The 144179-nt window shown below is 44.9% G+C and overlaps 1 protein-coding gene and 1 long non-coding RNA gene across 3 annotated transcripts; both read left to right on the top strand.

Annotated features, from left to right (window-relative positions):
* The first annotated feature begins 54144 nt into the window (after window positions 1–54144).
* PELI2 (pellino E3 ubiquitin protein ligase family member 2) lies at window positions 54145–136779 on the top strand. Of its 2 annotated transcripts, XM_082218761.1 has the most exons (6): window positions 54145–54559; window positions 90238–90367; window positions 121122–121223; window positions 126902–127099; window positions 128691–128879; window positions 130739–136779. In XM_082218761.1, the coding sequence occupies exons 1-6, from the start codon at window positions 54483–54485 to the stop codon at window positions 131303–131305; spliced, it is 1263 nt and encodes a 420-aa protein (XP_082074887.1). In that variant the 5' UTR covers window positions 54145–54482; the 3' UTR covers window positions 131306–136779. The 2 variants fall into 2 exon arrangements, with proteins under 2 accessions (XP_082074887.1, XP_082074888.1); XM_082218762.1 differs by lacking the exons at window positions 54145–54559; window positions 90238–90367 and adding an exon at window positions 92566–92655.
* LOC309531270 lies at window positions 90384–92017 on the top strand. The gene is made up of 2 exons (XR_014219185.1): window positions 90384–90688; window positions 91288–92017. It is a non-coding gene; the product is annotated as an uncharacterized lncRNA (long non-coding RNA).
* Window positions 136780–144179: the final 7400 nt, after the last annotated feature.

The raw sequence follows: 144179 nt of genomic DNA, 5'->3' as shown, positions 1-144179 counted from the left end.
TGATATGGGAATCAACCGAGTGCCTAGATTCAAAATGTGGGGCTTTGCACACTGTCCAGCGAGAGAGAGCCCCCAGCAGCAGAGTTTAAACTCACAAAGTCAGGCAGCAGTATAGTATGGGAATCTAGGCCATTAAACCCTTTTCATATCCTGTTTAGTTAGATATAGCACTCCCAGTTTTTTACCCCTCTTGCAATGAACAAACCAGACACAGGTAAGTATGCTTTACTTACAAAATGTTCCAAAGGTCAGATTCATGCATTTATCCAAACAGCAGCAAGGAGAACACAGGCAGAATACTCCTGAGCAGAAAAATAGAAAAAATAGTTTCCAATGTGTGCTTCATTTCCTACCTCACAGGGGACAGGAGGGGGTGTGACTTAACTGAGTCTAGGAAACACAGCTCTATTGTCTTAACCCCTTCATGCACTAGCTAGCCCTCTGCTTGCTAGTTGTGTTTGACTGCAATTTCCCACGAGCACCTCAGTAAGCATCTTATACCAAGCAGAGTGGGCAGCCTGGCAGAGCATGGAGTGGCATTTGGGTCTGCCATGGGGGCAGTGTGTGCATGCGTCTCTGTGCATGTGCGCATGCACCAGAATAAAGGAATTGTTGAGCTAACAAATGAATTTGTGAATGAATGCTAGATTGACAGGGAGAGCTGCTGTTGCTTTTCACAGGGATCATAATTTACTCAAAAGAGCTCTCCCGTGTGGCCTTCCCCACTTCTTCTCAGCGTTGTTTTCTTAATGACAGAGTCGTCGTCTTTTCATAGAGTGCTAGGGAGGGAGATGTACCATGAATGGGCCGCACTTGCAGGATGCGATGATAACGGTAGAATCCCATCTTTGCTGGCGATTCATAGATAATCACTAATGTTCCGTGGAGATAATAGCAGGGCATTCGGTCTTCACACTGAATTTTGCAGGAAGTTGAAAGCTCTGGTACTTCTTTGAGCTCTTTGTAGCATCAGTGATGAGGTAAAAAAACTCACAACCTTTATCAGCTTTTCCTTTATCATCCATGCTAACATCTTAGCAGGCTTATTGGTGGACTCAAAATACCTTTGTTTTACCCATTTAATTTTATTTTCTGCTTCCTTATTTAATATGCTAGAGATATGGGATTGCAATATCTTTATTTTTGGTAATATTTCATGACTTTTTGGATTTTTGATCAATTGTTTGATAAGAATAATGATCTGTGATGACCTTGATGGAAGCGTAAGTTTTGGCTCATTTCCCCCTCCCCCTCCCCTTTTTTCCTTCCTTCTCCTTCTCCTTTCCTTTTTCTTTTTTCTTTCCCATAATGGCTTATGTTCTATGCCATATCCTTTGATATTTTTTGTAGTTTTTTTTAGCCTTTTCTATTATTATTATTATTATTATTATTATTATGGATTTTTCTTTTTGTAATTTTGGTTGCTTATATTTATCTGTATTTGTTTAAAGCAAAATAAAAAATACTTTAACAACAACAACAACAACAACAACAACCCATATGTACCCTGCCCCACAATCACAATCTTCCATTGTCCTAGTTGAAGGACACATTTCAGCTGATCTAAGACACTTAAGGAGGAGGTGGAGCAGGGCTGGTGAGGGGTGGGGCCTGAAGACAGAGGGACAGGTAGACTCAATGAATTGTACCATTGGAAGGGACCACGAGGGTCATCTAGTCCAACCCCCTGCAATGCAGGAATCTTTTGCCCAACTTGGGGCTCGATGCCACGACCTTGAGATTAAGAGTCTCACGCTCTACTGATTGAGCTATCCCAGGCCCAACTGGAACACTGGATTCGCTCTCTAGGTCTGGGGTTCATCGCCCCTGAATGGAAGCCAGCCCATGCCTCTGGCTTGCCAAAAGAGTCATTTGCATTTCCTTATCAGAAACAGCATGCATGGCAAAAACGCCCCTCTTCAACCAGGCCTTTGGCTGATTGACACCCAGTGCCCTTTCAAAATGTGTTGTGGAAGCAGGGATTATTGGATTGTCTTTGCTTTTGCTTTTACTGTGTACAGTGGTACCTTGGGTTAAGTACTTAATTCGTTCCGGAGGTCCATTCTTAACCTGAAACTGTTCTTGACCTGAAGCACCACTTTAGCTAACGGGGCCTCCTGCTGCTGCCGCGCCGCCTTAGCACAATTTCTGTTCTCATCCTGAAGCAAAGTTCTTAACCTGAAGCACTATTTCTGGGTTAGCGGAGTGTGCAACCTGAAGTGTATGCAACCTGAAGCGTATGTAACCCGAGGTACCACTGTACTCTGTTTTTTTGTACTTGTGATTTTTTATTGGATTCTAATGGATTATTGAATATTGCTTTATTTGATATAAATTGTTTGTTTTACAGTAATTGTGACTTTTTATATTGGGTCTGATTGTTACTATGAACGTTTGATTTTTTTAAAATTACTTTTATGTGTTGGAAGCCACCCAGAGTGGCTGGGGGTATTGTTATTAGTAGTTTATTATTATTATTATTATTATTATTATTATTATTATTATTATTATTAGTTGTGAACTGCCCTGAGATCTACAGGTATATGGCAGTATACAAATTTAGACAGTAATAGTCATAGTGGGCCATTATAGGTCAGGCAGTGGTTACATGGATTTAATATGCATTTAAAGCACATGACTGTAGTTTGTTAAGGGTGCTGGGAAACGGGTAAACTACAGACCCCAGGATTCTCTTTTTTTATATAAGATATTTATTTAAAAAAATTGGATATAAGAAAAAAATAAAAAATAAACATACAAAATAATAAACAATTAAAAACACGCATTAATTTTCAATGACATAACTTCCATACCCTTATTTCCTCCGACCTCCTCATACTTCCCTTCTTTGTATTCCAGTTCAATTTGTTAGTTCAGCAAATCCTTACCATTAAACTTTTACCCATTTATAATCCTTTTTTCATGTCTAAGCATTACAGCTGGAAACCACTTAGTTTCTATCCAACATCTTTCTAACATTCATTCATTTTACAATATTTCTTTACAGACCCCAGGATTCTCTGGGAGAAGCCGTGTGCTTAAAACGTGCTTGAAATGCATTGTGTGGATGTGACCGACATGTGCATAGTTCAACGAGTAATGCTTAAACCTGCGTTGGATCTGAGTGAACCGTCTAGGAGTTAAGCTACCGTCCTTTCCATCTGCATTTTTGGGCGCCATCTGGCCCTTCCTACAGAGCAGGGAGGGAGGCACTTGTTCCACACGCTCCTCTTGTCAGCATCATCCAGTGATCTGTAAATCAGTCTCTAAATATTTACCAAGTGCTCTTCCTCAGAGTTAAGAGGGAGTTTTCCCTCTCTCTCTCTCCCAGCCCTCATCTGTGCAGGCATATGGTAGCTTTGCAGAAGCAACAGCGAGTCGTGGAGCGTGAAGCAGATGCCCCAGTTAGTAAGAATGAACTAACAGACCGAGGCTAAACAGGTATTTACGAGACGTCTTTGGCACCGCAGCTCCTGCACTCTGCAGAGAGCACATCACAGAGCATCATGCAAGGTTTTGCTGGATTAATGCTAGCAGAGCCATCCAGGATCGTCTGTCTGTGAGTCGAGCAGCCCCACCAGGGCCGTTGCCAATCGGGGCTTGAAGGGCAGAAGGCAGAGAGTTAAATGACAGGCAGAGCCAATTCGTTCCGGTTTTACCCCCACTCCTCCCTGCTGAGTTCTGCAAGGGCAACACTGAGACCAAGGGGGAGGGAGGTGGCTGTCAGTGGGGACTGGCTGAGGGCAGAGTGAGGTTGGTGGGGCAGTGTTCCACCGCCAAGAGCTACCTATGAGGCCAAGTTTATTACCGGTCAGGAGCGAGCCAGCAGGAAATCACACTGTGCAAGCTGGAGTTAACTCTTTATTAGCAAGAACATGATCTGCACAGACTTAGCGGGAGTGTCAGGCCTCATGAGCACAGCAGCTGATCTCTGGTAGGTCTCACCCCATGGATCAATTGCCAAGACTAAGTGCCTTTCCCCTCCACACAGTTCCTTCTTCTCCAGGGCTTTTTCCAAGCAATTGGAGACTGTGCCTGCGTGAAACCAACCTTTCCTCCGCCCTCTTCATGCCTCTCCTAGTTCTAGCAGACAAGGAGAGCTTGTCACAGCAGGAGGGGGAGACAGCTTTGCTTCTTCACCAGACTCATCTCTGCCTCTTGGCCTCCTTCCTCCTTCCTGGTATGCAGGCTGAGACCCTACTGCCTGTGGACTGCCTTGCCAGAGTGGTGCATGCTCTAGTTCAGTGTTTCCCAAACGTTTTTGGGCAACGGCACACCTGTTTACCGGGAAAAAATCTCGCGGCACACCACCATTAAAGCCCCGCCCCGTGACGTCAGCGCGCAGCGTCACGCCGGGAGGGACGCACAAAAGTGAACGTTTTTTCCCTTCCCCTTGCCGGGGTGGGAGGAGGCAGCAGAGCGAGGGACTGAGGGACGGCGGCAGCTGAGGCGGCGGCGGCTGTTGTGGTGGTGGCGGCGATAGCGGGCGGAGGAGGAGCCGTCGCCGGGAGTTGCTGCTGCTGCTGTTGCTGCTGCTGCCCGGACATGCCGGCCTCCTCCTCCTCCGCTGTCTCGCGCTCCTCCCTTTTGCGCGCGCTGCCCCGCCGCTCGGCACCACCACCGCGGAGCCGCCCCCGGCTCAACGCGGATCCTCGCCGCCGCCGCCTCTCGCCGCCCGACTCGCCCGCCTCCCTCCCACGGCACACCAGCCGGTGTCTCACGGCACACTAGTGTGCCGCGGAACACCGGTTGGGAAACACTGCTCTAGTTATCTCCCGCTTGGACTACTGCAATGCGCTCTACGTGGGGCTACCTTTGAAGGTGACCCGGAAACTGCAATTAATCCAGAATGCGCCAACTAGACTGGTGACTGGGAGTGGCCGCCGGGACCACATAACACCGGTCCTGAGAGATCTGCACTGGCTCCCAGTACGTTTCCAAGCACAATTCAAAGTGTTGGTGCTGACCTTTAAAGCCCTAAACGGCCTCGGTCCTGTATACCCGAAGGAGCGTCTCCACCCCCATCATCCAGCCCGGACACTGAGGTCCAGCACCAAGGGCCATCTGGTGGTTCTCTCATTGCGAGAAGTGAGGTTACAGGGAACCAGACAGAGGGCCTTCTCGGTAGTGGCGCCCGCCCTGTGGAACACCCTCCCACCAGATGTGAAGGAAATAAGTAGCTATCTTCTCTTTAAAAGACATCTGAAGGCAGCCCTGTTCAGGGAAGTTTTTAATATTTAATGCTGCATTGTTTTTAACACGCGATTGGGAGCTGCCCAGAGTGGCTGGGGAAACTCAGCCAGATGGGCGGGGTATAAATAATAAATTATTATTATTATTATTATTATTATTCTCATGCTTCAGCTTCTGCCTCTGATTCTGGGCTTCTCTCTGCCACAGACTCTTCCAGCTCACTAAGCCTTGTTGCCTCTTCAGCTTCCGACACCTCCTCCTCCCTGTCTTCTCCCTTTTCTCTCTCTGACCACTCATAGTCATCCCGGCACCAATCACTGGGCTCTGAACCTTCTTCCTTTGAGGGTTCCCCAGTTGATTCCTCTGCACCCAACCAACCCATGACATTATCTGAGACTCTGGGGAGATTCCAAGGCAACCCCTTTCTTCTGCAGTTCCAACAGGTGGAGAATGACTTTCTGTTGTGCATTGCTATGGCCTGGGACCTACGTACAGCAGGCATGGGGAACCCGTGGCACCCCCCCCCACTCCATATGTGGCTGGGCTACAACTCCCATTATCATTGATCATTGGGCATGCTGACTGGTGCTGATGGGAGTTCAAGCCTGGCAACATGTGCAGGATCTCAGGCTGGGCCATCATTGAACACATGGACTGCACACTTTCCTCCTGATAAGGCTGTTGTGTATTGCATTTCTAGTTAAACTGCAATAATCACCTCTACGCACCCTGTATCCTTCCTTTCTCTTTTTTTTTTTTGGGGGGGGTGATGCATAACTGTCTGCCCAGTCTGTGCCGTTGCAGGAATACTTGAATCCTCTTGTCGGTGTCTGTCTATTTCGAGGGAAAATGGAGTGTGCCTCTGGGGGTGAAGCCAAAGTGCTGGAGAATCACAGTGCCTGCTGTGGCTGCAGAAACCGGTAACTCGTAACTGCCGCACCCCGTGTTGTTTGTGCTGCACTAGCAGCACAGAAGTGACCCCTCCAGGCTGCAGGCATGGGCAGTCTGTAAGGAGGTCCTGGGCTGCCCAGATGACAAGACCCCCGCCCTTCGGCCTCACTGATGGGGGTCCAAAGGAAAGCAGAGCAAGACACTTGGCACTAGCTTGGCTGCAGGCGTTGTCGGAAGGAAGCATACAAGGCGCCATCCCATTGTTTTATAGACTCCACTATGGATTTGTGTAGGGTTGACTTCTTGGTTTTTTCTTCCCCCAAAGATATCCCACAAGGCAACTGGTACAGACTTTTCCTTGGATTTTACTCCCAAAGCCTTTCTAATGAATGTCAGACTTCAGAGAAGTGCTTTCCTCCCCTGTGGCAGTAAATAAGAAGACATCAAATGAAAGGAACGTCATACCAGTTAGATTCTTTAATAATCACAGTGAGAGACAAAGAACCCGTCTACTTGGAATGGCGGTGCTCCCAACTAAGGCTTACACCCCCTCCGTCCCTATTACTCTACGTCACTCCTACGTCTTGTAAATCTGAGCTTGTACCCTCTGTGCTTTCTGTTCTGAGACTTTCTGAGCTCTTCTCAACCTTGGGGGAGGAATGCTGTCCAAAGACTATGAATCTGTTAACCCTCTCTCTTCCACTGTTTCTTCTCTTAGCTGTTTCCCATCCAGAATTCCCCAGCTACTGCCTTCTGAACTATGCCCCTCTGCAAACCACTCTTCCAAATCTATACTGTTCTCCTGCTCCTGGGAAGATTCAGGAGCAGGGGGAGAGGGGGCTCCCACCATTCCTCTTCAGTGCAGCCCTCCTCAGCACGGTCCCTGACATGAATGAACAGCGGAGGTAAGGCAGCGAAGCTCTGGGATCAGAGTTTTCCTTCTCCTATTTGAATTTGCTTACGTGGAAAGTAAACCTCTACACACCAGCACCACCCCACAGAGGCGAAGAGCTGATGGGTTTTTCTGTGGCCCCCACAGCCTTGTCTGCACCTTTGAATTGGGCCTGAATCCATTTTGTTCCATGTCGTTCTCAGTGGATGATTGAGCAGAGAGCAGTCTCGTCCTTCCTGACTCTGTCGCAGGACTCCCTCAGCAAACATCATTTCACAAGCAATTTGCTGTGCATTTGTTGAAAGTAGAAAAGCAAACAATGGGCATTAGTAGATCAATTAGCTTGCGACGATTATATATTTTTAGAAACCCCCCAATTGATTTTTCTGAAGGAGCCGACAAAAAGGCGAGCCCTGAATTATTTACTAGCCTGCGCTTATGTGTAATGTCTGAATCAACAAAGCTCCTGTTTGCTTATTGAAGATTCAAACAAGGGCTACAATGAGCGATATATCCTTTCCAAAATCTCCGGGATTCAGCGGCTGGGTGGAGATTTCTGCACAGATACTTAAAGGGGAGGACTTGGTTTGACATGGGGGGAAAACATGCAGAAATTGATAGAATCCTTTGGAGTGGAAACTATATCTTGCCAAGGTTTGGATCAATAGAGGCACGATGCATAAGGACTGTCATCTGCAAACAGAACCCCCTCAAGACATTACGTTGTCTGAGGCAGAGAAGAAAGTGCACCCCCACTAGGGATGGAGGAGTACAGTGTCATGTGATTTGCATTTAAAGGTCAACCTACAAAACTCCCACTTTTCAAAACAATGTGTCGACCGAAAACATAGCCATCCTAAGAAATTCACAGGTCTCTGAATTTTGCAATGCAGCTCTCCAGCCAAGCAGTGTGTACAAAAACACACATCCCTCCCCCACCTCAAATAACAGTCAGAAATGCATTATATAAGGGGAAATCACCTAAATGCATACATACACATTTCTGTGTATTTGTACCGGAATGCAAATGGTTGTTGAAATGTGGGGAATGGAACTTAAGAATGGAAAAATGAAATATATGAAATAGAAGGGTGGAATATTCATTAGAATGCAGTATGTAAGAGAAATGTATAACAAAATTTGGAACCTGGAGATTATATGTAAAGATATATGCCGTAAGCTGCCCAGAGTGGCTGGGGAAACCCAGCCAGATAGGCAGGGTATAAATAATAAAATTAGGGTTGTTGTTTTTATTTTTATTATGTATTTTGTGGTTTTATATCTTGATTTTATTCTGTGAACAGCCCTGACTCCAGTTATACCTCAGTTCCCAAATGCCTCCATCTTGGAAAGTTTTGGCTGATGAACACCGAAAACCCGGAATTAACTGTTCCGGTTTTTGAACGATTTTTGGAAGTCAAACGTGCTACACGACTTCCGTTTTGAGTTTCTCTATTGTATTGAGACTTCCACTGTCAGTTTTTCGAGGTTTGACTGTATTATGACTTGGAAGAGTGAAAAAACAAGCAAACCCCTTGATAGAAACTGAAGTTGGAGTATTTGCCCTTCCCTATCCCTCATCTCCTGCCTGCCAGATTATTTTGACACTTGAGGTTCCCACAGGTATCTCTCCTGTTTCATGGAGGTAAAAAAATATCTCAATAATAACTTGATGAGCAATTCCCTGCCCTTTCTTGACACCCCAGAACAGCTTCCTCTGATGACTTTCACACTTTGCCTAATGTTAGGGCCGGCCTTCATTATCTGAGCACAAGGTGACCAAGTGATACTCTGCCAGAAAGGAGGATGGGCATAGCTGGTGATGAAACCCGGGCTGGGAGAACAGGGCGGCGCCTGCCGCCCAGATCTTTCCTCAGACGGCTTGGCAGAGGCACCTCAAGGGTGTCAGAACAGGAGAAGGTTACGTCCTTCAAATTGCTGATCCAACACCTTCGCCATCAATTGCACACACTTAGTGCTGTTTGCCCATTAAAGCAGTCGTTTACCTTTGGGAGCAAGAGGTTGTTTGTTTCTGATGACTCCTAAGAGCTGGCAGCACTTTGAAAAAGTGGATGCTTAGCCAAGTGGAGAGCCCAGCTTGGGAGAAGATTGCTTGGCAGCACAGACTATGACAAGGTAGGAAGATGGTTGAAGGACATCAGAAAAGCCCATTTGGTCCAGCGTGCTGCTTCCCGCAGTAGCTAATCAGATGCCCACAAAAAGCCACAGGCAGGGCATGGAGGCAAGAGCCCCTTCTTTTGCTGTTGTTCCTCAGTGACTGGCATTCAGAGAGGTACATGACCCCCAAATGTGTGGGTTCCAGCTCACCATCATGAGTAGCATGAAGCTATGAAGTTGGATCAACTGCCCTGTGAGGACAGGGTGCAACATCTCCTTCGGGAGACCGTGGACTCTCCGTCCTTGGAGGTTTTCAAGCAGAGGTTAGATGGCCATCTGCCGGGAATGCTTTAGCTAAGATTCCTGCCTTGCAGGGGGTTGGATTAGATGATACCTTGGGGTCCCTTCCACTCCTCACCATAACAACCACATAACCCTTTCCCTGTTAAAGCTATGGTTTTCCCAGTAGTGATGTATGGAAGTGAGAGCTGGACCATAAAGAAGACTGATTGCTGAAGAATCGAAGCTTTTGAATTATGGTGCTAGAGGAGACTCTGGAGAGACCCATGGACTGCAAGAAGATCCAACCTCTCCATTCTGAAGGAAATCAGTCCTGAGTGCTCACTGGAAGGACAGATCCTGAAGCTGAGGCTCCAATACTTTGGCCACCTCATGAGAAGAGAAGACTCCCTAGAAAAGACCCTGATGTTGGGAAAGATGGAGGGCACAAGGAGAAGGGGACGACAGGATGAGATGGTTGGACAGTGTTCTTGAAGCTACCAGTTTTAACAAACTGCGGGAGGCAGTGGAAGACAGGAGTGCCTGGTGTGCTCTGCAGCCTCATTTTAAAAGTCCAAACCATAAGGGGAGGAAAACATAAGGGTCAGACTGAGTCCAAACAAAAGGCCAGGCAGAACAGCTCTGTCTTGCAGGCTCTGCGGAAAGATGTCAAGTCCCGCAGGGCCCTAGTCTCTTGTGACAGAGCGTTCCATCAAGTCGGGGCCAGTACTGAAAAGGCCCTGGCCCTAGTTGAGACCAACCTAACCACCTTGTGACTTGGGACCTCCAAAATGTTGTCATTTTAGGACCTTAAGGTCCTCTGCGGGGCATACCAGGAAAGGCGGCCCCGTAGGTACGTGATAATGGTGGTATATAAATGCAATGAAATGAATACCACTCAATAAATAAAAATTCTCCGCCATACAACCATGAACCTCCTACAATCTCCCAAGCACAAATTCATACTAGTTCAGGTAGAATCTGACTGTATTCCACCCCCCCTCTATGTAACCCCCCCATGGGTGGGCTATGCATTCATTCTGCCATTGAATCCCAATAAGATGCGTGTGGGTGTTTGAACACAAACCCAGAACTGTTTCTGCTCTGCTGAGCTTTGCTTTCAGGACAAAGATATGTTTTCCCATCTGTGTGGGGGGAACACGGTTTCCTTCTCTGTTTCAGTTGTTCAACAGAAGCAAACAACTTTGTTGCTTTATCCCCTTGAGGCAGCATCCACAAAAAGGGATCAAAACTTCGATTTTGTTTTTCATCTGGATCAAACGGAAAGCAGCGGCTGCTGTCAGAGTCAGAAGCATCGTTCGCAGAATCAGAGGAAGCTGTTTGGTGTTGGGTCAGACCACAGGCCCACAGGCCCACAGAGCTCAGTATTGCTTATATCCTGACTGCCAGCAGCCCTCCAGGATTTGGGGCAGGGTGCCTCTCCCAACCTTATCTGGGGATGTCAGTGATTGAAGCTGGAACCTTCTGCACTCAGAGCAGATGCTCTGCGATTGAGCTATGTCCCTTTTCTCTCAAACAGCACAGGAAACAAATAAGCACACTGGTGGTTTCCCCACCTTTCCAATAAATAAGATAAACTGTGTTTTACAATGACACAATGTAGGGCTGAATGAATGTGTTTTTTGACTCCATACTCTCAAGAAGTCTACAGTCTCTTTCAGATTTGGCACATTTCTCCCACTGCCGACGAACAGGTCAAGCCTCCAAGCTCCAGGAATTATGCTTATCACTAAACGAGAGGGAGGGTTCGTCTTTGGTAATTGCTCAAGCAGGAATCTGGCAGAAAGAGGTACTTCTCATCTCCTGAGGAATTAAGACACTATTTTTACATGGACTTGAAAAAGGCCTGGTGCTGGAACAGGCTTTTGCCATTGCTCACAGTATTTATTGGATGCATGATAATATAATAATAGGGAGTGTTAAGATGTCTGCAAACGGGTCATGAAGGCTGGCAACATCCATCCTGCTGGGTGGGAATGCCTTGCAGACGACTGCAGTGTCTGGAGATGGACAGTCAGGTTGTGCGTTTGCAGCAGTGAGCAGAGGAGGAAGGACTGCTGGGAGGAGCACAGAGAGAAGGAACGCCATGGTGCATCAGGAGCAGCACAACTGGATGTCTTCATCTGCCCAGCTCTAACATCTATGACAGAGGGCCATCCAATCTCTGCTTAAAAACTTCCAAGGTAGGAGCATCCATCACTTTCCAAGGAAGTCCGCTCCTCTGTTGAACAGTTCAAAGTTATTCCTGATGTTTAGTCGGAATCTCCTTTCTGTGATGGTCTGGGATTCAGGCTCGGACTCAGAACCAGAGGAGTCTCAGTCTGCACCGGATCCTTTGCCTCAGGCATCATCTGAACCAAGTGTGGGGCCTGATCCTGAAGAGTCCCAGTCTGCCCAGGTCCCCCTGCAACAAGCACCAGCTGGGCTGAGTCAGGGGCCTGATCCTGCCCTGGCTCCAGATGCGGGGATGACCTCGTTGCCTCCAGCTGGGCCTTCACTTACAGCTGCTCCACTACTGGTTGGGTCAGGGGACACTGAGACGGCCCCTGGGTCTAATAACCCACCGACGTCTCTCGAGCTGCAGAGACTGAGGTCTGAGAGAAGGAGAGACCTGAGTGCTCGCAAGAGGAGTGCTCGCCTTTGGGCGAAACAGGGAGGTGAGTCGCCGGGGGATCAGGACCGCCCATTACCCTGACAGAGAGAAAAGGCAGACCGACCCCGTCCCAGGTTGCGGGAGCAACATTGCTGTATGCTAGATCCTGCCTGAGATCCTGTATCTGCCCTTGCCTGGTTTCCTGCCTCGTAGCCTGCCTTGGCCCTGTCAGACTGACTCCTAGCGGAACCTCTGGATTCTGGACCAGGCCTGGACTGCGTTTCAAGGGTTACCCCCGGGCCCAGCACACTTTCCCATAACTTGAATCCATTGGTTCAGGTCCAACCCTCTGGAGCAGGAGAAAGCAAGCTTGCTGCATCTTCCATATGACAGCTCTTGAGATATTTGAAGATGGCTATCATATCTCCTCTCGGTCTCCCCTTTTCCAGGCTAAACATATCCAGCTCCTTCAACTGTTCAGAATAAGGCTTGGCTTCCAGACCCTGGATCATCTTGGTTGCCCTCCTCTGCACACATTCCAGATTGTCAATATCTCTCTTAAGTTGTGGTGCCCAGAACTGGACACAGTATTCCAGGTGTGGTCTGACCAAGGCAGAATACAGTGGTACCTCAGGTTAAGAACTTAATTTGTTCTGGAGGTCTGTTCTTAACCTGAAACTGTTCTTAACCTTAAGTACCACTTTAGCTAATGGGGCCTCCTGCCGCCGCCGCCGCCGCCCGATTTCTGTTCTCATTCTGAGGCAAAGTTCTTAACCCGTGGTACTATTTCTGGGTTAGCGGAGTCTTTAACCTGAAGCATCTGTAACCCGCGGTACCACTGTAGAGTGGGTCCATTACTTCCCTTGATCTAGACCAGTGTTTCCCAAACTTTGGTCTCCAGCTGTTTTTGGACTTCAATTCCCATCATGCCTGACCACTGGTCCTGCTAGCTAGGGATGATGGGAGTTGTAGTCCAAAACCAGCTGGAGACCTAAGTTTGGGAAACACCGATCTAGTCACTAGAATTCTGTTGAGGTATGAGTTCCTTCACTTCAAAACTTCCTACTACACCACTGAAGTACATCCCCTACTTGTTAATTTCTACATTGGAAAAGGCTTTAAAAGGACCAGACAAGTTCATGGATGATAAGACTACCAGTGGCCATTGGCTAGCAAGGGCTATGTTCTCCCTCCACTGTTGGACTCTGAGAGAGTTGTTGTGCTCTGATTCTGCTTATGGGCTTTCCATGGGCCCCTGGCTTCCCACTGTGAGGTGCCAGACTGCTTGGGCCTTTGGCCTGATCCAGCAGGGCTCTTGCTATAGTCTTACAAAGCATGGATTTCAACCAGGTGGCCCCAGACCAGCTCTGTGGTCCTTCCAGCCTTGTTGGTTACAGTCCAGATTTTGCTCCGTGAGTCCTTTAGCGTACAGGTTGGTGGTGGGAAGAAGCAGTGATTTTAGGAGCTTCAAAGAAAGGTCTAATTCACTGATGGGAACAGCATGCTCCGCTTTTAAAATACCCTGCTCTAAACACAAAACAACTTAAGGAGAAGCTGCCACTAAGTAGAGGGGGGGAAAGCAAAGCCGGAAAACCAAACACCTCCCCGATTTGGGCAGATGGGGGGCTATTTAAAGGCTGTTTCCACCAGCAGTATTTTGATGCCATTTCAGGAAAGGATGTAGACATAAACAGGTGATTACATTTCTAGGTAGCAATACAAAGGGACGCTGTTCTGTTCGGCGAACTGCCTAGGGAGGGGGAGAGAGAGGGCTGCAAAATAAACAGGTCCGGTTTCAGTGATGTGGCAGCAGGCAAGTTCTTTTCTCTACCCCCTCCTCATTTTCCCAGGCGGTTTCCTGTTTGGGGAATGCAAGCTCAACATTGGCATTTAAAAGAATCTGGAGTTGCTGGTGACTCAGCAACAAGCACGACTCGCCCTCGCTGCTCTTGGGTGTCACGTAGCATCGCCTGTTTTCCTTCAAGGCGGCTCCAGGTCCTGCAAACCTGTTCTGATAACGCTTTGCTGCTCGCTCACTTACGCTCTGTGCCCAGGTCAAAGGTAGCCTCCTTTGCGTGGCTCAACATTGCAGCCCAGGGGCGCTTCTCCCAAGAGATGCTAGGGTCAGGGCCGTCTTTAGCAGATGTGGCACCTGGGTGCAAATATCCACTCAGCACCACCCAATTACCATGGATAGTGTGTGTGCTAAGCTGCACACTGTCAGCCATTGGGTGTGTATGTGCGCAACTCCCCCCCATGCCGCTACGGGAGAGCAATACCTGCAGAGGCTTGGGAGAGAAGTTGCTCACCCGCCATATAGTTGGCGGGGCGCAGCTTCCATCCTAAGCCTCTGCAGGGATCGCCCTCCTCCTGCGGAGGCTTGGGAGGCAAGCTGCACGCCCGCCAGCCATATGTTTGACGGGGAGCAGCTGGCGGGCATGCAGGGAAAGGGGAGGCTGCTGGCAAAGCTGCACAGCTCCCCTACTCGCTGGGGCACCCCTTAGAGGCCGGTGCCCTGGCGCAATGCACCACTACGCCATATGGGAAAGATGGCTCTGGCTAGGGTGCTGACAGCCAAGGGATAGCCCCGCAAGAGCCCATGCAAGCCAGCATTGTAAGGGAGCTCAAGAAACCATCAGGGCAACCCTAATACAGATCCCATTTGTGTCCCCATTTTCCAGGGACATTCCCAGATTTACAGAAGCCATCCCTGTTTCTGATCTGATCCTGGAATGTCCCGCTTTTCCTTTGTTGTTGTTGTTTAGTCGTTCAGTCGTGTCCGACTCTTTGTGACCCCCTGGACCAGAGCACGCCAGGCACTCCTGTCTTCCACTGCCTCCCGCAGTTTGGTCAAACTCACACTGGTAGCTTTGAGAACACTGTCCAACCATATCGTCCTCTGTCATCCCCTTCTCCTTGTGCCCTCCATCTTTCCCAACATCAAGGTCTTTTCCAGGGAGTCTTCTCTTCTCATGAGGTGGCCAAAGTCTTGGAGCCTCAGCTTCAGGATCTGTCCTTCCAGTGAGCACTCAGGGCTGATTTCCTTCAGAATGGATACGTTTGATCTTCTTGCAGTCCATGGGACTCTCCAGAGTCTCCTCCAGCACCATAATTCAAAAGCATCAATTCTTTGGCGATCAGCCTTCTTTATGGTCCAGCTCTCACTTCCATACATCACTACTGGGAAAACCATAGCTTTTACTATACGGACCTTTGTTGCTGTCTAGGTTTGTCATTGGTTTGTCATTGCTTAGGATGTCCCTAATTTCATCGGAGAAATGTTGGAGGGTATGGAGTTATGTGACAACAGAGCCAAGGAAATGAGTAACAATATAACTTTTAGAAGACACCTGAAGGCAGCCTTGTAAAGGGAAGTTTGCTGAATGCTTAAAGTTTTGTTATGTTTTTACATATGTTGGAAGCTGCCCAGAGTGACTGGGGCAACCCATTCAGATAGGTGGGGTACAAATAACATCATCATCATCATTGAATAGGACGTCCTTATTTTCAACGGAGAAATGTTGGAGGGTGTGCATCCCTGTTCTGCAGTATTGCATTTCTCCATCTGTATTCTTGTATTCCAGAATGGGAGAGGGAGGGGAGTCAGTCAGTCAGATTCTTCTTCTTTTCTATACACTTTGAGAAGGAAAGCCAAACACCATCAAACTGCAGACCCTTTAGAAGCCTCTTCCTTTACGGATGTGTTATGGATTTGGAAAGGACGTTGTTGCGTCTGTCCTCTCCAAAAATGTTCTGGCCCTGCAGCCCCTTTGGAACAAGCCCAAAGTCACTAATTAGATGTTAGACACGGTGGAGGGCCTGTTCCGGAGACTTCTGCGGGCCTCCGCTCTGTGCAGTTGGCAAGCTGTAATTTTAGCCGAGGAGGCTGCAGCGCCGTCCATGCGCTTGATGTCAATGCAGCCTATTTAAAAGCAAAGATAAACAGAGATGTCCCAAATAACCCAATTATTTACCAGCGGCTTGGAGTGTATTTTTAATCAACATGATGCAAAGGGAGAGAGGGAGGGGGGAGAGAGAGAGAGGGAGGGAGACCAACTCCATGCTGGGATGTTTGAAAAAGGAAGGCAGTGAAATGGAATCTGCTCCAGATTGGAATACAATTGCAGGATTAATTCAGTTTAAACCCCAGGACAAAGTACTGGAAAACATATACCTGCTCTCCAAATGTGACACAGAAGGAGGATGGCTTTTGTGCTGCAGAGGATGCTGTCAGGGGTTGTTGTTGTTTAGTCGTTTAGTCGTGTCCGATTCTTCGTGACCCCATGGACCAGAGCACGCCAGACACTCCTGTCTTCCACTGCCTCCTGCAGTTTGGTCAGTTTGATTCATGCTAGTAGCTTCGAGAACACTGTCCAACCATCTCGTCCTCTGTTGTCCCCTTCTCCTTGTGCCCTCCATCTTTCCCAATATCAGGGTCTTTTCCAGGGAGTCTTCTCTTCTCATGAGATGGCCAAAGTATTAGAGCCTCAGCTTCACGATCTGTCCTTCCAGTGAGCACTCAGGGCTGATTTCCTTCAGAATAGAGAGGTTGGATCTTCTTGCAGTCCATGGGACTCTCAAGAGTCTCCTCCAGCACCATAATTCAAAAGTATCCATTCTTTGGCGATCAGCCTTCTTTATGGTCCAGCTCTCACTTCCATACATCACTACTGGGAAAACCATAGCTTTAACTATACGGACCTTTGTTGGCAAGGTGATGTCTCTGCTTTTTAAGATGTTGTCTAGGTTTGCCATCACCTTTCTCCCAAGGAGCAGGCGTCTTTTAATTTCGTGACTGCTATCACCGTCTGCAGTGATCATGGAGCCCAAGAAAGTAAAATCTCTCACTACCTCCATTTCTTCCCCTTCTATTTGCCAGGAGGTGATGGGCCCAGTCAGGGGTTAGGGTCCCAGTTAGTGGATATATAAGGGTTTTTCACCAAAGGAGGCACCAGCAAGGCGAGGACTGCAGTCAGATAAAGCACAGACTCCACCTCCCAGACTGGTACTCTCAAACCAGATCCAAAATCTCCCATTGGCTGAGGATGCTTCCTCACTTTGGCTTATGGGCAGCTCTACAGAATCCCTTGTGAGATAATGGAGCCGCCACAATCCACATCAAATCCATCTGGTTGAATTCCTTGCGAAAGCAGATTTTATGTTTAAATTTCAAGGGAAATGGGAGAGTTTCTTTTCAAAGGGGGTGGCATCGAATGTGGATGTTTAAACTGGAGTGGGGGATGGGAAACCTAGCTAAAAATTGCATTCCAGCAAAAGTCAGCCACGTTGCCCAAATCCCAGTAATGTATTCGGCCCCATTAAGATGCCTATAAATCCTTATTTGTATGTTAATAGGTTTCAAATTAATGCTGCGTCGCTAGCTAAGAATTAGTGCTGAGTCGTCACACACCTCTTCACCACATCTGATTACGAGGTGCCCCTCCCTACCCCCCCTCTTGTATAATCTCAGCTCATCTGTGGGCTAGACAGCACCAGCACAATTTCACTTGCCGGCTAATCTTTCACGTGGGCCTGGCAATCCATGAGCTCCAAAAATGAGCCTCAAAAAGCGCAAAAGGGCTTTCGGGATCCCTGTGAAGTAGTGGTCAGTTTGGTGGCTGCTCTCTAGTGATGAGCAGTACTGGAGAACTGAGGGTGGTACCCTACAGCTCTCTATTAAGTGCTCTCTTTGAAGATAGCTCAGTTGGGTAGAGCATGGTGCTGATAATGCCAAGGTTGCAGGTTCGATTCCTGTATGGGACAGCTGTCTATTCTATAATATTAATACCCAAGATCCCATTGGTGAGGGGGCATAGCTCAGTGGTGATTTGCATTCAGCCCCTCCCCCATCCCCAGAGAGCTGCTGCAAGCCAGTGCAAACAATACTAAGCTAGATGGATGAAGGGCCATCTAGGCAGTGTTATGTACTAAGCTTGGATCCTAGAACTATAGGCAAGTAGGATCCTAGAATGCAACAACTGATTGGCTTGCAGGAAAAGACCGATCAGGCTCCAGGAGGAAGTTAACCAGCCTATTAGCCTGGTAGGATCCTAGAATGCAACAACTGATTGGCCTGCAGGAAAAGACCTATCAGGCTCCAGGAGGGAAGCAGAATAAGCCAATCAGACGGGACTCATTGTGTAAATAATGTATATAAAAGTCTGAGGTTTGGGGGGCAATTAAATCACCGTTTTACAAGCTGCAATAAAGAGCATGAAATCACTACAGGACTCAAGAGTATATTTCAGCAGCTAACTTGTCCCATCCACTGTCGGTTTGCTTGCTTGTTTATTTGAATGCTGCTTTCCATCTCTCATGATGCCAGAATCCAGGGGCATCCGATGAATGCTGGAAGATTCAGGGGAGAGAACAAAAAGGGACCCCAAGGGGCATCTAGTCCAACCCCCTGCAATGCAAGGATCTCAGATAAAGCATCCAGGACAGATGACCATCCAATCTCTTGTCCTCCTGCTTTATCCCAGGGGAAACCTCTCCTTAGTGTTCAATTGGTTCAAATGGCAACATTGTTATGATTATCATATGATTATTGGGGGGGGCACCTCAAAGGAGTTTGCAACCTACATTAAAAAATCAAATAGAACAATCCAGAATAAAACATTACTGAAGAAAGTCAAATATAAAGTGTATATTTACAGACAATTAACATTCATTCAAACATAAGTAACAGGAAACTAAAATGATCGCCTAAGAATTGATGCTTTTGAATTATGGTGATGGAGGAGACTCTTGAGAGTCCCACAGACTTCAAGAAGATCCAACCTCTCCATTCTTAAGGAAATCAGCCCTGAGTGCTCACTGGAAGGACAGATCCTGAAGCTGAGACTCCAGTACTTTGGCTACCTCATGAGAAGAGAAGACTCCCTGGAAAAGACCCTGATGTTGGGAAAGATGGAGGGCACAAGGAGAAGGGGACGACAGAGGACGAGATGGCGGGAGGAGGGAGAAAGGTTGTTTTCTACTGCTCCAGAGAAGCGGACACGGAGCAATGGATCCAAACTACAAGAAAGAAGATTCCACCTAAACATTAGGAAGAACTTCCTGACAGTAAGAGCTGTTCGACAGTGGAATTTGCTGCCAAGGAGTGTGGTGGAGTCTCCTACTTTGGAGGTCTTTAAGCAGAGGCTTGACAACCATATGTCAGGAGTGCTCTGATGGTGTTTCCTGCTTGGCAGGGGGTTGGACTCGATGGCCCTTGTGGTCTCTTCCAACTCTATGATTCTATGATTCTATGATTCTATGATTCTATGAGTTTGACCAAACTGCGGGAGGCACTATCCTAAACATTTAAAAACAAAACAAACAAAACAAAACAAAACAAAGCAGTACAGAGGTCAACTGCAGAATGCACATTTAGCAGAGCAAAGTTAACAAAAAAAATTATCTTAAACATTTCAGAAGAAGGCATTACTAAGTGAAGTCAAATATAAAAGGCACATTTGAAACAGGGTAACTAGCAAAAGAATAAAATATGGCATTTCTCCTAGATGGGCCACCTTCCCAAGTGGACGAGCCCCATGTGCCCCTCGCTTCCCTCTACAGCACATGCAGAAACCGCCTTCTTGACTGTTGGACCCCCTCCTGGGTCTCTTCTGCCAGAGCCTGTCTTCGCATGCAAGGGGCATGCAACAACAGCCACAGAAGCTGCCCAGTCTCCCCTTTCCTTGCTAATGGAGTTTTGTTGTGGGAGACAGCAGGCGGCAATGTGATATGCCAGGGCAGGGGCAAGAGAGTCGTGCGGGGCTGAGACACGACCCATTCTTGTCCCTGTTGGCAAGGACAAAAGATGCCCTTGTGTTCTCTCCCCCCCCTCGCCCCCCCCACGCCACCTCTGCATATGCATCAGGGTGAATGGACAGAGGGCAAGTCGGATAGATCCTGGGCTCCGGGGTTCAAGGAGCTTTATCAGCACAGAGGGACCCCTGAAAAGGTTGCACTTTGTCTACTGCTGGAGAAAGTCCCTCTTGGGAGAAGGGCTTTGCTATCCCGCCTTCGCTATTACACCGACATGTCAGAGGCGAGCCAAGTGGGCTTTGTATTTAACCCTCTGCGGTCACAGATAGAGGTAATGTTTTTAAGAGGAACCTGATATGGGGTTGTGGCTTGCTGTGCCAGACCACCTCCACATTGCAGAGGTAAATTCTTGCAAGCAGAGCAAGGGGAGGAATGTGAACCAATCTAATCCTCATTTGGCGAAACAAGAAACAAGTCGAAACGTAGCCATCCCTTGAAATTCTTTGGATTTTGCAGTTCACTTCTCCAGCAAATAACATGTACAGTGGTGCCTCGCAAGACGAAAAGAATCCATTCTGTGATTCTCTTCGTCTAGCGGTTTTTTCGTCTTGCGAAGCAAGCCCATTGACGGATTAGTGGATTAGCGCTATTAGCGGCTTTTAGAGGCTTATCTACTGATCAGATCAGCTGATAAGCGGCTTAGAAAAGGGGGGGGGGAGAAACCAGCAGGAACTGGCAAGACATTGTCGTCTTGCGAAGCAAGCCCATAGGAAATTCGTTTTGCGAAGCACCTCCAAAACGGAAAACTCTTTCATCTAGCGAGTTTTCCGTCTTGTGAGGCATTCGTCTTGCGGGGCACCACTGTATAGCTGTGCATATGCTAGGGTAAAGAGTGCATTTTAAAAAAATGCATATATCTGGGGAAATAACACACATGTCTCTCCCCTTAGGCAAAATTGCTTTGTAAAAATGTGTATATTTTGCAAAATTGTATACCGACCTGTGCATATTGGGAGAAATTTGCACTTAAATGCTGATGAATCCCTGGGAAAGGTGATGCCACGTTACTACAACTCATAATAATAATAATTATGCCCCCCCGTCCTCCCAGCTGGGTTTCCCCAGCCACGCTAATACAGTTGTACCTTGGTTCTCAAACAGAATCTGTTCCGGAGGTCCGTTCGACTTCCGAAAATGTTCAAAAACCAAAGCGCAGCTTCTGATTGGCTGTAGGAGCTTCCTGCACTCAGTCGGAAGCCGTGTTGGATGTTCGGCTTCCAAGAAAAGGGCCACAAACCAGACCACTCACTTCCAGGTTTACGGCATTCGGGAGCCAAAACGTTCAAGTCACAAGGTGTTTGAGAACCAAGGTAGGACTGCACAGGAATGGGGAACCTATGACTCTCCGGCTCCCATGTTAATAATAATAATATCTTTATTGTCATTGCCCCCTCTTGGGGACAATGAAATTACTCTTACCATTGGCTGGGGCTGATGGGTGTTGGAGTCCAACCACATCTGTAGGATCACAGGGTCCCCATTCCTGTTAAAACAGAAGGAAACTGAAGCGTTCTGCATTTGCTGTGGCCAACACAGGTAGTCAAGTCTCTTGGCTGCTTGGTCCTATACCTTCAGGATGGAGTCTTTATGAGCTGGGAAAGGAAAGGGTGACTATTGACCCCTCCAGATGTTGCTGAACTGCCCTAGAAAGCATGGCCAATGGTAGGGGTGATGGGAGCTGTGAGTTCAGCCATGCTCCTGAGCAAGCGCATGAAATATACATGCCCGCCACATCCCCAGGGCAGACAGCGTATGAGCAGCAGCATGTTTAGAAACAGAATATAGCCATGAACCCAAACCAATGGCTTCAGGTTACAAGAAAGGAGATTCCAACTAAACGTCAGGGAAGAGATGTTTGACAGTGGAGCAAACTCCCTCAAGAGATGGTGGGCGCTCCTTCCTTGGAGGTTTCTAAGCAGAGGTTGGATAGCCATCTGTCAGGGATGCTTTAGCTGAGATTCCTGCATTGCAGGGAGGTTTGACTTGACGACCCTTGGAGTCCCTTCCAACTCTAAGCTTCTATGATTCTAAGGGACGGGGGTGGCACTCTGGTCTAAACCACTGAGCCCCTTGGGCTTCCCAATCAGAAGGTCAGTGGTTCGAATCCCCGTGACTGAATGAGCTCCCATTGCTCTGTCCCAGCTCCTGCCTACCTAGCAGTTCGTAAGCACACCAGTGCATAAAAAATAGATAAATAGGTACTGCTCTGGTGGGAAGGTAAACGGCGTTTCCGTGCACTCTGGTTTCCATCACAGTGTCCCGTTGCGCCAGAAGCAGTTTAGTCCTGCTGGCCACATGACCCGGAAATCTGTCTGTGGACAAATGCCGGCTGTGCAATTCTATGATTCTATGGCCATCGAAATAAATGGTGCAGTGGTGGAAGTTTTACAATGGCTGCACGTACATCACTTTAAAAAAAACAAACCTGAAGGCGCATGAGAACAATCACGTGAAGATTTTACGCAGATTGACGAAATCATGTATGGCATAGCGAAAGCAGAAGGATAGATTTCCCCCCCTCCCTGTCCTGTAAATTCTACAGCTCAGGGTCACTCAAGGAAAACCCTTCACAGAATGGATGGCTTGCGTAATTCACTGCCATGTGGTGATGTGATGGCTGCTGGCTTAAATGGGTTGAAAGTGGGCTCAGACAAATGCATGGTGGGTGCGTCTATCAACAGTCTATAAGAGCCAAACAGCCACAGGGGAATTGCTGTAGCTCTCTGAGAGAGTATCGGTTTTGCATGCAGAGGATCGCAGATCAAATCCCCAGCATGTCTGAATAAGGGCCATAGGCTGGTAGAGCATCTGTCTGGCATGCAAAAGGACCTACATAAGCACATGAGAACAGCCCTTCTGGATCAGGCCAGTGGTCCATCTAGCTCATCACCCTGTCCTCACAGTGGCCAACCAGTTGCCTTCCCACTTCTGACCCCTAGCAACTGTTCCCAGGCGTTCAGTAGCTTTATGTACTGAAGTTCTCACCCTGGGCCAGCAGGGGGATACTGTAGATAGTTTTCACTCAGGTCCACATATGCAAATAAGGGATTGAAAGTGACGTTCAGTGATTGGATAGTTACAGAAAATGGTTACTGTTGCGTTCTAGTGGAGCTCTATATAAGCAGGCTGGCTGAACCCTTCAGTTCAGTTCTGTTCTGGCCTGTGAATAAACAAGAGCTGTCTGAAGAATCGCTGTGTCGTCTGATATGTTCACAAGAAGGATATGTAACAAGAAGGAACCCTGTAGAGCAATCCCTTTGTACCTGCTGCATTGCAGGACATATTTGGGAGAAGAAAATACTAAGGAGTAAACCCTACACAAATCCAGAATGAAGTCCCTAAGATGGTTGGATGGTGCCTTGTGCGTCTCCTTCCAGCAACTCCTGCAGCCAAGCTGGTGCCAAACACATTGCTCTGCTTTCTTTGGTCCACATCAGCAAGGACGAGAAGGGGGTCTTGTCGTCTGGGCAGCCCTGGACCTCCAGACACACTGCCCAGGCTTGTGCTCTGGGAAGCTCACTTTGGTGCTGCAAACACTGGTCTTCAGAACAGTAGTGGACCTTGGGGATTTCAGCGGCTCCCTGTGCGATGCCAAAATTCAGCAGCCCCACCTCTCGCCTTCCATTCTACAGAGGCACCCTTTGCAGTGCTCCCAAGGCTCTGCACCCAGTGCAACCCAACTGATTGTTGTTGTTTAGTCGTTTAGTTGTGTCTGGCTCTTCGTGACCCCATGTACCAGAGCACGCCAGGCCCTCCTGTCTTCCACTGCCTCCCGCAGTTTGGTCAGGCTCGTGTTGGTAGCTTCGAGAACACTGTCCAACCATCTCGTTCTCTGTCATCCCCTTCTCCTTGTGCCCTCCATCTTTCCCAGCATCAGGGTCTTTTCCAGGGAGTCTTCTCTTATCACGAGGTGGCCAAAGTCTTGGAGCCTCAGCTTCAGGATCTGTCCTTCCAGTGAGCACTCAGGGCTGATTTCCTTCAGAATGGAGAGGTTGGATCTTCTTGCAGTCCATGGGACTCTCCAGAGTCTCCTCCAGCACCATAATTCAAAAGCATCAATTCTTCGGCGACCAGCCTTCTTTATGGTCCAGCTCTCACTTCCATACATCACTACTGGGAAAACTAAAGCTTTAACTATGCGGACCTTTGTCTGCAAGGTGATGTCTCTGCTTTTTAAGATGGGTTTCCTCAGCCACTCTTTGTGTTTTTACCTGCTGCTGAGCTAACATGCATAGATTGTACAACTTGCATGCAATGCAGCCGGCTCCCACGTAAGCCAGTGTGCCTCAAGTTGTGCTGCAGACATATATTTCTCTCAAGCACACAAAAAGTACGCAACTTATCCTGGATTGTTTATCGATGTGCACTTTGCAATTGCAAAGACCCACACAATCTGTTGCTCATCCAAATGGAGAGGACTCTTTAGCTGGGACTCAGTCAGTCAGTCAGTCAGTCAGAGTCAGTTTTATTGCACATAGCTAAAGGCTGCCGCAATGTACACAGAATCATTCAACAATTAAAAGAAAATATGCTGGATTAATACAAAAAACTTAAAACATTTATACTATCAAGACATTACCTACTCTAAACAGAGCTATAAAAGTACCTTAGTATACAGGTTAAGACATTAAACAATAAAATTTATAGACTAAAATCATCACATGGCCACTAATATATTAAAAAATAATGCTAATTAATACAACGTGGAATTATATCCGGAGTTTGGTGATAAAGATAGAATATGGCTTGATGTGGATAGGGTCAAAAAAATTCATCTCCTTTACAGTTGGTGGCTATCTTGGCTATATAATTTGCTCTAATTTTCCTAGCAGCAGTTGCAAAGAGTGCTACACGCCAGGTCACATACTTATCTGAGATATAAAATCATGTCAGAGGGTTCTGGCCAGGGGACCTTGTCATTATAGGTGCTGGGACGCTTTTCTTGGCAGGCATTGGGTATGCAGGTTGTGGTGGTGATATTAGGCTGGGATTTGTTTTTGCTGCCAACTTCCTAATGCACCTGTACCTTATTGCTGCTGGCACCTTGCTGAGCCAAGACTGGGAAGCTCTGCTTTGCCTTCTTTCTTCCTGGTGTGCGTGTCAAGTGAGCATCTCTGGGAGATACCAAGCAAGCTTTTCTCCAGAGCTGTTTGTTTATGGGGTAGGAAGGGGCGACTCATTAACAAGAACTTGAGCAGAAACACACCGCTGGCAGGTGGAAGACAAATGCCGCGACGACTGTGTCATTTATCAAACCAAGGGGGAATGACCTTTGCTATCCATTTAGAAGGGAACGGAAAGCTTTGAGGTTTTTCAACTTGCCTGGAGTGGAGGCAGGATGCTCCCGTCGCGACACCTCCAGTTGGTGCGTTGCCCAGATTAATCAGAGAATACACTTTGCAAGCATTTAACTAGAGGTTGTCCTTAGGGATGGGCTGATCTGTAAATTTCAGTATTTCTATAGTTTTTCTCCTTTTCCCAGCCTTAAATCCCACTCTTCACATTTCCACATCAGTTCGCATTTTTTTTAAAAAAAGTCTTCATGCAAATTCGTCAGCATTCCAGTGCAAATTTCTCCTTATTTTTTTTTTTGCATGAGTTTGCCTAATAGACACATTTTTGCAAAGCAATTTCCCCCGAAGATACCACATTTTTGCATCCCATTTTCAATTTAGTTATGCATTTTCTGCACACTGTATCCCAGCCAGAAACTTTTTTTTCCTTTTACACATCACTTGGCTGGGGGACTGCACTGAAAAAAATTGGAGAACTGCAGATTTCTAAGGATGGCTGTGCATATTGTTTCAGAATGTGAGAATTAGGTAGGTTTGCTTTTAAAAGCAATATGGAATTGAATGTCTCTCCCAGAACACACTATTTTTAAAAGAGGCCTTCAGAGGCACTGCTATTATTTGAAAGTCTCTCTCCCCCAACAACTGTAATTTATCTGAATGCATACTGAGTGTTGTAATGGTCAGATTCATTGATTAATGGGGTGCAATACAACAAAGCCCACACAATGAATTCTGCTAACACAATAGGGTTTCTCTCCCCTCCTTCCACGCACCTCCCAAAAGGGTGTGCAACAGATCTATAAATCTAAGTTAGCTCCATGTATATTACCAATCGATCAAACCTCTCCATTCTGAAGGAAATCAGCCCTGAGTGCTCACTGGAAGGACAGATCCTGAAGCTGAGACTCCAAGACTTTGGCCACCTCATGAGAAGAGAAGACTCCCTGGAAAAGACCCTGATGTTGGGAAAGATGGAGGGCACAAGGAGAAGGGGACGACAGAGGACAAGATGGTTGGACAGTGTTCTCGAAGCTACCAGCATGAGTTTGACCAAACTGCGGGAGGCAGTGGAAGACAGGAGGGCCTGGCATGCTCTGGTCCATGGGGTCACGAAGAGTCGGACATGACTAAACGACTAAACAACAACAACAACAAATATTACCAATCGCATCAGGAATGGATGGTTGGAAATTTAATCTAGGAAAATTGGGCACATTTGTGATCTGGAGAAGAAATGATTGGAGCTTTATCAAGATTGGGCACAAGCTCAAGCCTATGAAAAAGCAATGCAGAAAGTTCAATGCGATTCCTCCCCCCCTCCAGGTTATACAAATAAAAGGCCTGTTTAAATAGATTAGACCAAAGGCAAACGATAACATAGAGAACAAGTTGAATTTGGGAAACTGTTAACAGAGAACAAACCAAAAAATGTTCTCAAGGTTATATAAAATTTTATCTGAGGTAAAAATAAAAAATTCGCAAGGCAATATGTGATAGGGGATGGCAGAGAAAATTGCAATATACTGCCACAAGTTTGGAGCTTTTCATTTAACAGAGGTTCTACGTTTCTGGTTTCGAGCAGTTATAAAGAAAGCTGTTTTAAAATGACGCATCAGTGTCACTGGACTCTTTAGAAGTCTTTTAAAGTTGGAAGAAGAGGTGGCAATAAGTGTTGGCACCGTGGAGCAGATCGTGAAGGTGACATTTCTCACCTTTGCTGGAGATGCAATAAAGTGAAAGTCTTTGGGCAGGTGGTTATTACTATGTGTAATGAAATCTTTGGACACCAGATTCTACCGGACCATCTTCTGCGCTCGCTAAACTACGCGGAAGGTCATGCAATAAGATGCCATTCAAGCCAAGTGTTATATATATTGCAAGGCAGGCTGGAATATTAGATGCTAAGTTATGGGGAAATAACCGAAAACCTAGTAAAATAGAACTCGCAAGGAAGAAGTCAAAACGTCTAAATGTTGCTAAATTAATTAAGGAGCGAAGTTTAGAGAAGTTATCGGCCAGAAGAATCTGGTAATGCAATCTGTAAAAAGAGAGTTGGGAGTCCCAGGACAGGGAATAATAACATGTACCCATGACGTTAAATAATGTTAACTGTTCTGGGTAAACAATAGTGTGAGTTTTTTAAAAGAAGAATCAGGAACTAGTCAACCAGTTAGATTACCCACCTTATATTAAGTAACTGCATTGCAAATGCATCTCTTTGTATTTCGTGAACTTTGAAAGGTTTCTCCCTCTCCTTCTGTTGGGTGGTATCCAGCAAACACGTCCAACAGTGCAAGGATTTCCACTTGTGCTACTGAACTCCTTCCTATTCTCCCCTGACATATGCCACCCGCCCTCCCCAAATCTGCTCCAGAAGGCTGGGAGAACCCTTACAACAGATTTCGGGGAAATGTGGGGGAGGGAAGAGGGTGGGAAAGTTCTGTCACGCAAACAGAAATCCTTACGCTGATGGAACAAGTCACGACTTGCTACTTCGGATTCAGTCTGCTGTTTAGATCTTCATGCTATGCTTTGTATTGATTACATGGCATAAATATCAAATAAAAAAAGGATCAGACCGGCCTTCTTCAAACTTGGGTTCCAGGATGTTGTTGGGCTACAACTCCCATCACCCCTGACCACTGGTCATGGTAGCTAAGGATGATGGGAGTTGTAGTCCAACAACATTGGGGGGATTCAAGTTTGAGGAAGGCTGGATGAGATAAAACTATCCATGGCTGTTTGTCGCAATGGCTATATGGAAGCTCCAAGCTGAGAGGCAGCAGACCACTGAATGTTGGGGACTAACAGTGGGAGAAGTGTCTGGCCTTATTGCCCTGCTTGGGGTTTTTTTGGAGACATCTAGTTGGCCTCTGTGGGAACAGGGTGGTCTCTCAGCAGCTCTCTTCTTATGTTCTTCACCCTGGATATGAGATGCATCTACCCCCTTTGGCTCAGAGATTTTAATTCTAGGAAGAATGGGTGGGGGAGGGGGTTGAGCAAGGTCTCAAAGGCATCTTTCAGACAAAGATTGCGCATGGACGCATATAATGATATTTGGAACGTATTTACTGAAACAATAGTGACATGTGAACTGATGTATACTAGAGGGAAATGAGAAGCTCACCTATTTACATCTATACTACATAGTTTTGTAACCTTAATTACATTTTATTGTCATATCAATGTTGGTATTTTCCTCTGCTTTCTTTTGCTTTCTTTATGTATTTTTACATACCTCTAACCAGGCCTTTGGCTGATTGATATCCTATTCCCTTTTAAAATGTGTTGGGGAGGGGAGATTATTGGGTTGTTCTTGTTCTTGTTTTTATTATGTATATTGTGTTTTTATGTTGTGTTGTGAAATGCCCTGAGAGCTGTATTTACAGGGTAGTATACAATTTTAATTTTAATAATAATAATAATGCTTTCCTTTACTTAAATTCACTGCAAAACTCTCAATTTTTAAAGAAGTCACCTCAAATTCTCCTGCAAAGGCAGAAAAGGGACACCAAGTTGCCAGGAAGAAATAATTAGGAAACAGAATCGTAGAATGTAGAGCTGGAAGGGATCACAAGAGTGATCTAATCCAACCTCTTGCAATGCAGGAATCTTTTGCCCAACATTGACTATGAGATTAAGAATCTCACATGCTACCGACTGATCTATGAGACGCTTGCAGAATATGGAGAAAGTCGGAACCACTTTGTTGCTATTTTCAGGCGGAATTCGATTGCACACTTGAAAATTCAGGACGCGCAATTAAGGCGGAGTCCATGCTCTCTTCCAAGAAACCCCGAACTTTTTGCTGTAAGGAAAGTGACAGGAACTTGCACTGGGAAGTGATAACATGAGCTCGACACAATGTTGTCTAGCCTCCGTACAAACAGATTGGGACGGATGCTCGTTAAACAGTGACTGAAGAGTGCGCAAATTTCATTCCTGTGAACCCAGACATCATTTCTGGGGAAATGAGAAGTTCCGTTTCTGCAGGGTGTGTGTGCACACACCTTCATTTCAAATCCTTCTTTGCTGTCTTTTGCAATGCCTGTGACCTCTGCTGCAGAGAACTTGATACCCCCCCCATCCCTCCTCCTGGAGCTGAGCAATGGCTGGTTTCCAAGACCTGGTACAGAGATCTCACTTCGGCAATAATGGAGCAGCGATGCCTCCTTCAACCCTCCGGTAGCAAATTAAACACAACTTTGTGGCTTTGGTGGTTTGCTGGGAAGCAGCAGCGCGGAGCTCCCTATTAATAGTTCATGACAGAGTTCCTCTAGAGTTTCCTTGGCAGCCAGGAATGCCTTGGCCTTAAATCCACTTGTGGCAAAAAAAATAAACAACAGAAGCATTTTAGGAAATAAAAGCCATCTTTGGGGGTCAAGTGAACTGGGTAGGGGGCTGTGTGGGTCTGTGACTCCCTGCCCATCTCCTGGGCTTTGCCTCCTAACTAGGAAAGTCCAAAGGAGGACTTTAACCACGTTCAGTTGAACGTGGTTGGAATCCTCCCACAACCAGGAACTCCTGTGCAGTTTTTATATCTTTATTCATTCCTTCAACAAGGTTTATATACCACTTAATCATATTGCTTGTCAGCAGGTAACACCTTTGCTCAGAGGTCTGCACTGGCTGCTGACTTCCTATGGGGCCAAGCTCAAGCTGTGACTATTGGGGTGTGTGTGTGTGCGTGTGTGTGTGTGTATAGTGCTCCAATTGGAGAACAGCCTTTACCAAAGGTGTTATGGGCTTTGAAGACACTCGAACTCAGGACGCAAGGGAGAAACGTGCTAAGAGGAAGGCACGCATGGCAAATCCACACTGTGATCAACTCACACCACAAATGTCCCCACTGTGGAAGGATGTGTGGATCCAGAATTGGCCTCCACAGTCACTAACGGACTCATTGTTAAAACTGTGTTTATGGAAGACAATCTTACTCGGCTACGAGGCATCGCCAAAGAAGAAGATTGGTATATAAACAACTTTTTCTCCAAGGAGCTCGAGGTGGAACACATAGTTCTCCCTCTGAATAAGAGTCACAGCTCCTTACAAGATGGTGCAGTTTGGCATCTCATCACGCCATTTTGGTTCCAAGATGGCAGCGGCAGCAGCTTCCCAGTTGGCGACTGAGGCAGGGAGTTTTGGCACACCCCCCCCCAATAGCACTGCTGCTGCCCATAGATAAATCACCACTGTTCCAAGAGCAGTTAGCTGGAGTTTAGGCCGGGCTGCGGCGTCCGCTTTGTTCTTTCAAATTTCAGGAGAGACCAGGAGGTCTCCCTGGAGGTTGTGCCGAGTAATCTTTCTTCTCTTGGCCATCATGCCTGGCTGCCTCGCAGCCGCTCGGATGTCAAGTGAAACCAAACGGGCTTTGACGACAGGGCAGGAGAACACAGATTCCTGGGATGAACTAAAAAAACCAAAAAAACCCACACACCCGGGGGGATTAAAGCCATTTATTTTCACAGCCGCCCTCCTGGTTTCAGGATGAAATGTGACGATTGAGTTTGTTGGTGTTTTCTTTCCGTTCTGTGTGCTGGTTTTCCATACGCAAGGCACAGATCTATCACAGACTTTGCCTGCCTCTTCCAAGATGGTGGCGCAGGCCTGGTCTGTAGTCATATAAGAAAATTTGGGGGTGAAGCCCTGAGGTGGCAGCAGGCCAAGCCCACCACCCAGACTTTCCTGCCAGTCTTCTACCTCTGGCCCATTCTCAGTGTCCCACCCCTAGTCTCCTGGCTCTGAACCTTCTTCCTCTGGGGGTTCCCTTGGGGCAGGGACACTATCTTGGGGGGCCGAGGGTCCCCAAACATTTTTCAAAGAGGGGACCAGGCCCCTTCAATATTTCTTGGCCTGCAGTGGGTCCCACTGGGCTTTCCCATGGCTGCAACGGGCCCCAGTGGGTCTACCCACAGCTAGCAGGTTGCACCGGGAGACACGTGTGATATCATGCATCACACGTTTTATATCACATGTGAGTGCTGGGCCCCTTCGACCTTGGAGGCATCCTGGCGCCTGTGCCCTGGGGGTTCCCCGGATGGTGCCTCCCACCACTCCTGAATTTTGGCCTCGCACAGGGCACTGCTGAAATTTGAAAGAACAAAGTCCGCCACTGATATATCCTAAAGGCATCAGAGTCTCTGCTGACCTTCATTCCAAGGGACCCTGGATAAGGACTTGGAACTCCCAGAGTCTCCCAGACTGGATTATTGTAACTCACTCTACGTGGGGCTGCCCTTGAGACTGACCCAGAAACTCCAGCAGGTGCAGAATGCTGCGGAGAGGCTCCTTACGGGGTCCTCTCCGCAGGATCACATTCACCCTGTGCTATACCAGCTGCACTGGCTCCCGGTGGAGTACAGGGTCAGGTTTAAGGTGCTGGTTTTGACCTTTAAAGCCCTATACAGCCTAGGACCCTCGTATCTACAGGACCGCCTCTCATGGTATGTCCAATGGAGGACCTTGCGGTCTTCAAACAAAAATATCTTGGAGGTCCCGGGCCACAGGGAGGTTAGGCGGGCCTCAACCAGAGCCAGGGCTTTTTCGGCTGTGGCCCCGATCTGGTGGAACACTCTGTCACAAGAGACTAGGGCCCTGCGGGACTTGACATCTTTCCTCAGGGCCTGCAAGACAGAGCTGTTCCACCAGGCCTTTGTCCAAGGCACAGCCTGACCCCCTCCTTTGGCAATCCTCACAGAACTCTAGCCCAATGGTTGCCATTAATTTGATTTGAACTGATTTTATAATGAAATGATTTTAGAATGTTGTATTATTTTACTGTTGTTAGCCGCTCTGAGCCTGGCTTTGGCTGGGGAGGGCGGGATATAAATAAATTATTATTATTATTATTATTATTATTATTATTATTATTATTACTCATAGATTGGGGTGTTAGACAAATAATGTTGGTTATTTTTTTATTTATTAAAAAGACGATCCCATGCTAGAAGGCAAGCAAGATAGAAACAGTCAGGGTAGAACCAAATTCATGCAGTGGGGGGCAAGGAAAGGGGGTGCAAGGCTGGAACAAATCTGGGTTCATCGTCTCGGAGTCCAGCACAGCCATCGCTTTTGTGCTTCCCACCTCTGTGCTCAAAGTGTTCCTTGTTAACAGTGGCGCGTTTCAAGAAGCAGAAAGAGAGAGAGGGAAAAGGAGAGGCTTTGTCTCTGCAGCCTGACGGTGCCAGCCATGCTCTGTGGGCGAAGGGCACAGGGGCGGGGGAAGCCCAAGAGGCAACCCACCCCCTTTGGCACCACCGAGTGCCTATTGATCCGTCCATCAGCACAAACAATGGGGGAGCAAGCAGGCTGGAGACCGGTGGCTGCTGCTGCTAGGAAGTGGCGGCGCTTATTGGATCCGGCAGATGTGCTTATCTGATGCTGCAGATAAGGCTGCGAAGGAATATGGTTCAGGCTGGCTTTAGATGCTGCAGACTTTCTGGGCAGGACAGCATGTTGCACAAAACTTGCCTTATGAGGAACGGCTAAGGGAGCTGGGCATGTTTAGCCTGGAGAAGAGGAGGTTAAGGGGTGATATGATAGCCATGTTCAAATATATAAAAGGATGTCACATAGAGGAGGGAGAAAGGTTGTTTTCTGCTGCTCCAGAGAAGCGGACACGGAGCAATGGATCCAAACTACAAGAAAGAAGATTCCACCTAAACATTAGGAAGAACTTCCTGACAGTAAGAGCTGTTTGACAGTGGAATTTGCTGCCCAGGAGTGTGGTGGAGTCTCCTTCTTTGGCGGTCTTTAAGCAGAGGCTTGACAACCATACGTCAGGAGTGCTCTGATGGTATTTCCTGCTTGGCAGGGGGTTGGACTAGATGGCCCTTGTGGTCTCTTCCAACTCTATGATTCTGTGATTCTATTCTATGATTCAATCACGTGCAGCCCATTGTGTAAACAATGTATATAAAGCAGATATTGTGGGGGAACTTCCATTCCTCCTCACCATGATGAGCTGAATAAAGAGCATGAAATCCACTCTCGACTCCTAGTATATTTCATGTACCAAAAGGAATTCTGAAATATTTGCAAGAATGCATTCGCCACTTTTTGTCTTTGCTCAGGGCTCCATATTACCAGTCTGCCCCCGATCCCAGATTCTCGAACAACAGGCAGTGATGGCCACTAACTTGGATGGCTTTAAAACAGAGGCAAATTCATGGACTCGATGGCCCTTGTGGTCTCTTCCAACTCTATGAATCTATGATTCTATGGGACGCCTGCCTAAAGTGGCAGGCTCGAGTCAACCCTTTGGTAGATGTGGAACAATTTATGTCCCCACATCTTCCTGCACTTACGCAGGAAGAACCAGGTGCACAAATATAAGCTGGGGGACACTTGGTTTACTAGCAGTACATGTGAAAAGGATCTAGGGGTCTTGGCAGACCACAAGCTTAACATGAGTCCGCAGTGTGACTCAGCAGCAAAAAAGGCTAATGCTATTCTAGCATTAGGGACGTGGGTGGCGCTGTGGGTTAAACCACAGAGCCTAGGACCTGCCGATCAGAAGGATGGCGGTTTGAATCCCCCTATGGGGTGAGCTCCCGTTGCTCGGTCCCTGCTCCTGCCAACCTAGCAGTTCAAAAGCACGTCAAAGTGCAAGTAGATGAATAGGTACTGCTCTGGCGGGAAGGTAAACGGTGTTTCTGTGCGCTGCTCTGGTTCGCCAGAAGCGGCTTAGTCATGCTGGCCACGTGACCCGGAAGCTGTACGCCGGCTCCCTCGGCCAATAAAGCGAGATGAGCGCCGCAACCCCAGAGTCGGTCACGACAGGACCTAATGGTCAGGGGTCCCTTTACCTTTATTCTAGCATTAGCTAGAATAATATTATCCAGATCAAGGGAAGTAATAGCCCCACTCCATTCTGCCTTGGTCTGGCCACACCTGGAATACTGTGTCCAGTTCTGGGTGCCACAATTTAAGAAGAATGTTGACAAGCTGGAGGGGCAACCAAGATGGTCAAGGGTCTGGAAACCAAGCCGTACAAAGAACACTTGAGGGAGCTGGGGATGTTTAGCCTGGAAAAGAGGAGACTGAGAGGAAATATGAAAGCCATCTTCAAATATCTCAAGAGCTGTCACATGGAAGAGGGAGCAAGTTGTTTTCTCCTGCTCTGGAGGGTAGGACTTAAACCCATATCATCTCCGAATCTCCTCTTTTCCAGACTAAACATCAGGGGTGCCAACTTGAATAAAATATTTGGGGTCCCAAGTAAGTCCCACCCTGCATAATTGATCACAGGATGCGGTGCACACATGCCATTTGAGTTGCAATGCCCATCAATTTGGGAGGCAGCCTCCTCAAATATTATTTATTGGGGGGTAGTGGCAAAGGGAACTCGACCCCCAGAAATTGGCTCCTATGCTAAGCATCCCCAATTCCATCAACTGTTCCTCATAAGGCAAATCCCTCCCATTACGTATACACATTCTGTATTTTGGGTAGGAGAACACACAGGGAGGCCAGCCAAAAATAAAATTAAAATGCAGATATGATAAAGGGGAAGGAAAAATAAAAACCTCCTCCAGTTCCATCTGTAGGCAGTGACCTTTGCATAATTGGGGACTTGTTCCTCGTGGTAAAAGTGGCGGGTGGCTGCATTGCTTTGGTTGCTCTCAGTCTTCTCTCGGTGGACTGGAATTCCGAAAATGATTGATTGGCTGCACATTTTTAACATTTCAGGATTTATAAGCAGTGCGTGTTAGCCAGAGGCCCCGGGGAAGGGAGAGCTGCAAGGGCTTTTGGATCACAACTGCGGATGGAATGGGAACAGGACGGAAGTCACTGTAGCATGTTCAGTGCAGCTAGTAAGAAGCGCATCGCCTTCAGGCTCCTTCAGAAGGGTGGGGTGATTTTGGGTGGTTGCATTCCGCAATATGTAATTGATGCCTTTGTGGTGGATTTATGCTGGACCGTGCGCACGTCATTGGGCTTTGTTATCATTTCTCCATTGCATTTGCACCCCACCATTTCTCTCCGAGGAGCTCAAGGTGGCAGATCCACGCTTCTCGCTCTCCCCATTTTATCCTCACAACAACCCTGAGAGGGAGGCTAGGCTGAGAGACAGTGATTTGGCATAAGGTCACCCAGTGTCACGGACTGGTTGGACAAAGAGGAATGGTGGGAGGAACCAGCTGGGGAACCCCCAAGAGAAGAAGGCCCAGGGAGTGGTGGTGGGACAAGGATGAGTGGTCAGAAGGATGGAGTTTGGATTTGAGGAGGAGTTTGGATTTGATATCCCGCTTTATCACTACCCGAAGGAGTCTCAAAGCGGCTAACATTCTCCTTTCCCTTCCTCCCCCACAACAAACACTCTGGGAGGTGAGTGGGGCTGAGAGACTTCAGAGAAGTGTGACTGGCCCAAGGTCACCCAGCAGCTGCAGGTGGAGGAGCAGGGAATCGAACCCGGTTCCCCAGATTACGAGACTACCGCTCTTAACCACTACACCACACTGGCTCTCGCCAGGTGATGATGGTGATGGTGATGATGATGATGATGATGATGATAATAATTTATTATTTGTACCCAGGCCATCTGGCTGGGTCTCCCCAGCCACTCTGGGCGGCTTCCAACAAAGATTAAAAATACATTAAAATGTCACACATCAAAAATTTCCCTAAAGACTGGGAGGAGGAGGCATTGGAAGTGGAAGGAGTAACAGGGCTTAGGGAGAATCAGTGGCAGAAAGTCCAAAATCAGAGGCAGAGGCTGAAGCAGGGGAGGAGGGAGGCAGAGATGAGTTGGGCTGGTGAAGACGCACAGAGATCTCCCCCTCCTGGTGAGACAAGCTCCCCTCCTCTCAAGTCTCCCAGAATCAGAAGAGGGCTGAAATGGGCAGAGCAGTTACAGACTGCACACAGACGCAGTCTCTGATTGCTTGGGGACTTAGACAGCTCTGAGGAGGAAGGAACTTTCAGTCTCAGCAACTGATTTCATGGAGCAAGACTACAGAGAATGAGCTGCTGTTGCTAATTAGGCCTGACACTCAGCCAAGTCTTTGTTCATAAAGAGTTAACGTTAACAGTGAACTGAGTGACTCTGAGTGACACCCAGTGAGCTTCAGGGATTTGAGCTCTGGTCTCCTTGATCCTAGCCTGACACTCTAACCACCACAGCCACACTAGCAGTGCTTCCCCTGGTATTACTCCATTATTGCCATCTGGGGAGGCAACAACGGCAGGACAGAAAATAAACTGGAACATTTGTGGTGTAAGAATTACAGTGGTACCTCGGGTTACATACGCTTCAGGTTACAGATGCTTCAGGTTACAGACTCGCTAACCCAGAAATAGTATCTTGGGTTAAGAACTTTGCTTTAGGATGAGAACAGAAATCGTGCTCCGGTGGTATGGCACCAGCAGGAGGCCCCATCAGCTAAAGTGATGCTTCAGGTTAAGAACAGTTTCAGGTTAAGAACAGACCTCTGGAATGAATTAAGTTCTTAACCCGAGGTACCACTGTTCAGTATTTTGGCAGGAAGTTATAGGACAAGCCCTGCTTGGAAACAAAGCAATCTTTCTGCCCCAAAAACCTTTGCAGGTGCTATCTGTACTGAAAACAGGATCACATATTACTGCCCTGATAACCATGATAGGCAAAAACAATCATGAATGCACAATGAAAAACGTCTTTGTTAGCAGCAAATTCTGTCTGATGCACAGGGCAAAACACATTCAGTGGAATCTGTGTGCTTGTTTTTTTGTGGTTTATCCCTAAACAGGGTTTGGATCTGGGTGCCTAAATATCACCACTATAGGACAGTTTGCGTCTTTCTCATCTCTCCCAGCAAAGGAAGTGAATGCAACAAGTCAAATTCAAATTAGAAAGAAAGGAAAGCTTGCGTCCCTGTGCGAGTAATTAATCACCGCCAAGAGTCCACCCAAGGAGACTCTGGCTTCGCCGTGGTTTGCATTCTTCAAATCAAGATTTAATTCACTTGCAGAAAGGTGTGCTTTTGGCCAAACTCAGCAGCTCGATGGAGGAGCAGGGGAGGAAATTCTGACACTGCGAGGCTCTCGCTGGGTGCCTCTGGTTTTTAAATTCAAGGCTCGGCCAAGGCAAATTAGGAGCACTGCCAACTGAAGGCTTTGAACTTGCATGTAGGTTGAGAGTGCGAGAACACCAGGAATCCCTCCTCGCCCTTTTCCGGACAGATGTGCAACCCACCGCCTTGCATTCTGCTTGGGAGAAGCAGGTTCTTCCAATCTGAAAGAGCCTGGCTATGCAGAGTGCTGATTGGCTGGCTCAGCGGCAGGAGGTCTCAGGTTCAAATCCAGGTAGGCAGATGACAGAGTCTCCTGCCTGAAACCCTGGAGTGCTACTGCCAGCCGGTGCAGGCAGTACTGAGCTAGATGGACTTAGAATCATAGAATCATAGAATCATAGAGTTGGAAGAGACCACAAGGGCCATCGAGTCCAACCCCCTGCCAAGCAGGAAACACCATCAGAGCACTCCTGACATATGGTTGTCAAGCCTCTGCTTAAAGACCTCCAAAGAAGGAGACTCCACCACACTCCTTGGCAGCAAATTCCACTGTCGAACAGCTCTTACTTGGCAGCTTCCAAAGTAAGATCTAGTTCATGCAGCATGAAGAAGCCCAAAGTTCGCTGTCCGTGTCAGATGAGGAAGAGCAGCCACCCAAACCAGCCTCAAAGCTCCAGGTCAAAGAGCAGTGACAGCGTGCATCTACAGACCCAGAGTGATTGTGTGGCTTGTGAGCATGGGGTCTACTCATGAGTAAAGAAGTCCCTGAAACTCCTTGACTACCATTGGCTGGGTTAGGGTGTGAACTAGTATGTAAGGTCTCCCTGTTGAGCCTTCTAGCTGATAGAAATATAATAATAATAATAATAATATTTATACCCCGCCCTCGCCAGCCAAGGGTGTCTCACACCTGATATAAAAACAATGGATTAAAATACAACTTAAAAACAAGATTAAAATACAGCATCACAACATTAAAATACAGCCTCATTTCAGTGGAAACTCAAATCAAAAACTTTTTGGGGGATGAAAACGTCAAGTCTTCACCAAGGCTAACTTTCTAGACAGGTCCTACGTGGGCCAGAAAAAAGCTAGGGAAGTCCCCAAATAGGAGTTCCATCACAGAAAGAGAAAAGAAAAAGGAAAGAGGGGAAGGGGATCAAGTTGATTCCAAGCCAAAGGCCAGGCGGAACAACTCCATCTTACAGGCCCTGCAGAAAGAAATCAGATCCCGCAGGGCCCTGGTCTCATGAGACAGAGTGTTCCACCAGGCTGGAGCCAGTGTTGAAAAGGCCCTGGCTCTGGTTGAGGCTAATCTGACTTCCTTAGGGTCCAGGACCTCTAGGGTGTTGCTGTTTATGGACCTTAAGGTCCTCCGTGGGGCATATATGTCTCTGGTCCTCCCCCCCCCCCATTTCCCCCTTACTGTTGAGTTCCCTGTGATAATTGTCCTTGGGCTGTTTCCTAACTTTAGGTTTGTAGAGCTGGACTAATTCCTTGTGCATGTCCTTGGCTTGTCAAGACCCTGCTACTCCTTGAGTCTCACTCTCTTGGGTAAGTGTTTTGGTAAAAGGTTATTGGGCTGAGAGCCCAGCACCCTGAGGGAGCTCCCTGGAGCACCTCAGTTTTGAACCACCCTGATTCCTGCTAAGTTCCAGAAAGCAATGTTGAATCGATGGAGGAGGAGGAAGAGGAGACTGACACTCCCTGGACCACTTTTAAGGAAGAAGGCAGGTAGGTGAGGGTGGGTTGAGGCTTGTGGGACAATGCCCTTTGCACTCTAGGGGACCATCCTCCATTGGCTGGGTCAAAGATCAATCAAGACAGGAGGACAAACTAGAAAGCAGGCCCTAAAAGCAAGACACCCCACTGCTCAGGTAGACTCTCTTGTTCAATGGAAGTTCTACTTCCCTGTATAGGAAGAAACCACAAATTTTGCTCAGGAGGAATGGACACCATCCTCAATGACCTCTCTAGGACTACCTGTTGAACGCAGCCTTAGTGCTAGTTGATGGGCCATTTTGAAATAGGTTTGGACGGCAAGCCTGCAGGCTTTCACTTACATAGTGCTATTACAATGGATTATGGAGTTCAAGATGATAGACCCCTGCCCCGAAGAGCTTACAATCTTTAAATAACGATGCAACTCTCCACCTCCAGGCCAAGGGATCTCTTCACTCTGCCTGTTCTCTCTCCATTTCCCTTCTCGACCCCTGCCATTGACCTTTGGCCCTTCCCTTCACAGCATTGAAGCAGTTCGGCCAATGGCAGCTGCCCTGTCACTCTGTGACATAAGGGCAGCTCAGCCAATCACCATCAGAGGCTTTCTCACCAGCAGTGATGAGCATCAGTATCGATGAGCACATGGACGGTGGCTGGGTCATGAGATGGCAACCCTAAACATAGCCCTTCCTTGCTCTGCCAAAACAAGAAGCCAGATTTTTATTTTTGCATTTTTTTTGTAACCACTGCAACGATGCCAATGGCAAAACAGAAAAAGGGGGAGGCGGGGCGGAAAAAGAGAGGCACTTTTGCCAGAGCTATTTGTAAATGTCAGTACGGAGGAAAACTTCAACAAAAGGCCTCCTTCACCACTTTAGGAAGTCGGCATGAGTAATCCCAAAAGCACAAACCACGAGATATTTAAAGTTCTTGCCGATAATTGACTGCAGCTGTGGGAACACTCCTAAGCAACTGCTGCATTTGTTGCTTCAGTTACAAGGAGGAATTTTCTGCAACTGCTGGAAATCAGGGTTACTGTTCCTCCTTGCGGGAGGCCATGCCGGGAGGACAAGTTGACCCACAACGCATGAGAGACACAGATTGGGACTTTCTGTTTCCAACCTGCCTGACCAGCCAGAGGAACGAGAGAGTTTTCACCTCAAACAGACCTGACATCCACAGAGTGGCCTGGTAGGGCTTCAGAAAGGCGGGGGAGCTGGGGTTGTTTATACACCACAATTTCATAATCACATAGCAAAGCAAGAATATAGTCACAATTTCATAAGAACACAGCAAAACAATAGTAAATGTAATAACACAAACCCCACTTTTCAATGCTATAAATGTAAGATTAGTTAAACAACATGCAGCATGCGATAGCAAAAATAACCAGGGAGCGTCACAGTTTTACCTCAGTCCCAGAAACACCCCTCCCTGGAAGCTGCTCACGGTTTCTCTCCTGCAGCAGCTTGTTATGAGGCTTCCCATGATGCAACTGACTCTCGTCTTATGTTCTAATGTCCACGTTAAATATCCACATTGATTTTTCATGGTGTTCTATTGCTTCTTTTATTTCTTGCAACGCAACATGAGGAATAAAAGAAGCAATAGAAACAGAATTTTCAAATCATGCAGCCGCTAGCATAGCGAATCTAACTGTTTCCACAACAGGAAGGAAAATTCATTAAACGGGCCACCAAAAGCTATCAGCAATTCTTAAGTGGTCTGCAGGGCAAAAGAAGTTCGAGAAGCGCTGCTCTAGGCAATGCTGAGCTACACGGGCCATTGGCCTGACTCTGAATAAGGCAGCTCCCTATGTCTGACTTTGTGTTAAGACCATAAGAGCAGTCTGCTTGGGGAGGGGGGCACCGAACTTTAGCGTTGCTGCTGAAATTTGCAAGCCCCAAATTTCACCGCTGGAAGAGTATAGCCATCATGGCTAGAAGCCTTTAACAGCCCTCTCCTCCATGAATTTGCCTCTGTTTTAAAGCCATCCAAGTTAGTGGCCATCACTGCCTGTTGTTCGAGAATCTGGGATCGGGGGCAGACTGGTAATATGGAGCCCTGAGCAAAGACAAAAAGTGGCGAATGCATTCTTGCAAATATTTCAGAATTCCTTTTGGTACATGAAATATACTAGGAGTCGAGAGTGGATTTCATGCTCTTTATTCAGCTCATCATGGTGAGGAGGAATGGAAGTTCCCCCACAATATCTGCTTTATATACATTGTTTACACAATGGGCTGCACGTGATTGAATCATAGAATAGAATCACAGAATCATAGAGTTGGAAGAGACCACAAGGGCCATCTAGTCCAACCCCCTGCCAAGCAGGAAATACCATCAGAGCACTCCTGACGTATGGTTGTCAAGCCTCTGCTTAAAGACCTCCAAGGGAGGAGACTCCACCACACTCCTTGGCAGCAAATTCCACTGTCGAACAGCTCTTACTGTCAGGAAGTTCTTCCTAATGTTTAGGTGGAATCTTCTTTCTTGTAGTTTGGATCCATTGCTCCGTGTCCGCTTCTCTGGAGCAGCAGAAAACAACCTTTCTCCCTCCTCGATGTGACATCCTTTTATATATTTGAACATGGCTATCATATCACCCCTTAACCTCCTCTTCTCCAGGCTAAACATGCCCAGCTCCCTTAGCCGTTCCTCATAAGGCATCGTTTCCAGGCCTTTGACCATTTTGGTTGCCCTCCTCTGGACACGTTCCAGTTTGTCAGTGTCCTTCTTGAACTGTGGTGCCCAGAACTGGACACAGTACTCCAGGTGAGGTCTGACCAGATTGGCTAATTCTTGGATTCTCCTGTAGGCCAACCAGGTTGTGGAGCTGGATTGGGTGGCGCCTGTGGACCAATCAGACTGCTGCATTCTGAATCCTATTGTTCTAGGACCAATCCGACTGCTGCATTTTGGATCCTATTCAACTCAGTACATAACAGTACAATTGCTTTTTATGGATCTTCTCAGTAAGTACGGTACCTGTATACATGTAGGTATGATGATGATGATGATGATGATGCACCCCCTCACTTTGGTGCCCATACCGCCCGAAAACCAGCATTGTCAGGGTTCATTGTAGTGCACAAACGCCATTCATGTAGAGAACTGGCCTATTAAGCCTTCACTTGCCTCTGCTTACAGCAAACTCTGGAACAAGGGCTAGATAGAAGGGAGGTCATGGTTGGGTGGTGGGTGGACCCCTAGCCAATTTCTAGTTGTCTGCTTCATGTTTTCCAGCTGTTGCAATTCTTGCTGGGCAAGATGAACTTTGTCTTGGCCTGATCCGTCCAGGCACTTGTGCTCCAGCCATTAAGAGGTCCCGAGTACGCACTCCTATTTTGCAAATTTACAGCACTCTAGTGGACCACAGGTATGCAAACAAAGAAGTCAGCCTGCCCCTGCCTTACAACGGCTGAATCAGAGCAAGATCAAAGCGCAGCTTGGAATGTAATTCCACACAAACTCTTAATGCTCTCTTTTCCATTCCTGCAGACTGGGTAGGTCTCAGACTCTCTCTGTTTATTTAGCAATGGCAACAACAAAATGCCTTTTGGAGTTTCCATCTCCTTCTAAGTCGGGCTGCTGAAATAAAGGAAGTTCTGGGGGAAATCAAGACTGGAATTTTTTTTTATTTATTATTTTTTGCAAATCAGTTCTGGTACAGTCAAACCTCGGTTGTCGAACGTAATCCTTTCCGGAAGCTCATTGGACTTCCAAAATGTTCGACAACCGAGACACGGCTTCTGATTGGTTGCAAGAGCTTCCTGCACTCAAGCGGAAGCCGTGTCAGACGTTCGGCTTCTGAAAAGCGTTTGAAAACCGGAGCATTTACTTCCAGGTTTTTGGCATTCGGGAGCCGAAACGTTCGAAAACGGAGCTGTTCAGGAAACGAGGTTTGACGGCAATGGAAAAAAAATTCCCTGGATTGTGCATGTGCTCAGAGAACCTCTGTCCCTGCGTATTTGTCCCCCCCCCATCTACTGTTTTCTTGATGGACCTTGGTGTTATAGACCACCCTCCCCCCAAACATAGCCCACAAGTCTGCCATCTACCCATTCGTGCCCTAGATTATAAGCCTGTAGACAAGGCCTTGTTCTGTTCTCTTTGTAGACTAGCTTCTTTTTTTTTAAAAAAAGCACTTGATTATTCATATTATTAATGCCCTTGGACTAGGTCCAGAGGCACCAGCTGGTGTAAAATGCTGCAGCTAGACTGTTGGTGGGGGCAAAGTACCTCTGCTCCAGCAATTTATGGGCTTAAGAGCTCGCATAGGATGCCCGTCTGTTACTGGGCCAAGTTCAAAGCGTATTAATTTACAGGGCCACTAACAACTTGGGTCTAGGGTACCTTAAGATACAAGCATGGCTCCTTATATCGCTGCCTGATCACTTCAGTCTCAACCTTAAGTGATATGTAAATTGTTAAGATCGATCAATAATCAATCGAATTAATGCAATACTTGGTTATCCTTAACATTATCCCTGAAACAAACAACTGTCTGGTGCCGCTCCTTCCATTGCTTATTTCTATTTTGTGGATGTGAGGCTGCCTCTTGTCTCTCTGCCTTCTCCTCCCTCACCCCCCGCCCCTCCGCTCTGAAGTAGAGAAAATGTAATTTAAAGATGAAGAGGCTATTATTCCGCCTCACCCTCTTCGCTGCCCCAGCTCCGTAGCAGAGACAGTTCCACATAAGTCACTGTCAAAACAACAGACAAAAGCTTTTCGAAAACAAAAAACCACATTAACCCAGTGTTGGACGCCTGGGCTCCTGAGGTTATCTCTGAGGTAGATTCTGCAAGTAATGAGAAGAATACAAGCCTTTAACTCTTCTTTTTTTAGCCAAGCCAGCTCTGATCCAAAAGGGTGGAGTTTCCAGATGTGTTGGCTTCTAACAACAGGCTTGTATTTTGCAACACGAGTTTCCAACAACAGCAGCAACAACAAAAAGACGCCCCTTTGGAATAACCCTGGTTCTGATGCCACCACATCAATGTCACTGTTCTAACTTGACCAGACATGTCCTGTTGTGATTACTTGCATACTCTCTAATATTTCACAGCTGGAAAACAGAGACACACTCATTCAACTGTATCAACCCTCCCCCCCGATAGCAACAGCACATCTGGATATCTGATTTAAATTAAAGAGTGTTATTTCGTTCAATAATGTACACCAGAAAACTGGGATTGTCCTAAAATATGTTACTGGTTTTAGCAGTTCTAAGGGAATCTCCCCAGCTGGAATGTGTTAAATGGCTACTTGGTTCCTTAATATGGGAGGCTCCCAAAAACTAGATTCCGTCTCTAGAAAATCAAGGGAGAAGAAGAGAATTGAAACCCTGAGGATGGAAACTCCAGCAATCCGTAGCTAAGAAATTTAAAGAAGGATGGCCTGGAATTCGGACTCGGAGGCTGAACCTGAGGAATCCCCGCCTGCACAGGAGTCCCCGCCTCCAGAACCAGCTGAGCCGGGGCTGGGGCCTGAGTCTGAAGGGTCCTCACCTGTGCTGGATCCTCAGGTGCAGGCACCAGCTGAGTCTGCTCTGGCTCCTGAGGTGATGGAGAGCCCATTGCCTGCAGGTGCTCCACTCTCAGCCCCGTCAGGGGAAGGTGAGGTTGCCTCTGGGTCCGGTGACCCTCCAGCCTCTCCTGAGCTGCAGAGGCTCAGGGCAGAGAGGCGGAGGGCACTAAGTTCCCGCAGGAGGAGTGCTCGCCTCCAGGCCAGGAGAGGCGAGTCACCAGAGGATCGGGGCCACCCTATGCCTCGGGGCAGATAAAAGCCAGCCAGCCCCAGTCCCAGGTTGTGGGAGCAACATTGTTGGTAGCCTGTTCCTGCCTTCACCCTGTCCTGCTCTTCTGCCAGAGTTCCTGACCTCTCCCGACTCCCTGCCTTGGACCCAGCTTCAGCCTTGACGGACAGCCTTCATACTGCACCCTCGACCTCGGACTGGACTCGGACCTTGCCGCACGGTTAACCCTCAGGACCAGCACAGTATCAGAAATTTTATTTGCTCAAACAACGTGTATTAAAGTGCTCTGCTGCCCCAATGCAACAAATCCACCTAAAACGCAATAGACTTTTTGCAGTTAGGAAAGTGATGGGGAAAATGCACTGGAGAGTACTGGATGAATGAATCATCAACAACCCCATTAGCAACTCAAGAAGAATCCCCATAGTCATATAACTGCCCCTCAAATAAGGACAAATGTTCAATTAAACACTGGGCGTAGTCTAACCCCCGTGTAAGTCTCGTGCAAGCAAATCAGGATGAAGGCTCAGTAAGTAGGTCATCTGCAAGCGCCCACAAAAGCAGAATATGAATAAAACTGGGACAATGATTTAGCAGCAGCATGTATTGCAGAAGAAGATTTCTGTCCAGTAGTTGCAGCAAGCGTGTTGTTGTCTTTTAGTCGTTTAGTCGTGTCCGACTCTTCGTGACCCCAAGGACCAGAGCACACCAGGCACTCCTGTCTTCCACTGCCTCCCACAGTTTGGTCAAACTCATGCTGGTAGCTTCGAGAAGACTGTCCAACCATCTTGTCCTCTGTCGTCCCCTTCTCCTTGTGCCCTCCATCTTCCCCAACATCAGGGTCTTTTCCAGGGAGTCTTCTCTTCTCATGAGGTGGCCAAAGTCTTGGAGCCTCAGCTTCAGGATCTGTCCTTCCAGTGAGCACTCAGGACTGATTTCCTTAAGAATGGAGAGGTTTGATCTTCTTGCAGTCCATGGGACTCTCAAGAGTCTCCTCCAGCACCATAATTCAAAAGCATCAATTATTCGGCGATCAGCCTTCTTTATGGTCCAGCTCTCACTTCCATACATCACTGCTGGGAAAACCATAGCTTTAACTATACTGACCTTTGTTGGCAAGGTGATGTCTCTGCTTTTTAAGATGCTGTCTAGGTTTGTCATTGCTTTTCTCCCAAGAAGCAGGCGTCTTTTAATTTGGTGGCTGCTGTCACCATCTGCAGTGATCATGGAGCCCAAGAAAGTAAAATCTCTCACTGAGAGCCAGTGTGGTGTAGTGGTTAAGAGCGATAGACTCGTAATCTGGGGAACCGGGTTCGCTTCCCCACTCCTCCACATGCAGCTGCTGGGTGACCTTGGGCCAGTCACACTTCTTTGAAGTCTCTCAGCCCCACTCACCTCACAGAGTGTTTGTTGTGGGGGAAAAAGGGAAAGGAGAATTTTAGCCGCTTTGAGACTCTTGAAGGGGAGTGAAAGGCGGGATATCAAGTCCAAACTCTTCTTCTTCTTCTTCTCTTCTGCCTCCATTTCTTCCCCTTCTATTTGCCAGGAGGTGATGGGAGCAGTGGCCATGATCTTCGTTTCTGTGTGTGCGTAGGAGGGCTTGCCCCAGGTGTTAGGGCTGAGCCATAGGAAGCTACTAGAGTGAAGCCAGGGCCAAGTAATAGCAACAAAGAGCAGAAACGCACCAGAGGGAGGACAACTGTTGCTGCCCAGGAAGAGTCCCCATCCACACAGGATGCTGCTTATAGCTCTTCCTGCCCAGGAGAGCCCAACCCAACAGCTAACCTGGGAGGATGGAGCTACAATGGAGACTGAGAATACTTGACTGCAGGGGCTGAGGAGCTGTGGATCAAGGTGTCCAGGTCTCTCCTTCTCTGGACCTCAGGACTTGCCCTCATCAGCCTTGTTCTCCACCCTCCTTTGGTGTTTCTGGCTGGCTGGAACAAGTCCATGGACTGTAGGAACATAGGAAGTTGCCTAATACCAAATCAGACAATTGGTGCATCTCGTACGCCTCAACTGTCATGGTAAAATCGGGTCACGACATTTCTTTACATGAGAGCACGGTGACCATTTGGGGCGCTGTGACCTCATCCTGAAAAGGTGCTTCTTCTGGAGCTACGATTTCACGAGGCGCCCCAAAATGGCTCAGGCGTGGGAAACAACAACAATTGCCAACAGCAGAAGAGTGGCAGCACAAGGTCATGGAATATGCAGAAATAGCCAAATTAATGGGGAAAATTCGACAACAGGGTGATGAAACATTTCAAAAAGAATGGGGGAAATTTATGTTATACATAGGATAAGGTGAAATAGTGAAATCAGTAGAATGGAAATGAACCTCATAATGGGAAATTAAAAGAAACTTTATTGGATGTTAATGACAATATGAATTAAAATGTAAAATACAATCAAGGTAACTAATTGTACCTGTAAATGAATAGACAAACAACAAGACGTATACATACAGAAAGATTTATTTGTATATAGATGGATAAAGTTGAAAGAACAACAACAATATACAGTGGTACCTCAGGTTAAGTACTTAATTCGTTCCGGAGGTCTGTTCTTAACCTGAAACTGTTCTTAACCTGAAGCACCACTTTAGCTAATGGCACCTCCCGCTGCTGCTGTGCTGCCGGAGCACGATTTCTGTTCTTATCCTGAAGCAAAGTTCTTAACCTGAAGCACTATTTCTGGCTTAGCGGAGTGTGTAACCTGAAGCGTATGTAACCCGAGGTACCACTGTACAAAATTGATAAAGACAATGCGAAAAACTTAGAGACGACATAAAAAAGCCAGAAGAAGGAAGGAGGGAAGTCAACTCTTAGGAGTAAATGTAAATGTAAACTAATGTGTACATGTATAGTATGTAATCATAAAATCAATAAAGATTATCTTCAAAATGTGTGGTTTTGGGTGCTGTGATCTCGTCAGAGAGCCCAGCCACCCAAAAGTATGACTTCTGGGGCCGCGATCTTGCATGGGTCACGTGACTCACATGGGAGCCCAGCCACAGAAGACGCGTGTCCTGGTTTTTTGTGTTGGAGGGTATGCCATCCAGCTCAGCACGGTTGACACCAGCCAGCAGTAGCTCTTGGGAGTTTAAGGCAGGAATCTTTCCCAGCTCTACCTGGGGATACCAGGGATTGAACCTGTAACCTGCATGCCAAGCATTCATTCTGCCCCTGAGCTAAGGCTTCTGCTTTTGTGTGTGTATTAATGCCCCTCAAGGCCTAGGATCCTCGTACCTACGGGACCGCCTCTCCCGGTATGCCCCATGGAGAGCCTCAAGGTCCATAAACAGCAACACCCTAGAGGTCCCGGGGCCTAAGGAAGTCAGATTAGCCTCAACCAGAGCCAGGGCCTTCTCAACACTGGCCCCTGCCTGGAGGAACACTCTGTCTCATGAGACCAGGGCCCTGCAGGATCTGATTTCTTTCCACAGGGCCTGTAAGACAGACTTGTTCTGCCTGGCCTTTGGCTTGGAATCAACTTGATCCCCTCCCCCTCTTTCCTTTTCCCTTTCTCCTCCTGTGATGGAATTCCTATTTGGGGACTTCCCTGGCTTTTTTCTGGCCCACGTAGGACCAGTCTGGATAGTAGGCCTTGGTGAAGACTTGACGTTTTCATCCTCAAAAAAGTTTCTACTGAATTTGAGTTTCTACTGAAATGAGGCTGCATTTTAATGTTGTAGTTTAATCTTGTTTTTAAGTTGTATTTTAATCCATTGTTTTTATACCTGGTGTTAGCTGCCCTGAGCCCGGTCTTGGCTGGGGAGGGCAGGGTATAAATAAAATTTATTATTATTGTTATTGTTGTTGTTATTATTATTATTATTGCCACATATCACAGAATCATAGAATTGGGAGGGACCCCAAGGTCATCTAGTCCAACCCCCCGCAATGCAATGTTTCTCCACCCACTTTTGCCTCGTCTACACACCCCCACCCAGACAAGAGGGTGCAAAGTGGGGCTGGTGAAGAGTGTGACCTTGGAAGAGGGGGCATGGGCTGTGTAGTGTCCTGGGGGCCAGGCTGAGGCACGTGGAGGGCCGTGTATAAGCCCTTGGGGGCTGAGGTTCCCCACCCCTTGCTCTAGGGACAGTGTGTGGGACATGGAAAGTGAGATTGATTTAGAGGAGGCAGAAGAGCGTCTGAAGGAGCGTCTCTACCCCCATCATTCTGCCCGGACGCTGAGGTCCAGCACCGAGGGCCTTCTGGCAGTTCCCTCAATGCGAGAAGCCAAGTTACAGGGAACCAGGCAGAGGGCCTTCTTGGTAGTGGCACCCTCCCTGTGGAACGCCCTCCCACCAGATGTCAAAGCGATAAACAACTACCTAACATTCAGAAGACATCTGAAGGCAACCCTGTTTCGGGAAGCTTTTAATGTTTGATGCATTACTACTGTATTTTAATATTCTTTTGGAAGCCGCCCAGAGTGGCTGGGGAAGCCCAGCCAGATGGGCGGGGTATAAATAATAAATTATTATTATTATTAAGAGGTGTTTGCATTTGGAGTAAAACGTGGGGATGCTCAATGAAGGCTGGCTGGCTGGTTTGATTTCTCACGTTGCTTGCCAAAACCTCTTTGCTTTCTCTGACTGCGAGTTACAGGCACAGCTTTCTTCCACGCTAACGTGGCCTAATAAAGAAGATAAATCTGTAATAATTCAGCTCCTGGTTTTTTAATAAAATCTCATTTTTCTCCCTTCTCCCTGGAAAACGCCAGAAAAACCTTCAGTGTTTTTAAGATTAGCTGCTTCCCCCCACATTTCCTTATCTCTGGAAATGACAGGGGCAGGTCTGCACCAGGGAAATGAATAGCTGGAGATCATTTCAGTCCAGGAAAGCCAAAACCCCTCAGTCATGCGGGCTAGTCCTTTGGGTTCCTGGAGCCTTTGCACCAGCCTGAAAGTCCATAACTCACAGAGGGTTAAAGACTCATCGGCTACCCTCACCTGGTTTTGCTGGCCAGACGGAGCCATTTCCCAGGGTGTGGCTGCTGTTGCCTGCTGGCAGGTTCTAGGAGCCACAGGTGAGAGCTAAGTGCAGGGTGGGGACTAAAATTCTACGATTCTATGAAAGGTGGACAAACTATCCCAGAAGGAGCTAAAGCCCCTCCCCTCCCATCCTATGCAAACCTCCAGCCAAGTAATGTGTACATAAATGCTCATGCATCAGGGTTAAGTGTGCATCTATTAGTGAAAACAATATAGCAAAACGCATTATATTAGGGGGAAGTTGTGCTGCAAAAATGTGCACATTAGGGGAAATTGCATACAAATGCGTGCTGTATTAGGAGGACTTTGCAATGAAACGATGGGGAATTTTCACAAGGACTTCTTCTTGTTGCAGCAAACTGATGTGGAAATGTGGAAGACCAAACTCAAGTGGAAAAATTAGAAATGGAGAGAACCCGAAATGGACAGATTCACTAATATTCAGAATAGTAACCATGAACTCAGGATTGATTCAGATGCTTTGATTATGTGTTTTGGATTGCAGCCAACTTCAGTCCTACTTGGTGTAGACTCAACGAAATTATTGAATCCGAGTTACTCGTGTCCATTAATTTTAGTGGCAGGAGAGGTTGTGTCAGCATATTTACAAGCAGTTTATTCAGCATACATCAGGACAAAGGGAAAAACATGTCTTCTCCCTTTTCATGTCCAAGCAAGCAGCATAAGCAATGTTGTTGTTTGTTGTTGTTTAGTCGTTTAGTCGTGTCCGACTCTTCATGACCCCCTGGACCAGAGCACGCCAGGCACTCCTGTCTTCCACTGCTGGTAGCTTCAAGAACACTGTCCAACCATCTTGTCCTCTGTCATCCCCTTCTCCTTGTGCCCTCCATCTTTCCCAATATCAGGGTCTTTTCCAGGGAGTCTTCTCTTCTCATGAGGTGTCCAAAGTATTGGGAGTCTCAGCTTCAGGATCTGTCCTTCCAGTGAGCACTCAGGGCTGATTTTCTTAAGAATGGATAGGTTTGATCTTCTTACAGTCCATGGGACTCTCAAGAGTCTCCTCCAGCACCATAATTCAAAAGTATCAATTCTTCTGCGATCAGCCTTCTTTATGGTCCAGCTTTATGGTACATGACTCCTGGGAAAACCATAGCTTTAACTATACGGACCTTTGTCAGCAAGATGATGTCTCTGCTTTTCAAGATGCTGTCTCGGTTTGTCATTGCTTTTCTCCCAAGAAGCAGGCGACTTTTAATTCCGTGACTGCTGTCACCATCTGCAGTGATCATGGAGCCCAAGAAGGTAAAATCTCTCACTACCTCCATTTCTTCCCCTTCTCCTTCATGGATCACTGGATTGCCATGGCGAAGGGGCTTGAATAACTCAGAGAGCTATGCTGTGCAGGGTCACTCAAGATGGACAGGTCATAGTGGAGAGTTTTGACCAAAACGTGATCCACCTGGAGCAGGAACTAGCAAGCCACTTCAGTATCCCTGCCAAGAAAACCCCATGGACAAAGACAACAAGCATAAGCAATAGCTATACACAAAACAGACGTTCCCAGCAAGCAGTGCTGGAGTGTAAACAGGCATGTGACATACAACAATCCACACATCTGTTCTTAAGGTGGAATGGAATATTCTAACAGTGGACTCTCCTCCCTTGGAGGTTCTGAACCAGAGGCTGGGTGGCCATCTGTCATGGATGCTTTAGTTGCAATTCCTCCATTGCAGGTGGTTGGGCTAGATGACTCTTGGGTTCCATCCAACTTTACAATTCTATGATTCCTAAGTGGTAGCAGGGAGCAAGGGCTGAATGTAACCACCCTGATTTGAAAGCTAACCAGGTATCAGGTATCCCATAAATAAGTCATACAAGCCAAATGTTCCCATCCCAGACGCTCAAGGCAGGAAAATAAACTTGGCTTGGGATATCTACTTGTCTGTCACGTAGCCCAACAGACATTAATAATTTGATCAACTGCTTTTATCCACAAGTCTAAACCCAAAAAATTAGAGAGAAGGATGGAGAAAAATGTTCCTTTACATAAAAAAGAGAGAAAAGAATGATATAATAACCCTGCTCAGCTCCCTAAAGAGAAAGAGCTGTAAGGCTCAGGGTACTTGTTAAGGCTGGAAAGATAAAACAGCATATAAATGACTCCAAAGAGGGAACATGGACTTTAAACATTTTCACTTTAAATTCATCATTTAAAAATTGTGTGTGTGTTTCTAAAAAAAATAAAACTCCCCGAAGAACAAAGAATCCAGCAGTTAAGACAATTTATTTTCGTCTCAGAAGATGAAACAATGGAAGCGGTTGAGACCAGAGAATTTAGAAGAAGAAGAAGAAGAAGAGTTTGGATTTGATATCCCGCCTTTCACTCCCCTTCAGGAGTCTCAAAGCGGCTAACATTCTCCTTTCCCTTCCTCCCCCACAACAAACACTCTGTGAGGTGAGTGGGGCTGAGAGACTTCACAGAAGAGTGACTGGCCCAAGGTCTCCCAGCAGCTGCATGTGGAGGAGCGGAGACGCAAACCCGGTTTCCCAGATTACGTGACTACCGCTCTTAACCACTACACCACACTGGCTCTGTGCTGTGTCGTTTCCAATTGCTGATAAATTAAAGTCCAGAGAAGAAAAGTCACTTACCTCAGCTGCACACCGAACTTCTTGATCCTGAAAACAAGCCACACTGGATTTAAACCGGCACTTCTTCTCTGCCTTTGATGCCCTTCTTAGGGCAGACTCCAGGTTACACGCAGCTGGGTATTTCTTTCCCTTGATTTTTCTGTCTACTCTACTGAAAAGCAGGCTTGGTGCCTGACATCCTGAGCAGAAGAGCAGAAGAGTAGTGGCGGTGGGAGAAGGTTTGCTTAAATCCTGTATCTGCTGTAGGTCAGAAAGCAGTCTCTGGTGGTGGTGGGGTTTATGCTGATAGCCAAACACTACTGCTATTCTAAACAGGTGCACAAAACTTTTCTTCTGCGTACACATTACCAACTTAAAAAACACAGCTAGGTTGTTCCTTTTCTCAGTTTGGATCAAAGCTGGTTTGGGGGAAAAACACAGAATCACAGAGCTGGAAATTGGCCATGGCTAATGCCATGTGCTCCTCGGATAAAGGCTGGTATATAAATTTAATAAATAAATAAAATTAAATGTGGACACTGCTTTCCAAACCACCGCAAACCAGAGTCAATGGGAGAATGCGTACACAGCCTAAATCTTGGAAGGAAAGTTATTGTGGCACAAATTTAAAAGCCTGGTTTTGGGGTGGGGAATTCAGTAGGGCAAGTCAATATTTCATCGTATGCGGCAGTGTGCACTCAGTAGCCCTAGAGCTCTGCCTTCGTTGCTGGCATTAGCTCTACAGTTTTAATGAAAGGCCTGGCGCTGTGCTGTTTTTAATTGTAATAATTTGTATGGATTTGCATAGATTTTTTATGTGTGTGTATATGATCCTGTTGAAATTCCTGCGTTGCGGGGGGTTGGACCACGTGAGCCTCGGCGTCCTTTCCAACTCTACAGTTTTTGATTCTATGGTTATATACCATTTATTGCTTTGCTTTGTTTTTGTTGTGTATTTTGAGTTTTTACCTTGAATTTTTCTGCTGTGAACTGCCTTGACGTCTATGGATGAAGGGTGGCATACGAGTTTTATGAATAATAAAAATAAGATAACAATGATGATGATGATAATATATACACATAATCAGGTGACATATATATCTATAAAAAGGTAAAGGGACCCCTGACCATGAGGTCCAGTCGTGGCCGACTCTGGGGTTGCGGCGCTCATCTCGCTTTATTGGCCGAGGGAGCCGACGTACAGCTTCCGGGTCATGTGGCCAGCATGACTAAGCCATTTCTGGCAAACCAGAGCAGCGCACGGAAATGCCGTTTACCTTCCCGCTGGAGTGGTACCTATTTATCTACTTGCACTTTGACGTGCTTTCAAACTGCTAGGTTGGCAGGAGCAGGGACTGAGCAACGGGAGCTCACCCGGTTGCGAGGATTCGAACCGCCGACCTTCTGATCGGCAAGCCCTAGGCTCTGTGGTTTAACCCACAGCGCCACCTGCATATATATAGATATATATCTATATTTAGTTTTAATTCTATAAATTTCTAATTATGTTTTGATGGCTATTTCCACACCTGTGTTTTTACCTGTTCCTATTCTTGTGTACAAGCCGCCTTGAGCCAGGTGGAGGATAGTTAATAATAGATAATATAGATGATGATGATGATGATGATAATAATAATAATAATAATAATAATAATAATAATAATAATAATAATAATTTCACGCAGTTTCGAACGTCGTCCATAGGGGGCGCTCCTCCTCCTCCCCCACTCCCACTCCTATCCCTCTGGTTTATGAAAGGCGGCATTGACTTTCAGAGGCGGCGGGCCCTTTAAGCGCCTCCCCCTCCCTTCCCCTTTACTCCTCTGTTTACATAACAGAGCGGACGATACCATCGCGGCTTTTGGGACGGGAACGGAGGGGGGTGTCGAAGGAGAGCCGAGGGGGTGGGGCCATTCCACGCCTCCTCCCCCTCCCCCTCCTGGGAGGCGGCGCTTACTGACTTGGTCTCTCCCGACCTCCCCCTCTGGCAGTTGGGGGCTGTTGTCGCTGGGCGCTCGCCGAAGAGGGAAGAGCGAGGAGTCCGCGGCGGGCGGGCGCGCGAAGAGTGGGGGGAAACGGGGGACGATTTCGACCGACCGAGCGACTGACTGAGGGAAGAAAGAGAGAGAGAAAGAAAGAAAGAGGGCCGAGAAGCGGAGGGGAAGAAAGAGACGCCGGACGGACTTCTTTTTTTATATAGATAAATAAGAATAAAATATTATCCTTCGTTTTACCCGCCCCCCCGTCAGGTTTTGTTGTTGTTGTTGTTGTGGTTGTTGTTGCCCCGCATGGGATTATAGCGGCGGCTGAGGCGGCGGCCCCATGTTTTCTCCCAGCCAGGAGGAGCACTGCGCGCCCAACAAGGAGCCCGTCAAATATGGGGAGCTCGTGGTGCTCGGGTGAGTCGACTCGCGCGCGCACCTCTGTGTCTGTGTGTGTCTCGTGTGGACGCGCGTTCACGTGTGTGCGCGTGTTTCGCGAGGAATCCAGCCGGTGGTGCCGTTGCGGTGTGTGTGTATGTATGTGTGTGCGGAACCTTGTTTGTTTGTTTGTTTGTGGCCCCCTCCTCTATTGTGTGTCTCGTGTGGACGCGCGTTCACGTGTGTGCGCGTGTTTCCTGAGGAATCCTGCCTGGTGGTGTTGTGTGTGTGTTTTTTAAGAGAGAGGCTTGTTTGTGGGGAGACCCCCATTGTGTGTGTGTGTGTGTATGATAGAAAGGGGGGGTTAAATTCAAGAGGGGGGCGGCGGTCTTTTTTGAGGGGTGGGTGACTCATTTACTATGGGGGTGACTGATCGGCCTTGTTGAGGGATCCCCCTCTTGTGAATTCACAATGGGTGAAAGTGTGTTGGTGGGGTTTTGTTCAGAGATTGGGGTCTCCTCCTCTGTTTTGAAGGGTGTGTTGAGAAACGGGGGGAAAACGTGGTGCTGGTAGTGGGGTGTCCCTTGGTGTCTTCCTGACCCTGGTTTTTTTTTGGGGGGGAGGCCCTTGGAGTTGGCCTGGGTGTGGGGGTGTTGATAAAGTGCAGAGATAACTGGGGGGTCCTTATTTGTCTTGGAGAAAACTGGGGGGGCTGTTGGGCGAGGGCTGCTGGCACCCCTGCGAGAGTTTTTTTTGGGGGGGGGGATTGTTCAGAGAGAGTGCCCACCAGGGGAGCCAGGACCCTTGTGTGTTTGTGTAGAGAAGTAAGTAATATATTGGACGGGTGAGGGGGGGGGATCCCTTTCTCCCCAATTAAGGGAGGGGTGGAGGTGAGGAACGTGCAGGGGGGAGGGAAGAGAAGAAGGTAAGTGACTCTGGAGTGGGACCCAGACGTGCCCCATGAGAGAGACCCCTGAAGTGATGGGGAGCGTTGGGCGTGCAAAGGGAGGATATGTGTTAATCTCCTGTGTTCTTTCCCACCCATCTATAGAATAAAATAGTAATATCTCTGTTACTACGACTGCTTGTTTGCTTTGAGATGCAAATGGATCTTGGGAAAGGATGGTTGGAAAAGATTGTGTTTAGCTCTTGGGGTGAGGGTGGGGGTGAGGTTGCTTTCCCTTGGAAAATTACATCTCCCCCCCCCCTTTAATTTTTGGAAGCAGGAAAGCCTCTGGGGGCTGTTGGTGGGGTGGAAAGACATCTGCCAAGAGTGTGTGTGTGGGGAGAGGAGTCTTGTGTGTCAGCTGGCAGGGAGGAGGTAAAGAGGAGTTTGGTGGCTGGAGGAAGACCCCCTGCAAAGGGAAAGAAGCTAAAGGGGGGTCTAGTCTGTGTGAGAAGTAAGCAGAGGGGGGAGGCAGGAGGATTAGTGAGTGTGCTTGAGGGGTAGGAGTAGTTTGCATGTGGGAGGGGTGGAAAGGGTGCAGAGGGAGGGGCAGGCAGGTGCTAGCACGCCTGGGGCCCTGTATGCTTTGTGCTTGAAGTTAACAGATAGAGACAGATCCTAAAGTTGATTCGTTCATGTTTGGCTTTAGAAGAGGAGCCCCCATTCATTAACAGGGGGGGCTGATCCTCCAGCTGCCTGCTCCTCATTTTCTCCGTTTACTCCTGGGATGCAAGGGTGTGGGAGGGTGCACTGTTCAGGAAGAAAACACCCCCAGGGTGAAGTGAGGAGGGGATTCAATGGACTTCTTAAACTTTGGTCAATAAGCATGGCTTTTGTGCTTTTGCGTGTGTGTTGGGGTTAGGGACTGGTTGTGTGGCCCTACAATTGTCGGGGGGGGGGGCTTGCTTTCTGCAGACGTTAGTCACAGCTTGTCAGGAGGACATGTGCTTTGGTTAATCCTTGACCCACAGCTTAGTCAGTTCCCTTGGAGCTTGTGTTTGCCTCTGGCCTAATATGTATCTAGGACTGAATTCCCCCTCCTATCTTGGGTGAGCCTGCAGGATTGCCAGGCATAATAGCTTGGCTTGTTACATGGGAGCAGTAGAGCTGAGGGCTGTGTGCTTAGCCCTCTCAGGCATGCCACTGTTTCAGAGCGAGGGAGAAAGCTATCAGTGTCGTAAGATACAGGAGCTGCTTCCAGCTTGGACAGATCTCAAAGAAAACTTGCAGCGTTCCCAAGTATGCAATATGACAGCAGCAGAGATGGTGACAGACTCTCTTTTTCTAAGTTCGTCACATACAAAGGAATGTGCAAAAGGAGATTATCCATCTCTGCACAGATCCTAGTCTGCAGATGGCTACTCCCTGCCTTTATGATGCTCTTTGTAATTAAAGGCTCCGTGCCATCCACTTCCTGACTCCTGGCAGTGTATTATTTACTGTGATAGACATTGTTTTGTTTCCCCAGATTCTATGTGGTGTTGCTGATGCATAGTGGGTGGCAGATGTGTGTGTGTGGGGAGGGATATATAAGAGATGGACAGCACTCCTCCTTCACTGCCAGTCCATGGGGAGGGGGTTATTTGTGTAATCCGCTTGGTGTTATGCTTCAGCCCTGCTGTTCTAGCTTGGAGCCTCACTGCTGAGTGCCACAGAAACTGATGCTGAACGTAAGGCATCTAAGCCCATGTTCACTGAGCCCCAGCAAGCCCTGCAAGTGTGTTTAATCTCGATAGCTGAGCGTGCATATGATGTACAGCGGGCAAGTGAACTTGTTTGATCGAATAAACAAAGCACGAAACACTCTGTGAGGCATAGGCCTCTGCATGGAAAACCCACCCCGTCTATGAAATAATGCTGTGGAGTACACTCCAGTAAGCATGAGCTGTTTTTGGACATATCCGAAAGGATAGAGGATCAGTGGGCTTGAAACAAAGCCAGCAGCAGAAAACTGCTCTTACTTTAGCCTTCTGTTCTTGGTAAACCTTTGTAGCCTGTGGTGTGAGTTCCTTAACACTATTCTGTGTTTGGCAGCACAAGGAATCTGTCAAAATCTGGTTACTAAGGAATGGATTATTTTAGCAATCGCTGTGAAAATGTAACACGACTTCAAATACTTGAAAGGCTTGAGATGTGGCAAAGCTGTTTATCTCAGCAGTTTCAGGTGGAAAAATCCATGTTAAGTTGCTAACAGCAGAGAGTGGTTTACTTGGAGTGGTGGCATGCTGAAAGCAGAGGGGGAATCTCAGCTGTGCTGTTCAGGTTGTGTCATTTCTGGAACTCCCATTTAATGTCAAATTCTTAATTTAATTAGGTAGGACAGATTCATTTTGTGCTGCAGCTGCTTGCTTGGTCACAGCTGGAATGGAAAGGAATTAGCTGTTGTGGTTTTTAATAGTAATTGAAAGTACAGAGGTGCAGGACACTTTGGTTGCAATTTGAACTTTGGTTTAGTTTCAAAACATTTGTTAAGGGATATTCTCACTGATTGCTTTCTATGAACAAATGTATCCTGTAGCTGTATTTTACTGCATTGTGAAATAATAAAAACAATGTGTGTCCCCTTTCTCAGTAGTCCTCAATGTTGGATTTAGGGGTTTGTGTTGTGTGCCCCCCTCAGAAAGCCCACCTCCCCCAGCTGTGTGTTGTGAAGCATTTGATAGTTTACACTGGTACACAATTTTAATTATTTTATAAAAGTACCAGCCACCAATATTAATAACACTGATATTAAAGAAGATTTATGCTTTTTACTGAAGCAGTTCTTTAGCTATGCCAGTGATACATCTAATCCTTTCCTGGCTGGATTGTAGCAAACCACGTTTTGAAACACAAGGTGCCATTAGGGCTAGAATATTTGGACAATAAAAATCTGTTGAGCAGATTGAGGGTGAGGTTTTCTGCTTGAGCCTGAACCAATTTATAGTAGTCTATTTTGGAAAAAGAAGAGATTTTAAGTTGTTGTTTTACTCAAAACATCTTCCTCTTTTCTTTTTTCAAGATGCTTAATCATTCAGTACAGTGCCACAAATAGCATTTTGCTATTTTTCCCCCAGAATTGGATCATTAGTAGGAAATAATCACAGAACAGCTTGAACATCTGTTCAGCATTCTTTAAAAAAAAAATACAGAATAAGTAATCTTTGTGTAATCTTATGCTATTACCAGTGCCTTAAAATGAAGAACTCCAGGTAACAAGGTTTTGAATGAGATAATCACATCCTTGGAGGATTAGAAATAACTTGAATGGTTTGTGGTTTAGAGGTGTTAATGTAATCATAACAGTGCATCTTGTTGTGACAATTGCTGAACTGTAGATATAGTAAAGTGATCTGTTTAATAATAAACAAACAAGCAAAGAAACAAATAAAACTAGCCAATTTCCCTTAAATAGCAAAGACGGGTTGTGCTGGAAGTAACTTTAAAAATATAAGAAGACTGAAGTGAGTGAGTAGTAATACTAAAGGAAATAATTTCGGACCTTCTGTCTGATTGAGTTATCTCTACCCTTCAGTGACTGCTTCACATTCAGACATGTCTGTATAGGGATAGTTCTCTGTACAAATGTAAACTTGGGAAAAATTAATTGCGCTGGAAGAACTGTGCACACTTGCCAAAAATAGCATGTTATTGCTGCTGTAAATGCATTTTAATGACCTTTCCCCAGTAGCCTAGCTTGATTCTTTGTAAATATAAGTAATGTGGTAGTAAATGTGTGGGAAAGGCTTTCTTGTATACTTTTATGTGGCTAATACTGTGATGAAGAAAATGCTTGCTCCTGTAAATTAAGCCAGACCAGTAAAACAACTAGTTGAGAAGGACCATCTTTGTGATTTGTAAGAATATCCAGCAGAGTTGCCTATTCCTGATAATATATATAATACATTGGTCCACTAATTGGGAAGCAGAGCAGCCTGCCTCAGATATGAAACCTAGGAAGTGCAAGAGACTTAGCTAGTCAGCAAGTCTGCATCCATGTATGTGTGTTCATGCACGTTTCTAAAACATACCAGTATATAACTTTGGGTGAATAGGCATAGGCACCAATATCAATCCCTAGGGATAGCACTGAACTGTTGATTTTTTTTCCTACTCTGTGTTTCCTGTTTCTTAACCACAGGAAGAATTCTTTTGTTCCATAACTGTTAAGGTTACTCAAAAGTCTTTTGCAAGGTACTAAGACTTTTAAAATGCTTCTGACAAAGCACACAGTGTCAGTTGAATACTTTATTTTAGTATTAAGGATGGCTGAATCTGTTTCTCATTTTCCCAATCTTAAGTTCAGTTATACACACGTTCACATCAGTTTGTTTTTTAAAAAAAGGCATGAAATTTCACGAGCTTTTTCATGCAAATTTGTCATAATATACACATGTTTGCAAAGCAATTGCCCTCCCAATACAGTGCCATTTTTAAAATTTATTATTAAAATAATTATATGCATTTTTATGCACACTTTACCTCACTATATTTTTGTATGCATTACCTGGTTGGAGAACTGCATTGCAAGATTTGGAGAAGGAGTGGAAATTTCAAAGAATGACTGTTTCAGTTTCTGTATGGTTTCAGAATGTGTGAATTAGGTAGGTTTGCCTTTAAATTTGAATCTATTTCCCCTTGCTTATCCTTGAGAAGGATGGAAAAGCATTTTTATAAGTACAGGGTGCAAGAATCAGAATGGGTGGTGATTTTGAGCATGCTGTTTGAGTGTGCATGCTTTTGGCATGATGTTGCTGATGCAAAGCAATCTCTGTCCTCATATAGTAATCACTGGTTTAAAATCAGTAGGATGTACAGTGGTACCTCTGGTTACGTACTTAATTCGTTCCGGAGGTCCGTTCTTAACCTGAAACTGTTCTTAACCTGAAGCACCACTTTAGCTAATGGGGCCTCCCGCTGTTGCTGTGCCGCTGCTGCACAATTTCTGTTCTCATCCTGAAGCAAAGTTCTTAACCCGAGGTGCTATTTCTGGGTTAGCAGAGTCTGTAGCCTGAAGCGTATGTAACTTGAAGCGTATGTAATCCGAGGTACCACTGTATAAGTAACAGAAGCATGGAAGCCCAGGTTTCTCTGCCATAAGGGAAGGCAGAAAAGAAGCTCAGGCCTGGACATCAGCTCCTGAAGTCAGCCTCAAAATGTTTTGTACCATTTGTTTGTTTAACATTTTAATTGTAAACCACCTTGGGTTCCTCAGCAGAAAGGCAGTATGTAAAGGCAGTAAAATAAGTAAGTGGCAACCAATAGTTTGCCTCTATAGCATATATAAAAGTTTAAAATAGACTGCATACCTTTAGCTGCTTTGCTTTTAGAAAAAGAAAAAGGGAGAGGGAGAGCTAAAGGTACTGCTGGTGGCCTATTGCTCTGAAAGAGTTCTTATACTTTGAGTATACTGAAATATTTACGGTAGGTGACAAACACACTTTCAAACTGCCCTAGCCCTCTGCATCCTGTCCTCTTCAAAGAATCAATTTTTATGACTGGAACGTGTCCAGAGGAGGGCAACCAAAATGGTCAAAGGCCTGGAAACGATGCCTTATGAGGAACGGCTAAGGGAGCTGGGCATGTTTAGCCTGGAGAAGAGGAGGTTAAGGGGTGATATGATAGCCATGTTCAAATATATAAAAGGATGTCACATAGAGGAGGGAGAAAGGTTGTTTTCTGCTGCTCCAGAGAAGCAGACACGGAGCAATGGATCCAAACTACAAGAAAGAAGATTCCACCTAAACATTAGGAAGAACTTCCTGACAATAAGAGCTGTTTGACAGTGGAATTTGCTGCCAAGGAGTGTGGTGGAGTCTCCTACTTTGGAGGTCTTTAAGCAGAGGCTTGACAGCCATATGTCAGGAGTGCTCTGATGGTGTTTCCTGCTTGGCAGGGGGTTGGACTCGATGGCCCTTGTGGTCTCTTCCAACTCTATGATTCTATAAAGTATATTAAAAGGGCACTTGAAAAGCTTCTCCATAGGATTGACTTTGTTCCTCAGGCGTAATACTTTGATGTAGCGCACATGTATTTCAAGGGATTTTGAATCTGCCTTCTAGAGCTACAGTCCAGCTAAAATGGGAATTGTTGTGCCCCTGGTTACATTAGTACAGTGGTACCTCTGGTTATGAACTTAATTCGTTCCGGAGGTCCGTTCTTAAGTTGAAACGGTTCTTATCCTGAGGTGCCATTAGTGAAAGTGCGCCTCCGGTGTGCGACTTCCACTCGCATCCCGGGGCAAAGTTTGCAACCGGGAGCAACTACTTCCGGGTTAGTGGAGCTCATAACTCAAAGCATGCGTAAACAGAAGCGTGCGTAACCAGAGGTACCACTGTACCAGCTATTTGGTATCCTGTGCTCAGCCAGCACCATCTTGCCCACTCCTCCGCCTAAAATTACAAAGTTAAACATCATAATGCAAGAACTGCAACATGCCCACTAGAGTCCAGTGCCACTGCACATTACTGCACAGTCTGCCAGTCATGCTTGCCATACCTGGACACAATCCCTAACACCAGCACCAGTCAGGATGCCGAAAGATACCGTATTTTTCGCCCTATAGGACACACTTTCCCCCTACAAAAATGAAGGGGAAATGTGCGTCCTATGGGGTGAATGCAGGCTTTCGCTGAAGCCGGGAGAGCGAGGGGGGTCGGTGCGCACCGACCCCTCTCACTCTCCAGGCTTCAGGAAACTATCCGCAAGCCGTGGGAGAGCTGCGCGAAGTCACGCAGCTCTCCCACGGGTTGCGGAGAGCTGCCTGCACCCAGAAGCCTGGGGCGCGCTGAGCTCAGCACGCCCCAGGCTTCGAGCTTCTCGCAGCTCTCCCACGGGGGCTGGGGTTGGGGGAAGCTCGGGCTTCCCCTGCCCCAGCCCCGCGCCTGGGGGGAAAATATTTTTTTCCCCTTTATATTTCCCCCAAAAACTAGGTGCGCCCTATGGGCCCGGTGCACCCTATAGGGCGAAAAATACGGTAATTCTATGTTGCTGCTAACACCTCACCTTTTGTTTTCCCTTTCCTCACTTTCTTCTGGACTGCTGTGTTGAAATTGTTCTTTAACTTGTGTTCTTCTTGTTGCTGATGTTTTAACTCCCTTGAACACCTTTTGGTTGATAGGCAGGATACAAATGTAACAAAGATGCAAATAAATAAATAAATAGGTCTTCAGGGGTAAGAAATATTCTTAATTATTCTTCTCAGCCTGGAGCTGAGAAGCTATAACATATGAAGGTAGACCCATAAAAGCTTTGCCCAGCTGTGGATTTTGGAATTCTTATTTCTAGGGGGTCATGGTCTACTTTTGCTATTTATGGTTTCTTTTCTTTTCTGTATGAAGTTTTCCGAAGGAAAAGAAAATCTATATAGTGAATGAATATAAATGAATAAGTCTGTATTGATGGGTTGGGTTTGTGTGAGTATGTTCATGAAGATGCATGGGAGCAGTAGGTGTTGATAAAAATTAGTGTTTTATTGAACTGTTACACGGTGCATTTTTACTGACCGGATAGGTCACTAACAGAGGCAAAGCTCTGTTTTCCTGCAGGTCAAACACCTGTATTATCCAACTGAGTTGTCTGTGTTTCGTTTTTAGTTTATTTCTTTGTTTGGTCCATTGTTTTCTCCCTAGCATTTATTGTACTATTTGCATCTTTGATGAAACTCATTAAAAACACAGGTGTTCTTATTTTATTTGCGCAGTGTTGTTACCTATTCAGTACATTTGCATGTATTCATACAAGGCAGCCATGTGATGAAACCTTGACTGGCTGACTTGACAGTATGATGGTTTTATTCCCGGGTCAGTGGGAGTGCTATTTTTTGGTGAGCATTTATGCTGGTAATGTCCTTCCTAATAGTAATAACTAACTGTTCTCTCTTTTCAACCCCCCCCCCCCAAATTGAGACATTCTACTTCCTCTTGGCTTCTGCGAGTCTGATTAATTGATCTGGAAAGAGAACAAAGGCCATCGAATCAGTCTCCTGTTTGGTTTCATCTACCACCTGTGCCCTCCCCCTCCTAAAAATACCCCCTATAGTTTGTATGCCAAAACCAGAAAGCTGGTATGCTGCAGGAAAGTACTATTTGGTTGTCGCTTCAAAGACATTTACACTTAAGGTCTTAGTAAAGAATGCAGATACTTCAGATATGCTGACTAACCGCACTTCCTGTCTCTCCCCCCCCCCCGCCATCTGCAGTGACAAAATATTCAGTCTACTTGGATGTTTTGAAAGAGCTCCTCTTCTCCCTGCTCAGGATTTGCTTCTCAAGTTATTTAGTTTAAGAAATAGGGTACATTTACACCAGTCATTCTGAGGATAGATGGGAATTGCAAGACCTCCAGCTGATTCCAAGAAAAGAATCTATGTGTATGGCAGGACTTTTGGCTCTCAAGGTTTCTTTTTGCTCAGAGACAGATGTAATAATAGTATGTGTGTATTATACTTCTGGCATGACACAAGAAATTGCTTTTAGATCATAATGTGCCTTGTAAGAATTTATCTTTTTTTAAAAAAGTGAGAACTGACCCTGAGCAGACAAAAATGGTTTAGGTTTTTCCCCAAGCATGGTCTGGTTTTTGTTTTCTTTCTTGGGCCCATATATGAATCTGTCAATGACTTGCCCTTTTTACCAGTCCTGTGTCCTAGAAGGGAAAAGTGGGGTCCATAATGCAATACCAGAGCTTTGATTTTTTTTTTTTAATGGTAATCAATAAGAATCATTCTGGGCATGATCCCAGATTTTCTTCTCAGTGGACATGTAGAGGATTACATTGAACTCACTAGGATTTGCTCCTGGCTAAATGCAGACTATACCTTTGTAAAGTTACCTGGAAAATTAATTTTATTTCAAAAATGGAATTTACTTCAGAGTAAACATACATAGAACCATAGAATTGTAGAGCTAGAAGGGACCCGAGGATCATCTAGTCCAACCCCCTGCAGTGCAGGAATCCTGCCCACAGCCATCCCTGGGTGGGCTTGAATCACCAATCTTCTGGTTAAGAGCCAGACACACTGACCCATTGCACCACAGAAGAACATAGGATTGTGCCGCACGTGTCTTATTTGCCTTTGCTTCCTTTGCTGTAGCTTATCTGAACTTAAATTGCCAGACTTTTACCCTGATCTGGCTGCACTAGGGAAAATAAATTTTAAATGAAACAGAGCCTTTTAAATTTAAACATTATTCTAGCAGTTCACTCCTCTTGAACTGTGATTTAGAATTTTTGAAGAGATCTGAGAATGGATTTAAACTGAACATTGCCTCTGGGCAGAAAATGACAGCATTGTTTTCACACACACTTGGCTTGAACAGTCTTCTACAAGTTGTAGCCCTGAGGCTGTATTTTGGATAGGAGGAGTCCCGGAGGCTTCACTGAAATTTGCAATCGGCCCAGCCCGTTGAAAAGTTCCTTGCAAATCTGTTACAGTTAGATATTTGTGGACTTCTCCTCTTTAATTTTATTACATATAGCAATGGCCTGGTTGGCACACAATGCTAAGCTAAACTATGATTTAGCATGAAGGAGCAAGTGAACAGTAAGAAAGTCACAGCCACTTTACTCCTCCCTCAGTCCTCCTGCTGTTGCACTAAGTCATGGTTTGGTCTTAGCATTGTATGTGTTCCATACTCTGGTTTGCATCAAACTACTGACAAGCTGTAGCCAGGGTTTGTTCTTAGCTTACGGTGTTCAAACTTCAAAGTGAGTTTTCCATTATTTTTCAGTACAAATGGAGATACAGTTGTAAATTGGATCTCAAATGCCTTGGCTCCCAAACAAATTGGCTCCTGAATGATTGAAACCCGGAAGTGAGTGTTCCGGTTTTTGAACGATTTTCAGAAGCTGAACATCCAGCAGACTCCCGGAACGCATTCTGTTCAAGAACCAAGGTACAACTGTATTATATACTACACCACACAGACATGTATATACCTTCAAGGCAACTCATTGGTGTGCTCTTTCGTAACTTGTTGAGACGCTCAAAGGACCTGAATGATTTCTCTGCCTTATCTTTGATAGAACTGCATAATACATTTCTACTGCTCTCTTGGTTTATGCAGTAACTGACTTAGACATTACTACTGTAGTAGCTGCCTTGGGCAGCATTGCATAAGAGTAGTTGTTCTACCTGATTTGTGGATTTAGTATACGCCTCATTGTACTCCAGATGTGTGGAACTGATGTGTGTTTTAATCTGTTATTTTAGGTTATACTTTTAGCACTATGCTTTTAACATTGGTTTTCCTGACATTTTTAATGCACGTTTTAGGTTCTATGTAAACTGCTTAGAGGTTTTCATTACAGTTAAGCAGTATACAAATTTTGTTAAATAAACAAATTGTAGTCACCTACCAATAAAAGTCAAACTTAGTTGCTGCTTCAGTAAAATTAAATATGATAGTAAAATATGCACTGTAAACCTTTCTGATAATGCTAGTCAACTAGTGACTTCATAGCAAACTATGAGCATAAATTTTGCAATTCATATACATAGTGGAAAGTTTCTCGGCTGTTTTTAAAACCATGTGGTTGGTTTTTCTTCACTTACCTTGCCATAGTGAGCCCCTAAGAGGAATAAAAGTTTTGTTAGCTTTCATCAAATTTAATTTAGAAAAAAGTTGACATTCCTTCCTTGCAGGTAGGCAGGCCTTTCCTCCACCCCCAACCCCCTTTATCTTCCTTTCTGCCACTGCGTATGTGGTTTCCTATGGCGGGGTGTGTACATGTGAGAGGGATGGGAAAGATGTGCAAGGTGGATAGAGTGAGACAAGATAGAGTGGGTCTTCTGGTCTCTGCTACCTATTTTCCCCTAGGTTTGGGAACTCATGAGCCGTAACCACATTAGGTTTCTGGCCTGTTGTCTGTATTGAATTACTAATGCAATAACTGGAGTAGAATGTCACACTTTCTCCCTGCTCTGCCTCAAGCCAAAAAGAGCATAACCTGAGTTTCAAGTTCTGAAAGGATTTGAGGCTTCCAAAATGTACTGTAAGAGGAAAGTTTTTCAGCAGACCTAAAAATTACTGAGTTGGTATGTTGCTAATATAACTTAGTAGGTTTTCCAGGATCACTTCAGGACATTTCATGTCTACTGATATATAATAATGCCCAATATCTTTAGCTCTCTTCTCGTGTCAAGAGAAAAATGAGGACTCAAATTGTGTAGGGGGTGCATATGCCCTGCCCCACGGGGTGTCCCTGTGGATGGGGGCTTATGTCCTCCTAATTCACAAAGAACTGAAGAGGAATTGTTTTCTCCAAACCTTGCTGCCTGCTCCATGCCTGTCACATGTAATGCCAGGTTTGGGGATGATTGCAAGATAACAATTGGGACTCTCAGAATGTGCTCTTGATTGTTCCTTGGCAAGTGAGGATTGCTGTCAGTGCCAATGAGACTTGCAGTAAGCTCTGAAGGGATTTGCTGTGCTACAGGAGTCCTGCTCAGGAACTCCATAGGGAAGCTGATCCCTTCCCGCAGTGGGGCTTGCTGTAAGCACAAATATTCCTTTTTATCACCAGCTCAAATTCAAGGAGGTTATGCAAAAGTGTGGCTTGAGTTGTGCCTGCATCTGAAAAAAAAAAATGTATTCTGGCATCACCTAATAGATTGTGGCACTACATGATTGACAGGTGGGCGGCCTGTCAAAATGACCCGTGTTGGGTAGGGCAGGCCAGATTCCCCCACCTCTGGCTTAGAATGTTTCGATCCTCAGGGTGTGAACTCCAGATTCTGTAGGGGAAGGGGATTAAAGCCATGCATATGGGCTAAATAAATAATATTCAGTGTACCTTAGAAGTTGTTTTTTCCTATTTTTCTGTTTTGGTGTCATCTTTTTTTCCTTTGGAGAGGAAAACCTAGGACTGTGTCTGTCCGCATGCCTCTACATTTCCACTGTCTTCCCTCCACCTTAAGGATTATGGGCCCTTTTTAGTGGGAAAGAACTTTTAAAGGCAGGTGTACAGATTGATACAGTGGTGCCAAGTCCCAGCGTGCAGCTGCTGGAAATACAGCAGGTGTCTCGATCATTTGGCAGGACTCTCGCCTTCTCTAACCCTCCAGCAGTAGCTCCCATGGTTGTCTTTGCCTTTTGGCGTGAGGCTGAGGTGGCAGCCCTGCCCAGCTTTCTGCTTTAGCAGGAAGGCAGGGAAAGACCAGCTTGCTTAGGAAACTTCCAGACACGAGTTTATTGTGGAATTGTGTGCTTCTGGTACTTGGAAGTTTTTGCACTGTCCACAGGATCTCATAATCATCTAAATGCCAGCCCATACTTTATTTAACAGCCAATCTAGCTTTTCCCCTACTGAGGAAAATCTGACAAGCACAATGGGTTTTTTTACATCTTCAGAAGCTGCTAGTGTGAAAGCCCATTAACATGTTCTGTTTGTTTGTTTGTTTGTTTGTTTGTTTAGGGTGTTTGTTATGTGTATTAATGCTTCGGTGGGTGGCCTTTTTTGCTACACTCTGCTTCCATTTATTCTTCACCTGAACATAGCCTAGCCATGGTTTTATAGTGGCACCAATCTACATGAAATTGGTGGGAGTGGCCATTATGAGATTCAGAGAGATGTGTCGCTAGAGTGCTGATGATACTGAGCTCTATTTCTCTGGAATAGCTGAATTGAGAGAAGCCATGCAAGCCCTGGGCCAATGTGCCCGCACTTAGTGGTGGTCTGAATGAGGGCCAGACAACAACAACAACAACAACAACAACACACTTATTATTTATGCCACCCATCTGACTGGGTTGTCCTGAACCCCTTTCAGAGTATTTGAGACTGATTCCTTTTCCAGTAAGATAAAAACTATAAATAAGAAATAAAGAATAATACACAAAACAACCATGCTGATTATCTGATGCTTGTTTTTAAAATAAAAAAAACCATGTTTGGTAAGAACTAGGGTGCTGGAAGAGGGAGTTTCCATCCCTTTCTGCTCATTTTTTGACCCCAATCAAAATCATCCTCATGCTGTCATTTGTCTTGCGGGGGTAAATACTGTTATATTTTTTAAGATGTCCACAAATGTTGGCTTAGCTTACTAGGCACTTGTTGTGTTTGGTTGACATTAAGAAACAGCAGGAGTCTCTCTCTCCTTGCTTTGAGGGGGCTCCTGCTGTTTCTCACCAGTTTAAAAACTGTAAGGAAATGAGGTCTCAAATATCGGGATCTGTGTGGTGTCAGGTGTCCTCCTTCACAGAGAGTGGCTGTGTGGATGCTTGTCCTTGTTCCTTGGGGCAGAACAGTAGCTGAGGTGTGTGACCTTTGACTCTGAGAACCATGTTAGAAAGGGGGAAGTATTGAACACCTTTCACCCAGCACAATGTGTAATCAAATTGGCAACCCCATTACTGCATTTCACTAAAAAGAAGTTGGTAGATCAAATTCTGGATCTTTTGTGTAACATATAGATGGAGGTTTTAGGGGCCTAGTTTTGCTTTGCATTATATTTGTTTTCAGGGTCTCTTATTTTTGTGTCTCTTTAATAGTGGTGTTTTCATAGGTGTGTTGTTTTTTGCAGTCATAGTCATGTTGCCTGCACAAGTTTTAAACATATATTTGTAACCATAAGGGCTAAAATACTTCTTAAAAAGAAAACTGAGATATTAAATACATTACATTTCTACCAGTTCTGTAGTCACCATTTTGTGCTTACACAGAAACATGGAACATGTGCTGCATCTTTTTTTTGTCTCATGCCATACAGAGGGTGAGAGAGGGTTTATTTCCAAGGGCAGAGTTTGAAACTACCAGCAAAGCCCAAAACAAAGGCAAAATTGTGTTTGTGGACTTAGTAAACCTTTGGGCATGGTTGGTCTAAGAGATTACTGTTAAGTCTAAGAAGCATGTCATGTGATGGAATTTTTTTGAACCCAGTAGCTGTGGATTTTTTTCTTCTCAAAGTTCAAAGGGGAATTTTTTTGCAAGCCCTCATAAGAAAAGTTATCACTGCTTTCTAATCTGTAAGAGTGTGTGATGCAATATTCCTTGGAGCAAAGAATGGCTGTGTCCTAGTCCATTAATGCTTCTGCGGTGCACAGTCATCTTTTCGGATACCCTCAGGAATGAGAGCCATATTGTTGAAAGCAACTTGAAAGCACCCTAAATAGGGATGAGAAGCTTCTTTTCCAGACAGACTTCTATTCTTTTTGAAAAGGAGAAATACAACAGCTGAAGATTTCTGGAGATACAATATGGAAAAAGTTTCACTTGCTGAATTTTTGTCTTTTAAAAGCATAGAAAGCTGCAACCATAAACTCTCTTGTATATTCTTGGCAATCTATTGTCTGTTTTGCTGCTTCTGCCTTTCCAAAGCTGGGGAGATCCCTTGCCCACCTTTCACAATGTGCTGAAGTTTTGAGCTGACATAATCTTCTGCATTTTCTGCATGCCCAGTGTGGCATGAGATTCCTCTGCCCATATTCTCTTCGTTTCATGGGGAATTGAGGGCAAGGAATTTGCTCGGCATCCTGGCCAGAGGCTATCGCTCTCAGTGATCAAATTTGTGGAGGTCTTTTGGGATTACACAGATGATGTGGTGCTTGTAGCACCAGATAGTGCACCAGTTTTACAGTACTTCTAAGAGGGTGGTGGCGGAAAGGCAGTTGAAGGAACCTTGTTCTTGAATACAGAAGAAAAAGGGCCTCAAGGCTTGTTCATTAAACACAATGAATATGTAATCGTGCTTGTTTTTCAAAGCCCCAGAAAGGCTTGTGGGAGGAAAACTGCTTACATTGAGAAACAACTCATTCAAAATGTGGGTGGGCAGAACATGGATTGCAGGCTGATTTCAGGTTGACGGTCTTTAGCACCTTGCTTTGGGCTATGGCTATTGAGGCTTCCTGGTGCTCAGAATGCTTGCTACCTGCTCTTTCATGCCCCTTTCTGAGCTACTGAAAAAGACGGGGTGGAGTTCATTGGCCTAGTGAGGGGTAAATACATGAAGTGCCTTTGTGGAGATTGGCTGAGTAAATCAGTGCGTCGGTCTAGAGTTGGGGAAGGTAGAAATGGTTGACCATGTAATAGATATGGAGCAACTGCAGATGGCTAGGAGATGACAGTGGCAAAATTCCAGGTGTGTCACATACAGCTTGATAATATTGTGGTCAGTGCCATAGGAAACTACTTTCTATTGGATTAGATTGTTTGTTAACTGATGCTTTTTAATTGGTGATATTGAGGTTTGAACCTAGGACCTTCTGCATGCATAAACCGAGCTCCCCCCCCCCACAAAAATTATGGGTCAGAACCTGGACTGTGATTCCCAGTGAGAGAATGGTTTGGAACTTAGTCTGGTTTACAATAGGCTTATCAGGAGAGGGGATGTAGTGAGACAGATTAAGGCATCCCAAATGCCATCTAGCTAGGCCTAGGACTTGTTGGACTTACCTTCACATGTCGTCATGGGTGCCCTTTAGAAAACATCAAATGTTTTGCAAGTCTGTGTTGAGAAGTGGCAGGTGGCCTTAAGAGAGTTGCGTTGGGTGGCTGAGTTGTGCATATCCTGGGGAAATGAGCCCGGGTGTTCTGAGCCATCTTGGGTTCCTCTCTACTGCCTGTTTTATGTGACTTGGAGTGGAGAGCTTCGCAGACGTCTTTGTCCTCTCTTCTCTAGGCTAGATGAAAAACATAGATGATTTATCTTTCCATTGGACACATTGTATGGTTTTCATTTTTAATGCAAAGAACCAACGTGGGTAGCTCGTGTTAACAGCGCCCAGTTGAACTTGAAATATTGTTTACCATAGTAAAGAATCTCCAACTTTTCTGAAGCTATTTTAGCTCTGGTGTGTTACTGGAATATTCAGTTTTTCCATCCTGAAGACCCCCCCCCCAAGTGTGACTGTATTTTGTTTACAACAAGTAATAGCTTTTGCTCATTAAACTAAATTACTTTATACTCAAGAAGATTGTCCTCTTTCTGCAGTCTCCTGAAAGTACCTTCCTGGAACCTTCTGAATATATAAATTAACTTACACTTAATCTTCTAATTTTAAAAACTTGCTTCTACTTTTTAAAAGTTGTGTTTCATTATGTATTATATGTCCTTCAGGGATACACCCAGATATTCTTTCAATGGTGAGCTTGCTGTGGAAGCACCCTTCCTGCATTTTGTTTTTGTTTTTTTTAAAATAATATTTTTATTAAATTTTAACAAGAAAAAAGGTTACAAAAAACAAAAAAAACATAACAACAAGCAATAAAAACAGAAAAACACCAAAACCAAAAATTCCACATAAAAACAGGAACAAAAAAAGAAAAAAGAAAAATACAAATAAAAATCCCTCCCTTCAATTTCTACCATTCTTTTATTTATTTTCCTGACTTCCCCTCACCTCCCTCTTTGTATTCCATTTAAAAATTTATTCAGCAAATTCATACCCTCTTATCTTACCCTTAATTATATGTCCTCATATAATATTACTTCATATTTTCATTTATAATCAAACCATTCTTGCAAATTCTTATTTCACCTTATTACTCAGCCACTTCATTTTTGCACCCTTCCTGCATTTTGGACTGTCCTACAGTTTTTTGTCAGATGTAGCTGGAGTGGGAAACTGTTCTTCCTGTTTGGGGCTGAAGAGAGTGCAGATTGTCCATCACAATAAGCAGTTAGGAAGCCATCTATTCCCTCTCACATTTCCTCATCCCGTCCTTGAGATTTCAGAATGCTGATTTAAATGAATAAAGCTCCCCCCCCCCAAAAAAAATTGACTGGATAAAAATGCTTTGTTCATGGTGGGAGACAAAGTAGACAGCCCTCTCTGCAGCACGAGAAGAGTTGTGAAGCAGTAGCAGCAATGAATATATACATATCCAAAGGAGAAAGTAAGTAATGCATCACTTGAGTGTGGCATTCCTTCTTCCTTTGCGTAAAAGCTTATAAAAGGGCAAAAATAATGAATTATGTGTTAGATCTGCCCTATAGCAGTGTGAGAAAATTGGGATAGGAAAGCTGTTTGGCCACAGGGTACCTGGAACCTGGGTTTTGGGCGCCAAAACGGAATGTTTGCTCAACATGAAAAGGCACACGTGGAGCCAGGTGGAGAAATTAGGTATCAAACCTTGCACCCGGACATCTCCACATCCTTCCAAAAGGCCGGTTGCCAGTTGTAAAATGTGACTGGTGCCTGACCTGTTTAAAATGCTGTCCTACAGCAACCCAGAACTTAAGTTTTAGTGTTGGACACACTTTCACATGGATAACAAGTTTCTTCACCTCAGCAAATCTATAGGCAGCAGACCCTGTGGCAGTTAAGTCTCCAAGGACTTTCAAGCCCACTCTGATATGAATGGAGGATGTTTTGAGGTTATATAGCATCAGTGATTGGTGATTATCTGTTGTGTGTATTCCATCTGGTATGCAAAATGAAGTTGCTGCTTCTATTTACAGTTGCACCAATACTTCATTTACTTAATTGCTCTTACAATTAATACTGCATTAATTAGAATTAATACTTAGAAATAAAACAGGGTGGGAAACCCATCCTTCCCTAATCTACAGTTCCTGCTAATAAGGGTTCAGCTGTGCACGCTACCTTTACTTCCCGACTGAGATAGAATATTGTAATTAATGGAAGCAGTTAGCTTGAGAATGGCATCAGATAAAACTGAGCAAGGTGGGCTGGTGTTTCCAACCATATCATACTGTCAGGCTTCAAGGTTTTTGTTTTCAACGAGTTGCCTAAAATGTAGTCTCCTGAGTGCTCAGATTAGTTTGTGGCTACAGCAGAGCAGTCAGATAGGGAAACCGATGGCTTCCTTGGGAGCAGGCACGGAGTTTAAAGACACTTCATGCAGCCTTTTTATTTCCACAGGTGCTTATTATGAAGATCTTTTCATTGTTTTCCAATTTCTCTAAGATATGTAAATACAGTAAATATTGGTGGTGGAGGAGGAAGTGCAAATGCAAATCATGATGTAAACATTCCTGGCAGTTAAATGCACACCACAAGATACTGTATTGCCCGGAAGGTAATCAGGCTGAGGTTCAGGTTCAACTAAGCTTTGGGGGGAAACGGTTTAGAGTTGGGGCGGGGAGCCTTGAGTGCTCCTTTTTTTGGTATGCACCATTTGTAGGTTGCACTCATAAAGTGAGAGATTATAATCAGGACTGTTTCTCATCTTACCTTCTGAAGACTCAGTATAGTCTAGTGAATGATACCCCGTATTTGAAGCTATGGGAAAATGTAATATGAGGCAGTAAAAGATCTGTGTCTGACTCTGAGCAAAGAGACCTGCGTGTGACAAGACACTAGAAGCTGGGCGTCTTTTTCCACGGTTTATACCTGTAACATTCACATGCCTGGACTCTGATGTTTACCAACTTGCTCGCCCGCCCTTGTGGTGTTGGATTTCCCTAAGCAGAGATAATGATGAAGGAACAGATGACTGACTGTTCAGGCTTCAAGTTTCTTAGGCCTTCAAGTTAAAACCACAGCTTGAATTGTGCCTTAGCAACTAGGAAAGGTGGGTTCTAGTTCCAACCCCTCTCCTATTGTTATTTTTAAAATTATTTTTAAAAACAGCATAAACTAGATAAACACAGTCATGGGCAGTCGTGGTTTAGTAGGAATGGTGATCATCCTCATCAAAGGGGCCACCATTGTGTAATGATTCCAAATTAAGGCAGGACATGAGCTTGCTTGTTGGTTCAATAATTCCTCTGAATGGAGCTGCCTTCTATTTACTAAGTTGTTGTTTGCCGTTGTTGGCATTTATTTATTTCACAGAAGTTATGCACTCCTTGATTGTAAACAACAACAACCCTCAAAGCAGTTTACAAAGTAGTTTATTTATTCAATTTAGAAGTCGCTTACTGCATACAGAATCTCCAAGTCACTTGCACAATTAGAGGAATGTAAAACAAAGAAAAAGAACAATACGATACCATATAAAACATACAATAGCTAATAAAGCAGAAGCAAAAACATATGATCAGTAAATAGCTAAATCATCATAATATTTCAAACGCCTGGGGGAAGAGAGAAAACAGTGGTACCTCGTGATACGTCCCATCCCCCTTACGAATGCTGCGGGTTATGCGCTCCGCTAACCTGGAAATAGATGCCCCTTGTTGTGACCTTTGCCCCGGGATGCGAGCGGAAGTCGCTCTCCGATGGCACGGCAGCAGCCAGAGGCGCCATTACAGAATGTTACGAGCGGTTTCCTGTTACGAACAGACCTCCAGAATGGAGTAAGTACGTAACACGAGGTACCACTGTATTTTACCTGATACCCGAAGGATGTTAATTATGGTGCGCAAGAGGGGAGCTACAACTGAAAAGGCCCTCTCCCTCTTTTGCCATCTTCCACACTTCCCTCGGCTGAAGACTTAAAGGGCTTCATAGGTTTATATCAGGAGATGCATTTTGGAATACTGAGCTTTACAAGGTTTTATAGGTCAAAACCATCACTTTGGACTGGACTTGAAAATAGGCATGCATCCAGTGCAGCTGTGGCAGGGTCAGTGTTATATTTGGCTTGCCTAGAGACTCGGCAGTTGGGTGGTTGCATTCTGTACTAGCTGCAGTTTCTGGAGAGTCTTCAAAGGCAGCCTCACGTAAAGCACCCTGCAGTAATCCAGTCATTACGTTACCATAACACAGATTACTGCTGTCAGAAATCCTTACCCAGATAGTGTTGTAGTTGGGTCATCAGCCTAAACTGATGGAATGTACTTTGTGTCCCCCAGGCTGTCTGTGCCTCAGGTAAAAGCAGTGGATTCATGTATTTTAATCTTTTGTTGGAAGCCGCCCAGAGTGGCTGGGGAAACCCAGCCAGATGGGCAGGGTATAAATAAATTATTATTATTATTATTATTATTATTATTATTATTAATCCAGGAGGAACCCTAAACTACAGACCCTCTCTGTCATAGGGCATGTGACCCCCAACTAGAACATGGTCAATGGTATCGAAAGCTGCTGAGAATTTGTTTGCTTATGATACTGAAAGCCTCCCATTTCCCCCACCCAGTCCATAACACCAGGGTTTGAATTAAACATAGAATGTTACCATTTGTGATCATGGTTCTTTCTGGTGGCTGCTTGATTTTCATGGGAAGAATCTGATGCACATGCCAGTTGCCCTGTCTGGACTGGGTGCACTTTCTGGGTTAAGTGATGAAATAGTGACAGGGCAGTACTGTCACTATGCAGAAGTGAGTGAAGTTCAGAGTTCTGTGAAGATACTTAGGACAGCTTCTTGTACTTAGGTCTTCTGCACGTACTTCCACTATCAATGCTGAAAAATGCAATGGCACAATTCAGGCCACCGGGCGAACAGCACCCGCGTGCGAAGGGGGTGAAGGGAACTTGAGTTTTATTGGAGATCTGTTTCCCACACGTGTGTATGCCAACATCCTGCAGTTGCATGGGCCAGTGGTGCACTGCCTTGTCTCCAAAGCCTGCGTTCCAGATCATTTTGTTTTTAAAATGTGAATGCTTATGAAGGATGTTGCTGAGACTCTGGAGTTCCTTGTTGATGTGGAGTGGTCAAGACTTTTACTTTTTATTCCACAAATAGCCTCCATTGTTTACCACAGTTATCAGTTGCCTTTTGCACAGTCTCTTTTCCTTTTATAATTAACCACGATGGGAAGCACCAGCTCTTCAGATTACAGCTTCCTGTGGTGGGAGCAGAGCCTTGCCAAAGTAGTTCAGTTAAATGGTCTTAAATCCCCTCTTCCCTGCTCTTTTTCTCTACAGTGCATAGAGTCACGGTGAAGGGTGTTTTCCTACAGTAATTATCTGCCTTATTTTAGAGATGTGTGCATTCATAGTCCCTTTTCAGACTATGGAAATGCTTTTAGAACCCTGCTGTGTTAATTTCTGAAATGAATTTATTTCCTAGACACAGCTCATTGGCAGAGCATTTGCTTTGCCTGCAGAAGGCCCCTGGTTCATTCCCCAGCATCTCCAGGTAGGACTGGGAGACAGCCTCTGCCTGAAACCCTGGAGAGCTGCTGCTGGTCAGTGTAGACAATACTCAGCTAGATATACCTAGTGGTCTAACTTAGTATAAGTTAGCTTCTTGCGCTCCTGAGTATCCTGTCAGTCACAAAACCTTGAACTTGTTAGCTAATATGCAGCCAGTGCCAATCTTTCAACACCAGTGTAAAATGTGTAAAACTGGGGGTGTCTAGCAGCTGCATTTTCTACTTGCTGCAGCTCCTAAGCCAGGTGCAAGGGTACCTCCACATACAGATCATTACAGTTGTCTGATCATGAGGATACCAATATATGAATGACCATGAGAAGTCTGTTGCTGCTCAGTAATGGTTATAGTTTGTGCACCAGCCAGAAGTGGGTAATGAGCTCTCGATGCTGTTGTATTATGAGTGGGCAAGGCAGAATCTCTCATGTACAGTCATACCTCACGTTACGTTTGCTTCATGTTACGTTTTTTCAGGTTGCGTCCCGCGGCGACCTGGAAGTACCGAAAATGGTTACTTCCACGTTTTGCTGCTTGCGCATGCGCAGTAGCGCTAAATTGCGCTTCGCACATGCGCACAAGCGCCAAATCACACCGCACATCTGCACAGATACGGCGCTTCAGGTTGCGGGCTTTTCATGTTGCAAACGGGCCTCTGGAACGGATCCCGTTCACAACCAGAGGTACCACTGTATTGTCAAAGGTTATTTAGAGGCATGGCTTCCTCTCTTGTCCCTTACTTGCAATGGCATATTTATTCCACAACTAAGCAACTCAGCTACCTGATCCATCCTGCCACCCCTTGTAAAATGCTACACTTTGGACATGAAAGCAGCAGATATAGTCAGTGATAGAGCCAAACTCAGCAGTATGTTTTCCTGTTTAAGGCTTCCACTGCAGGGTTGCCAACCTGTATTATGTTGCCTCTCAAAAAGATGTTGATGAAGAAAATGCAGTTTGCTTGTCTTTAACAGATGTCCTATGAGGAGTCTTTGTTGTACTCATAGAATCATAGAGTTGGAATAGACCACAAGGGCCATCGAGTCCAATCCCCTGCCAAGCAGGAAACACCATCAGAGCACTCCTGACATATGGTTGTCAAGCCTCTGCTTAAAGACCTCCAAACCCACTCTCTGTTGCTAGCGTCTCCCATGCCCCAAGCCTCTGCTTAAAGACCTCCCATATCTCAAGCCTCTGCTTAAAGACCTCCAAACCCACTCTCTGTTGCTAGCGTCTCCCATGTTTACAAGGGGTATTCCTGTGGTGGTCATGAAGGAATGCAGCAGAAAGATGTTTTTCCTACCTCTTGAGGAGGAAAAGTTTCATCTTGAGGGAAGAAGCCTGAGTGCTAGCTCCTCAGCTTGAGTGCTAGGTAGGTTGCAAAAGACAGTCAGCATATGATCAGTATCCCTATCTGTGGGACTGCACAGATGACCCTTTAAAGAACATCACATACAGGTGAAAAACCTCCTTTCTCCAATCATAATTTCGCTGATATGAATCTATAGACAGAATAATATTTTTTAAAAAGCTATAATAAATAAACTGGCATTTCCCATTACTACAGGGGGTGATTAAAAACCTCTCAGGAGTTTTCATAGTAGTGTGGGCAAATTTAAAAAGCGGGATTTTATAAATCCAACTTTTAACAGAACACATAGCAATAAAGTAATTGATCAGATGCATTTAAGTCTGTCTGCAGTGCAAATAGAACATGCCTAAGTTTCTACAGAGTGATGTGTGCACATCGGGAGGTGGTTTAGAAAAGGGTCAGAAGATACTAATGTTCCTCTTCTAAGAATGTGTGGACACATTATTCATATGCTTAAACCTCACTCAGAACAACAGTTTCACCCAAACCTGTTGGGCTGCCATAGATCTTTATATATAGGGACCAATGATGGACACAATACAACAATGTTATGGCCTTCCATTACTGATTTGCTGCATAGAATCATAGAATCCTAGAGTTGGAATAGACCACAAGGGCCATCGAGTCCAACCCCCTGCCAAGCAGGAAACACCATCAGAGCACTCCTGACACATGGTTGTCAAGCCTCTGCTTAAAGACCTCCAAAGTAGGAGACTCCACCACACTCCTTGGCAGCAAATTCCACTGTTGAACAGCTCTTACTGTCAGGAAGTTCTTCCTAAGGTTTAGGTGGAATCTTCTTTCTTGTAGTTTGGATCCATTGCTCCGTGTCCGCTTCTCTGGAGCAGCAGAAAACAACCTTTCTCCCTCCTCTATGTGACATCCTTTTATATATTTGAACATGGCTATCATATCACCCCTTAACCTCCTCTTCTCCAGGCTAAACATGCCCAGCTCCCTTAGCCGTTCCTCATAAGGCATCGTTTCCAGGCCTTTGACCATTTTGGTTGCCCTCCTCTGGACACGTTCCAGTTTGTCAGTGTCCTTCAAACTAGAGTTTGATCTTTTGAAATGGTGAACAGAGTATCCCTTGCTATAAATAACTGGGCATAGCCTCAAATGGTTGTGAATTTTAAAAGCCTTGCATAATTGAACGCTTAAACGCTTTTAGTAGTTCTTTAAATTATAAGCTAGATAGATGTCATTCCAACATTAATGACATATGAAAGCCAGCAGTAGGGTGTTTTGTTGTACTGCTATTTTTTAAAACCATTCCACAAAGGACCAAATGTTAAAGCTTGCTAGCAGCTGCAGGCCTTCCAGGCAACTTTTTAAATAAAAAAATCTGTATCTTGTACTGATAAAAAGAAGACATCAATGTCAATAAAGACTCTAAGTAGAATTGAGAATACTTGGGCTTTAGGGAGCAAGAAGAATTCAAAATGGGGTGGTTTCATTGCTACAGTTACTGCAAAAAAAGTGTGCTCAGATTAAGAATTACTACTATATATAAAAGATTGGTTGTGCTAACTTTTCTGCAGAACAGGTATAGCAAAAAGGTAGGCTTAAAATGTTAGTTATGGGATCTTTTGTGTATTTCACCTACATCTGTATTTACCTATAATGTGGGGCTGAATACAGAGTTTACAGAATGTTGTCCTAATAAGTATGTGGAATTTTCAGAAGCTTCAGTTTTGGGTTGAGTTGAAATATCAGATTGACTTTTTTTTTTTTGCAAGCTGAAGCCTGCCTGCATATTTTGCAGGGGCTGCTGGTTTGTTGATGTGGTGTTGTTGGTTTTTTTTGGTAGACTTCCCGTCTATAACTACTTTAATCAAAAATTATTCAAATGATTTCATATGATTTTTCACAACTCAAGGCATTATCTAACTACTTGATGCCTGGAGTTGTTGTTTCATACCTTTCTGGTTTTGAATGTGAAATGTCGTCAGCAATGGCATTACTTGCAAAGTGGTTTTTGATAGCTCAGTTAAGTGATATTTTATTTAGAATACTAATCTGCTTTGTAGCCTCGAGAGGCACTCTCATAGCAGCTTACGAAATGTTCTCAAAGTAAAATCATGTGAAAATCTAGCACAGCAGAGATGGGAAAACTGCGACCCTCTGGATGTTGTTAGACCAAACGACATCGTATCCAGCCTTATGGTCAGGGCTGATGGAATTAAAGTCCAGCAACATCTGGAGGGCCACAGGTTCCTAAATTTTGTAGTGTAGTAACAGAAATTACAAGTTTTCCCTATAGGATTAAGATTCTTCCTGCAGCATTTCCTGCCTTCATTGTCCTTTCCTGGTCATACCAGGCAGCAGCTCCCACCAGATTGTCTTAAATTGCAGGATATCACTCAGCTGATAATGGAAGCAGTCCTTCCTTCCTGGCAATTGCCAAACAGCAGGTCTTCTGAGGCAAGGGAGTTGGGGCCAAGGAGATGGAACTTGCTTTGCCTAAGTATAATTCTGAGTCCTCTGTTGTTTTAGGGAATCAGAGCTAGGCCAACATCAAAGTACAGTGGTACCTCGGGTTACATACGCTTCATGTTACATACGCTTCAGGTTACAGACGCTGCTAACCCAGAAATAGTGCTTCAGGTTAAGAACATTGCTTCAGGATAAGAACAGAAATCGTGCTCCGGTGGCGCAGCGGCAGCAGGAGGCCCCATTGGCTAAAGTGGTGCTTCAAGTTAAGAACAGTTTCAGGTTAAGAACAGACTTCAGGAACGGATTAAGTACTTAACCCGAGGTACCACTGTATGTGGAAAGCAAGTGGAAAACTTTCATAGTTTGAGCCCATATCTCGTTGCCTTTTTTCTCATGCTGCTGTGGTGTCTTGTAGATCTTGGAAATACATGACTAGGACCAGTCCTATAGTTCTCTTCTACCCTGAATATTGTCTCCTCCCAGTCCATCAATATTTGAATGGGAAGTGATGATTCAGTTGACCCCATCCACATATTACCAGAGCGGTGTGGGAAGAATCTCTTGGGAAGGAGCACATCCACACTGTAAAAACAGTCTGGCCTTAAGTCTGAATGTCACAGTCAGAACCATGGCTATTTAAGAAGGTATTAGCGTCAAATCTGTTTTGCTGCTCTGTGGTATGGGTTATTCTCTGTTCTACTTCATGGTTTTGGTGTGGTCATACATACTGATTCTGTGCCTACGTAGTTCCTTATTTGGGAACATTCTCAGCCTGGGCTTTGTGCCCCAATTAGCCCACTGTCAGGGGATGATTAGCTGCTTGTGCTTAAAATTGTGCCCCTTCAGAGTTTGTGCGGCCCCACAAACCTCTGTGTGTGACAGAGCTCCTCAGACATGTCTGCTCTAGTCACTAGTAGAGTCTGACAGTGGCTGCCTGCGGAAGCGCTTCCAGCAAAGAAGTTCCTTAACGGAAACGCGTCTCCTGGACTCACGACGTGGCAGCTTCCGGCGAAGCATGGGTCTCCCTGCAGTTGCTCCTGACACCTCCCCGCTATTTTCGCTGGAAGTGTCTCTCACCCCTTTCTCTCCCCTGCTGTTTCCTGCCTGGGCTGCTGCGTCTCTCTCAGCATTACTGAGATCCTCCTCCAGAGACCCCTCGCTCCCCCTCCTTGTCCCTGCTTTAGCTGCTGACTCTCTCCCAGTCTCTGGGAGCCCTACCACCTCCCTTTCCTCTGATGTCAGTTCCCTGACATCCACCTCCCCTCCAGGGCCCCCTTCTCCCCCGCCCCTACTCTCTCCTCTGGGCGGTGAGGAGCTGAAACCCCGAAAAGAATCCTCTTCATCTTCAGACGTCTCGAACATTTCCCTCCATCGGTCTTCGTTCCGACTCGCTGAATCCTCCTCCACCTCGGAATCAGAGAACCCCTCCAACTCTTCTTCTTCGTCGGTGGTGGCGAAGTATTCCCTCCGGAACCTCGCCACTGGCTGGGGTTTTCGAGGGAATCTCTGATGAAAAGTTTCAATCAAAACCTCGTCATCTACATCCTCTGCCCTGACCCAGGTGTTTTCCGACTCCGGCTCCCCTTCCCACATTACCAAATACTCTACTTGCTCTCCCTTCCACCTGGAATCGAGAATCTCCGCTACATGGTAGCTGTGTTCTTTTTCCTCCATAGCTGGTCCCCTATTGACCCTCCCCTCTCTGTCCCCTATATACGGTGACAGCAACGACCTGTGGAACACTGGGTGCAACTTCATGTGGTTCGGTAACCGGAGTCTGAAAGCCACTGGGTTGACCTGTTGCGTGACTTCAAATGGGCCCAGTCTTTTGGGTCTTAACTTCTTACAACCTCCTTTAAATGGTAACCCTTGGGTGGACAGCCACACCTGGTCCCCCACCCTAATGCTTTCCCCTTCCCTTCTGGTTTTGTCTGCCTGCCTCTTATATTCCTCCTTCGCCCTGTTTAAATTAAGTTGGAGCTGGCGATGGATCGCTTCCATTTCTTCAACGAACTGTTCTGCGGCTGGAACGCTCCAGTTCTCCCCTTCCCCCCCTGGGAAGGCTCGGGGATGACACCCGTGATTAGCCAAAAAAGGGCTCATCCCCGTGGACACGTTCTCTGCATTGTTGTAGGCAAATTCTGCCAACGCCAGCTTCTCCACCCAATCATTCTCTCTGTCATTCACATAACACCTCAAATATTGCTGGAGGACACCATTAGCTCTTTCCGCCTGCCCGTTGGTTTCTGGATGACGGGCAGTAGAGAAATTCACCTCTACATGCAATAAGCTCATGAGCTTCCTCCAGAACCTGGAAGTAAATTGTTTCCCTCGGTCAGAAACCACCCTCAAGGGGGCGCCATGCAGCCTAAACACATTTTCCACAAACAATTTAGCGGTTTCTTCCGCTGTGACCGCATGTGAGCAGGCTATAAAGTGGGCCATCTTGGTTAACAGGTCTACCACAACCATGATGGCTGTTTTCCCTTTGGACCTGGGCAGATCAGTCATGAAATCTATTGCCACTGCCTCCCATGGCCTTTCCGGCGTGGGTAGTGGTTCTAATAAACCTGCCGGTGCCCGCCTCTCCCCCTTGGCTCGTTGGCATCGGTCACACCCTCTCACATATTCCCGCACATCTTCCCTGACCTTGGGCCACCAGAATTCCCTGGTAACCAGCCACATGGTTTTGTGTTGCCCAAAATGCCCTGCTGTGGGGCTATCGTGCAGTTGCTTGAGTACCTTTTCCCTCAATTCCCCTTCAGGTATGTATAACGCTCCCTTGTAGTACAACGCCCCATCTCTCTCCTCAAAACCCCCGGGTTTGTCTCCCTCCCTCCTGAGACCCCTGAGTTTGTCCTGGGTGTATTCATCCTGCACCGTTCCCTCTACCAGTTCCCTTTGCCCCACCAATGCCGCCCCACACACCCAGCGGTCCTCGGGAATGACATGGGTCTCTTCGGGTGCACCCTCTCCCTCCAAATATTCAGGTTTGCGTGAGAGAGCGTCCGCCCTAACGTTCTCCGGGCCTGGTACGTAACAAATCTCAAAGTTAAATTTGGAGAACTCCTGGGCCCATCTCAACTGCCGTTGGTTGAGCACTCGCGCAGTTCTCCAATACTCTAGATTCTTATGGTCCGTGCACACTTGCACCTTCTGTTGTGCACCAATTAGCAGGTGCCTCCATCTCCGGAAGGCCTCATGAATCGCAAGAAGTTCCCGGTCGTACACCGTGTAGTTCCTCTCAGATTTGTTCAGCTTTCGCGAAAAGAAGGCACACGGTCGCCACTCTGACCCCTCCTTCCCCGGCTGCAGAAGAAGCACCGCCCCTATGGCTCTGTCAGAAGCGTCTGTTTCGACCCTCAGCTTTTTTTGTAAATCCACATGTAGAAGTTGTTCATCCGAGGCGAAGGCCCTTTTCAGTTCCTCAAACGCTCGCTCCGCCTCCCCCGTCCAAACAAACTTCTTTTTACTGCTGAGACAGTCCGTGATGGGCGCCGTCAGGTGGGCGAAGTTTCGGATGAACTTACGATAAAAGTTTCCAAACCCTAGGAACCTCTGCACATCCTTCTTGGTCTTGGGTGTTTTCCATTCCAGCACCGCTTGAACCTTGCCGGGGTCCATGGCCAACCCCTTGTCTGACAAGCGGTACCCCAGGAATTCCACCTCCTTGGTATGAAACTGACACTTCTCCAGTTTCACCCACAGTCTGTTGGCTTGCAGCCTGCTCAACACTTCTCTGACGTCTCTCACATGTTGCTCCTCATTCTCCGAATACACCAACACGTCATCTAAGAAGGCCATGCAATTCTTGTAGAGCAAAGGCCCCAGTACGTGGTTCATGAAGGCTTGAAAACACGCGGAGCCTGTTTGTAATCCAAAAGGCATAACGAGGTATTCAAATGCCCCCAAAGGGGTGAACATGGTGGTCTTCCATTCATCCCCTTTCCTTATACGTATCAGGTTGTACGCCCCCCTTAGGTCCAGCTTTGTAAAAATCTTTCCTTTTCGCACCCTGGTCAAAATATCATCAATCCTGGGCATAGGAAAAGCCGCCGGCTCTGTCACTGCATTTAGGCGCCGAAAGTCACATACCAGCCTCGGCTTGTCCGTGTTTTTTTTATCCACAAAAAACACTGGGCTACCCCCCGCTGCCTTGGACTCTCTGATGAAGCCTCTCTTCAGGTTCTTGTCAATGAACGCTCGCAACTCCTGCATTTCCCTGTCTGACATGGCATACAACTTGCCTACAGGAAGCTGTGCTCCAGGGAGTAAATTGATCTGGCAATCAAAGGGCCTATGCGGGGGTAGTTGGTCAGCTTCCTTCTCGCTGAACACGTCGCTGAGATCAGCATACTGTGGTGGCACCTTCCCCTTCCCCATTATTTCAGTCCCTGCTAGGGTGGCTTGGGCCCCTGCTGACCCCTTTTCCCCCCTGCAGTGTTCTAAGCAATGTGCTGAACCGAAGGAAACCACTCTTTGATGCCAGCCCACCAGCGGATCATGTAAGGCTAGCCAGCTCATTCCCAAAATAATGGGAGCGCCTCCCAAGGTGGCCACATTAAACGCTATCAGTTCTGTGTGCCTTGCCACCCTCATTATCATTGGGACGGTCTGCAAGCTAACTCCTCCTCCCAACAGTTCCCTGCCATCGATCGTGGTCACCTGCAGGGGGTTGCTTAAAGGGATAGTCTGTATCTGATGTTCAGCAGCAAACTCCTTGCTCATAAAATTGCAGGAGCTGCCTGAGTCCAACAGCGCCTTTATTTTTAGGGGGTGTCCATTTTGCAGCTCTAGCGACACTTCAATCACTAGAGCAGGTCGAGGAGCTTCTGGCACGGGCACTTTCACTGCTCTTTGGCCTGGCTGCAGTGCCGTGACGTTGGCAACCAGGCGTTGGCTTTTACCTGCTCCGTTTCTCCCTGCTCTTCCCCCTCAACTGCTCCCACCATCCCTTGCCATTCCTTCCTCTGGGGGCAGACTCTGGCAAAGTGGCCTGGCTGCTGGCAGAGATAGCATTTCCGGGCTCCCTTTCCCTCCTTCTTCGCCCCCTCACTGGGCTTTGAAACTGCGCGCGCGCGGGCTGTTCCGATTTCCATCGGCTCTGCCGGCGGGAAAGCTGGCTCAGGAATGTCTGGAATGCGTAACTCCTTCCAACGTTCCCCTCTCCCTTCCCGCCTCTCCAAGGCTCTTGCCTCCTGGCGCGCTCCAATGGTCAGCGCAGATTTGGTCAGCTGATCCATAGACACCGCCCTGGGGCTCCTGGCCAGCTCGTCTTTCACAGCTGAAGAAAGACCTTCTTCAAATAGCATCTGAATGGGTGCTGCCGATAAATCCCACCCCAATCTGTGAATCAGCATGGTAAATTCAGTCCAGTACTCACGGACAGATCTGCTTCCCTGCTTGCAAGCCATTAGCTGTCTGCGTACCGCCCCTTCCTCAATATCGCTGGAAAACATGATATCCATTGCACGAAAGAATTTCATAGTGTCCTTTAGGATATCGTTGTGCGTTGCCATCAGGGGTCGAACCCAGTCCCGCGCCCCCTTCTCAAGATGCCCAATTACGAAAGCAACTCGCGATTCCTCATCAGGGAACTCATCAAACTGCACATTCAGGGCATATTGCATCTCAGTCCTAAAGGCATGGTAATCCTTGGGGTCCCCCCCAAACTTCTGCACCAATCCTGGTACCTTTCTGGGGAACTGAGTGGTTCTCCCCTTTTTGTCAGCATCCTGAGCCCTTCTCTCCTCGAGCCTCGCCGTCTGCAGCGCAAGTTGGACCTCCAGAGCTTGATACCTTTCTTCCAAGCTTGGACCAGCTCCACCCCCTGCTCCTCCGGCTCCGGCTGGGTGGCTCATGATGCTTTCTCCTGCACAGGCAGCGTACAGAGACTGTCAGACTGCTGTCAGGGGATGATTAGCTGCTTGTGCTTAAAATTGTGCCCCTTCAGAGTTTGTGCGGCCCCACAAACCTCTGTGTGTGACAGAGCTCCTCAGACATGTCTGCTCTAGTCACTAGTAGAGTCTGACAGTGGCTGCCTGCGGAAGCGCTTCCAGCAAAGAAGTTCCTTAACGGAAACGCGTCTCCTGGACTCACGACGTGGCAGCTTCCGGCGAAGCATGGGTCTCCCTGCAGTTGCTCCTGACACCTCCCCGCTATTTTCGCTGGAAGTGTCTCTCACCCCTTTCTCTCCCCTGCTGTTTCCTGCCTGGGCTGCTGCGTCTCTCTCAGCATTACTGAGATCCTCCTCCAGAGACCCCTCGCTCCCCCTCCTTGTCCCTGCTTTAGCTGCTGACTCTCTCCCAGTCTCTGGGAGCCCTACCACCTCCCTTTCCTCTGATGTCAGTTCCCTGACACCCACCATCCAATTTTGTTTTGACTGTCACTGCAGAATCCTTGTAGGAAACTGCTGTCTGATAATTACCTCAGGGGGCAACATTTTCATTCTTTCTTTGTATATTTCCACTTACATTTCTCTGTACTAGTCCATGTTTTAGTATTAGTCACCCTTTGGTCATCGTCCAGTTGGCTACAGTTACTACGCCTTTGGTGGGGAAAGAGTTCCTCTTTGAAGAACTATTTATTTTACATTCTTCCACTGTGTGTCTCTTGGTCTATCTGATGATTAAAAACAAATGCTTTGTTAGCCACTTTGACTTTTACGATAAAGCAGGATACACACACACACACACACACACACACACACAAAGAAATGGATAAAGTGGGAATTTGCAGCAATGAAATATGGCTGTGAATCAGTTGTTCAAATGTTGGAGGATTCAAGATAGATAAAATGAAGTACCTTATTTTTCCATGTATAAGATGCCCCCATGTATAAGACACCCCCTATTTTGGGGGACTCAGATTTAAGAAAATGGGGGGAGGTGGCCCAGAATATAAGACGCTCCCTAATTTTTGACATTCTTTTTTAGGAAAAAAACCTAGTCTTATACATAGAAAAATATGGTACTTCTTCATTCAGCACATGAACTATGGGCTATGGAACTCCCTCCCACAGGAGGCAGTAATGACTACCAACCTGGGTGACTTTAAAAGAGGTTTAGACAAAATCACAGTGCACAAGGCTGTCAGTAACTACTAGCCATTTTAGCAGTGTTGTACCCTCATGGTCAGAGGCATCATGCCTCTTCAGTTTAACTTGCTTCTTTTATGGAAATACTGTGAAGGCCCTTTAAGTGCTAAATGCATCATCTTGTTTCTCTTCATAATTTTTCCGTGGTGCCTGATGCAGTGGAGCTTTTTATCTACACTCCCTGAATAACTGCTGCAGAGTGAAAGACAAAAAGGAGAAGCATTGAACATCTTACTGTGTGTAAACACAGTTTGTTTGTGTGCAAGGCGATGAGTTGAGGATAAACTTGGGGTTACTTTTTATTTTAATATGACACAGCAAGGGCTAATTCATAAATACAGTGGTGCCTCGCAAGACGAAAATAATTCGTTCCGTGAGTCTTTTCGTCTTGCGATGTTTTTCGTCTTGCGAAGCACGGTCCGTCGCAACTGCGCCTCTTCAAGAGGCTTTAAGAAAAAAGCGCAAGGCGTTTTCGTCTTGCAAAGCAAGTCCATAGGGAAATTCGTCTAGCGAAGCAACGCAAAACCGAAAAATCCTTTCGTCTAGCGAGTTTTTCGTCTTGCGAGGCATTCGTCTTGCGGGGCACCACTGTAGTGTTTACATTTAGCATCATTGTGTTTTGACAGGGTTTATTTTTTGGAAGAACTGTGTTGTAGGATGAGTGAAGGGGAGTGAAAGCGACATAATTGTCTACGCTCTTCCTATAGTAAAGAGTGATGAAATTGTGCAAATATAATAATAAACAGGGCTAAACTAGCAGACTGTTGATGGGCAGGATGGTTTACATGTGGGTAATATGTGCCAGCTTCAGCAGCCCCATTTATTCCAATGAGTGGCTCAATTTGTGTTTTGTTGCTGGGACATGGTGTGTGTATAAATATGAATGTAGAATTTCCACTGGTAATTACTCCTTTCGGGACTGAATGCTAGGATTCTATCATTACATAGCTAAGGTTTCACTTTGTTGTTTTAGGGAACTTGAATGCAGCTGCCACTAATGGAAATGATCTTATTGGGGTTATTGGGTTGTTGTCTTTATTTTGATTATATATTTTGTGGTTTTATATTTTGATTTTGTTCTGTGAACTGCCCTGAGACCTCCGGGTATAGGGCAGTATATAAATTCAAATGATAATAATAAGTATAAGAAGAAGAAGAAGAAGGTTTTGTGCTCATTGAAATAAGCTCCTGTGCTTAAAATCCATAATAAAAACTGAACGTTATTCAAGAACTAAGGGAATGTGTGGTTTTAAAAACTCCACTGCAAAGTGTTGGTTCTAAGTAATTTATAGCGTGGAGTTCTCAGCACAAAGCAGCAAAGTCATATTTCTCTTGAAATTGGGTTATTCTTGGGCTATATCTGAGCTGGTGTCAGACAGATGAGTGCCTGTGGGAGATTTTGGAAACATTATTCCATGATGAGCTTTTGATTAGCTAAACAGGTATGGCTAAATCAGCATGTCATGAGCTTTCATATTGGTATGGCTGGCTGAGCAATTTTGAAGCCTTTTGTTGGCAAGCATTAGCTGTCTCCTGCAACTTCTGCTCTGTTTTAACTAGACACAGTACTTGAATTAAGCAAAATCTTGTACTTAGAATAGCAACAAGCTTAGTGAACAGTAGTCTGTACGGTCATGAATGCCAGCCAGCTTAACAAATGGCTTGAAAATGGAAGGAGTACTTCCATTTCCATAGAAGCAGACCAGTGGTTCCCAGGCTTGTTCTTCATGGGCCATTGAACATTGCTGAAGCTCTTGGTGGACCACGTAATGATTTTTCTGCCTGCTGTAGCAAATGTAATGCACTTTGCTGGGTCCTGTATAGTTTTTAATTGCATTTTTATTACTGGTTTTATTTCTCATGTATTACCATTTCAAATTTATAGAATTCAGATTGTAATACAACAAAAGAAGCAACAAAAATACAATTTAAAATCTATATAAATAGTTAATACAGTGGCGCCCTGCAAGACGAATGCCTCGCAAGACGAAAAACTCGCTAGACGAAAGGGTCTTGCGGTTTTTCAGCTGCTTCGCAAGACGAATTTCCCTATGGGCTTGCTTCGCAAGACGAAAACGTCTTGCGTTTTTTGCAAGTTTGTTTCCTTTTTCTTAACACCGTTAATACAGTTGCGACTTGACTTCGAGGAGCAACTCATAGAACGCGGTGTGGTAGCCTTTTTTGGTGATTTTTGAAGCTTTTCCAAAACTTTTCCGACACCGTGCTTCGCAAGACAAAAAATTCGCTAGACGAAAAAACTCGCGGAACGAATTAATTTCGTCTTGCGAGGCACCACTGTACTCTGGATATGCCATCTCCCATACCTTAGCCACAAACCCACAAACATACTGTCAGGGGCTCAGGAACAGAGGCACAGGGGAGGAAGGAAATGGAGAGCGAAGGGGAAGAATCTGAGGGCAGCGTAGGGGAGTATGACAGTGACCCGAGAGATTCCATGAGCTTCTCCAGCGGATCGGAAGATTCCCAGAAGGAGGCGCCGATGGTCAGGGCAAGGGGGGTCCCAGGGGGGACGCACCAGAAACAAGGGGCCAGCGGGGACTCCCAAAGCAGCAGCGGTCTAGAGTTTCGGACGTAGAGCTGCGCGCTGCGGCTGTGAAAGCAGAACTGAACTTCAATAAAGACTTTTGTATATAACAACGAACCGGCGTTGGTCCTTTGTGAGCTGGGACCTCGGGCAGCTCTGACACATACCACTAGTCATCTGAATGAAGTTTGCATGCATACAACTGGTGGTCCACAGTCCAGCTAAGAGGACCAGTGGTGAGGGATGATGGGACTTGTAGTCTCAAAACATCTGGAGGGCCAAGGTTGAGGAAGCCTGACTTAGACCATGCATCTCTCACTGCCGTCTTTATGATTTTCAGCTTCCTTTCCCACTACACGTAAAGCAGTCTCTCAAATAACTTTTGCATTTGTCTTCCTAGGTACAATGGCTCCCTCCCTAATGGTGATAGGGGGCGTAGGAAAAGCAGGTTTGCTCTCTATAAGAGACCCAAAGCAAACGGCGTCAAACCCAGCACAGTTCATGTGATTTCAACACCTCAAGCATCTAAGGTAAGCACTTAAGCCTCTGAGATTGCAAAAGGATGCGGATCTTGCAGAGTATTGGTGATTAGGGGTGGAATTCAATCTTGCAGTCTTCCAGTCATTTGAGAGCACTGCAGTTTGCCCAATGGAATGATTCCCTTCTCCTCCCACTACATGCTTTTCTTGGATTTCTCTCTCTCTCTCTCTTTTTTATGGAGAAGGGAGCCCTGTTGAATATGCAGAAGTCCTTGTACAGGGCTTCCACTGATGGGGCTGGTTACGTGAATCCCCCTCTCCTGTGTTTTTCTGCCTTGCCATTTGCTTGCCTTTCTAGATATGTACAGTACAGTGGTGCCTCACAAGACGAAATTAATTCGTTCCACAAGTTTTTTCTTCTTGCGAGTTTTTCGTCTTGCGAAGCACTGTTTCCCATAGGAATGCATTGAAAATCAATTAATGCATTCCTATGGAAACCGCTTGCCAGGCTGGCGGTGCGGAGAAGGGCTTTTCTCCCCACCGCAAGCCTTCAGGACAGGTACGGGAACAGAGGGGAAGGGGCGCAGCGCTTCTCCTCTGTTCCCGGGGCTTGCGGTGGGAGGAGGGTTTTTCCTCCCCACCGCCAACATTCAGAACAGCATTCTGAATGTTGGCGGTGGGAAGGAAAACCCTCCTCCCACCGCAAGTCTTCAGGACAGCCACCCGAAGGCTGGCGTGGGGAGAAGGTCTCTCCGCCCCACCGCCAGCCTTCGGAGGAGCCTTCCGAAGCCTGGCGGCGGGAGGAGGTCTCTCTGCCCCACCGCCAGGCTTCGGAGCAGCCTTCCGAAGGCTGGCGGTGGGGCGGAGAGACCTCCTCCCGCCGCCAGGCTTCGGAGCAGCCTTCCGTCTAGCGGGTTTTCCGTCTTGCGAGGCGTTCGTCTTGCGGGGCACCACTGTATCTTCTTTTGCAGTTGGAATACATTTGTTCATTGAGAAGATGTTTTCGGTTCCATCAAGAATAGTGTTCTGCATTCTCTCATAGCAAATTGTTAACCAAAGCCAGACCCCACTCCTCTTACTGAAAACCCAATTCATGGTTAATTTTTTTGTGTGACAAGAATTTACTTAGTTATACAGTTTATATTTCTCTTCCCTGTCATGTTCTACTTAGCTAACATATCACTACTGTAAACTAAGGAATAGCTTTTTTTCTTTCTGATATATTTTTCTGCAAGACCAGTTCATCAGTGTAGTTGAGTTTTATGTTTTCTCTTTAAAATCCTTCCCAAGTCTCTGATACCCAAGGCAAAAACCATGTGGACAGGGACTTGGAAAGCTGATTGTGTTTGGTTGTGTCTGAATGACAATGGATAGTGGACTGGAAAAATCCAACATACCTTGTTGCCCAGACACACAGAATTTGATTATAGTATCCCCAAATCTGAAATACTCTCAATCCATCTGCTAGGCAACTATATTGCATTAAGAGAGGATCACCGCAGATTTAAGGACACATAAAGATAGTCTAAATGAAGGAACAATGTGGATGTGAAACTGAGTACACAAATTAAGCTATTCACTCTTATACCGTGATGGCAATTTAATAATAGCTATTGGAATGTTACGAGTCCATGCAACAGCCAGCTGTACTTCATAAATTTCGAATGTTTTTCGCAATAAAATTCAAATGCTGGATCTAAACATGCTTGCAAGTATTTTTTATTTCTCATCTTACTAAGAGCAGACAGGAAAGGTGGGCTCCTTCTTAGAACGTGCAGAGGAGTTTAGAGGTCTGTCCCGCTGTCTGTTTGTGTAATGCCATTGGGAGGAGTTTAGATTAAAACTGAAAGGCTCAAGAAAAAAAATAGCTGTCTAAACATGATTTGGCATGGTATTCTGCAGTCACTGGAAGACACTGCTCTTCTGTTGAAAGGATGAGCTGAAATAGGGGAATCCTCAGTTCCTCTGCTGTAGGGGTTTAACAGATGACTAACTGTTGTTGGTTTATTCTTGCATTCATATCCTGCTTTTCTTAATACCTACTTGCTTAACAAAAAGGAACTTTGCAGTGTTTGCCTTCATCTTTAGAAACCTTATCTGGTAATTTTGTTAAGACATAGATGATGCCATGAGCAGAATTTTACTCCATGGGACGTTGCCTATACTTCCGTAATGATGTCACAGTTGAGGAAAGACTGGAGAGTTTCTGGGTTTCCCCTAGTGCAGACTGTATTATAGCTGACTGGTGTGAGGAAATTCACAATATGGCCGAGGAGCTTGAATCTAAATCATACCTCCTCTTTCCCCATGCGTACTTGCTGAACTTGGCCATTCCTAATGTAAGATGTTATTTTAGTTTGCTTTTCAATAAAACAAGACCTCCAAAGAGCCAAATAATAGCAAACTATTTATGGAACACACAGAGTGGTTCTGTATGATATTCACTCTATAGAGGAACCTTGTTTGCGATGGAAATGCCGATATCTGCATCCTGGAAAGAAAGAGAATACTGATGATCTGAAATCTGTGATATGTAAACTGTATGTACATTTGTGAATTCAGATAGAAGAATATATAGATTTCCAGAATTGATGGAATGTTCTTTATAAAGAATAAAGCTTTGTGATGTTATGGAAAATGATATATTTTTTAGCAGTGATATAAGGCGAATGCACCAGAAAACCTACTCTCACAGATAAAAGGATATTATTATTATTATTATTATTATTATTATTATTGCTCTGCTGTTTTCCCTGACTCAGAGCAACTTACAGCTAAAAACATGCAGGAAGAGAATAATTAAAAAACAATTAAACATTAATAGAATTATCTATCTATCTATCTATATCTATCTATCTATATCTCATACAAATAATTACAATAAAAACAGCATGGAACCAGCCCTTTCATGAAAAGCAGTCTCTACCCCAAACCCTGTTGGAACAAGAAAGTCTTCTGCTGGCAGAAGGACAGCAAGGAAGGAGAAAAGCCATTGCGCATGAATGAGAGCGCAAAATGTAGTGCCTGTTTGAAATCCAGTTGGTTCTCTTCTCCCCACACCCCTGGACGACTCTACACCTTTCACTTCCTAGCTTCCCCATGCTTATAAAGGAACAATTACACCAGGAAATCTCATCATTATTGGACTCTGGGTTCTCCCTGACATTCTGTTAACAGAATTTGCTAGACATCTGAAGGCAGCCCTGTTTAGGGAAGCTTTTAATATTTAAGAGGTTATTGTATTTTAGTGTTTTGTTGGAAGCTGCCCAGAGTGGCTGGGGAAACCCAGCCAGATGGGCGGGGTATAAATAATAAATAATAAATTATTATTATGTAAATCCAAGACCATCTTGCAGTGTGCTTAGGAGTTCAAGGGATGGAATATTGTCTGAACAGACCCGGAAAGGGAGTGGAGGAACCAAGAAGAAAGAATGAAAAGTACCACAAATACCACAAAAAATTAAAGAACTGGTTAAGAGAACTAGAAATCCTTTGGGATGTTTACATATGAAGCAAATGGCAATAAGCTTATTGTGGATTTCCAGTTTCAAGTGCGAGTACTGTTCAGAGTGAGTGGGTGTATTTTTTTTGGGGGGTAGGGGGGGTAGAGTCTTAATAGTGAACAGGCACTGATTACAACTTGACCCCTGAAGAGCACATTTGAGGATCCAGTAATTTCTGAGGAAATGGGAGTTGTATGAGTTCTGTGCCTGATATACTGTATCCCCCCCAAATTCCTACCGTGAAAAGCTAAAGTGCGGCTTAAATTCGTGACCTTACAAAAATTGGCTTTTACGATATCGCTGCTGAAATAGTCATACGGTAAAACGGAACGGGTGTGAGTGCCTGCACTATTTTAAGGGAGCGGCTTATATTTGGGTATTGCCTCCCCCCTCTTCAATTTTAAAGGTGTGGCTTATATTCGGGTGCGGCTTATATTCAGATCAATATGGTAAATGTTTCTGATGTTATCAGGTCATTTAGATAGATGCTGCTGCTGCTGCATTACTATTTCTTACTTGAGTTCTTTGCTGCACGCTTTTAGGTGGAGTGCGCAGCTCTCTGAGAACACAGCATTCTTCATGTATAACTACTTGGGGTGATTTTTTTTTCATATCCACAGTTCCATGTTGTAGGGTTATTCTCTTGGGAATCAGATACAACAAATTCTACTCTTTTGTACACGTGTATTGTCAAAATGAGGAATTAAGACCAGAGGAAAATTAACATTTCTGTGCACAAGCCTTGCTTGTTTGCACTATCAGTTTTCATGAGGGTAACAGAAAGGGGAAATTGCATCCAATACCATATTTTCTTTGTTTTTATAAAAAAAATTATTGGTTTTTCACACTTTATATAAACACAAACAATACACAATACAAACAAACAAACAAACAAACAAACAAACACATAAACAAACATGTATAATTTCAAATCCTTTTTTCTTAAACCTTACTTCGCCGACTTCCCCATACCTCCCCTTTCTGCATCCCAATTTCCAAATTTGTTTCAACAAATCCTCCCCCAATACCATATTTTCTAACATCTGGATTTCACAATAGCTAATCACTTTGCCAAAAGCCTGTTGAGAGTGCCAGAGGCACCTTGTTACCTAAAAACAGCTTCAACCTGATTACATATCATGCACCTTGAATTTAATATGCAGAATACTGGCTTTTGTGAGTACAAAGACAATAAAAGTTAAGTGAGATATGGTAATTAAAATCCTTTATTATTTTGCATTTCAGTGGAAATTGATGCCAGGTTCAACATAATTCTCTTGCACTTTCTTTGAACCCTTATGAAAGAGCTTTTGTGCTTTTTAAATCGCTGTGTAAGGTATGGTTTCTGGATGTCTGCCCAGAGAACAGTGATGAAATGGGTTACAGCTATTGCTATTTCCAAAGTGCAAAAGCAGATTTGAACTTAAAAAAATTAATAATAAAATAAATTGAAAGCCTTTTTTTTAGATAACTTTTCTTGGAGCTTATGGAGCCTGAAACTAAATCAAGAGGGCCAGGAATTATTTTTGCATGTTCTATAGTCATATGATTTCCAAACTCAAATACAAAAGAACAAGAAACATGCTTTGTTCTTAGAAATAATTTCCAGACTAACATTAAAACTTTCGGTTCTGCTCTAGCTCTTTCAGCATTGACCTTTAGGATTCGCAAGAGACTAAATGCAATTCTCACTTTACAGAATATTAATGCATTCTGGCCTCTGTGTCATGTTTCTGAGTTGTTTGCCAAAACAAAAATTGCATTTTTCTGTTTATTCTGTCCTTAATCACCTGAAACCTCAAGACCTGATTATTGCAATGTGCTCTGTGTGGCGCTACCTTGGGCCTGACCCAGAGGCTTCAGCTGGTGCAAATTGCTGCAGCTGAACTGTTGATGAAGACAGACTATCACCAACATATAACCCAGGCACTCAAAATCTTGCTCCAGCTGCTCATATGCAACTGGTCAAGATGGTTCTTGTATTAATTTACAAGGCCCTAGCAACTTGGGTCCAGGATACCTCAGGGACCACTTGATAACTTATATCTCTGCTCCAGTATAGAAGTCTCTGGGAGAGTCACTGTTAGTGCTCCCCCATGACTCAGATGCACAGCTTGTAATTACAAGTCGCCATGCATTCAGTATTGTGTACCCTGTTTTGTGGAACTCTCTTCCAGTTGAACTTCAGAAAGCAGAACCTACATACACAGTGCTCTGTATAAATTTCTATCCTTTTTGCCATTCTGTTCAATGCACAGACATTAGGGACTGTTGGGAGTGGTGCTGGCTGGTGCAAGTTCTCCTCCATGACGCGGCAGCTAAAAAAGCCAATGCAATTATGGGCTGCATCAATAGGAGTATAGCATCTAGATCAAGGGAAGTAATAGTGCCACTGTATTCTGCTCTGGTCAGACCTCACCTGGAGTACTGTGTCCAGTTCTGGGCACCACAGTTCAAGAAGGACACTGACAAACTGGAACGTGTCCAGAGGAGGGCAACCAAAATGGTCAAAGGCCTGGAAACGATGCCTTATGAGGAACGGCTAAGGGAGCTGGGCATGTTTAGCCTGGAGAAGAGGAGGTTAAGGGGTGATATGATAGCCATGTTCAAATATATAAAAGGATGTCACATAGAGGAGGGAGAAAGGTTGTTTTCTGCTGCTCCAGAGAAGCGGACACGGAGCAATGGATCCAAACTACAAGAAAGAAGATTCCACCTAAACATTAGGAAGAACTTCCTGACAGTAAGAGCTGTTCGACAGTGGAATTTGCTGCCAAGGAGTGTTGTGGAGTCTCCTACTTTGGAGGTCTTTAAGCAGAGGCTTGACAACCATATGTCAGGAGTGCTCTGATGGTGTTTCCTGCTTGGCAGGGGGTTGGACTCGATGGCCCTTGTGGTCTCTTCCAACTCTATGATTCTATGATTCCATGCATGTGGTAGATGCACAGAAGCAAATAAGTCTGCACTTTTCTTTGTAGGTTCTAAAATGTGTGTGTGTGCATATGCACGCAAAAACACATGTCTGGATTTGGAGTAAACATATATTGTTACCTGGTGTTGGTAGTTGCTTGTCAGAAGTCAGTGTAGTGTAACCCAGTGCTTAGGTTAGTGCACAGCGGTGAGTGAAAGATAAAGGCTCATGTGGACTCCTGTATTATCTTTTCGATAATGTCAGCCCATCAACTGTGGTGAATGTTTAAGAATGTAAACAAGGGCTGTTTTGATAATGCGGATAGTTGAACTTCCAAAGCATGAAATGTGATGTGTTGGCTCAAATATTGAAATTGACCTAACTGAAAATGGGGTCTTCCTTCCAGATGGGTAGGACTCATTCTAAAAGCACGTAATGCGGCCGTCTTGATATGAAGCTAAACAGGTCTGAGTCTAGTCAAAGTCTGGATGGGAGACTGCCTCAGAACACTGTATGTGCTACGTTTTTAAGTTTTGAGGAAGCATGGAATATAAACAAAATCTAAATAGAAAGAACCTGTCGGATTTATATTTTGAATTATTACATTTGTTCTGCTTTCCGTACTCATGAGAGGCATCTGGAGAGCAATGTCTTGGAAATGTACCCTCTTAGGAACATTGTGATCAGAGGGAATATCTCTGGTGTGCAGAATCATGATGCTGAGCACCATCTTATGATTACCGTATTTTTCGCCCCATAGGACGCACCTAGTTTTTTTTGGGGGGGGGAATATTTCCCGAGCTTCCCCCCACCCCAGCCCCCAGAACAGGCTGCTATCCGCTAGCCGTGGGAGAGCTGCGTCTCCCACAGCTAGCGGGTAGCTTCCTGAAGCCTGCATTCACCCCATAGGACGCACCCAGATTTCTCCTTCATTTTTGGAGGGGGAAAAGTGCGTCCTAAAGGGCGAAAAATACGGTATATATAAGTGTAGATATGGTGGGGCTATATGCTTCCATTCTGCACCAGCTGGAGCTTCAGAACCAGACACAAGGGCAGCCCCATATGGAGAACATTGCAGTGATCCAGCCTAAAGGTTACCAAGGCGTAGGCTACAGTGGTCAAGCTATCCCTGTCCAGGAACGGCCATAGCTGGTGAACCAGACAAAGGTGGTGCTTCTTCCTTCAGAGGAAGTGCAACCCCATTCAGAACAGGCAACTTGCCTGTCTTCTAAACATGGGAGCTAGCCACTCAAAGAGGCTCCATCTACCCAGGATTTAAGCACAGTTTATTGGCCCTCATCTGGTCCATTACTGCATTCATACACTGATCCAGAGCTTTCACAGCTTCTCCTGATTCAGTTGTTATGGAGAAGTGGAGATGCGTATATCAGTGTACTGGTGATATCTTGCTCCAAAACTCCTAATGACTTCTCCCAGTGTCTTCATATAGATGTTAAATAGCACTGAGAGGAGGATAGTTCTTTGCGGAACACCAGAGGGGGCGAGGAGCACTCACTCAGTCCTACTATCTGGATACAGCCCTGAAGATATGAACAGAACCACCATAATACTGTGCCTCTGATACCCATCTTATTGAGTCAATCCAGGAGGAGAGAGTCCATGGTCCATGGTATCAAAAGCCACTGAGAGACTGACTGAGTGGAAGTAACAGGGTTGCACTCCCTTTGCCCCTCTCACGATAAAGGTAATCTATCAGGGCAACCAAGGCTGATTAAGTTCCGAAGCTGGGTCTGAACCCAGATTGTAGTGGATTTAGATAATCAGTGTCATCCAGGAATACCTGCAGTTATTGAAATACGTGTAAATGTGTGTGTGTGTGTGTGTGTGTGTGTGTGTGTGTGGTGTCAAACCATGAAATCAGAAGAAAACAGGCTTTACTTAATAGCAGCTAGACCAGCAGGAGGCCTTGAACTTTTAAAAAGGAGAAACAAGCTCTAGCCATTAGAAATGAACTCACAATTTTGTGTTGAATATACATTTCAGAAAACAGATGTGGCTGAGGCAAAGAGAGACACCAAGGCAGTAAGGTGCAAGATAGATCTCTCTGACTTTTCACTCTTCTATCATGTCATCAATCACTGTCAGCAGTGTTTTTCTTGGGTTAAAATGACAAGCTGCCATCGGTTTCTTACTTATGTGAGCCGCTTGGGGCATCACAATAGTTTCCTTTGATCTGTATTTAGAGGGCAAAGTAAGTTATTTCTGCTGGTCTCCAATATCTTATTGTACTCTAGCATGACCAAGAACCTGAAGGCAACATGGGGCGGACTAAATCTGATTGACTGGGTTGATAGGGGCAGGAAGTTGTTTAGTCCGCATCCCAACAGATTTTCATAGTTGCCCACTTCTCTTTTCTTCCATGTACATGAATCACAATAGTTGTGATTCACTTGTGTTTCATTTAGTGATGTCCCTGTGGTGAAAACAAAATCTGCTTCCCACCCAGGTAACTGGACATTCCATGATTCTATGGAGTGTGGTATGTCTGCTGCATGTGTCTTCGTGCACAGGTAAATTGTATGTGGCCCATCTATCAAAATGATGAATGTTTACAAGTATAAAAGCAAAAATCAAGAACTCTCATAGGAAATTGCTTTATAGCAGATAGGGGTGCTTGAACAGTTAAGTTTTGTGAATTCTGAGACAAATCGACCTGATCTGTTCCTGGACTAAAGTGCACATTGGAACTTAGTTATTTACCGGCTTTTTCACTTCCTGAATGTTTCAAAGGAATTCTTGGCTTTAAAAAAAGTATCAAATACACTTAAAATGAATAAATGGAGAGAGAATATATTTAGACATGTATGTTTTGAGAAAAATACATTTTGAGATAAGTATTCAAATACAATGCAAATGTTCATGTGGATTTAAAAAAACCACACAATTAGTATGAAAATGGGAATATTGAGGAACACATGCAAAAGTAACATGGACTGAAACTAGATTTGCATCCCTAACACCAGGTCAGGCTGTTTGTCCTTCTAGCCTTTTCTTGCATTGCCTACTCTGACTGGCAGCACCTTTCCATATTCTTAGGCAGAGGTGGGACTTCACACAGGGCAGGTGCTCTACCACTGGCCCATGGCCCCTTCCATAAGCTGTTATCACTCAAGTCATTAAGAGTAGAAAGGAGAGGTTATTTGCACAAGGTTGAGTGGGGGAAGAAAGAAACAGCCATCAATTTGGCTCTTACATAAGTGTGCAGGAGCTCTTTCAGTCTTCACTCTTTTCCAAATCCTGAAGAACAAATTTGTAGGGGCTGTGGCCTCCCTGAGTAAAAGCACACAGGTTGTACATTTTGTAGGTATTGATTGCAATTAGCAACATCAAACTCTAGGAAGATCTTCCCAAAGAGTGATGTGGAAGGAGCAGCATGTGTGGCAGTAGAAATTACGAGTTGCCATGGACAGGACACAAAGGAATGATGGGAGGCGCCAGCTGGTGAACTCCCAAGGGAAGAAGGCTTAGAGCCTGGGGATTGGTGGTGGGACAATGATGAGCGATCAGAGGGAGAAGACCTGGGAAGAGGAGGTGTCAGAAGCCGAAGAGGTAATAAGGTTTAATGGGCAAGGAGAATCTGGCAGAGAGAAGTCCAGAATTGGACGCAGAAGCTAAAGCAGGAGAGGAGGGAGGCCAAGAGGCAGAGATGAGTCAGACTGGTGAAGAAGCAGAGGTGTCTTGCCTTCTAAGCTCCCCTCCCCCTAGTCTCCCAAGACCAGGAGAGGTATGAAGTGATAGGAGCAAAGGCAGGCACACTGGCATAGTCTCAGATGGCTTGGGAAAGTTCCAGGAGAGGAGGAGAGTCAGGCTGCTGTGGGAAGGCTGGGACCTCCTGTCTCCACAACTGCCTCATAGGAGCAAGATCTACCAAAGAAGAGTTGCTGTTCTCATTAGGCCTGGCACTCCTGAGCAGAGCCTGTTTCTTCTAATACAGAGTTAATTTCACTTAATTTGTGTGATTTATTGCTGGCTCACACCTGACACTAGTAAGCTCGTCTGTTTGATCAGGGTTGGAACCAGGACCCGCCATCCCCTTTTCATTTACAGAGTGCTCCTGTAGGAAAACTATTAAATGAGCCAAAATCAAAACAAATAATCTTTGGCATTGCTTAATTAAGTTAAACTGAAATCAGGACCTTTCAGTACCAATATTTCTGGTTATATTTCCTTCCTGTTTATGAAAGAAACTAAAAATGAGTAGATAAATTGAAGCGGCGTGGGAGAGAAGAAAAACGGATTTTTTCCAAGTGTCCCTCTTGAGAGGCAGTGTGAGGAGGGCAATGTTTAGCTTCCAAAGTCCTTAAAATACACTTTGCTCTGTATTTCCCATTATTTGCTGGTGAAGATTGCATTTTTTCCCAGTGACAAAATATTGTTGTGTTTAAATGCTGGCCAAATGTGATACTGCTGCCATAGGAACATCATCCTTCAGGGAGAATGCCCTTTTTTCTTGCAATAATTAAGCAACAGCTGCACATTTATTCCAACAGTACATGAAGCATGCTTCTTAATATTTAAACCAATAAAATATCAGGTAAAGGTGTTCTCAGTGGCTTTTCCCGCATTGCTGTTCTGCCAGATATGTGCCAGTGCTGGTGTGTTTCAGTTCTCAGGTGACTTTTGATCCACGCTCTTGGGTTGCTCGCAGAGATGGTGCTGGAAAGTATACAGTGGTACCTCGGTTCTCAAACAACTTAGTTGTCAAACAAATCAGCTCCTGAACGCCGCAAACTCGGAAGTAAGTATTCCGGTTTGCGAACATTTTTCAGAAGCCTAACGTCCCATGCGGTTTCCGATTGAGTGCAGGAAGCTCCTGCAGCCAATCGGAAGCCGTGCCTTGGTTTTTGAACAGTTCTGGGAGTCGAAAGAACTCTGGGAACGGATTAAGTTCAAGAACCAAGGTCCCACTGTACTTGAAATTCCAACCACATTTTTGGATTCTCAGGCCTTCCTTTATCCTACAAAGGGTGCATTCATCATCCAGTTGGAAGTCAGTGGTGGAACTCTTTACTGAGATGTCTCGATGAAAATTACATTCAACACCATTCTCATGTAATTGTTTCCCTTCTCTTAGCATTCACAGTGCCTTGAAGTTTTTATATGTGCAGTTTTTTATTATGTATTTCCATTTAGGCATTCTATAGTGAGGCACTATTGGTCTTCCTCTTGTCTTAAATAAAACAGCTGGAAATGGTACTTAAGGCTTTTCTGACCCCCCCCCCCTTCTTCACTTGATCAAAGTGTGTTTGGAGGTCATCTATATTCTCAGTTTCTTCATCTTCCTGAACTTTCCTGGTTGAAAGCTAACCTGTTGGTAAAATGTCATAATCTTTAGCCTCTTACATGTGCATTAAACAGCTCTTGAACTTGGAGAGGTTAAGAGCCAAACTAGATGTTTCCTTAGTGCATAGTAGGTAGCCACTCATTTTGTCCTCAAAGAATTACAGGCCTTGAGGAACAGGATTTTTTCTAATAAGCCAGTATACAAGAAAGGGAGACTTCTTCTTTACTCCCCCTTTATGATCAGAATGGAGATTCCCACCACATACCTCGGGACTAGAAGTTATAGAGAATGGTCCCAATTTCTCTTTGCTGAGAAAAATGCTAGTGTTTGTAGATGCACTTCTGCAACTTTAACATGTTGATCTATTATTATTATTATTATTATTATTATTATTATTATTATTATTATTAATACCCCACCCATCTGTCTGGCTTTCCCCACTCACTCTGGGTGGCCTACAGCAAATAAATAAATGTAAAACATTAGACATAAACAATTTCCCAATACAGGATTGCCTTCAGATGTCTTCTAAAAGTCAGATAGTTGTTTATTTCCTTGACATATGATGGCAGGGCGTTCCACAGGGTGGGCGCCACTACCAAGAAGGCCCTCAGCTTTGTAGAGCTGAGACCAGTAAAGTGTTTTATGAGTGTGATGCCTTTTGAATGTAATAAAATTATGTCTAAAACAGTCTGTACTTGAAACTCTCTTTCTCTGGACCAGAACCTATAGTTTGTGTCAAGTGAAGAAAAGTGGGTTAAATTCCAAAAGCTTTTCTGTACAAAATTTGAACATAGGCAAGAAATCTTGGGGAAAGGATTATCACTTGGTGGGTCATCTCCAGGTACAGTGGTACCTCGCAAGACGAATGCCTTGGAAGACAAAAAACTCGAAAGAGTTTTTCGTTTTTTGAGTTGCTTCGCAAGACGAATTTCCCTATGGGCTTGCTTTGCAAGACGAAAACGTCTTGCAAGTTTGTTTCCTTTTTCTTAAAACCGCTTGAAGAGGTGCAGTTGTGACTTGACCGTGCTTCGCAAGACGAAAAATTCGCAAGACGAAAAAACTCGCAGAATGAATTAATTTCGTCTTGTGAGGCGCCACTGTTTGAGCAAAAACTGCTCGTCATGGAAGTTTCCTCTGCAGTCATGTGAGCTAAAATGCATGTGTGTTTATCCTTTCCCGATATCCATAGTGTATGCAGTTATTGCACTGTGTGGGTGTGCTGTATCTAAGTGGCAAGTTCTGCTTCTAATCTCTACGTATTTTTTATATTATTTTTTTGTAAAACCCACACACATACGATTGTTCTCAAAGAGGGTTTCCAACTGTGCAGAAAGTATTCTGTGTAATTATACTTGTATGCATGGGGTATTCTTTGGCCTTACTGTGAACACATGTATGTGGGGTGATGGAACCTTCTGTAATGCTGCCCCCCACATTAATTATTATAGGCAAACTTGTTTTATGCTATATTGTGAAATCTCTTTGAGATGCTTCATGGGAAGTGATTTATAAAGAAATATAATAATGAACATTTGAAATGGGCTTTGATTTCAACTTTGTTGGCATTGTGAAAGGCAAATGGTCCCTCTCCAATGGATTTCACATTCCATGGTCTGCAGCCTTCTTGTAGTCATGCAGATTTCTGGATGTAGAGAGGGAATAATACTTGGGCGCTTAATAATTTTATTTATTATTTCTTTCTGGCTTCTTGTACCTCTTTGCTTAAAATAGAAACCAGAAGGCTGTCTCTTCCTCTGAAAGATCACAACTAAACATGAGAAAATAGCTTGAGTAAAAAGACATGTAACATGTAACACCAATGGTTCCTCATGGAGGATTGGGTTGATTGGGAGTCAACAGTGGAAAGTTCTGAGCAGAATATGATAGGAGCCCTAACCCAGGAAAGCCCAGGCAACAGCTTGCCACATTGCATTAAAAACCACTTTCTGGTTAATTGAACAGAATTAGACATTTTAATTGTTTGAGGTCTCCTAGAATACAGCGGTGCCAACAAAGGTCCGTATAGTAAAAGCTATGGTTTTCCCAGTAGCGATGTACGGAAGTGAGAGCTGGACCATAAAGAAGGCCGATCACTGAAGAATGGATGCTTTTGAATTATGCTGCTGGAGGAGACTCTTGAGAGCCCCATGGACTGCAAGAAGATCAAACCTCTCCATTCTTAAGGAAATCAGTCCTGAGTGCTCACTGGAAGGACAGATCATGAAGCTGAGTCTCCAAGACTTTGGCCACCTCATGAGAAGAGAAGACTCCCTGGAAAAGACCCTGATGTTGGGAAAGATGGAGGGCACAAGGAGAAGGGGACGACGGAGGACGAAATGGTGGGACAGTGTTCTCAAAGCTACCAGCATGAGTCTGACCAAACTGCGGGAGGCAGAGGAAGACAGGAGTGCCTGGTGTGCTCTGGTCCATGGGGTCACGAAGAGTCGGACACGACTAAACGACTAAACAACAACAACAACAGAATACAGCGGTACCTCGGAAGTTTGGGAACCAATCGGATGATGGGAATTCTAGTTTCAAAACATCTGGAGGGCCGAGGTTGAGGAAGCCTGTTATAGAAGAACCAAAGCACCCCACAGAACTAGTGTTGGTGCAACTGGATCATAGTTAAGAATTGCTTGGTGCCAGATTTGTGGCACTCTTGAGTTGGCCTCTTCATATATGAAACTGAGATGGCGTCATAAGAACTTTGGCCTTGGGCAGATAGGTTAGTGAGACTGGACTAACCCTTGCAGAATCCGTTCTGGTTCTACTCTGGCAAGACTTATTCTATCTTTAATAATGTTTCCACCAGTTTCCTTGATCCCTTTTAAAACTCAGTGTTAATTTAGCCACTGGCCAGTCCTTGGATATAGAGCTTATTTTATTAGAAGACCAGCAATTTATTCTTTTTTAATTCTTTAAGAACTCCTGGGTGAATGTCTTCTGGATTTGGTTCCCCTCGCCCTGCTGTTATTACCGTATTTTTCGCTCTATAACACGCACCCGACCATAACACGCACATAGTTTTTAGAGGAGGAAAATCTGTAGGCATGCCACCCGTAGGCATTCCCTCCATAACACGCACAGACATTTCCCCTTACTTTCTAGGAGGAAAAAAGTGAGTGTTATGGTGCAAAAAATACGGTAATTTGCCAGCTCAGGGCAGTGTTAGAAATTAGCCGGGCACCAGGCGCAGGTCCATTTGTGACCATGTGGAGATCTCTGGATGCCAGGCAACTGATGTCTCCATCTGGCTGGCCCCTGTAGCTTTCATAAGCAAGTAAGCAGAAGAGCTTATTTATTGCATTTATCTCTAACCTTTTTCTTCAAGGAGCACATGGTTCACCCTTGCCTCTCAGTTAATCCCTCCAACGACCCTGTGCGGTAGGTTAGGAGACTGCTACTGACTCCAAGGTCACCCAGTTGACCGAGGGGGGATTTGAACCCCGATCTCCCAGTTCCTATCCTGACACTCTGAGTCTAACCCACTGGCTTCCTAGCAGGTAAATAAATAAAGGGAAAGCAAAATGTCACTTCGAGAAGGATTGGAAATCATAGAATCATAGAATAGAATCCAAGAATCCTAGAGTTGGAAGAGACCACAAGGGCCATCGAGTCCAACCCCCTGCCAAGCAGGAAACACCATCAGAGCACTCCTGACATATGGTTGTCAAGCCTCTGCTTAAAGACCTCCAAAGAAGGAGACTCCACCACACTTCTTGGCAGCAAATTCCACTGTCAAACAGCTCTTACTGTCAGGAAGTTCTTCCTAATGTTTAGGTGGAATCTTCTTTCTTGTAGTTTGGATCCATTGCTCCGTGTCCGCTTCTCTGGAGCAGCAGAAAACAACCTTTCTCCCTCCTCTATATGACATCCTTTTATATATTTGAACATGGCTATCATATCACCCCTTAACCTCCTATTCTCCAGGCTAAACATGCCCAGCTCCCTTAGCCGTTCCTCATGAGGCATCGTTTCCAGGCCTTTGACCATTTTGGTTGCCCTCCTCTGGACACGTTCCAGTTTGTCAGTGTCCTTCTTGAATTGTGGTGCCCAGAACTGGACACAGTACTCCAGGTGTGGTCTGACCAGAGCAGAATACAGTGGCATTATTACTTCCCTTGATCTAGATGCTATACTCCTATTGATGCAGCCCAGAATTGCATTGGCTTTTCTTTTCCTGGAAGCTTGAATTTGTTTTCATCTGGATTGTTTTATTTGATGTTTTAATGTGCTGTCAACTGCTTTAAAATCCAAAGCAGTACAGTGGTACCTCGGGTTACAGACGCTTCAGGTTACAGACTCCACTAACCCAGAAATATTACCTCGGGTTAAGAACTTTGCTTCAGGATGAGATCAGAATTCAAGCTTCTGCGGCGCAGCGGCAGCAGGAGGCCCCATTAGCTAAAGTGGTGCTTCAGGTTAAGAACAGACCTCCAGAACGAATTAAGTTCTTAACCCGAGGTACCAATGTATAGAAATGCAGACGATGATGATGTTGATAAGCCCCAGTGAGGTGGAACTGGCACCTAGACAAACCGTTGTGGCAACCGCAACCCAGGTTTAAGGTGCCATTTGTCAATTAGCTAACTGTATGTATCAGAGTTTCTTAACACTGGCTCATGGTATTATTTCACACATTCCCAGGTTCAGTCTGGCATCAACAGTTATCTGCTACCTGAGACTCTGGAGACATAGCTGCTAGTCATTGTCAGCTGTACTGAGCTAACAGGACAATGATAGGCTAGCTTGACTCAGTATAGGGTATCAATATGTGTAAGTAGAGTATTTTTGAAAGAACTAGTAGGCTGAAGGTCTATATAAAAATTTACTTCAGATGACTATATTGAAGCATCCGACCTCCCAGTTTGCTGAGATTATTTAGATTTTGACGTTGCTTCACTTAAGGAGAAGAGTGTAAGGTGCATGCTGTGCTTTATAGCTGCCATTGCTCAAAACTATCATTTTTTCTGTCATATTTTTCTTCTAATTCTAGCTTCCAGCCAGATAAGTCATCTGTATGATAAATGGCAGAGAGCTCCCTTTACTGATACACATTGCTACAAATAAAATAAATCCACTCTTTGGGGTTGGGGGGGGGCAGGCGGTGAACGAAGGGAAGAATCCAAACCATTATTTACATTTGCAGTCTTACTGTACTATAAAATGTCTTCAGCCTAGGCTGTAACTATCTTTTACTGAATTGCTTTTTGCTCTGGAGTTGTTGTTGTTGTTTTCTATTTCTACTCTATGCACTAGAGATATACAACATCTTTGGGGCTTGGTTCATGAAGAAAAGTACCAGGTTCTGAATGCTGGTGCCAGATAACTAGAATAAAAAATAGGCACTCTTGCGGCTTAGCTATTCCTCACACCACTAAACAGTTATTTTAAAATTTGATTGCAGAAGCAGCTTCTTATCAAGAATCTCTCCACTCACAAAGCTGGCCAGTTTTTTAGGGTGCAGAAAATTCCAAAAGGGGAGAAATAGGCTGCCATCTTAAAAGGGACGGGGTGGGGGAGTTTTAGATTTGAAAGAAAAGGGGAATTATCCTACAACATTTGGGGAGACAAGAAAAGAAGGGGCCGTTACATTTGAACATAGGGACAAAGGAAGGAGGAGAGAGCAGAATGGTTTCCTGCAGAGAGACAGGATCCAAACAGAGAACACTGCCCCTTGAGAAAGGATGCATGGGGTGGTCAGAAGGGAAGAAATTGAGGGGCAGGGGGATATCCAGACAGTTAAAAGGAGAATAATCTGGTGGAGGTGGAGAGGAAGAGGTCAAGGGAAGGTTGTGTGGCACTTCTGTTTCTTGGTCATCCTTGAACTACTTCTGGAACATTTGGTGTTCCTCAGAGACTGAGGAGCCACAATACTTCAGTGAATTGATGGGACTGTTTGAAAATTAGCTGAGTGAGCAAGTGGAGGAATCTCTCTGGCTCTGGAGCAATGATTTTGACCAGCTTCTCCTCTTCTCTAGATGTGTAGTATTTGTGCCTCTTTCCATCCTCAGATCAGTTTGCATGTCTGCTAACACCGATACACCTTTTCTAGGTCAGGAGAGGGTGGAGGCATGATCTCCCGTGATGGACATAGACCTTTTTGCACCTTCTTTTCTCTGCTCATCTCAGTAAACTGACAGGAATCAGTGTGTGCTGTGTAAAGCTTATTTCAGGCAAAGACCCAATTGGCTATAAACTGGTGGAAAATAAATGAAGAAGCTCTTAATGCTTTAATTTGTCTCTTTCTCCTGAAGGGCTTTGTTATGCAAAGTCATGCCAGTGCTGCCGCCTCCTCTCCTAAGCTTCAGAAATCCTGGAAAGCACAGTATGTGTGGGTTGCGGTTGGCAACCTGCTTGTGAAGTGGCAAATAATCATGTTTACATTTCGTTTTCTTCTTGTTGATGATTTACATATGTCCTTCTTTTCTATTTTAAAAAGGGGAGCCTTCAGCCATAAAGAACCAGCCTACAAATAGTTATTGGAATACACCAGGGGTGTCCAACCGGTCGACCGCGATTGGCAGGTTGATTCCCGGATGAGCGTCTTTTTTAAAAAAAAAATTCTGCATACTCACTTTTAAAAAATAGTTCAACAAATTTGACCTGCCCCCTAAAAAAAGTTTAACAACTCTGAACTCCACCCCCCCCACGGGTAGATCACTGCCAGTCCCCCCCCCCCGGGAGTAGATCACAGTCCCTTGAGAGTTGGACGTCCCTAGAATACGCTCATCAGATATGTTTAGCAAATGGCGGTAGGGAGCTATGAGAATAAGAAATGCCTTGCTGGATCAAACTGAAGACACACCTATTCCTGCATTCTGTTCTTGCGGTGGCTAACCAGATGTGTATGGAAAATCCATAAACAGGACCTGAGTACAGGAACTCCCTCCCACTAGTGATTCCTAGCAGCTGGTATTTGGAGGCATGCTGTCTGATACCAGATGAAGTATATAGTCATCAAAGTTAGCAGCTGTTGATAGCCTTCTGTGTCATTAATTTGTCCAATTTCCTTTAAAAGCCATCCAAGTTGTGTGTGAAGAAGTACCTTCTTTTGTCTGTCGTGAGTCTTCCAGCATTTCATTGGATGACCCCTGGTTCTAGTATTATGTAAGAGAGAGGAAAATTTCTCTATCCACATCCCCCTCACTATGCATAGTTGAATACACCTCTATCCTGTCCCCCACCTCCACTCACCTTTTCCATAAATGAAAAAGCTCCAAATGTTCTTAATATGAGAAATGCTTCAGCCCTTTGTTTTGTTGCCCTTTGTGGACTCAGTAATATCCTCCTCAAGCTGCGATGACCCAAACAGTACACAGTATTCCAAGTGTGATCCCTAACATGGAGTTTGCCTTTTATCACAGCTGCTGCGCCCTGGGTTGGCATTTTCATTGAGCTTCCTGCCACAAATCCCAATATATCTCTCCTGGCCACCATCAGTTCAGATAAACAACTCACAGGATGCAGTTTTGGTGTTGTACAAATAGCTTCATTGAAACAAGATTAAGTACAACTTGTGCTAAATGAACAGTTATTTTAGAAGCACAGGGCATCCATTATCTGTTATTATGAACTAAAGGCAATCTGGAGTTATGTGTGTAGAACATGTGTATTAAGCTACCTAGTGAGAATTAAAACTTGGAAATTATTAGTATTAAAGGATATCTGAGATGCTTCTATTAAACTGGGTTTGCCTTGTACTCCCTTTATAAATGGGCTGTTTCCAGATATCTCTATAACTTTGAGATGAGAAATTCAGTTTTTCTTTTTGAACATGGCTCTGTGATTTTGTGTGTGTGTGGTTACACAAAGGTAAATAAAAATACTTATGGCTTACTCATGAGCAAGGCTAAGCACCTGTGTAGATGCTACAATGAATGATATTCAAGAGACATTTTGCTATGCTATATTGTAATGAGAGCATAATTAGCTCAGTGACATGGGTAATAGTGTAAACAGCTGCTGCAAAGTTCTGGGAGCTTCAGCCATAGTAATTTTTCTTGAGAATTTGCTTACTGTGGTTGAGATTAAATTCTTAACTAGAATTCAGATATCATATTTAATGCATAATCCTACAAAATCCCCACAAAACAGCCAGACAGCTCTTCTACTGATTCATTCTAATACTCATTCATTGGTATATACTGGGCAAATTACTTGCCTAGTAATACCAGCTCTTTTAGTCCATGTACTTGCCTGAAGTGTTGAAACAGCTCTGAAGCACTGTTAATTAATCCTGCTTGTTTTGGTTGCCAACTGCATAGGTTTCTTACCTATGTCTTTGACACCTCTACAATTTTTGTCACGTTCATAATAACAGTGTTTACTTCTGTAAATACTATTTACCACCTCAGACTGCCATATCAAGGAAGTCCAAATTATGGGGGACGACTATATGTTGTAAGAAAAGTTACATATAGGTTGAATGTATTTTCTTTCAAATTTGTCAGAAGCTACCCTTGTTCTCAAGAGTTCAGATGTACTGTGCCTCAGATTTTATAGATGTGCACACTAGGTACGCCTGATGAATGTCCCCTTTGTTAACAATTGGAATTTGTCTTGCTTTATTGATGTTGGGCTTTAACTGTTTTCAGCAGAATAAGATGGTTATCCTATGTTTGAGAGAAGCTGTGACATTATGCTGGAGGAAATGTTTCCTCTCAAAAGACGTAGAGCGGACGAAAAGTTTCTGAGTGGCTGCCAACTCACTTGGTTTTTAAAAAGGATTGGGAAATTAATTGACTGTAGGTATATAAAAATGGCTATTATCCATGAAAGACAAATTGACCCCTTAGCATAGTAGTAGTAGGAGTTGTATTCTGTTCTGCTGTTTCACTCAAACATCTACTTGTGCAACAAGGCTTCTCCTTTGTTTCATTCCCTTGTGCACCTTCAGAATCTACTCCAGAGGATTGGGAGTAGGCTCTCTGGAGATTTTGGGTGCACGCAGGGTAGATGAGTGGAAGACTATATCCAGTTGTGCCGGCAGAATGACATTTTCGCTCAGAACTCAAGAATTGCCTTGCCGCATCTGTTCAAGGTCTACCTTGCTCGACATTCTGTTTCCTAAAAGTGGCCAACCAAATGTCTTTGAAATCTCATGAACAGGCACTTCAGTGGTGAATTTATGGCTAGGCAGTATATTTAATGTTCATTATGCATTACTTTACTTGTTGTTCAATGTAACCAGACATTTCAAAATAGGTATATTATATCAGCCGATATTGCAGAGTTAACAAAGCCTGGGGATAGCAGAACGTAAGACTTAACTTCAAGAACATTAAGTGGCTTTGAAAACCTATTCCGAGCATGATGATTTATGGGCAAGTCACTTTGACATAAGCACAAATGAGTTTTCGGTCTATTTTTGAGCAGCAGAACCGAGGGCTTTCTTTCAGCATCAGTGACATTTAGAGACTTTTTCAAAGGCATTTGTTTGTCCCACACCAGCATGTCTCCTCATACTACGTCTTTTTACTTCAACTTAGAAGACCTTTTATCTGTACTCCATAAAGATTTTAACTCCACATCATTATGGCTAAATTGTTCTGATTATAAAATTATTTAGTACAATAATATTAAATAAGTTTTGGTTGTATTGCGCAGGCATAGCCAAAATCATTTAGCAACAGATAATGGTAAATTGTACCAAGGGCAAAGAGTAAGGCTTACATTATTATGCACAGCCCCCAAAATGTTAGGACTGTGTTGGGTTCCCCAAAGCAAGGACTATAGAGAGATTTTAGTAGTGCTAACTTTGTTATAAAATGACATAATTTTAAGGGTTTTGGTGGTTGTTTTCGTTTTCCTTTAAAAAAGATGATGAGGCTACTCAAGACCTGCTGCAGAGTGAATTTAAGGAAAGGCTTCCCCTTCTGAGCTCTTTACAGTGGTACCTCGGGTTACATACGCTTCAGGTTACAGACTCCGCTAACCCAGAAATAGTGCTTCAGGTTAAGAACTTTGCTTCAGGATAAGAACAGAAATCATGCTCCGGCGGAGGCCCCATTAGCCTTAAAGTGGTGCTTCAGGTTAAGAACAGTTTCAGGTTAAGAACAGACCTCCGGAATGAATTAAGTACTTAACCTGAGGTACCACTGTACTAATGTACAGCTGAGTGCTAGAGTTTCTGTTGCATTTCGGATGTTTGTGCCTGTGAGCAGATACGTAAAGCTATAGGAAGCAGGGTGGACTAATTTTATATCAAGACCCTTAATTGGTCTTCAGCTGGTAGAACTGTGGCAGAGAATTGACATTCAATGCCACTCTCCTTTTTGTTTATATTGCTTAATATGAGGACAAGTAGGATGGGGGAGAAGGACAGAGTGGGTCATGATGGGTGTGTGGGATCCCGAGTCTGAAAAGCTTGAAGACTGCTGATTTAAATGTTTACCTATTTGTATTTTAGATAATTCCTAGACAAAACCACATAGAAATTACTTTCACCATTAAAGCATGATTACCCAACCTAAGGTGGTAATTCAAAACTTGTGCTCACATGTCATCTGAAGAGAGAGTTGAGAACATCTGCAAAATTAATGGACTTCTGGTTGACCCTCTATAATTACATTTGAATCTCTTGAACAAGAGTTGAAGATATAAGTACACAAGGCTTTCCAGAAGAAATAACTAGGTGCTACTGGGGATATAGGTCACATCCTCACCATTGATTTAAATCGCTTGGTTTTCCCCAAAGAATTCTGAGAATTGTAGGTTGTTTAGGGTGCTGGAAATTGTAGCTCTGCAAGGGGTAAACTAAATTTTTCAGGATTCTTTGATGGAAACTGTCTGTTAAATGTGTGGTGTGGATGTTCCCTCTGGCGCTATTTTCCATGGGACAGAAAGTAAATGTTCTGGTTGGCTGACAGATAGTCATAAATATTTGAGAAAGGAAACACTGAGCTCAAGGTGTTCAGTGGGTTGTATAGCAGCCTTCCTGATGGGATGATGTACTCCAGACATCTGAAGGGCACCAAATTGGGGAGGGCTGGCATATACAGTATGAGAACACTCAAGCTGCCTCTGTGAATGAATGACCCTGTTGAGATACAGAGTGATGTTTCCTGGAAGCAGGGGTAGGAGCTGGATCTTAATACCTGTGATAGGTCCCTGCGGCTGCTGTTTCAAGCCCCTGATAGTAATATAGTTTATGGCTGTTTTGTGCTAAATTGCAGTGCTTGGCAATCAAAAGGAAGATATCTTTCCCCATTGTTTTTTTTCCTTCTTCTCATGGAAAAGCAGCCTTCAACCAGCTGCCCCCCCCCCGATTGTGTTTCGCTATTGCACAGCATTAAGGGATGCCAGTTGTGTGTGTAATCGATAGCATTTTGGCAAGGGTTAAATTCTTGTCTCTGCTCATTTCTCACGAGAGAGATTGGGAAGCTGTTTAAAGGTCTCTCTTAAAGTGCCTATCGAGAGTATCTTTGGCTGTCAATACAAAATAGATTTGCGTCAGATTCAGTTTGTAGTGTCCGAAAATAATGGAGTTATTTGATGGGTCTTATCTCATTAGCGTGCTATACCAATGAGAGAGTGTGCTGTTTACCCACTCAGACTCTGAACTTCTTGGAAGCAAGTATTACAGAACTTACAAACCATCACTTTATTTTTCCTGCTCTGATCCCAATTTACAGTGGAATGTATGTGTATATTCATAGCTCTAACGAAGGATTTGGCATTATAGCTATTTGGGCTCAATAATATGAAATCTAATCTGACATGTTTGGTCTTGATTGTTACCAGCTATGAGAGTCTCTTTCAGTGGGTTAAAGGAAGCGAATATTGATAGTTGCACTATGCTGCTTCAACTGGTTTTGACACCTATCCAAAATTAACTCTCTTAGTTTTGCACAAAACCATGTGTTGTGGTGAGAGGACTCAACAGACAACATTTGCTATGTACCTTGTGGTGACTACAATTACTTTTTCACTACCTCTCTCAGCCTGATGGTGCAATGAATTGGTTGGGGAGCAATTGTTATTGGAATAATTGATCAGTCTTCTCTGGATTTAAGTCAGACATTTATGTGCAAGTAAAGTATAAATTTTATAAATTATTTCCTTTGAAGTTTTCTGTGCAGCCCTTCCAAAGGGGCAAGCCACTTTACCTGTTCAGAACAACTGCATGGTGTACTTCAGCAATGTTGGAGGTTGGGGACAAGTACAGTTCAGACTGGTGGAGAATTGTACATAAAAATCAAACTTCCTATATGTAGAAATTGAGCACACCCTAAAGTGTGCTCTCAGACTCGTTTTTCTCAATTGAAAATAAAAATGCAATTTAGAATTAATATGAATATCATTGTAATGGCTGTGCTCTCTCCCATTTCCAACCACAAATTCATACACACCACATAACTAGTACAGTGGTACCCCGCAAGACGAATGCCTCGCAAGACGGAAAACCCGCAAGACGAAAGGGTTTTCTGTTTTGGAGGCGCTTCGCAAGACGAATTTCCCTATGGGCTTGCATCGCAAGACGAAAGCCCATAGGGAAATGCTGGCGGTCGGGAGCAAAGACTTTCGCCCACAGCCGGCCTTCAGAAGAGGACCTCTTCTGAAGGCCGGCGGGGGGCAAAAGTCTTTGCTCCCCCCTGCCTGCCTTCCCCCCTGCCTGCCCCGGGCGATCTTAAAATGCTGGCGGGCGGGAGCGAAGCGTTCGCTGCCGACCCCCAGCATTTTAAAATCTCCAAGGGACAGCAGAGAAGTCTCTGTCCCGGGAAGGTTTTAAAATGCTGTTCCGAAGGGGGGGCGGGGACACCTGCCCCAGCCGCCCCACTTCGGAAAGCTGTTCCGAAGTGGGGAGGGGGGCGGGGACAGCTGCCCCAGCCGCCCCACTTCGGAAAGCTGTTCCGAAGTGGGGAGGGGGGCGGGGACAGCTGCCCCAGCCGCCCCACTTCGGAAAGCTGTTCCGAAGTGGGGCGGGGGGGCGGGGGGCGGGGTCACCTGCCCCAGCCGCCCCACTTCGGAAAGCTGTTCCGAAGTGGGGAGGGGGGGCGGGGACAGCTGCCCCAGCCGCCCCACTTCGGAAAGCTGTTCCGAAGTGGGGAGGGGGGCGGGGACACCTGCCACAGCCGCCCCACTTCGGAAAGCTGTTCCGAAGTGGGGCGGGGGGGCGGGGTCAGCTGCCCCAGCCGCCCCACTTCGGAAAGCTGTTCCGAAGTGGGGCGGGGGGGCGGGGTCAGCTGCCCCAGCCGCCCCACTTCGGAAAGCTGTTCCGAAGTGGGGAGGGGGGGGCGGGGACAGCTGCCCCAGCCGCCCCACTTCGGAAAGCTGTTCCGAAGTGGGGAGGGGGGGTGGGGTCACCTGCCCCAGCCGCCCCACTTCGGAAAGCTGTTCCGAAGTGGGGAGGGGGGGCGGGGACACCTGCCCCAGCCGCCCCACTTCGGAAAGCTGTTCCGAAGTGGGGAGGGGGGGCGGGGACACCTTCTGAAGGCGGGCAGGGGGCGAAAGTCTTTGTCCCCCCTGCCTGCCTTCCCAGGGGCTTTTAAATCGCCCCGGACAGCGGAGAAGTCCTTTTAAAATGCCGCCCGCCAGCATTTTAAGATCGCCCCGGACAGCGGAGAAGTCCTCCGCTGTCCCGGGGTTTTTTTAAATGCTGGGGGTGGAAAGAAAAGCCCTTGTTCCCCCCCCCCCAGCCTTCAGAAGAGGTCCGGGGACAGTCTGTCTCTGGACCTGATCTGAAGGCGGTTTCCCTAGGAACGCATTAATTGATTTTCAATGCATTCCTATGGGAAACCGTGCATCGCAAGACGAAAAAACCGCAAGACGAAGAGACTTGCGGAACGAATTAATTTCGTCTTGCGAGGCACCGCTGTAAATAAATTTGGCTGTGCTGTTGTGAGCAGGTGAGAGCAATTTAAATGTATATGGGCATTTTCACCAGAAGTACAGAAAAACTCTCAAGGGAGGGAGATTTTGTGGGGTGGGGGTGAAGGCACTGCCAAAATGTTTTTTTAAAATAATGAGTAGTTTTGACTTAGTCCTACTTTAAAAAATATTTTTCACCTTTATGTTCTGCAGCATTAAATTCTCAGTGGGATTCAAAGTGTTTTAAGCGCTTCCAAAATGCACATGCTTAGCTGAGTTATTTTTTAAAAGACCTTATCTTGCAAGAAAAAACACTGAAGATGGCCAGGTGTGTGGTTAAAAACATGTGGGAATTCTTTTAAAAATGGTTTCTAATATTCTGCTTCAGATGGGCTTCCTTCTCGACACTCAAAGCTCATGAGGTTTCCATGGCAATGTTCTCTTTTGCTAAAGGTTACCAGAAAATTACACTTAATGGCTTTATTGGCAATACAGATCAATTTCACTTCCCAGATTTACTGTTGTCTTACAACATAGAAGCAGTAATTCTGGCCAATTAATTTTCATCTGGTGTGTGTTTAACAAAGTAACAGTCTTCTCTACATATGAAGTGGTGACAGTCCAAAGACAGATGGTGACATCCCTCGTCTGTCCATTTCACCGCCCTCCCATTTCCAATGACTGCTGTTTAGCAAGGGGACTAGACTTGATAATGCCAGGGCCAGCCCAACCATAAGGCACACTGCACACTTAGGTGGTGGAACCCCAATGGAGTGGCACCTCATGGGCACCCCACCATAGCTGTCAAGCGTCCCTTATTTGGCGGGACAGTCCCTTATCCCAGCGCCGTGTCCCGCTGCTGTCCCATATTGATGATGTCCCTTAAATTTCCTGGGTTTCAAAGGAAGCAGCTCCTCTCCCTCCCTCCCTGCCGGCCAGGGAGGAGGGAGACTCCAACTGTGTTGCTTGGCTGTGTTGCTCACCCAACAAGGAGTCTAAGAATGACTGGGGGGGTGGAGCTTGCATGCCTTGTGCCGATCAAATCGGCCACGTTGCCTGGGGACTTGCCTTTGCTCAGTGCTTCCCAGTGGAGAGGTGACGGTGGTTTTCCTTGCTGCATCCCCTTTGCCGGGTTGCTGCGCTGTGGGAACCACCACTTGAGGCTTCGTTTGGCTGCTGGTTGACTAAAATCCCTTATTTTGGCTGCTGATCCCTTATTTTCGAGGCTGCTGGTCCCTTATTTTCAAATCTGTAAGTTGACAACTATGCACCCCACCTGCCACCACCAGATTAAAGGAGCAGCGGCAGTGGGGGGGGGCTGGCAATCTCTTGCTGATGCTGAGACTTATCCAATAACAGTGGGAAGGCTTCTGCAGTGGCACTGGAGACTCCCAAGCAAAACGTGCATGGATTGGGGACCTCAGTGACTAAAGCCGCGTGTGTGTGACTAAGGCTAGGGTGAAAGGGCTGCTTTTGTTATACAAGTAGTACTGTTTAAACTAAGTTTAAATCCAGCACAATACTTTACATAACGCATCCTACACACACATATGCTGGTATTTGAAAATATTCATTATTCTCATGACTTAGGGTTTTGGCTGCCATTGCAGGGGCTGAGCCCCATTTATGTCTGTGGTGTCCAATTAAGAATTGCTATTGAAAATATGATATTAACCATGTGTCACTGATGTGAATAGTGAATTAGTTCATGCATTTTGAAAGAATAAATAGAAAGTGCTGCTGAACGGGGGTGGGGGTGGGGAATGGTAACTAGCTATTCTGTTTTTGCTTCCGTAACCTAGGTTCCAGGAGCCATTTCTATTCCCAGTTTCTAACACAGGCATGTGCCCACCCCCACCCCATTGGTCGAAGTGGGTCCTCAGTGAGAATGAGGCCTAAGAAAAACAGGGCATAGACCTTGATTTTTGATTAGTAGGAATCTTGTAGCCATAAATGCATAATGTATCAAAATTCTTGGTGAACTTAATTGGCTTTTTTTGGTTGAACATTGAGCAGTTTTCTTTCTGCATGATGGGGTACCATATACTCTTAATTACATTAGTTCTGTATTTTGTTACAAAAATCAACCATTTTTAGTTCAAGTTGTTATACAGGTCTGCTCATAATTCAGTTTGAATGATTCCAAATACCACAGCTTTCTTATCTGTTAAGCAAAATGACCAGTTGAACAACATCTGTTAGTAATAGTTAACAATAAATCTATTCAGTTGGTCTAGAGAACCAACGGACATATAAAGGGTTTAGGAAAATAACAAAAGTAAATCTGTGAGTGGTTATTTTAACAAGAACCAAATATTCATTTAAGAAGTGGAGTTTGAACATTAGCAATGTGCTATAGGATATTTAGAATAAATGAGAGGTTTTCACCAGGTCTTAAATGTCAGCTCATGCATGAGTTGGATTTGTGTGGAAGTCTGCCATGGCCTTTCACAAGCTAATGAGGACAGAATTCCACTCTAGTACCCTAGGCAGCAGAGCTAAAAATAACTTATTAGGAATATCCTGCCCCAATTAGTTCCCTAGAGGAAAAGGAGTCAAATTTGCTTGAACAATTGTCATTCATATTAATGATTCCAAATTCTCAGTTTAAATGGGATGGGGGCATTAGAAAAATAAAAATGAATTTGTTTCACCGATGCAGCATTTTGTGCCAGACTCTCACTTAGCGTCTTATTTTGTTTTCCAGTTGTGTATAGCACTGGGCTGCTCGTTTTCTGCTGTGCTGCCCTTATTCTTAAGAGTGTTCAGCCTAGGATCCAGAGTTTGTAATGATTACGGCACTTTGGCCGTTCACTCCTAACAAGCCACCTGAGCCCTTGACTATGTAAATCAGGCTACGATGCCTGGTAAAGCTGCATTGACCCCTTTTCTAATTATAACCAGGTGTCTCGTTGCAGTTTGCCCTTCCATGTGGGCTAGTAGCTTCTGTAGACACAAAGGTCTTTTAACTAGTCTCCCAGTCCCTTGCACCCTTTATCAAGCTAAGTCATCTGTAAAGCCTTCATCAAAGTGAAGTCTGTTTCTGACCTGTGCAGATGGTAACCCTTTATTGTTCCCAATTTATTACTGCAGCAGAAATCAAAAGGGCACAGTCTAAGGGAGGAGAGAACCCCTTAAAAAAACAAAAATAAAATTGAACTTAAAGCTATGGCAGGGTTCAGATGCACTCACCGTTCTCTACTTTTGATGCATTTTTTACTCAGTACCACACACAAATTCAGTAACATTCTGAAACCCCTGAAAGAGGAGCTTCTGGTACTATCTTGGAACATCTCAGAATGTTATGTTAAGACTTTTCGTTGAGCAAGGATGCCAACTTGAATAAAATATGGGGGGGGGCAGGTAAGCCCTGTCCTTCAAAACCCATCAGAAGATACAGCAAACACATACCATTTGAATGGCAGTGTCCCATTAACTTTGCCCCCCCCTCCGTCCACCTCAAATATGGGGGTGGGGGCTGAAGAGACCTCAGAGCCTAGGAGTTGGCTCCTATGTCTTTGAATATTTCACAGTTCCTTGTGTGAACTCCAGTCCTAAACAATCCTTTCATTGTTTGCATAGCCACTTGGGGCCATTTAGAATATTACTCAGCAACAGAATTGGTTTGTCACAATGTATGTGCTCAACAAGAAGACAGTTGTGGTTTTCTGACTGTTGTGCTTTGTATGAAGTGTCTGTTTCTCTTAACTATTTGGAGGTTTTTTGAAGTTGTACTTTACATTGTTAGATGTATTCTTAATGCACCTTAGGTGTGCACCCAAACAAATAAAAACCAGTGAAATGGCCCTTATCATCCAATAGCTGAGAAGCCCTGGGTGTTGGCTGATATTCTTTCAACTTTCTTCCACTTCTAATCAAATATCTAAACAGACAGAGACAGAACAAAATTTAGGGTCATTTATCTCTAGTGAACTGGTCGCCAGACTCTATTCTCTTTTATGGAAAGTTCCAGCTTTTGAAGCATATCTGTCACCACTGTGGCTTCATCTTTCCCCTTTATTATGGGAGGGTCCTTAGCTCAGTGTCAGAGACTGGTCAGTGAATGCCAGCTGACTGCTTTTTATTTAACTGTGCTTCAGAGAAGCTGCCTTAGTAAAATTGCTTTCAAAAATCTGCTTTTCATAGGCACTGTTGCTTTAATTTTATGATCCTGGAATTTCTGTATAAAAGCCAAAGGAGAAAAGGGTGGGATTCAACTAATGGGTTCCATCAGTGGAAGTCCTATGAGAAGATTTTCTCTTGTGCAATGGGGCTCCCCCCCCCAGTGTGGGGGGGGGGCGTTGGAAAAATCCCTGCAACAGCATGTGGGAGGAGAAAGGGAAAATAGTTCTGTCTGGCAAGCCATAATGCCTGCCCTGGCTGAACAATCACATTAAATTCCTCCCAGAACATAGTTAAAAGCTATGGGTGGTAGTCAGTTACGTTTTACTCATAGTAGACCAATTGAACTTAACGAGCATTGATTTCAATAAGTTTACTTTGAATAAAACATAGCTGACTGTTATCCCAAGTTATTTGTTTATAATTTTTTTAAAAGTTAATTTCATTTGTGATTAGCTCAGCTATCAAGCAAGTTGATGAAAATACCCTTTTGTTCTAAAAATGCTTTTAAAATATCTGACCAGTATTTAGCCAATTTTACAAATCTGTTTTCACCTGTCGCTGAGTACATGGATGCTTTTCGGTTTGGTCCCTAATATCTCTAGATAAAGACCCTCTAGAAGCAGAATAGGCCTGGAAAAGATACAGTACCTGCCTTTGAAAGCCACTGCTCCTTCAAGGCATCTGGGTTAGATTTGGTAGACATGGTAAAGAAAAGCTTCACAGGCTATTTTTCTTTTTGGATTATGGAAGTGGGTCATTTGAAAAAAATTGTGTGCCCAAAAGAGAGAAAGTGTGAAAAGTGAAACTTGCATGGTTGCATTCAAGATTCATTTGTCTTGATTCTAGCTTGGTTTGTTTTTTAAAGGACAGATCTTTGTAATTTTCTGTCCATAAGCAAGAGCTTTGCTCATGGGGGGGGGGCGGGGTCACACCTTGCATGGGAAGTCCCTTAGCTATGCTCTTTGTTGTGATCCAGAGTTGCGGCTGAGCCACACTTGCTGCAAACCGCATAAACAAATCGAATTAGCCAGGATAGGGAGAAACTCGGTAATGGCTGTAACAGCATTTACAAATGTTGAAGTGATGTGCTTTTCCCTGAATCAGGCGTTACTTAAATAAAGCAGGAACTCTCTTATTCCACAGGCCATCAGTTGTAAAGGGCAGCACAGTATATCCTACACGTTGTCAAGAAGCCAGACGGTGGTAGTGGAATATACACACGACAAAGATACAGATATGTTTCAGGTAAGTGCATTTGCATGACCTAAAAACAGCTGTTTGTGGACTTTTATAGCTTATTTCCTGTGTGAAGATGTCCTGAAATGGCTTACAGAAATGGTGTCCTAGAATACAGGCTTTATTCTCAGATGTTGCTCTCTCTGAAGGAAGGGTCTTACCTGCTGGTTCCTTCATGGGCAGGTTGCACATTGGTTTTAGAAGTGCACACTGCGAAGCTTTGGTACAAGTACATGCAGCAAAGTATGTGCTTTGTGTGTCATATGTGACTGCACACTAACTACTTGCATGCTTGTTTTTCTGACACTGAAAAGCTTTCCCACTATCTCACTCTGAACTGTCACAGCTCTTTTTTTGCTCAGCGTGTCATGCTTTCAAAATTCACTACTGGCTTTTGTTGTTGGCAAAAGTGTAAAGGCATTCTACAGACCTTTCAATAATAATCTTGAGCCTGGACTGTGTCCCACTCTTGCTCTTTTGAAAGCACTCCCAGTGGGAACTGCTGGTGGCTGCATTATTTATACTTTCATTTAGTGATGCTCTCTAGGTCTTTCCAATGACATATTCATTCAGCAGTAAATATACTGAGTTACAGATGCTCAAAAATAGGTTGTTGGTTTTCTTCCAGGAGCACCAACAAAGCCATTACTTAAAGGCATTGTTTCAGATTTTCATTCATGGCAGAGGTAGTTCTGGAGTGTTTAGACAGTGGGTGGGTTCATCAGGTTTTTTTTGTTCCTGTATGTACCTAGATTCAGTTAAAATACTTTCTGTCACATCCCTATGTGCTTCGCAACGATGAGAGGTCTCTTGTGCTTTCAAAGCACAGTGCGTACTAGAATATTGTTTGTTAATTTAAAAACCTGCCTGTCTTTTGGAAAACTCAGCATATTACATGGAGCTCCCAGTGTTGTCCTATTCTTCCACCATGCGGGTCCATTTCTCTTTAGATTCACTAGTATTAGGGGATTAGGTCTGCTTGGTCCATTCACAATCATGATGTGTACAGTACTATCTTATGCCACACTAAATACTGTATTTCTGTGCTGTGAACCATCTGGAGGTCTATGGATAAAGGGCAGTATACAAATTTTATTAATTTATTAGTAATATGCAATACTATACATATCTAAGGGGACGTGGGTGGTGCTGTGGTGTAAACCACTGAGCCTTAGAATCATAGAATCATAGAGTTGGAAGAGACCACAAGGGCCATCGAGTCCAACCCCCTGCCAAGCAGGAAACACCATCAGAGCACTCCTGACATATGGTTGTCAAGCCTCTGCTTAAAGACCTCCAAAGTAGGAGACTCCACCACACTCCTTGGCAGAAAATTCCACTGTCGAACAGCTCTTACTGTCAGGAAGTTCTTCCTAATGTTTAGGTGGAATCTTCTTTCTTGTAGTTTGGATCCATTGCTCCGTGTCCGCTTCTCCGGAGCAGCAGAAAACAACCTTTCTCCCTCCTCTATGTGACATCCTTTTATATATTTGAACATGGCTATCATATCACCCCTTAACCTCCTCTTCTCCAGGCTAAACATGCCCAGCTCCCTTAGCCGTTCCTCATAAGGCATCGTTTCCAGGCCTTTGACCATTTTGGTTGCCCTCCTCTGGACACGTTCCAGTTTGTCAGTGTCCTTCTTGAATTGTGGTGCCCAGAACTGGACACAGTACTCCAGGTGTGGTCTGACCAGAGCAGAATACAGTGGCACTATTACTTCCCTTGATCTAGATGCTATACTCCTATTGATGCAGCCCAGAATTGCATTGGCTTTTTTAGCTGCCGCGGGCTTTTTTAGCCTTGGGCTTGCCGATCAGAAGGTTGGCAGTTCGAATCCCCGCGATGGGGTGAGCCCCCGTTGCTCAGTCCCAGCTCCTGCCAACCTAGCAGTTCGAAAGCACGTCAAAGTGCAAGTAGATAAATAGGTACCGCTCTGGCGGGAAGGTAAACGCCGTTTCCATGCGCTGTTCTAGTTTCGCCAGAAGCAGCTTAGTCATGCTGGCCACATGACCTGGAAAAACTGTCTGCGGACAAATGTCAGCTCCCTCGGCCAGTAAAGCGAGATGAGCGCCACAACCCTAGAGTCGTTCGCGACTGGACTTAACTGTCAGGAGTCCTTTACCTTTACCTTTACCTTTATATATATCTGGGCTTTCTGAGAATGCCAATTTGTACTGAAAATGCAAGGCTCATGTTTGGGATAAATATTTCTAAAATATTTATTTAGTTGACAGTTCATCGGTTCATAAACTGTAGGATTTTCTTTTCTTTTTTAAAAAGATATTTATTGCAATTTTCTTTAAACAACAGACAAACCACCAAACATATAAAGTACCATCACCACAGAGAAATCAAAATAAAATTAAGAAAGATAGACAAAGAATAAAAGAAAAATAGATATAAAATACAATTGTTCAACAGACATATTTTCATGATCTTAAGACTTCCTCACATCTCCCTTCTCTGCGTTCTCGATCACATAGTTATAGACAGCAATTTATTACCTTATTTCAATTTCTTATCTTGTCTCAAATATTATGTTCCAGATTTTATATAACTTTATCATAAACTAAACTGCTTGATTTGGACATAATATTATTTCAAATTTCATCATTTCATTAAACCTCACTTATTCTCATATATCTTGCATCCGAGTTGCTGGTGCCCTGTTACTTTCAATCGTGCATTCTCTTAACATTCATACAATTTATAGTGTTTTTGTAAGTAGTCTTTAAATTTTTTCCAGTCCTCTTCCACCATCTCTTCTCCCAGGTCTCGAATTCTGCCGGTCATTTCAGCCAGCTCCATGTAGTCTATCAGTTGCGTCTGCCATTCTTCCAGTGTGGGTAGATCCTGGGTCTTCCAGGATTTTCAGCTGGGTGCGATTTGTTTTGGGGCAGGGAGAAATACAGGGTGAGTCCTTTAAAAGAAGCCCCGTGGATACAGAGGGCACATGTTCCACGAGGCCTCTTTTAAAAGACTCACAATGTACAATGTTCCACATTGGCTCCCTTTACTCCAGCCCCCTGTGGTCTTGCTTTGATCGCCCCACTTGAGCCAAAGTTATTGAAGATCTTCAAGGAGTGAAGTGGTTGTGTTATGCTAGTTTGAATAGCAGACAATGTGTGAAGCTTTCTAGGCGATTTATCTTACAAATGTTGGACTATGACAGTTGGGCTTTAGACATAGAGGGGCTGGGGGGGGCTGGTAATTCCTGAACTGTTGAACTAAGAACATAAGAAGAACTTGCTGGATCTGCCAGTGGCCTATATAGTCCTACCCTGTTCTCACAGCCGCCAACCAGTCCCCCCCCCCCCCGAATCCTGCAAGCATTTTTTAAAAAGAAAAAGAGGGTGGAAAGGGACAGGCACCCAGGAATAAAAAACTTTGGCAATCCCACCCACCATTGAACCCGATGTGTTTTGACAATACACGATTTTGGCTTTATGCGCTATTCCTGGACCAGCGTAAATTGAAAGTCACCTGTACTATATTTTCATCTTTTCTACAGAGGTGCTTGATTAGCATTTTAGTAGAATAAAGTAAGAAGGCTTATCTTCTCTACCCTGTCTTCCACAGCAAATATTTCTAGCAAATAATAAATCCGGCAGAATTTTGCAGTTAGAATGTTTCCTAAACTCAACCCTGTACCTTGGTAGTCAATGTCAAATATTAGAAGACAGCTTTAAATAGAATTCTCTTTTTTGGAAGAAAGAATCCATGCGATTCAGATATTTAATCTGATATTTAATTTGCTGCATGTTTCTTTCCAAATCTTAGATGCACAGAGACCCAACTTAAAATCTGTTGATTTCCTTGCTGTGGTCTAGGAAGTTCATAATTCTGGTTTATGGCATAGCTCCAAGAAGCAACATTAGTCTCTTCAAGAGCAAGACAAATATATATTACTTTTACTGCAGTTAAAGCAGTAACAGAAATTCAGGGCTTGCCACGTTCATTTTCACCCATCACAGTGCTTCTGCAGCTGAGCAATCTGTAATAGTTTTTATGCCATAACACACCACTAATACCTCTTCTTTTAATAAGTGAAACATTCAAGTGCAGCCGTTGACATCTTGATGCCAAAAGGAGTCAAGTAATACCAATGAAGCAGAAAATTTGAGGAGGGCTTAAGCTCAGTGGTAGAGCATCTGCCCTGTGTGTGCCAGTGTGGTGTAGTGGTTAAGAGCGGTAGTCTCGTAATCTGGGGAACCGGGTTCGCGTCTCCGCTCCTCCACATGCAGCTGCTGGGTGACCTTGGGCCAGTCACACTTCTTTGAAGTCTCTCAGCCCCACTCACCTCACAGAGTGTTTGTTGTGGGGGAGGATGGGAAAGGAGAATGTTAGCCGCTTTGAGACTCCTTAGGGTAGTGATAAAGCGGGATATCAGATCCAAACTCTGTGTGCAGAAGGTCCCAAATTCAGTTCCTAGTAACTCCAGGGCTGGAAGGGGCTCCAGCCTGAAACCCTGGAGAGCCACTTCCAGTTAGTGTAGACAGTACTGAGCAAGATTGAGCAATGTTCTGACTCAGTATAAGGCAGCTTCTTACATTTCTGTGCTCCTAAATTATTTCATAGAAAGGTGGAGCCATGAGCACGTATGCATGCTACAATATAGCTCCCTCTCTGTGTGAAATGATTTCCTCCTTAGCATTTAGTGAAAGGCGCTGTGGTCTAAACCACAGAGCCTAGGACTTGCCAATCGAAAGGTCGGTGGTTCGAATCCCCATGACGGGGTGAGCTCCCGTTGCTCGGTCCCTGCTCCTGCTAACCTAGCAGTTCAAAAGCACATCAAAGTGCAAGTAGATAAATAGGAAGGTAGGAAGGTAAACGGCATTTCTATTAACTGCTCTGATTTCGCCAGAAGCAGCTTAGTCATGCTGGCCACACGAACTGGAAATACTGTCTGTGGACAAACGTCGGCTCCCTCAGCCAGTAAAGCAAGATGAGCGCCAGGGTCATTCGCGACTGGACTAACTGTCAGGGGTCCTTTACCTTTACCTTTTAAAAGACGTTAGGAGAAATTCATTCTTGTGCTAAAATATTGTTCTACCATGGCAAGCAATTTCAGCTTGTCAGATAGAGTGACCCCCCACCCACCAATGAACCATGCTGTTCTGGGCCTTCTCCCCCCAAAAGACCAGAAACTATTTTGGGGGGAGCCATGCGAGGAGAGGAGGGGGAAAGTCCCACTGAGAAGGCCTTCTGCTAATGGAATTCATTAATTGAACCCATTGTGTTATAATTTGTATACTAGGGTATCTTAAAAGTAATTCAGGATCACTTAACATTGGTTTGTAGAGTGGATCTTTTAAATCTAAAAACAGACAAAAGCTTTTATACATTTTTGTGGTGAGTGGGGGATCTTCTGAGGGGCTTGGTTTTATTACAAGCCATTCAAATTTTGAAGGTACCCCATGTAACTAAAACAGTTTTAGAATGAGAGCAAGATGCCTACTTATGTTAATTGTTGATTTGTGGATAATACTTGAATCTACCTGAATGTACAAGTTACCCATAGATTTTGCTTATTTAAGGTTTCACATGCTCTCACATTGCATAGTTCTCCAAAGAGTCAGTCAGTCAGTTTATTGTGTTTTAGCAAACAACCTTTCTAGACATAATGTATAATGTAACAGTATCATCTAAGGTATTTCTCTAAAATATGTTTTCAATGTCTTCAGGTTGGCAGATCGACAGAGAGCCCCATAGATTTTGTTGTAACAGATACAATTTCTGGCAGTCAAAATGGTGATGAAACTCAGATCACCCAAAGCACCATCTCCAGGTTTGCTTGCCGCATTGTCTGTGATAGGAATACACCGTACACTGCCAGAATCTTTGCAGCAGGATTTGACTCTTCTAAAAACATATTCCTTGGGGTAAGTACACCTAGTTTCTCTGCAAGCCTCTCTGTCATGACAACTTGTTGCATAAACCAGCCCTCTTATCACAACATGACGGCTGTTTTCTGGCATTCAACTGCAGATTATTTTTTCTTAAAATTAACACATAGTACATAGGAAACTGTCAGATTATTTTCCATCTAGCCCAGCATAGTCTACTCTGAGTGGCAGCATCTCTGCAGTGTCTCAGTCCAAAATCTTTCCTATCACTTGCTACTTGATCTTTTTAACTGGATATTCCAGAATATCAATTTGGGATCTTCTCCATGCAAGACTATGTGCTGCATCATGAGCTAATGTTACCATAGTAAATCTGGAAGTAGGATTGATTAATCTCACCCTTTGCTTCCTCATTGCAATGTGGAATCAAGTGCCCAGTTGGGCAAAATTGACGATAGAGGAGGTGATGGAATGCTAGTGGAATTGCAGAAAGGCCCATCCTTCCATATGCTTGAGAGGTGCTGGAACTGCTATCTGTAAGCTTGGTCACCATGCTGAAAGAAGAGGTCCAGCAACTTGAGGCCCACCTGTCCACACTTCAAGCCACCGGGTAACATGAGGACATTCTTGCTAGACTAGAGTGGACTGTCCTGGAACAGAGATGTAGGCAGAGTACCCCTAGGGAGGAGGAAGATTGCCCAATTCAGGAGACAATCCTCTGGAGGAACATGACACAAAAAGTAGGGCTATCAGGAGCATGCTGTATCTCTGGAGCTACAAAATTGATTCTATGCCCTCACCTCAGACACTGATTCTTGGCCAGAGAAGCAAGAACAGTGGTTGCAGACCTCAGAACACATCAAGGTGGCAGCAGAAGGTACAGCATACAGAACGATTCCTGCTACTTCCCAGAGAAGGAAGAGACGTGTGGTGGTGGTGGCAGGTGACTCCTTATTGAGTGTTATAGAGGCAGCAGCAGTGTGTTTCATGGTTTCAGTTGTCTCTACACAAATGCACAGAGTATGAGAAACAAGCAAGAAGAATTCGGAATTTATGTGATGTGATTTAATTTGATTTGATTGGCCGGTTAATAATTTATTTCTTTTTTTGAGAAAAGAGAAACAAGCAAGAAGAACTTGAGCCCTTAATACAGGATGGCACATGTAGGCTGCTGTGGTGAGACTCATGAATGGAATGTAGAAATTGAAGGGTACAACCTGCTCAGATGGAATAGATCAAACAAGAAGGGAGGAAGAGTAGCAGTATATGTAAATGATGAAGAGATCCATGGCTTGGAACATGGAAGGCTGATTGAGAGTAGGGAAGGAGGCAGTTTTTTCAGATAGTTGGGGCTAGGCTGTTTAGGACTTTAAACACTAATGCGATTTTCTTTCTGTCCCTTCTGATATAGAGGCAAGCTGTTTTTTTCGCCAAACTATTAGTAATAGTTGTAATTGTGTGCAGATGTTTACTTTGCTGTTCTGTGCTAAATGTTGAGTTTAGAATTCGAAGCAACCCTTCCTTTATTAGCTTACTTGTGGTTGCAACCTTGAATACCGTTACAAGTTTTGAATGTGGAAAGGCTGAGTAATTTATCTTTTATTTCTTCCTGTGGCCTTCTGTATAGGAAAAAGCAGCAAAATGGAAGAATCCTGATGGACACATGGATGGATTAACAACCAATGGCGTTCTAGTCATGCATCCAAAAGGAGGGTTCACTGAAGAATCAAAACCGGGAGTCTGGCGGGAAATTTCAGTTTGTGGTGATGTGTATACTCTGCGTGAAACAAGATCTGCTCAGCAAAGAGGCAAACTAGTAAGTTGGGAAGTTCATGATAGCGGTCTTATTTCAAAACTTTCTAGCCATATTTCTCCATATTACTCAAATTGGCTTCCATATGAAAAGAAACCATAATTAAAAATGCAACCTAGATAGGAATAAAGCAACAGAAACAATGCAGCAAACAAAGCACTAATCCTCTAGTCCTAAAGATCTCCTAAATAAAAGTGTCTTAGCACCAGGAGAAAGGGGCCAGACAGACCTAGCTGGCAATCCTTGAAAGTGTGGTAGCACAGTTAATTATTGAGATAACAGCCCTTAAGATATAATAATAATTGAATAATTATTATGCTGCCCGTCTGGGTTGCCCCAGCCACTCTGGCCAGCTTCTAACAAACTGTAAAACTACAGTAAAAATATACTGATCCTAGGCCTAAAGCTCAGTGCTGCCATTTTCAATTAAGTGTAGAAGTACCTAATAAGCCACTGAAGTTGGGGTAATAATTCTGTTGGGTGCCCTCACACCAGCTTCCAGCTAGGACTCTTGATGTTTTGTACTACTTGTAGCCTCAGTGGCAGCCCCAACAGAGCATGTTGCAGTAATCTCACCTTGATGTTACGAGAGTGTACATGATGGTAGCCAAGTCTTTCCATACCACTGGGAATTGTGCCTTACTGGGCTCACAGTGGTTGCCTTGTGGTATGTTGCAGGTTAACTTGAATGGAGGCTTAATGTTTTGTCCTATCCTGTGGCCTTATAAGGGAGGGAAAAAATCCATCTTGCTCCAAAAATGGAATGTCTCCTGAATGCTAGGCAGAAAATGCTGCTTTGCATTCTTCTCAGCCTGCAGTTTCTGTGATGGATGGTTCTGACCATGACTGTGAGAGTCTGCAGTATGACCTTTCTGCTTCATTTAAATCCAAACTTGTTGCTGATGAATTGTGTGCCAAAAGAACAAAAGTTTCAGAAGAGTTTTAGTTTTGAACACAAAGCGCGTGACAATTTTGAAGTAATTCTGGCCTTGTCTCCTAATAAGCTGAATGTGTGAAGACATGGCTGTTGGTGATCTCTTGCACTTTTTGGCCACAGTGTGTACAATTGTGGCCAGACTCACTGTGCATGCATATATAGTGATATCTCAGGTTACAGATGCTTCAGGTTACAGACGCTTCAGGTTACAGACTCCGCTAACCCAGAAATAGTACCTTGGGTTAAGAACTTTGCTTCAGGATGAGAACAGAAATCGCATGGCAGTGGCACGGCGGCAGCAGGAGGCCCTATTAGCTAAAGTGGTACCTCAGGTTAAGAACAGTTTCAGGTTAAAAACGGACCTCCAGAACGAATTAAATTCTTAACCCGAGGTACCACTGTACTCTTGCCAACTTGCCATGTCATGCCTCTGACAAAGTGGGCTTTGTTACAGTAAATGTGTTTAGACTTATAAGAGACCACAAGACCCTTGCCACAACGACATAGTATCATGGCTATCCTGCAGGATCTGTCAAAAGATATTACTCTTGTTTATGCAGTTACATCAGTTTACATGACACATTGAGTGACATGTGCATTGTAAGTTCCATTACTTTTGCCTAATTTAGCAGTAAGCAAGACAACAACAGTTGAGGAGGAAATGGAGATACCAAGACAGAAAGGAATTTGGATTTGCTTTTTTTGTTTAATCTGTAGCAGCTTGCTGTAGAGGAGGGGCTGTCGCATCAACATTTCTACATAAAATCCATGTAGGAGAACAGAAGGAAGCTGAACGCTACATTGGATGTACAAGAGGCTGACAGAAAAGGGGTGTGTGTGGAAAATGCATTGCGTGGGGTGGGGTCACTTCGCTTCAGAATGAATTAGCTGTCAAACCGTTCTCCATCTCCGTCTGCCCTTTTAGGTGGAAAATGAAACCAACGTCTTGCAAGATGGTTCTCTCATTGATCTGTGTGGAGCCACACTCCTGTGGAGAACAGCAGATGGCTTATTTCATACACCGACTCAGAAACACATAGAGGCTCTACGGCAAGAGATCAATGCAGCGAGACCCCAGTGCCCCGTGGGGCTGAACACGCTGGCCTTTCCCAGCATCAACCGCAAGGAAGTGGTGGAAGAGAAACAGCCCTGGGCTTACCTCAGCTGTGGCCACGTCCATGGCTATCACAACTGGGGGCACCGTAGCGACACAGAAGCCAACGAGCGTGAGTGTCCTATGTGCAGAACCATTGGTCCCTACGTGCCTCTCTGGCTCGGGTGCGAGGCAGGCTTTTATGTTGATGCCGGTCCGCCAACATATGCTTTCACCCCTTGTGGGCATGTGTGCTCGGAGAAGTCTGCCAAATACTGGTCCCAGATCCCACTGCCACATGGTACTCATGCGTTCCATGCTGCCTGCCCTTTCTGCGCTACCCAGCTGTCCGGAGATCAGAACTGTGTCAAACTTATTTTTCAGGGTCCAATTGACTGACGACACCATTTTACAGATGACCACGGAAAAGCTCACATGGTTAACAATTTACTGTGAAGATAAAGAATTTGCCACTAACTCTAGATTTTACCTTTTTATAGGATTGTTATTAATGAGGGCTTTTCGGGGGCGGGTTGGGGGGAGAAACCAGCTGGGAGCAATGTGGAGTGTGGTGATACGCTGATACCTGGAACCAAACAGATATCAGTGGCATTGCATGCTCAACAGAAGCATGTTCATGATGACATCTTCTTGGTAAAATTGTAGTATATTTGTAATATTTTTTTCTTAGTACCCTTGATCAGAAGAAGAAAAAAAGATACCAATGTCTTAATGATTTTTTAATCTTGGATTTTTTAACAGAAATGCTTTTCTTCTAAACTTTGACAAGCCTTTAAGACACATATTTTTTCAAGCTAAAAGGAGCATACAGAATGTAATTTGTCTGTCCTTTTCTCTCTCTCTCTCTCTCTCTTTTTAATTTGCAATATAATTAACTTGAATAGTTCATTCTCAAAGAGGATGTACTGAATGTGTGAGCAAACCTGGGTGAATGTTCACTAGATACATGCATTAAACAAGCCGTGAACACGAAAGGTTGGCTTCATAAACAATAGCACAAAAATATTATGGAATTCTGCAGTGTGGTGTTAATGCAGCTGTCCAAAAAGAAAGAAAAAACACTCAAAATTACTTGAAATTTGGAGATCGCTGTCACTTCACACATTAATGTCTTTTTGACACAGAAGTTACCCTTGCATGTTCTTCCTGTATTTAGCATTACACGTGAAACATAATGTGGGAAGATTTAAGATACGGGTTATCTGGTCCAACAGATGTGTTAGGTCACTTTTTTTATGTGCAAAAAGATTAGTTTGCTTCTGACTTTCCTGAGGCAGCACATCTCTCTGACAGCCACAGTACTACCATCCTGCCCTCTGTTTTATAGATTTCGCACCAACATTAAGTTAATTTGTGACCAACCTTGAGCCCCTTCATACATTGTCATAGTGTTGCAAGAGCCACTTTTCTGTGACTTCATCCTGTGCCCTTACTGTGTGTTTGAATGACTTTGTTATATGGCTGTGCCGTGGTGTGCATGCCCTTCCCACCAAGGCTGGTCTTGCCTATATGGCTCCATCATTTTCTGGTGTTGCTGCAGCACCAGGGGTTGAAGCCAATGAAAACTGGCTCCTTCACCAATGTGGGAACACGGGGAATTGCGATAACATGAAAACAGCTTTCATGAAAACCCAGGGGTGGTAAGGCACAATATGATATCAGCCCTTTTCAGCTTTGCATCTGATGCAATTTGTGTTACTTTTTACATATATGCAGTTACATTCACCATGTTCACAGTTTTCTGTCCGTTTCTAATTCTGCCTTTTTGGCTTTATTGCCACTGGATATAGTTTCCCCTTGCATGTCTTGGCCCTGTGAGCAAACTGACTTGTTATAAATCTAGTTATTTAAGTGGCTGCTTTGCTACATCAGCAAGGAGATTTCAATCTGCTCTCTTGCAAAACGTAAGATACGTTGGCCATGATATGATGGCTGGTTTTGGGACACTCTTTGAGTCTTAAACATGCGAGTCACCAAGAATCCTCCTACAGATGGTTAAATATTTGGTAGCTATTTTGAAATCAGTAATTAAAAATAAGCTGTTTTGCTGAGCTTCCTTCTATGAGGCTATCCAATGTGCAAACATCCTGCAATAGTTTAACACAGTTTATTAACTTTTCAGTTTGCCATCTGTCCTCCCCACCCCCCTTTTCTCTATTTTGAGATTCAGAGAAACACCAAATGTTACTATTAAATACCCAGAATTAATTCATCCCCTATGTGGTTTGAAATTCCTGGTTTGAAGTGGGTGGGTGGAGTTGTGGGAAAGGAGGCAACTCAGTGCTCATTGTGAACTGACTGGGATTTCATGTGCTATAATGCCCTTACCATATTTGCATTTTCATCTGCTTGGGGTATTTTTATGCTTCTCCATCCCCCCCCCCCCACCATACTTGTGGTATCAGAGGTATTAGTTCTTCAATGTTGACATGAAAAAAGAACCCGCAGGGAAAAATTAATTGCACATCTGAAGTGATTCTGGCAGTTTGGATCTCCATTTTGTTAAATTCACAGCAACCCCTTGCTATGTGTGTGCCCTTTGTATAAATATATAATTTATATGATTTTAATATATTGTGTATATACTTGAACTGGCCTGTTCATATTTTGGATGTAATATTGTTTTATAGTTAACCTTTTAAACATTTTCAGATGTTCATTGCCCACTGGGTGATGGGGCATGTTGTTTTTATCTGCTGCTGTTTAATACAATTTTGCTGTATAAAAAAGTTCAGCATTTTAAGTTGATGCACCAATTTCTTTTGTTTGGAAAGGTTTCACTCACTCTGCTGCATTTTCTGTCAAATGCCATACTCCGTAGCTTGCCTGCCCCACTCAGTAGGTTGGGAAATAGGGCCAATTGTTTTATAAACACTTTGTCCTAGTGCCTTTTTAAAATGAGTGCTCCTCACCTTTGATATTCCTCAAGACAAATGTGTAGCTCAAATTCTGACGATAACCCTGTTTTTGTGTCACGGTTTGTAACCCCATCCTGATCTTTTATCATAGGTGCCTCAGACCCCTCCTTTATTCTGTCTGCTGCTCCCCAGGCTCTGTTATCAAGAGGCCTTTTGCCGACTGGCAAAATATCATAAAATCAGAGTTTTAAAATCTGCCTTGCTTGCCAACTTCAAGGACAGAAAAAACACAGTAGCGATGACTCAGGCCCTGCTCAGGTGTAGAATATTCCCACAATTAGGTTTCCTTCCATGTGTGAATGTATACCTAGAGATTGTTCCCACTTCAGTTGTGGATTACATTGAAGCTACTCCAGACTCTTTCAAAAAGGATCCATTGGACAGTGCAACCTGTGATTCTGAATCCATTTTTGTGACCTAGTTCCGCACGGTGACAGGTGCACCTAGTGGGTGGATTGCTAGTGGGCCGCTTTGAGAAACAAGAAGAACTGATTTACTGTAACATTAATGTCAAAAGTGTTGGATTCACCCCTGTTTTCATTGCATTTTGGTGAGAAAGAGAATGATGTTGGAACAGTTGGAAGATTTCCCAGGTTTCCATAATGCTCAGGCTGTGTTTCAGTAGCTCTGAAGCACTGACTTCTCTGTCATGCTCATTTCCATAAAGTTTTCCGGTGTTCTGTATATCCAAAGAGTTGTCCAAATTGCATTGCTTTCTGCTCTTCTCGTAGTTCCTATACTTCCTAGTTGAAGTTTAGATTATCCCAGACTTTACCGTGAATGGCAAAACCAGTGTATAAGATCGCTGTTGTGCTGCCATGATTGTCAGTGTTTGAGAGCACATTGAATCCGGATCCATGCTCCAATGCTGATTAGCACGAGAAATACTGAAGTCAGAGGAGTTAAGTTCTTTCTGAATCAATCCAGATTTTGTTGAACGAAGTCTCATTGTGGCTAACACGAGTGAGTGATACTGCTGGTGTGTAGGGCATAGGTAGACTTCACAATTTTTTGCCATTGAAAGCTTTCATACCTCCATGTTGTAAGACATAGACTGGTTTAGTAAATGATAGTTTTACCTATGTTGTGTACATCTGTCTCTGAAAGCATCATAACAATATGAAATCTGTTTCCCCCCCACTGAACTGTTCTTGTTTAGCTGCTTCCAAACAAGCTTTGGCTAAACTCCAACTTCTGGCTCTAAACATCTTTTCCTGCTGATGCTTGTATGTCTTTCTCACTATTTCTAGGTAGAAAGTACAGGAGCAGTTAATGTCTGTGGAGAGGAAGTTCATTTTGAACTATCATATTGCCTAAGATTGATTTATGATGGCTACACGTTCCATGGAAGTTGGCTCTCCAGTTCTGGATAACCCTTTTGGTGCACCTGTTTTTAGAGAATAGCCTAATTTAGAAAATCCATAATAACTTACTCTTCTAGCCCCTGCTCTCCTTTTTGCCCCAAATTTGATTTTAAATGGGCGTGCCTTAACCAGCCATATCAACCCCATGATCCAAACGACTCTGGAAAATAATTTGAGCCCAGCAGCAACTTTGGTCCCTTAAAAATTTAGTGAACAGTCCTAAATTGTTCTTGAGGTGTAACTTTCCCCTGCAGAGATCAGCAAACCATTTCCCTTTAAAATAAGCAAAACAAAAAACAAAAATTCCTATCGATCCCAAGTTGCTTATGCAAATTTCTCCTTGGCTTCACTGAGAAGCTTGCTTGGGGGGAAAAAGAGCATTCATTGTTTTGAGAGATGTGGTTTCTTTGCAGCAAAGCAAGCAAGGAGTCTTGTGGCACCTTAAAGAATATCAAATTTATTGTGGCATCAGCTTTCAGAGACTCAAACACACTTTGTCAGGCTTGATGAGCCCATGAAAGCTTATGCCGCGATAAATTAACTAGTATTTAATTTGCCCCAAGACTTTGTGTTGTTAGAGCACTTTCTAGTTTTTGATAGCTGTTGATCTTGCTGGCACAGAAAATGCACGTGATAATTGTTTGAAGGGCAATCTGGAAGGAAGAGCAGGGCAGTGGGTAGTTGTGGAATCTGACTGATTTGGGATTTTAACCTAGCCAACCTGTGCTGTTTCTTGACCAGAATAGTGGTGGTGTTTAACTTTGTCAGAAAAGCCTATTTCAGAGAAAGAAAAGCGATCAAAGTACTTGATCTGCTCTGAGCCATAAACAGGAGGTGACTGAGGGGTGAGATGGTCACCCAGAATTCATGAAAAGCATTTATTTTATTTTATTTTGCCACATCTCTTCCCCAACAATGGCAATACCATTTCAGTCTTGTTTCAGACCATAGCACACAGGCTCTGATGTAAGTTTCCAGATACCTGCTGAGTACTGTCTTGAACAAGCAGTGGCTCTCGCCTCTGATGCCCCCTGCCCAGGCTGATCTTCAAGGTTCTTTCAACGAAGGTGCCAGGGATGGAATCTGAGACTGTTTGCCTGCAAAGCCATGCCTTTGCCGATGAGATATGGATTTTCCTGAGACTCCTATGGTAGTTTGCCATGTATCTGAGAGAGATTTCAGCAGCAAGCCCTCTGCAAACGCATTTCAAGGCACACATGACTTTTTGACGTTCTCCTTGTGAACTCGGCACCTGGATAAAATTGTAGCATGATCCAACAGGTAAAAGTATATTTTTGCTATGCTCTAAATACATTTCTTAAAAACAAAACAAAAACCCAAGCCCAAATTTCAGAACTGCATCTCATTCCCATGAGCCCACTGGGAATGGGGGTAATGGCAATGTTTACTTCAAAAGTGTTACCAGCTGTTAAACGTTCTGAGTTATGTTTGTGAAAGCTGGCCTTTTATATACATCAATGTGAATGGATATTAACACAATTTAACTGTTGTACGTTTTGGAAGTACAAGCCATTTTACAGGAGGGGGGGAATAAAAGGTATTCGAGTATCACCACCTGACTCCTTTTGATTCTTTTTCGCTCTTCAGAGCTGTCAGAGGAATTCAGTGTTTGCTTTGTGAATAATGCTTAAAGGCAGCGCCGCATTGTGTGACCAGTTGAATAAATATTTGTGTGAGAGTGAAAGAGCAAGTGAGAACGCCCTCTTACTAGATCTGAGTAGTTATGCTACTGCCATGGATGGATGGACCTCTTTAGTGGACCCTAAAATGCTGGGAACAATATCTGAATGGCACAAATTTAGGTATTTTGGCATAAGACTTCAAAGGAAAACAAAAATGAAAGCTACTCTAGATTACAGTGGTGCCCCTCAAGACGAACGCCTCGCGAGACGAAAAACTCGCAAGACGAAAGGTTTTTTCATTTTCGAGTTGCTTCGCAAGACGATTTCCCCTATGGGCTTGCTTCGCAAAACGAAGCTTGCCGCGCAAGCTCCGGCGATAGCGGGAAGCACAGCGCGTCTTCCCCGCTGTCCCCGGACCTCTTTTGAAGCAAGGGGCGGCGGGGAGAAGATCGCTTCTCCCCGTTGCCAGCCCCGCAATCTCCGGGGACAGAGGGGAAGGCGTGCGCGCGCCTTCCCCTCTCTCCCCGGACCCCTTTTGAACCAAGGGGCTGCAATGGGGAGAAGCGATCTTCTCCCCTCCGCCCCTTGCTTCAAAAGAGGGGACAGAGCGGCGCTTCCCCTCTGTCCCCGGACAGTCTCCATAGGAACGCATTAATTGATTTTCAATGCATTCCTATGGGAAACTGTGCTTCGCAAGACGAAAAACTCGCAAGAAGAAAAAACTTGCGGAACGAATTCATTTTGTCTTGCGAGGCACCACTGTATGGTGAAAATTGAGCATTGGCCGGATCCAATGAGCAAGAAGGCTAATGCGGTCTGTCTCTAACTGCCTCTTCCAGTTGGGAACCACTTGGCTGCAGTTCAACTCCCTGTGGCTAAGTGCTAAGTCCTGCTGCGGTAACCAGGTGGGAGGGGCTGATCAGGTGGGTCTTTCCTAGCTGGGTGTCAGTTGGGTAGAAATTACCCCTACAAGTGCACACATTTACAAACACCCAGAAATACTAGCAGTCAAATCTTGGTCAAATGAGGAATAGAGTCATCCGGAAAGTTTGATGTAAAACTGAAGTCTGTGTGGCATAATTTGGACAAATCCAGTCTCATGGGAATTAGGTGTTGTGACACTCTGCATTGTTAACTTTCTTCTTGTGCAAAAAAGGAAGCCTTACGTCAGATGAGTTCCCAGAGTACATGCCATCCTTGGGCTGCCTCTGTTGGCCTAGTTAAAAAACAACACTAAGCCATACTTTATTAAACCCCGCCCAGCCACTTAGCTATTGATCTGTTTAACATCATCTGAAATCATGATATCTTGTTTTACAAAACTTTGTTTGCTTTAAGTACGGTTGCTATTGCGTGTGAACACAGCATCCTTCCTTAAGTGTGTGTTTGTATGGCCACTGCACCCCTTATGCTTACCAAGCTACAAAGGCAGTAGGTAAGTGTTGGGATACTGCCAGGGAGACAAAGTCCATCATGGCCCCAAGCCGTCTGCCGGACGATCCATCGATCTCCCGTAGGCACGCAGTATCAGCGATTAGCGGCATGAGTTTCTAGAAAATAGCTTGCCACATTCCAGAGCTCATGCACACTCTATCAGCAGATAATGCACAGCAAAAGTCGCACTCAGGAGAGCATTATTTACAAGTTTTGTTCAGCGTTGATCAGAACAAAGAAAGACATGACTACCTGCATCAGTGTCTCCAGCACAGAGAGAAAACGAAAGCAATAGAAAACATAAACTTCCTGTGAACAGGAAATACGCAGACTCTGTGACTCACAGCCTGCTCCCTTTTAAGGTGGAACGGAAATATCCTAACAGTAAGAGCAGTTAGAAAACAAGCTAAACAATGCAGAAACAAGCCATGGTTTGTTTTTAATGATCTGTGGGGCAACTCATGGTCAAACCACGGCTTAGCATAATGTGTGAACCAGGCCACTGGCAATATATATTGGTGCATCTCTGTTCCCTGTCTTCAAGTAAGGAGATTGAAAGGGAATGGCTGGATGATGAGGAATGGAAAATGTTGAAGGAGAAAGATTCAGCAGGAGAGGAATCCAGGGCTTTAGGAAATCCACTTTTCTGACAATTCTTCCTGAAAACTTAGCGCAGCAGCTTGGACGCAGCTTCCACCAATTCTCAGCTCAGAGCTTTTCTTTTTATTTCAAGAACTTAACACATACAAGTAGAAAGGGATGGAGGGTGGGCAGACCCTTCAGGACGGGCGTCCCAACTTTTCATACCAAGTGAGCTGTAAGAGTACTTTGACACGGAATCTGTGAGCCACGCACTACCTAGTTGCAATGGAGAAGCAAGACCAAAACTTGACTCCCCACCCCCAGCCCTCATGCTGCCTTTCCAAAGCCATGTACGTGAGACACTGGGCTTTGGGAAATAAGGCACGAGGCCTCTGACAGGTTCTTAGATACCATATCAGTGGTAATTGCCAATTTTAGCAAAGCTTGAATGTTGACATTCTGTTCTAAGAAGCCCAGTTATGAGATGTGAATGAAACGCACAGCTTTATGACCACTACAGCTACATCCTCTTCTCGCTTATCATAGAATCATAGATTTGGAAGGGACCCCGAGGGTCATCTAGTCCAACCCCCTACAATGCAGGAATATGCTGCTGGCCAACGCGGGGATCAAACCCGCAACCTTGGAGTTAATCAGCTCCATGGTCTAACCAACTGAGCTAACTCTGGCAGGTATTCAGTTTCTGAGCTTCTCGGTTTTCAAGACTTGCAGTCTATTCCCTCCCCCCTCCCCACCAAGTTGGTATAAAAAAAACCTAAGGACTAGAAACTTTGTGGGTTTAAAAAATATAGGGGTGGAAAATACAAAGATTCTGAAGATACTAAAGTCTGCCTCATATCCAATGCTTATGAAAAGGACCTTTGAAGTTCCAACTCTCGCCTGCTCTGCCAACTTCACACACAGAATCAATCTGCCTTGGCTGCCATCACTGTTACAACGGCAACTTGCTCTGAATCTCTCACAATAGCCTATATTCTGTTTCTCCTGCCTCCCCTCCTATGAAATATTCCTGGCTTGATCAGGTAGGAGCTTTTAGAGTGTGGCAAATCTCTTTCTCTGATCAAAGTCCTCATTTTCTCTCTTCTGGTGATTAACTAATACCAGTCTCACTCTTCTAGTGTGGGTGACCTCACACTGCGTTAAGCTGCCTATCACTTCTATTAATAGGATTATTATGTAAAATGCTCAATAATACCCCAAAGAGATCAAACGGGAACACGGGGAGAAATTATTATACTGGCTCGCTTCGCTGCTTTAATTTCTGCAGCCCTGTGAGAACAGCAAGCAAAGCGGCAGCAAAAACAAAGCACCCTTCTGGATGGGGAAGCTGGGGTGAGGGTGCAGTTTATGGGGGTGCCTGTGGGGTGGAGTTCCTGAAGCCTGAACACAATGAGTGGAGTAGTGGACGTCAGTGGGCCAGACTAGCAAAGGGAAGGTACAAGTGTAGTGAAATGATGAGCGTTTGGTCTATGGAGGAGAAGAAGAAGAAGAAGAGGAGGAGGAGGAGTTTGGATGTGATATCCCGCCTTTCACTCCCCTTCACTAACACTAACTCTTGTGGAAATCTTTTTTCTGAGATACTGAATGAACTTCTGTCTGTTCCCTGGCATGCCACACTTTCACCTGTTTAGCCTGGGTATGTTTGAAGAAGAAGAAGAAAAAGAGGAAGAGGAGTAGTAGTAGTAGTTTGGATTTGATATCCCGCTTTATCACTACCCAAAGGAGTCTCAAAGCGGCTAATATTCTCCTTTCCCTTCCTCCCCCACACCAAACACCCTGTGAGGTGAGTGGGGCTGAGAGACTTCAGAGAAGTGTGACTGGCCCAAGGTCACCCAGCAGCTGCAGGTGGAGGAGCGGGGAAGCGAACCCGGTTCACCAGATTACGAGACTACCGCTCTTAACCACTACACCACGCTGGCTCTCTCAGGAGAACCTGACGCATGCTCTTTTGATGTTCTTGGACTCCCAGCTTCCATCAGCCCCAGCCAATATGGCTCATGGGGCAGGGCTGATGGAGGTTAGGAAACCTGTGTCCCTCCACATGTAGGAGTCTATCCCCGGCTTAAGCCTTTAATGCTCAGCCCCAGCTGAAATGAAACACGGGGAAGGGAGAGTGATGGGCCAGAGCATCAGCTTTGCATTCAGAAGGCCTCAGGTTCAATATCCAGGTAGGTATTGTGTGATTGTATATCACAGAATTGTAGAGTCGGAAGGGACTCTAAGGTTCATCTAGGCTAACCCCCTGCAATGGAGGACTATGCAGCTCTCCCATACAGGGATCGAACCTGCAACCTTGGTGTTAATCAGCACCACGCTCTAACCAACTGAGCTTGGGGAATAAATAAATAAATAATAAAAAAAATGTCCAGTAGCACCTTGGAAACCAACAAAGTTTGTTCTGGGTATAAGCTTTTGTGTGCATGCACACTTCTTCAGATACACAGTGTATCTGAAGAAGTGTGCTGGCACACAAAAAGCTTATACCCAGAACAAACTTTGTTGTTGTTGTTGTTTAGTCGTGTCCGACTCTTCGTGACCCCATGGACCAGAGCACGCCAGGCACTCCTGTCTTCAGAACAAACTTAGTTGGTCTCTAAGGTCCTACTGGACAATTTTTTAATTTATTTTGACTGCGTCAGACCAACACAGCTACCTACCTGAGCTTGGGGGATTTTTTTTAAAAAGGCTAACTCCAGCCTTGTTATACAGAAAGGGATGGAGATAAAACAGACTAGAATCTTAAGGTGCATGTGTTGGGCTGTTGTCGCATTATCTGTTTTCAATTCTTAGAGCAGGATGGAATACGGAAGCCTTAAAATAATGCTCACTTGCTTTGCTTTCTGGATATAAGGGCCAGGTGGAAGGCGGGTGTTCTGAGTATCTGACAGGACAGGGGTGAGTGATTCATGAGGTTTGGTGGACCCTTGTCATTAAATATAGGCTAAAAAGTGGCCTCTTGAAGAGTATGTTCATTATCTACATGTTCATGGGCATGCGCCAAATAGCTGCTTGTAGACCCTAGAGCTTCTGCTGCTTTGATTTTCAGGGAATGTGTTTTGCCATATTACATGTCAGGCCTCTTGTACATATGCATATATATTGGCTCTCAATTATCACCTGTGGTGCAGACACCTGCCACACAGCTTTGCACCAGCTGGCCACACAAAGATTGCAACTGGACCGTGAAGGGCAAGGTCTCTGCATGGAAGGAGTTAACCCGGTTCCAACAGCCATGAGCTTTCCCAAGGACCATTATGGCTTGCAGCATCTCTCAGGCTTTAGGCAGCGTACGACTTGTCTGGGAAGTTACGGGTGGCTGGCTGCCTCATCCCGATGATGAGACAACAAAGCTTTATCCTAAAATAACTGAGCTTGGCATTCAAGGAACACCACCTCCACAGCACTGGCATTTGAGAAATGACTAAGTTAGCGTACTTGGCGTGATTTTGAGTGGTAAGGAGCTTCTGAGCTGTGGTCAGCCCTATCCTTTTTGATAATCCTGATAATGTGCAAATTCAGGAGTGCAGGGTCCCTTAATGATAGCCACAGCCCTGCTAATATTATACGCTAATACTATAATTAGATAATAATTAGGGATGTGCTGCAATGATGGATGCGGATCTCTCTCTTTTTGCTAGATCTACTCTTTTTCTGTGCACGTACGTGGGCAAGTGATTTGGAGTGCTGCAATATATTCTTTCGTAGTCTTTTCAGGAGTGTTTTCCTCTAAGTTCCATGGTATATAACAGAACTTGCACACCGTTCTCTTGGAACTGAAGCACGTTCCGTTTCCAGTGTTCCTGAATGCTTAGGGACCCTGCTGCAGAAATAGTATTGGGTCTTTATTGGAAGCCCCCAAATAAATCATTGGAGTGCTTTAAAAAAAACTGGGTAAATGTGAAAAGTGGAGCTACTAAAATAAGACCAGCTTGTTCATCTTGAGAAGATGCTCGCTGTCCTCCTTTTGCACGCTACAAGCACATGCAGATCAACTCACATGTGCTTTTTCTTGAAGCTTTTCTAGGCATGTGAAGAGCTGTCCTTTCTCCATCCATCTATCTACCCCCCAAACCCTACACAGAGCAGGTGCAGCCATCCAACCCCTGCCTCAAAAAAATCTAAAAACTTGTGCAAATATTTTGACTGGGGTGGGATGCCCAGGGCCCGAAACATTTTGGTACCCAAGTGGCATAATATTTTCAAAAAGGTGGGGTATTGGGGGGGGGAGGAGAATCACTAGCCCAAGAAAACTGTTAGATTCTATCCAGAAATGTGTGATAGAACTCTTAGTTTTTGTATGCATGCTACCTGTTGATTTAGTAATTTTGTAACTTCCCGTGGTGGGATTGGCTAGTGATCTCAAGGGTGAGATGTGCCCACCGCCCTCTTTATGTTTAAGCACCAGTCAAAGACTTTTCTCTTTCCCCAGCCTTTTGGCCTTTCGTTCAAAGGGTGACATTTTGGGCTCTTTTAATGGGGTGGGATTTGTTAGTCCTGCCTTTTAATTGTATAGCTGTGTTTTTAGGGTTTTTGTTGGTTCTTAATTGTTTTTAATGCAAGTAATATCAATAATATCAATAATTATATAGTATGGTAGCTTGCTGGGATGCGGGTGGTGCTGTGGTCTAAACCACAGAGCCTAGGGCTTGCCGATCATAAGGTCGGCGGTTCAAATCCCTGTGATAGGGTGAGCTCCCGTTGCTCGGTCTCTGCTCCTGCCAACCTAACAGTTCAAAAGCATTTCAAAGTGCAAGTAGGTAACTAGGTACCACTCCGGCAGGAAGGTAAACGGCGTTTCCATGCACTGCTCTGGTTCGCCAGAAGCAGCTTAGTCATGCTGGCCACATGACCCAGAAGCTGTACGCTGGCTCCCTCGGCCAATAAAGCGAGATGAGCGCCGCAACCCCAGAGTCGTCCGCGACTGGACCTAAGGTCAGGGGTCCCCTTTACCTTTATGGTAGCTTGCTCGTCCGATCCATAGAGGGCTCATCGTGCAAACATATTGACAGCATGGGGATAAGTTCCTGGAAGAGCAAGACGTGATGACGAATTCAGTGAGGTCTACTGTGGCCCCTTTAACCTTCTGTGCTGGTCCCGGGGGTAAGGTACCGTGAGTGTAGCAGAGTCCACACGAAGAGGGGCGAGGTCCGATGCAGAGAGCCGGGCGGGGAAAAGGAACGCTGGAACAGAAGGCTGAGCAGGTAACAGGAACGCCGGATGGTCGGGAACAGGAGGCCGAGCAGGGAACAGGAGTACTGGATAGTCAGGAACAGGAAGCCGAGCAGGGGAC

The sequence above is a fragment of the Podarcis vaucheri genome (genome assembly GCF_965113315.1).
Source record: "Podarcis vaucheri genome assembly, chromosome: 1".
Classification (NCBI taxonomy): Eukaryota; Metazoa; Chordata; class Lepidosauria; order Squamata; family Lacertidae; genus Podarcis; species Podarcis vaucheri.
The sequence above is the reverse complement of the archived record's forward strand: the minus strand, read 5'-3'. Positions and strand labels throughout refer to the sequence as shown.

Coding starts and splice junctions, on each gene's coding strand:
- PELI2 (XM_082218761.1), top strand. CDS start 54,483: ATGTTTTCTCCCAGCCAGGAGGAGCACTGCGCGCCCAACAAGGAGCCC. Junction 127,100..128,690: donor CTAAAAACATATTCCTTGGG/GTAAGTACACCT, acceptor CCTTCTGTATAG/GAAAAAGCAGCAAAATGGAA. Junction 128,880..130,738: donor CTCAGCAAAGAGGCAAACTA/GTAAGTTGGGAA, acceptor CTGCCCTTTTAG/GTGGAAAATGAAACCAACGT.